At 39.2% G+C, this 132,167-nt stretch overlaps 1 long non-coding RNA gene and 1 pseudogene across 1 annotated transcript; one reads left to right on the top strand and one right to left on the bottom strand.

Moving 5' to 3' along the window:
- Positions 1-9,398: 9,398 nt before the first annotated feature.
- On the bottom strand, positions 9,399-94,850 carry LOC140844081 (uncharacterized). Its single transcript, XR_012122256.1, has 3 exons — positions 94,571-94,850; positions 54,877-55,002; positions 9,399-9,685 (listed from the first exon to the last, which is right to left on the bottom strand). It is a non-coding gene; the product is annotated as an uncharacterized lncRNA (long non-coding RNA).
- On the top strand, positions 77,503-78,475 carry LOC108399143 (5'-AMP-activated protein kinase subunit gamma-1 pseudogene; annotated as a pseudogene).
- Positions 94,851-132,167: the final 37,317 nt, after the last annotated feature.

Genomic DNA, 132,167 nt, shown 5'->3' on the forward strand with positions numbered 1-132,167 from the left:
TCCTACTTCCAAGCCAAGTTCAAATGTTAACTAACTCCTTTGACAAGCCTTCCCTGAGATACTCTGGACCTCATAATAACACAGACGGGATTCAAGTACCAATACTGACTCAGACCTTCACTCACTCTTGTCAGCCCCCTACTCAGGTAGAAATTCATCTCTCTAGAAAGGGCCCCTTGAGTATTTAGGGCTGGAATCTCCCGTGTTCCCATGAGATAACTCACTTGGTCCAGGTACCACTGGCATGTAAGGCTCTGGAGATGGGGACTTGTCTGTCATGTGTGGTGTCATATTCCCTAGTACCTAGAGCAGTGCCCAGGGGGCACCAAATATTGAATTAATATTTGTTGAAAAATGATGTCTTTCTTCCAAGCAGTTCCATAATGTTTGCCAAGGAGCATCAGTTATTCTCCCAGGTACCTGCTTGTCATCATCTTGATACCAAAGAACTAGATTTGCCTCGATCTCTGCTTGACTTCTTAGATCTGCTGGGTTCTACTTTACTGTACAGATGCAAACAGCATTCTTTCCATAATACCCAGATCCACCAGGCACCTTCACTGTTTTGTTGAGGATCAAGTGGGTACTTCTAACTCTTCCAAGGTCCCTCAGACATTCACTGCTAAAATAATCAGCTGTTGCTTCCTTATTTCTTCCCTCAATGGATCAAGTGATAACTGACCCTGCTTTTCCTTGAGGATGTAATTTTGCTATGATTTTTAATAAAACCTCACAGCAAACTAGGATTAGAAGGGAACATCCTCAGCATGATAAAGGGCATCTACAAAAATTCTACAAAATCATATTTGATGAAATACTAAATATTTTCCCTCTATGTCAGGAACAAGACAAAGATGCCTACTCAAACCTCTCTGGTCAACATTCTTCTAGTGGTTTTAGCCAATGCAAGAGAGTGCAACTGTGTTTATTCACAAATGGCACGATCACCTATGTAAAAATTTCTATGGAATCCACCAAAAAAGGCTGCTAGATTTAATAAGCAAGTTTAACGAGGTTGTAGGATATAAAAGCAATATGCGAAAACCAATTGCATTTCTATACAAAAGCAATGATCAATTGGAAATTGGAATTAAAAATCACAACCATTTCCAATGGCATAAAAATATGAAATGCTTAGGGGTAAATCTGACAAAACATGTGAAAAGTCTACATACTGAGAACTACAAAATATTGCTGAAAGAAATTAAAGGATACCTACATGGAGGGATAGATGGTGTTTATGGATTGGAAGACTCAGTATTGTTAAATTGCCAATTCTTCTCAAATTAGTGTATAGATTTAATGCAATAATAATGAAAATCCCAACCATTTTTTTATTTTGTTTGGAAAAAATTGACAAGCTGATGCTAAGTGTCATATATACATCTGCAGAAGACTAGCCAAAACAACTTTGTAAAAGACCTAAATTGGAGGATGTAGGCAACCTGAATTCAAGACGTATTAAAAAGGAGCAGCAACTAAGACAGTGTGGTCTTGGCATCAAGACAGAAAAATAGATTGATGTAACAGAACAGAGAATACAGAAACCTATGTACATGTGGTCAATCTGTTTTCAGCAAAAGATACAAAGACAATTATTTTGGATATCCATATGCAAAAGTAGTACCTTAACTTAACCTATACCTCAAGTCATATAAAAAAAATTAACTCAAAATGAATCATATACCTAAATACGAAAATAAGAATTTATAAAAATTCTAGAAGAAAATATAGGAGAGACCTTTGTGAACTTGGGCAAATGATTTCATAGTCACCAAAACACAATCCATAAAACATCAAAATTAAGTACACCAGCTCTTCAAAAAGACATGGTTCAGAGAATGAAAAGACAAGCGACAGACTGGGAGAATGTATTTGCAAATCACATCCGCAATACATAAAGGAGCCACAAAAGTCAATAATAAAAAAAAAAACCTATTTTTTAAATGGGACAAATATTTGAACAGATGCTTCAGTAAATAAGATATGCACATGCTCAACATCTTTAGTTTAATTAGGGAAACGCAAATTAAAACCACAATAAGATACCACTGCCATCTTAGAAAGACTCACCATAGTATTGCTGGGGAAGGATATGAAGCAACCACAGCTCTCATACACTGCCGGTGGGAATGTAAAATTATTCAATTACTTTAGAAAATAATTTTGCTAGTTTCTTAAAAAGATACACCCCTTAGTACACATATTCCATATGCCCTAACCATTACATTCTTAGAGACTCCCACAAGAGATATGAAAGCGTTTGTCCATACAAAGTCTTGTGCACGAATGTTCATAGAAGCTTCATTTGTAAAACCCCCACATTAGAAAGAACCAATTGTCCACCAGCTGAAGAACAGATAAATAAATTGGTTAATAGACATATAATAGAATATTCTTCAGCATTTAAAAGGAATGAACAAATGATATGCAAGATATGGATGCATTTCAAAATAATTATGCTGATAGAAAGAACTCAGACCCAAAAAATGTATGAACTATTTCCCATTTATAAAAAATTCTAGAAAATGCAACTTATTCTATAGTAATCAAAGGTAGATTAGTGCTTGCCTAGGGATGGGGAAGATTCAGGGAAAAGGGAGAGGAAAAGATTACAAAAAGGCATAAGAAAACTTTTGGGGTGATGGATTTGTTTTTTGAGTGTGGTGATGATTTCACAGCTGTATACATATGTCAAAACTTATCAAATTATACACTTTAAACATGTGAGTCAATAAAGCTGTTTCCCAAAAAGAGTTTGACAAGGACCAGGATATTTACATAATTTCAAAATACCTCCCACAAAATACTTACAAATTAAAAGGGAAAAAAGAGTAACTTCACAATAGAGAAGCTTGGGAGACACCACCTGGAGTGAGCAAAGTGCACATCACCAGGAGTGGGACACTTCAAAGTCTAGCACCAACTGATAGGATGCCATGAGAATAGAGCATCATTCCTGTGCTCTTCCTGTCAAAGATGCGCAACTTGGACCTAATCATGAGGAAACCTCAGGCGAACTAAACTGTGGGCATTCTTCAAAATAACTGGCTTGGAATTCTTTTAAGTGTCAAGCTTCTGCAAGTCAAGGAAATACCGAGGAGCTGTTCCTGGTTGAAGAAGACTAAAGAAATATGGCAACTAAAAGCAATGCTTGATTCTGAACTGGATCCCTTTGCTAAAAAGACATTATTAAGATAATTATGGACCTGAAAGGGGTCTGAGGATTAGATAATACCAGTGCTAATTTCTTGATTTTAGTGATGTGTATTGAGATTATGTAAGAGAATTTCCTAGCTACAAAATATACACTGATTTATTCCAGGGTGATGTGGCATGCATTGGTCTATTTCCAGATTATATCAGCAATTTATTCTCAGTTGGATCAGGAAAAAAGATTCTTTTTCTGTACTTTCAACTTTTCTGTTAGTTTTGTGATTAAGAAAAAAAATTCTATTTATATCTTTGTTCGTGTACTTGAGCTATCTGTGGCATAGATTCATAGAAGTAGACAGCTGGGTCAAAGGTTAGGAACATTTAAACATGGGACAAACATTAACACATTTTTTAAAGAGATTGTGCCAATTTTTACCCTCACCAGTGATTTATGAAAGAATCTATTTCTTCTTACTCATTTTGGGCACTATTAAACACTTTTATCTATGCCAATTTGTTATAGCATTTTAATTTGCACTCCTTTAGTCACTAGTAAGGTTGAGAAACCTTTTATGCATTTATAAACAATTCGTATTTCTTTTTTTATGAGCTACATCTTCACACTCTTTATATAATTTTAAAGTTATTCATATTTTTCTTTTTATTTATTAAGAGCTCTTTGTATATTAAGGAAATTGGGGTTTTTTTGTCTGTCACCCAGACTGTCCATGGCTTTCTACCTACCTTAGTCTGGGATATTTTTATACTGTGCAGTTTTCTTAAATTTTATATAGTCAATTTTTTCTTTTTAGGATCTGAGTTTTGTGTTTTGCTTTTAAAGATTTTATCCAATTTGAAATCATGTGTGTGTGTGTTTACTTTTTTTCTTGTTTAATTTGTTTATACTTAAATTGTTTATCTTTATTTGGTATAAAAAAATCAGATAAGTATCTAGCTTTAACTTTCATTTTTCCAAATGGGCTAGTCAATTACCTCAACATTGATTACTGTACTGTATAATTTTACTTTTTCCTCCCTGATTTGAGAAATGGTTTTACCATTTATTAGCTCCTCAAATGTTTAGGTCTATTTCTAGATTCTAATCTGTTTTGTTAATCTGCCTTTCTCTTCATGTACCAGTACCCAACTTTTTCATAAATGTAGCTTTCAATTATGCTTCAAATACACTCTAGGATTAATCCTTCTTTATTACTTTCTTTTTTCAGAATTTTCCTGGCTAGTCTCACTTGTTCATTTTTCCATTTGAACTTCAGACTCAGTGAGTCCTACTTCCAAAAAACCTCATAATGTAATTTTATTGATATAAAATTAAAAGTAAAGGTTATTTATAAGACAGGCACAGTCGCAGGGGGGCCATCAGGTGAGAAATCGGGAACAACAGTGGTGAAGCTTAGAACCTCATCCCCCCCACCCCCCCTGTTTTGAGAGAAAGCTTCTGCATCCGTGGATGTTTTATTGCCCTTGTCTAGCTCGGATTAGCACATAGTCTACAGGCACACACATGATCATCTACAATTGCTCTCTTACAACACTAAACTATGTTTTCTACCTTTATCTTGCATCTACCTACCACTTCAGCATTTTATTAAAAATAAAAATAAAAATTATAATAAAGGGAGAAATGTGGGATCCACATATAAATCAAGTATAAAAATCAAGCTTCATATTTGACCTGATTGTTTATAGTTCATAATGCGTGATCAAAACCGAAAGTTTCTGTGATGACTGCCCTTGTACTGTTCACCATGTAAGAACTTGTTCGTTACGCTTCAGAAGATTGGAGACTGACGAGAACTAGGCTTGAGATGGATTAATGATTGTGCATTGAGCATTGACCCCCCTCTACAGAATTTTATTGTTGTTAACAACCATTTGATCAATAAATATGAGAGATGCCCTCTCAAAAAAAAAAAAAGTAAAGGTTATTTAGAGAAAATATGCATCTTTACACCATAGACCTCTTTAGTGATGAACAGGATGTGTATTGTCATTTGTTTCTTTCATTTTCCTTCATTTTGTTTTGCTGATGTTGTAGTAATGTTGGTGCTCTTTAAGTATAATATTTTCTTTCATTTTTTTTCTAGCTTTTTCCCTGAAACATAGAAATGCTGTTGATTTTGGTTATTAGTTTTATAACCAGTTACCCATCTGACTTAATTCATTATTTTTAAGAGATTTTCCAATAATACTCTTGGATTGTCTAGGTATGCAATTATATTACCTGCAAATAATCAACATAATGTCTTCACTTTGGAATTCTTAAAGTTTTTATTTTTTAATTTCAGTACATCTAGAATAATGTTACTTAATAGTGGCAGTATATTTTTCTTGTTCCTGACTTTAATGGAAAATGCTTCTAATATTCAATCTTAAACATGATGCATTTTATCATGTAGATAATGTTGAATTCATTTAAAAAGCTCTAAGAAAGGTCATGTGGCTATTCTTCAACAAGCATTAAGAGCTTCTCTAATATCAATAGTCTGTATAACATAGAGTTTGAGAGGCCACACTGGCTGGCTCAAATTCCAGGTCCTGTACTTCCTACATATATGAACTTGGCAAGTTTCTTAACCTCTCTCTGTCTTTGTTGCCTCCTTTATAAAACAGTTGATAATAACACCTAACTCTTAGGATTGTTGTGGGATTTAAGTGAAAATATATATAAGTTCCTTTGAACAGTGCCTGGTTTATAGTAAATCCTCTACAAATATTAGCTATTAGCATTGCATTCCTGAAATAACCCCAATTGTAGTGCTGAGCCCCTAGCCCCCAAAAGACACTTAACCCAAATAAGAAGTGTGTGAAGGATCTGTGTAGACATTTCTCCAAGGAAGACATACAAATGGCCAATAAGCACATGAAAATATGCTGGACATCATTAGTCACTAGGAGAATGCAAATGACAACCACAATCAGATATCACTTCACACCCACTAGAATTGCTATAATCAAAGAGACAGATAATATCATGAGCTAACAAGAATATGGAGAAATTGTAACCCTTATACACTGCTGGTGGGATTATAAAATGGTGCCACTTTGGAAAATAGTCTTAACAGTTCCTCAAAAAGTTAAACACAGTTACCATATGACTCATCAACTCCATGTCTAAGAATATACCCAAGAAATGAAAGCATGGAGCCATACAAAAACTTTACATAAATGTTCAAGAAGTAGAAATAATTTGAATGTCTATCAACTGATGAATGGATGAACAAAGGTAGTATATCCATTCAATGGAATATTATTGGGCCACAAAAAAGAATGAAGTATGGATATATGCTATAATGTGATGAACCTCTAAAACATTATGCTAAGTGAAAGAAGCCAGTCAGAAAAGATCATGAATTATATGATTCCATTTATATGAAATGTCCAGGATAGGCAAATCAATAGAGCTATGAAGTAGATCTGTGGTTATTTAGGGCTAGGGTGGGGGACTGGGAGATTGGGGAGGGGGTGATAGTTAAAGGATATTGGGGTTTGTTTTTGAGGTGCTAAAATGTTTTAAAATTGACTGTGGTGATGGTTTGCACAAATCTGCAAATATACTACAAGCCATTGAATTGTATACTTTATACATATGAATTGCAGGGCATGAGAATTATGTCTCCATAAAGCCCTTGTCAAAAAGGTGGCAATTTCATGTGGTTCAACAGAATATTCTGCAATATCTTACATAGCTCTGGCACCCTGTGGTACGGACTGAACATTTGATAGAGATTATGTATGAGACTTGGACTTCCTGTAGAGGAGAAGGAGGAAGAACCAGCAGAGCAGGAGATGTTGAAGAAATAGGAGCCAGGGTGACAGATGAGTCCAGAGTCCAGCTGGGTGAAATCACCGTGAAGGAGTCCAGCATCTCTTCCAGAAGACCAGGAGACAGAAGGAAAGGCTGGGATCAGATGCTAATCAGGTGATGATGTAAAGAGGTTTTTTTTCTTACTGGCCCCAATTTTCTCAGAACCGTTTGTAAAAATAAGAGGAGAGAGTGGGGGTGGGTTTCAAGAGAGGAGAAAGTTAGAAGAACTTACTTAGTAAGCGTGTGAGTGAGGAACTCACAGGGGCCTCAGGAACAAACTGCCAGCAGAGAAGCAGACTCCAAACCCAGCCCCCAAAGCTCCTCTGCAGGCCCCCGCAGCCTCGTCGGGAGCTGTCTCCTCTCGAGTCAGCTCTGCTTCAGGCATACAACCCCAAGTGCTGCAGTGTTCCTCAGACATCTTGGCTTTGAGCCTCTCAATCTCCAGACAGTCTCCTCTGCACTGACTTGCCTTTGGCAATCTTCCTCCTCCCAGAAGTGAATGTTCGTCCCTGGTAAGGGCTGACCCATGTCTGCCTTATGAGTTCTGTGCCCTGTGCTTTAATGCTTTTATTAAATTAGCCTGGGATGACCGGATTCCCTGTGGCACCCTCATGGTCTTGGGTCAGTGACAAACAGATCCAAAGAGCAGAGAGAAATCTGTCTGATGTAGCATCAGGCCCCTTTTTTAGTCACAGGATTATGGTGGGGTGGGAAGCTAGCAGTTTGTTAAAGAGACTGGAATAGCTGTTTAACGTGTTGGTGAGTGCAGAATGTCTGAAGATGTGGGGCTAGGGATCAGGAACGGAAGTGCAGATGTGGGACATTCCCCATGGCCAGCATCTCAGTGGGCAAGGCGGCACAGCATGCATCACCTTGAACCTAGTTACCAAGCACAGGCAGTCAAGCACCTCTAGCCCAGAGATCAACAGCCACTTAGGGTTCAAGAGTGCAGCAAGAGATAGGGAGGAGTTCAAGGGAACCCTAGGGGACACTTTTTGTCCCTGGCTATTTTCAGATACTGGGGTTACTGTTGGTCAAAATCTCTGGGCACCAGGAGGCATAGGGTCCCTGATTCTAGAAGGGGCTGGATAAAGAGTGGCAGAAGGAACATGGCCTTTTGTGCCAGACCTAGATTTAAAGCCCTTTTCTGGTACTTACTTGCTGCGTGTCACTCACATTTGGCACATTGCTTAGCCTCCTGGAGCCTCGGTTAACCCTACTTACCCTCAGAGCTAGCTGTTGAAGGGATGGTGTCAGTGGTTTTCCAGTGCGAAGCTTTCTTGCCCATCTGGGGGCCTTGGCTTTTGTTATTCCCTCAAAAGCGCCTTTTACACAAGCCCGCTTGGCCTATCTCTGGTCGTCCTTCAGGTCCCTTCCGGTGCCGGTGCTGTCCTGTCTCCCACGGATCTGCCCGGATTCGGCTCCCTCTGCTGTGCTCCCGCTGTCCCGCCCACCTAGCTCACTCCTTTCACAGGGCTGCTCGGCCGCAGCCGAGCTCTTCACCTGCCCAACCCCACCCACCACCAGTCTGTGGCTGCAGAAGTGTCTTGTTCCCGGCACACACCAAGCTCTCAACAAACACATGCTGCTGGAATGGAGTTTAGAAGATTAAATGCGATAGTGAATGTGTAGCCCATACCTTTCAAACCACACTAGTTACGGGGTAACAATAGGAACAGGAGAGAGTACTTATCCCCCTTCTACACTCTCTCATCACAGGTTCATTGGCTCCCTTAAAATCTTCCACGAAGACTGGGACGACTCCAAGGAAGAGGGCACAGCCTCCGGGGAAAGGAACCATGGGTTCCGGTCTTGGCCACTTACCAACTCTATGCTTTACCTGTTTGTGCCTCAGTTTACTTGTTCATGAAAGGAGTCATAAGGTTGCCATGGAGATGAAATAAGCTACTCTCGGGCATAGCACTTGTAATAGCGCCTGGAACATAGTAAACACCTTACAAGTATTAAATGAGTATCTGGAAAATGTTCCACATCGCAGTACTCCTGGCGGCTCTGCCGGGTTCCTCCTTTCCCTTTCCTGCTGCCTGTGATGATCTCCCACTACTGGGGATGCCAAAAATGGCACCTCATTCAGTTTCATGGGGTCCAGGAGACCTGTGTGTTGGTTAGATTGCATTCAGCCACGCCCCCACCCACTGAAACCACACCCTCTCACATACTAATCAACGAGGGATCTTGTAGTTTTTGATTTGTAATCTGGGTCAGGCCAAAGATTCAGCATTTCTAACAAGCTCCCAGGTGACCTGATGCTGTAGGTCCATGGATCACACTTTAATTAACAAGGACCTAAACAATAAGGACTTGGTTTTCTCACAAATGTGTGATAATCAAGCATATAAGCAAATATCAGTAAGGAGATTAAAAAGGAAGAAATCAAAAGATATCTAGATGTAGGTAGTTATCTGCCATTGTTTTAGCATTTTAATGTGATCAGGTCTTTCTCTGTGATTCTCTTGGCCACAAAACGGCTTCTTCAGCTTCAACTATCAAGTCCATGACCACAGCAGAAGGAAGGGGGCTGGGTAATGGGGAGTGTCAATTCTTAGTGTGCCTTTTAAATACAAAAGCAAAAGCTATCCCACACACCTCTAGCAAAGCTCTGCTTGTATCTCATTGGCAAGAATGCTTTCACATGGCCACCAGCAGCTTCAAGGAATAGTGACAAGGTGTTCGGACACAGTCCTGCCCAAAACAAAATGGGGAAGAAAGAGAAGAATGGATGAGCAATGGGCAATATCAGCCACAATCAGTGCTTATGCCCAGAATCATGAACGCATCGTTTCTTGTCTCTCTCAGAAGATTGTGGAATTAGTAAAATAGTGTCTCTACTTGAGGACCCGGGTCTGTGTCTAAGAGGGTTGGTGGGAGGATGATCTGAGGGCTAGTCTCAGCATCGTCCTCCATCTCTGACAAGCATCTTTGAGTTGAACAGGTGTCTTTAGCATGAATTCTTTCCCAGGAATCTTCTCAAACTCTCACATAAATAAAGAGAGCAGTGGTTCCTTTTTTTTTTTTTTTGAGGCAATAGCACATTGATTTCAGTCCTGAGGGAGGTATGGGTTTCCCCTGCTATGGGAAAGCAGAGCCTTCCTATTACATCTAAGCTGAAATGGCATAAAGCAAAGAATATCCCCTGCTTTCCCAAAGTTCGAGTAATGCCACTTGGCTTTTAGGAAAGACCTACATATGTTAGTACCTGTTTTCGGAAACTAAAAGAAATCTCAAAGCGTAAAAAACCTTTTCTGTACTAATGTTAAGCGGGGATACCTGCAGTCCACGCCCACCCCATTCCACCCCTCAACGCTTTGGTGGAACTGGCTAACCTCAGGCTTGAGGAGTGGAGCCTGTGACTGAGGATGAGCCTATCAGTGCACTCCATCTCACCAGACTGCTAGGGATTGGTTCAGGGCCGAGTCAATCAGTAGATTGAAAGAACAACCTGCTTTAGCCCAAGGAGCTGGTGGCAAGGCTAAGAGTGCTTTAGGATCCTGACATGTACTTGGAAAATAATATACTCCGAGGCATGAATTCCTATGCTCTCACCTACCCTTCGTCTTTATTCAATGCTGCAGATTATTAGTCTATAGATTTTTGGTGCTATGATAGCCAATCCATTATCAGAGTTAAAGTCCGCACAACTGGAGTCCCTCAGAGATCTGCTGTGCTTCTGTGCTCCCGCACCTGGCGCCCAGTGGCTGGCAGGCAGTCTGATGAGCCCGGCCTCCTGCACGGGGGTTGCTTTCCTTGGGAACATGTGGGCGTGTTAACCGGGTGTTCTCAGGGGGGTGAATCCAGTGGTGTCCTCTCGACCACTGTGGCATCTGGGGGTCAGAAGAGGGTGTCTGGGTCCAAGGAGAGATGCTCATCTTGGCCCCCAAACCTGGCTGGTTAAACCAGTCACTAGAGCTAGAAAGACTCAGTCCAGGGCTTTTCGTTGAAATTACTGGAGAAGCAGACTTGCTTTTCCATGCTGAACGTCAACAAGGATGGCCATAGCTTCGGAAGCTTTAGGAGGCCCTCTTGAAATCAGAATGATGTGAACTTAAAACAGACAACTATAAGGAGGTAGAATGGAGAAAGAAGAGTCGCATTTTGTGACCTGCATAAACCAGGCTTGGATCATTTATTGGTGACACAATTTCTGTCCTTAAATAGGCCAGTTTTCACTGGGCTTCTGTGCCTTGCAGTGAGAGCACTGTAGCTAATATTGGTGGGCATAGTGATTTGGGGTGATTATATGCATGACTCCAGAACCAGACAGACTTGAGGTTGATTCCCCTCCTGCCACTCACTAACTGCTTGACCTCACTTTACAGAGTCTCAGTTTATTTATCTACAGAGGGGAAAACAGAACCTCATGGTAGGATTAGGTGAGAGATGCCTGTGAAGTGCGGAGGACACTCAGGTGTGAGGAATGTCAATGTACTTTGTGGGTTTTTTTTCTAAATCAAATGAAAGCCCTGGGGGCCCCAGCTCCACTGACCTGCTGGAAGTTTCAGCTCAGCCATTAGTGGGTGATGAGCCTGGAAGATCTCTCAGGTCTTGCCCCTGAATCACTGCAGTTGGCACCATTGTTTGGGGCCACATGTTGGGTTTTTAAAGGTAAGTGGCTTGGCTGCTGTTGTGAGGAGCTTGGACTGAGGGGCCTTGGCTTACCCAGGAGGCCCCAGTCCAAATGGCCTCACGAGGTCATTTCCCTCAGAAGTACTGCCAGCTTCCCAGGGTGTTGTAAGAGGTGGGACAGGGTGGGGACACACCTGCCTCTGGCCCATTTCTAGTCCTGGAGACCTGTCTTCTTTCCTCGGCTTTCCCTGCTCTGCCTCCTTTCCATCTAAGATACCTGTCTTTCTCCCCCTGTGCTCAGAGATAACCCACATATGTCCCATGACAAATGATATTTAGAAGAACAACCAGAAATGGGAGCTGTTTGGAGCTTCCTTCTATAGTAACAGACCCACTTCAGGTGAGAGAACTCAAAGCCTAGTTTTCTTCTTGGAGCAAGGGAGAGAAACATCCTTTGGGAACAAAATATAAATTCAGAGCTCACTATATTATCTTGCCATAGTATGAGAATGTTTATTTTTTTTCATATTATTATTATTATTAAAACATTATTTTAAATATAGTGCAGTTGGGAATATATTTACTGATTTACCTTTGGGTAGACACAGACAGGTTTGGCTAAAATCTGAGACCTCTAGGATTTGTGATAAATGGTTTAGTGTAGTGTCTGGCACCTACTGAAACTATGATATATATTCATTTTCCTCCCTGGATTTTCACTAAGCAAAATTCCTGGTGAGGTGTTAGATACCTCTTAAATAAAGTGAAAATTTCAGAATTACATGTAAGTAGGACACCAATTATGTAAAAAAAAACAAAAACAGCACGTGGCAATAGTATGTAGGTACAACAAAAAAAGGAAATGTTTAGAAAAACATCCAGAAGGATATACACCAAACACACTGAACAGGGGCAGGGAAGGGAAGCCCAGGACTTTGATGGCAACTCAAGGGGATTTTAGCCTTCCTGTTATATTTTAATTATTTTTATAAAGGAGGATTCATGTATTATGTGTATACTTAAAATAATTTTTCAACAAGTTCAATTATAATTTTAAAAAATGTAGATGGGAGAAAAGCCAAGTGGCCTCAGATAAGAGTATCCACAGAGCACTGTTTGCTTTGCTTTTTGGCCCTTGGGTCTCTAGCTTGGGGTTTCCATAACTACATTTTCTTTTTTTTCATGAGAAAGGGACAAGGAGTCCTTTCTCTGAAATTTGGTTGACTCACTGCTCCAAATACCAAAAATCTTTACCTTTCCAGGTCTGTTCCAGACTATCAACAAACTCTAGGCAGCCCTTGGAGATGATAACTTCGGAAGCAAAAAGGGGAAATATGTAGGTAATGGAATGAGAGGTAATCAAGAATATTGGTGAAGAGGTGAGCCAAGTCTTGAGGTCAGGTTTGTCTATCTTTACCCTCCAAAGACCGTTATATTTCCTCTCATGGAACACATTTGAAAGATTTCACTTATTTAATCAAACAGAGCCTCCATAATGAACTCATTTTCCGTTTGTCTTATCTAAAACTACTAATTGTAGCTGCTGAGAATGAATTTGTGCCTAAGAGAAGTTACCCTTGGAAGACAACATCATATAGTCGGAAAGCAAAACAACGGCTTGGTGATGAATGGACCCAAGTTCACAACTCTTGTGGCTGCACCATCTTTGGTGGCTTATTTTACATCATGACTTTTGGTTCCCTTATCTATAAAACAGAGATAAGTAAAATAATATTTAACAATATTCAGTGAAGAGTTAAAAAATTTGTGAACAGATTGGAATAATGCTTTTGGTTCTTATGATATTAGGCACCTAATAGATGTTAAGGTCATTTTATCATAATAAATTATTTTTGTGTACCCAGTCAGCCACAGCATACAAAAGGTACCATTCCTTGAAGGTTTTTGTTGAGAAAAACCTCCACTTTTAAAGACCATGGATTGGGAATTTCTGGCTAACCAACCTCCCTTCCCTGACACTCCCTATTCATTTCCCCTTTAAACATTTTTTTCTCCATAGCATGTATCACCATATAACCAACTTTACATTCTTATTCATTTTGTTTGTCTGTCCTCCCACTAAAATGTAAGCTCTGTAAGGGCAGGGATTTGTGTCCATCTTGTTCACTGCTGTATCTCCAGAAGCTAGCACAGTACTCAAAAAAAGATGCTGCATGAACAAATGAATATTCCCTCATTTTCTCCAGGCCTGTTGTGTGACCCCAAGGTCTTAGAACACTGGGAGTCTGAGGAATAATCCTTGTCAATGTGTGTGTTTTAGCCTCCAGATTGAGGTGCCTCATTCACTTGTCCTTGATCCATGTCCACACCAGACATTTCAGAGCATGGTCCCGCCTCTGCCCTCAAATCCTATTCACTTCCCTCACTGTGGCCAGAGGGCTCCTTATTTTAAGGCGCTGGATCCAGTCATGCCACTCTTCTTTGGAAGCATCCACTTTTCCTCTTGGTGGCTTGATCCCCATGTTACGTGTTCATACCAGTTAGGATGTGCCTTGGTTTTTTTTTTTTTAACCAGAAAACATACCTCCAACTGGCTTTAAACAATGTGCAAATTAATTGAATCCAACCGAGAGGCCGAAGATGGAGTAGACTTTAAGATCTATTTGGCCCAGGGGCTCCTGGTCAATTTGCCTTGGCTCAGTCTTATGCAGACTGTGCTCACAGACTGTAGAGCGCTGGTCTCACTTCTCCACTCAACCAACAGTGTCCTGAAGAGGAGAGACCAATGTATCTTGAGGCTCTCAGTCTTAAGCGTCATGAGCCCTCGTCTAACTCACTGGGCGTTACTGGGCTGAGCTGGGTTATCATGCACTCTTAAACCAATCCTCGCCTCTAGGAGAATGCCATCCTCTGATTGACTCTAGGTCTGGATTTCAGAACCAGTTGATGACATGGAGGATGAAATACCATAATTGGTTTTGTTGATCAGGCTCCTCCCTTTTCCTGCTTTCCTGGAGCTTAGGGTCAATGCCACAAGTGGCCTCAGAATGATGCAGAGGACAGAAAGGGTGCTGAAGGGATAACACAATCTCCTTTACAGTCCACCTCTTCGCATGTACACTATCACTTCAATGATCACAACTATTTTGATTAAATGTGAGTTAATGAATACATGAATGAATAGGGTTTCACCTGCCAGGGAAGGAAAGAAATATGTCCACAAATGTTGGAACAGCCTATAAAGCCACAACTTCTTGAAGTTTGTTACAACTAGAGCCTAGGGTAGTAGGGCCAGAAAGAACTTCCAGAAATTTGATTAAGTGAGGCTATTAGTCAGGGTTCTCCAGAGAAATAGAACTAATAGGATGTATATATAAAGAGATTTATTATAAGGAATTTTAACACATGATTATGGGGACTGAGAAAGCCAAACTTGGAAGAGCCAGTGGTATCGTGTTGGTCTGAGTACGAAGGCCTAAGAACCAGGAGAGATGATGGCGTAAATTCCGAGTCCAAGTCCAAAGGCAGATGACAGTCCCAGCTCAAATACAGTCAAGCAGGGAGTGGAAATTAGTTCTTATTCAGTCTTTTATTCTATTCAGGCCTTCAGCAGATTAGATGAGGCCCACCCATATTGGGTAGAGCAATCTGCTTTACTCGATCTACCAATTCAAATATTAATTTCACCAAGAAACACCCTCACAGACATACCCAGAAATAATGTTTAACCAAATCTGGGGACCCTGTGTCCCAGTCAAGTTGACACATGAAATTAACCATGATAGTGGGTCTTAGTGAAATTGTATGCCATGATAAAGAGGTGGGACTTGTCCATTAGTTATCTCATCATTCACATACTTACATGGACTATGCTAGGAAGTGGGGATAAGATGGTGAATAAGACAGATCCCTGACCCCAAGGAATCAGGTGAAGGTACACACACTGAATAGCTGATTACCTAGATGCTACCTCCTCTAGCAAGACCTCTCTCACTGCTCATCTTCCAATCTCCAGGAATACCGAGTATCTCTCTCATCTGGGCTCCCAGGGTCCCTTGAAGTAGTGGTAATAGTACAAGAAGTCCAAGAGCACTGTCCTCAATGCATGCATTCACTTATTTAAACCTCAGACAGCTCTGTGCAGTGGGTACAAAGACAGTCCCCATCAGACAGAGAGGTTCAGTAACTTGCCCAAGGACACAGAGATAGTAAGTGGTAGAGTTACTGAATGTCAGTCAGAGACCTGAATCAGCCAGTCTCACTCCAGAAGCCAGACTTTTAACCTCCATGTCATATAATGTCCCAGGTGGGTATCCCCACTTTACAGATGAGGAGACTGAGGCTCAGGCTAGGATTTGTCTAAGGTGATGGAGTTTTGGAGCTGTATCTGAATGCAGGCAGGCAGTGGAGACCGAGCTTCCCATCACAACTCCACTCCATCCTTGCAGAAGCCTCTATCAAAGCAGCAATCATACAGTAAAGTGTTTAGTTATTTACATGCTTGCCTCCATTCTCCAATGGAGAGGCTCCTCAAGACTAAAGACATGATTTATTCCCATTTCTTCAGCTCCAGCAGTTTTGGCATTTCATCCAATCTGCAAATGTTTTTGAATGAATAGAACAACTACTGAGTGAATGAATGAATGAATGAATGAATAATTGTAAGCAAAGTTCCCAGAGCCAGGGTACGGTCTGTGATTAGAAGGGTTTAGAAATATTCCTAACAAACTAGGGATGTGTGTGAGCTTCTGTTCCCTCAGCCTCAGGGAGAAACAAAACCCTTGAAAAGGAAGAAAGAAAGAAAACGGGGCGTACCAAGGATTCTGGGCTGAATTCCATGACGTCACCTCACCCTCAAGCTGGATGTCTGGACTGGTAAACAAAGACTCTTGTGACATGGGTCCTGGCTGGCTGGCCACTCAGCTGGTGTGGGGGAGGCAGTTAAAGCAGCCTGCCCCAACGCTGGCCTCCAACTCACGCTTTAGCCTCTGCATTGAGCAGGTACCTCATCCAAGGGAAAACCAGGACAGGAAATCACGTTGCCATGGAGACCAGAGAGGCCCTTCCAGACACAAGGGAAAATAAACACGTTCTGGTTGGACTTAACCCCCACGAAGCCAGGGTGGCCTCGCCTCCTCATCTGCGAGGGCCTGATTTTCACTAGAAACATCCAGGGGCCTCTCCTTCAAGAGCACTCCACCCCGAGGACTGAGTGGCGCCTCCAGCCCACGAAGGTTCCTGGAGGCAGTGTCACCCAGGACTGAAGGAGGAAGTCTTTTTTTTGCCCAGACCTGAGACCTCCTCAGTCTCCTTCACAGTGGGGAGCTTAATATTAACAAGAACTAACATTTATTTGGTGCTCGCTGGGTGCCAGGTGCATTTCTACACACTTCAGATCTGTTAACTCAGTCCTCAGGACAACCCTCTGAGGAAGGCATTGCTATCATCATCATACCCAGTTTGCTGATGAGGAAACTGAAACACAGAGAGATTAAGTGATTTGCCCAAGGTCACCAGACAGGTGATGGTGACATCGGAATTTGAGGCACTTTGAGAGTTCTTGGGCCATGGAAGTACAGCATTTCAGGAACCTCCAAACTATCTGTGTGACCCTGAGCAAGTGAATTAATCTCTCTGAGTCTCAGTTTCCCCACTGACATATAAGCACCTACCCTGAAGCATGTTGTAGGGTTAAATTTGATGCACATTAATTGAGTGCTTACTGTATGCTAGGCACCATGCTGGGGCCTTGGAAGGGCAGTGGGAAAGAAAACACAGGTACTCCCAGGATCATGCATCTGTGGATGGGCAGGTACATTCAGGACAGAGGGAAGTGCCCTCCCAAAGCCCTGAAGCGGGGAACTGGCCCCTTGGAAGAACTGGAAGAAGGCCAGAGGGGCTAAAGTTCCCAGCAGTATGGAGGCAAGAGCCAGAAGCTGGATTGCACAGGTTTGTGGTAGGTTTATCTCTGATTATGGGAGTTGGGGTTTGTTCCCAGGCCTGAGTCTGAGCGAGTACAAAACAAAGTCAGGTTTCCAAAGTTGGGGGTCCTGCATAAAGGGGCCTAGACTAGGGGTTGGCCAGTTATGGACCAAGGGCTAAATCTGGCCTGCCAGTTATTTTTGTGTGGTTAAGTCATTGGAAAAGAGTAAAAAATACAGACATGAAATTCAAGTTTCAATGTCCATAAATAAATCTGTTCAGATCTGTTAACTCAGTCCTCAGGACAACCCTCTGAGGAAGGCATTGCTATCATCATCATACCCAGTTTGCTAATGAGGAAACTGAAACACAGAGAGATTAAGTGGAACACAGCCACACATGTTCACAGATTATCTCTGGATGCTTTTTTGTGCTGCAATGACGGAGTTGAGTAGTTATGATGGAGATGTGTGGTCCACAAAGCTGAAAAGATTACTTGTTTGGGCCTTGATGGCTCTGGACAAGATGCCTCTGCTTTGGGGTGAGAGTCTAAATAAGGAGAGGTCATACCTCCAGACCTTTGGAGGGGAAGCAAGGCCAGAACAGCAATTCCCTGCAAGATAGTGTTGACACTGATAATAATGAGCTGGGCACCGCATGTTTTATCTCATGAAGTCCTCCCAACAAGCCTTCTGAGGTAAGTACTGGGATTATCTTCACCTTACAGATGGAGGAACAGGACAGAGATACAGCTAAGGAACTTGTCCAAGACTACACAGCTTTTGGGCGACAGACCCAGGGCTTGCCCTTGGGCAGCTTGCTTCCAGAATCCGAATTTCAGTACTGTGCTCTGCCACCTCTCCCACGCACTTACCCTCAGATCCAAGCTCCATACTACTTAAGAACACAGAGCTTGGGAGCCCACCAAACTAGCTGTGTGACCTTGGGCAAGTTAACCAACCTCTCTGGGCCTCCATTTCTGTATCAAAATGTGAATACCTACCTTGAAGAACTGATGTGAGGGTTAAATTCAATGACACATTTATTAAGCACTTACTGTATGTTGGTCTTGGGAGACCAGTTGCAGAGACTATTCCCTTGTCCTCTGGTGTGCCCTTGGTTTTGACTATAGGGAGCCCCAAGGAGGTGATGAGGGGGAGAGACAGAGTGCAGTTGGGTTAGTTAATCTTCAGCTTCCTTACTGTGGGGTTCCCTCTCCACACAGGCTTCTCAGTCTCCAGGTTAACAGTGGGCACTTCCTAGTGGCCCCTTCAGGCCTAGGGATGGTAACAGAGGCCACTGTAATTAGTCCCTGAGGGTGCTTGTGGCTTTCTGACACCCTGCCTTCCCTTGGAAAGAGTCCCTTTATTAAATGCTCCTTTAATTATCTAATTTGAGTATGTCTTCTCTTTCTTGATCACTCTTCATTTAAATTAATTTCCCAAGCATGTCTGATAGGCTCCATGCATTCTTCTCAGTCTCACTAAAGACCTGCTCTCCAATTCCCAAATACAGTACTCACAACAGAGTATCCCATCACAGCTTCATGTCAGGGATGAATTATAACCCACACTGCTGAGAGTGTGGGGGACACAGGTACTTTTATATACCTATGGGAAGGAATGGGATATAGTAGAAGCTAAATGCAGAGGAATTTGACAACATAATTCAACATTTTAAGATATCCCCTTTGACCCAACAATTTCACCTTTAGGAATTCATCTCAAGGAAATAATCATACTACTGTGAAAAGATGTACTGTTGCGGAATCAAATCAAATCAATTGTCTTTCAGTAGTTAATAAGATAAATTAACTCATTCACCAGATTTTTTTTTTTTTGAGTACCTACTAAATTGCAAGCACTTGGCTAGCCTCTGAGGATATAGAAGTAAACTTGATGAAATCTGGTTCTCATGGAACTTACATTTTAGCAGTTGAATTAATTACAAAAATGTATATAACAAATGACATGCAACTATGCAAAAAAAAATATTGTTCTGTAGTTTGTTTAAAATTCAGTGTCTTGACAGCCTTTTCACATTAGTATCAATAAATCAACTTAGTTTCTCTCAAAGTGTTCATAGTATGGATGCATCACAGTTAACTTAGGCAATAGAGGATTTAGAGCTTGCAGTTTGAAATTGAACCTCACCTCATGTATTAACTATTTATATTTACATAACAACTTATCTTAGAATTTAGCGGCTTAAACAATAAATATTTATTATATGACAGTTCTTGTAGATCAGGGTCTCTCATAAGGCCGCAGTCAAGGTATTGGTCAGGACCATAGTCTCTAATCTCATGGCTCGGCTGGGGGGAGAATCCACTTCCAAGCTCACTCACCTGGTTGTTGGCAAGTCTGCCTGCTGGCTGCTCACTGAGGGTTCTTCCTCCATACCTTGCCATGTGGGTCTTGCCCTAAGATAACTCACAACATAGCAGCTGTCTTCCCTCCAAGAGAGCAAACAAGGGAAAGCATGCAACATGGAAACCAGAGTCTTTTTGTCACCTAATCTTAGAAGTGACATCCTGTCCCTTCTTTTGCCATATTCTATTTATTAGAGGTGATTCACTAGGTCCAGCCCACATGTAAGGGGAAGAGACTACATAAGGGCATGAATACCAGAAGGCAAGAATCACTGGGGACATGCTGGGAATTATCTACCATTGGGAAGATACTCCAGCAGCCACATGAACAATGGATATGAAGAGATAATAGAGGAAGCGCAGGCGATTCAAAGCAGAGGCTGTTCAAGGAAATACTCAGTAATTCCACAAATATGTACTAGAGCACCTACTTTTGCCAGGCATTATGGTAAGTACTGGGGATTAAATGATGAACAAGACAGACCAAGCTCAAGCCATTGTGGAGTTTACAGTATAGTAGAAGCAAGACAAGGCAACTAGAGAGATTGTAAGAAATAAGATAGTGGTCATGCAATTCTCAGGCGATTTCATGGGTCCATTCACCGCAGTCCATGACTGATTGGATGTAGTGAGGGAAGGGTAGGGAGGAATTCTGGATGACCCCTGTTGGGCAAGTTTAGGCAAGCAGAGGACTCTGGTGCCTCTGCCTGAGGGGAAGAAAACTGGAGGGGGGACAGACTTAGTGAAGGATAAGGCCAACATTGGACATGTTGAGTTCAAGGTGATATCCAGGAGGCAATCGGACACCAACCTAGGAGCTCAGAAGTGATACTGAGTTGGAGACAGACAATGTAAGATGTCAGTGGCATGGTGGCGATATTTGTAGCCAACTCAGTGAATGCAGAGGGAAAAGAGGGCTCATGGAACTCTGAGGAACAGGAACATCTAAGGGGTGGGGAAAAGAAAAGAGAAGGAAAAAGGGAAGAGAAGATAAAAGAGCAGTGAGAGAGACAAGGAGTGGGTGTCATGGATTCTGCAGCATAAAAGAATCAGGTAGGAAAAGAGTGATCAGCTGCGCCAAACACAGTCAAGAAATCAAAGTGCCTCCCTTGGGGCAAAAAGCTGGTCATTGGTGACCATGACGAGAACAGTTGAAGAGTGGAGAACTGGAGAAGGATGAGGTATGACTGAGAGGTTGAGGAAGCAGAGATAGTGAGTGTAAGTCATTCTTGACTGTTTCCAATCTACTGGCACATATAGGAATGTTGAGGCATTATCTGAATTAAATGTTCATCCTTGAATTAATTTTAGCATCTGGGAGGCTGCCAGCTCTTCCTTTTTCATTCAGTCCTAATGCTTTGGTTCAGAATTGTTCCACTAGGTAAAGAGAATAGGATTGCTTTCAACAAGTGGGGAAAGAGAAGAGAAGCCGAGGTGGCATATCCTTCTGGACAATGACTGTGAAGTTGTGTGACCTCCCATAAACAGAGAAGCAAAGGTCCCCAGGAGCACAAAGGTTGATGTGGGACAAATTCCTGGATCTCATGCGGGTACTCGGTGTGCCCTAGCTAAAATGAATCCTCTTCCAAAGCTGAAGGACTTGAGCATTTCCTTTAGCAACCTGGAATCTTGCAGAATTCAGGCATTTACTATCGCAGTAGGAAGAATCACAGCTTGTCTCATGTAAAATCTTTCTGTACTGCCCTTGCAATTTCAATTTGTTCTCTCTGTCCACCAGAGGCCTTCCCACTTTGATTTTTGGCCTCCATCTGGGACCACAAACTGCATGGAATTGGGGGTGGTGGTTGCAGAATTTTGGTTGACTGGCCGAGGTAGTTACATTGGCAGCCTTTCCATAATCTTTCTTGTGATCCTGTCTAAAAAAGTTTACTTCACATAAATGTTCAGATTTAGGTCCTCTTGGGTATGTTTGGGTAAGTGTCCTGGCAGAGGGGTGTTTTAGGAGAATAAATAATGCTTAGAAGGATTACTTTACAGGATGTCAACTTCTGTCACAGTACATTGAACAATGCACCTGCTTTTTGTGTCAGTGCTGCAATGGAGAGGACAGGATGTCCCACCTCCCCAAACCCAGGCTCTATTACTTGCAAAGTTCCTTTCTACTTAATCCTAGATTATTAATCTCACCCTGGAAGACTAGCATCTCACTGTCTGTGGGCCCACCGAATCATTTAATACTATTTTTGAATCACTTGCAAGTTGGAAATAAAAAGTGAAACACTTGTAAACATTAACATCTGACCTGAATTGGCCTTCTGTTGGGAAGAAGCATTTAGAAAGAAGGTACCTATGGCTGGAAATTCTACAACTAATTTGCCATTGGCATTTTCACTTTCACCTGCTTTCCAAATAATATCCAAACAGCTGTTTTGTTCTTATTTTAAATCCTACCCCCTCATTCAATTTCATTAATATATGCTCAGGTATTGGCTTGCATTTAGGATCTGAAAACAGGTAAGTTTGCAAAATGTTATTGTCAATAAAAATGACTTGTAATCTGTAGATTTTTACTCCTTGGGAGAGACTCCTGATGCTTCCAGGGTCTATTGTGACATCCCCTCAAGCAGATTTTGATCATCTAAAACAGTGACCCCCCACCCCCGAGGGAGGTTTGTGTGGACCCTCCCTTCCCCCCACCACAATGATTCTGGGGAATGAACCACGGCTGTGTTATACCATTAGTTTTAGCTGTAAGATTCACTGCCCACTACTGTGAATTCAGAAGCTTCATGATTGGTTTCTTCTCTTACTGTTTTCACTTCTTGATTGATTTCCTCTGCATTTCCCAAGTCCTTTTGTTGCCTGGATGTAACTCTTTCTTATGTCTTTTACGTTTTTTCTGCTTTCAGTGAATTTTTTATTAAGTTGGAATGTTTTCCTTTGTATCCACTCTTGTTTTTCACTCTTGGCCTATTACCTGCTCTTTTACCTCACTGAGTATAGACCATTTTCCAAACACACTGCCTTCTTTGTAGTAGATCTTTGTATCAGGAGGAAGATTTTCTCCTGAGCTCTATTAACTTTGTAATTCATCTCATACTGTTAAAGATTTTCATAAGCTCCAATTTTTTATATTTTATTCATTGATAACCTATTAATTTAATGATCTTCACATTGTGTTGCCTGAATGTCTTCAGGACTGAGTAGATACTTCAACCAATTCAGACAGTCCCTGATTTATAATGGTTTGACTTACAATTTTTTGACCTTATGATGGTGCAAAAGTGATCGCATTCAGTAGAGACCATCCTTCAAATTCTGAATTTGGATCTTTTCCCAGGCGAGCAATATGTGGTACATCCTCTCCTGCTTTTCCTTTAGCCAGTGATGGTGTGGGTAACATTGTAATATATCCAGAATATCTCATCTGGCCTTAGTGCATCTGCATCCTCAGGGGTGGAGAGAAGTATGGCTTTAGTGCATCTGCATATCAATAAGTATTCCTTAGGGGTGGAGAGAAGTTCATCTCCATGTGAATAATTACCTGGGCAAGGAGGGCTTATTTGAACCTGAGAGGTGAGGGAAGTGCTGAAGTAGGAAAGGGACACCCTGGACTGCAGTTTGTAGGCAATAAACGAATTTTAAACTTTATTTTTCACTTTGACTGATTTCGGTGTTAGACGTATTTTGCCCCGGAATTTCGTCTCCCCGGACTTGTAGATGGTCACACAGTTGTCTCACAAAATTGTCTCTTGAAGGAATTGTTGAGGTTTTTTTTACTGTTTGGATAGGTGGGATTCTCAGCACCATACCAGAGCCTGCTTCCTTCTATTTGCGTAGGACATGGTCCCTTGCAAAAGGAACTCTCTGGCATCTCTGAGCAAGGCCCTCTGGGAAGGCTATGGAGTAATGTTCTAGAACACAAGCTTTGAAGCCAGGTGGCTCAGAACTGAGTTCACTTCTAACACCTGATGGCTATGTGACCTTGGGCCTTGGGCAAATTACTTAACCTTTCTTCTCTACTTTCCCTGACAAGTCTTCTGAAAATTTTCACACATACAGAAAAGTTTAAAGAATAGTACTATTAAGACCCACCTAGATCAACAATTGTTAACATTTGCTGTGTATGTATGTGTTTAAGTGTAATATAATAAAAAATAAAGAGATACTTGGTCTTTGTCCCAGTTCCTGGTACACAGTTCCTAAAACCCTTGGAATTTCCAGAATGATAAGAATGTCCTGTGTATGCTAATGAGATGGCTGGTGGAGGGGAGTGGGGATAGATAGCTTCAGGATGGGGGCAGTCTCCAGAAAGAGCAAGGCAGGATTAGAGGGCTGGGACCTTCAGCCCCTCCTTCTGACATCTGGGGAGGGGAGATGGCTTAAGATTTCATGATTTAATCAGTTCTATGTAATCTATGTAATGTAGCTTCCAGGAGAACCTCTGAATGACGGGGTTCAGCCAACATCTGAGTGAGTGAACACACTGAGAGGCTGGGAGGTGGCGCACCTGGAGAGGGCCTGGAAGCTCCATGCCCTTTCTCATTCCCTGCCCTACGCGTCTCTTCCCTTCGGCCGTTCCTGAGTTGTATCCTTTAGAATAAACCGATAAATGTGGGTAAAACACTTTCCTGACTTCTGTGAGTCATCCTAGCAAATTAAGAACTTGAGGAGGGGATTGTGGGAACCCCTATTTACAGCCTGTCGGAAGCACAGGTGAGAACCTGGGGCTTGCTACTGACATCTTTAGTGAGATGGTCTTGTGGGACTGAGCCCTTAACCTGTGGGGTCTGTGCTAACTCTGGGTGGTTAGTGTCAGAATTGGATTAAATTGTTGGATAGCCAGCTGGTGTACAGAGAATCAGAGTGGTTGTTGGTATTAGAAAACATCACAAAGTATTTGGACAACTAAATTGCAGGTACCATGATACTTCTTCCCTAAATATTTCAGCCTGTATCACCAAAAAATATGAACATTATCCCACATAGGCACAGTATCAGTATCACACTCAGTGAAAATTAACAATAATTCCTAATGTCATCTAAAATGCAGCCCATATTTACATTTCACCAAATGTCCCTCAAATGTCTTTTATGGCTGCTTTTTTATTTTTCACTATCAGGATTCACTATAGGATCAGAAATTGTGTTTGGTTTCAGTCTCTTTACTCTTCATTTTTCTGGGAAAGATCCCTACCCTTTTGTAAATGACACTGATATTTTTGAAGAGCCCAGGCCAATTGTCCCATAGAATATCTTGCATTCTGGATTTGTGGATCGGTTTTCTTCAGGGTGTGATAACTTAACTTTTCTAGGCCTTATATCCCCATCTGTGAAATGGGTGTAGGAACAGTAGCTGCCACCTGGCGACTACATACTTACAACACATGTAGTCCATGTGAGGATTACATGCAATAATGCTTGTGAAGTGCTTAGTACAGAGTCTGGCACACAGTAAATGCTCAGTAAATGGTCCTGTTGTTTTCATGGCGATCAGCATCTTCCTTGCCATCATTCATGCTGTCACCCCTACCATCTTCAGTACCCAGGCTCCAAGTAGCATTGACACATGACCTTCCCTGATTCTTTCCTCACCCTTCTTGGTTATTTTATGCTCATCTTGTTCTGTTCCTTCTGTCTGGGAGAACTTAATTGATCAATCCTAAACCAAATGAGTCTCATAGCCCCTCCAAGAACTGGAGTTTCCCCTACCCATCCTCCTAAGGCCACCCTTTGTTTTTTCAAAATGACAATTTTGTTAACTCAGATAGCTCTGGCAGTATTAACTGGTGTAATGTGCACCCAGGAAGGAGGGGACGCCTCGTCATCGTTGGCCCCAGCAGTGACCTTGGTGCTGAGGCTGTCCGTGAGGCAGCTGCTGCAGGGAGGATGGAGGGATGCTGGGGGAAGGCGAGCTGCTGGGGAGGAGGTGAGGAATGTGCTGCCAGAAGCCTGGGCTCAGAGCCAGATGCTAATTACAATGGCCTGGGGGTGCTGGTCCCCCACTGTCTGCGTCATCTAAGGAAGTGGGGAGTGGGTGGGAGGGGGAGACACTGGGAGTGGGGGAGGTGAGAGAAACAGGAAAGGTGAGAGGGACTGACAGGTTGGAGAAATCCACTTGTTCCCCTAGGGTCCACCCTCCCTGCAGTCCCAAGCTGTCTGGGAGAAATTGTGGCTGTCACCATAGCAACAGCAGCAGCTGATGTATGATGCACAGTGTCTTTATTAGAGAACCTCAGTCAAGCTTGTGCCAGTATTTTTCCATCTGAATCTCATTTCTCCAGTGAAATGAGAGACCAGAGGCTGGAGAAGGCATGGGTGGGGCTGGGGGTGTTTGGAGATGGGGTAGACAGGGGAGAGTTCTCAAATATTCTGCTGAGTCGGGATCGTAGATTGAAGAGAAGACTTTTAACATGGCCTTCATAGGCTGTAATTTAAATATTCAAACTGCTTCAGAATTTCCTTAAATTATACATGAACTGCTGAAGCACATTCCCGTTGCCTTGGGAAAGGTGCAAAGCACTGCGTTCTGGAAACCCTCTGGGAGCAGCTGTCCCTGGTCGTGAGGAGCGTGAACCTAGGAGTCAGGCCGACTGCAGCCTCTCGCTCTGCCATTTCCCGGCTGATCGGCTTGGGGCCCGCTATTCTGACCTCGTTAAGCCTCAGTGTCCTCATCTGCAAAATGGAGGTAATAAGAGTAGCTGCCTGGTAGCGTTGTGATGAGAATCAATGAACAGCTGTCTATAGAGGTACATCCAGGACTTGACCCATATTAGGTGTTCAATAAATGGTGGCTGCTATTCTTACTATAAATATTTCTACTATTCCAGCTACAACTCCTCCTATTACTATGACTGCTGCTGGTACTATGACTGTTACTGCTCTTACTATTACTCAAATCACTACTCTCACTTCTTCTCCTCCACTTCCTCCCCCTATCATAACGGGGATAATGCAGTTCAGCTGGGTACGGGATTATGCACCACTAGCTACGCCTCTGCTCCCACGGATGGTACTGGAGTGCCTGAAATTGCCAGCACTTTTGTAAGGAGCTGGCAACAAAAGCCAGGAAGACGTGGGGACTGCCCTCACAGATGGCGAATCCAGTGTTAGGCAAAGGCATGATTCCCCGCACAACGCAGGAATCCCAGCAGCCCTGTAGGATTTGTCATTCTGAGAGACTGTACAGCTGATCTATTTCAGGATTTTTCCAAACTTGCCACACAAGGACCCTCTCTATTTTTGTCTTGAGTACCACCCACATTGTTATTTATTTAAGGTCTTTTTTCCTTCAAATGGATTCCCTTTTTATTGGCTGAATACATGGGTTCTGAAGGAAACTTTATAGCACTATGAAAAATGTAAAACTAGTTATCACTTTGCCATGAAAGAAAGTCACAGTAAAAGTAAAAATGATGTGAACAATTCAGCATATTGAATTCTAGCTAATACTTGTTTCCCTATTTAAAGTTTTGAAACTCAGACTCACTGTCTCTCTGTTAAAAAAGGAGGTTGGCAAGTATTAGGGAGGTATTGAAGACATATTAACATCAAAATTAAACTTTTTTGTGTGATCCGAAGTATTGAGAAACAACTAAAAGGGAATGGCTTTCTCACTATGTGGTTCAGAGATATCCATAGCTCCATGCATGTCCCACCTAAAATGGCTGCTGACCTTAACTAAGAATAGTAATTACCTCTTCTCAGAGGGGGGGAGGAGTAGGACAAGAAGTAGGCCCTAGGTTCGACTGCATCTCCACTCATTTAATTGTTTAGGCTGCCAGGGAGGCAGGTAGACATTCCAGGTGGAAAAGCATTAGTGAAAACCTGGAGGTACGCATCAGGAAGATGCACCTTCAGGCAAATTAAATAGTTCACTAACTGAAGTGGGGGGTGTGGCAGACAGGCCATGTCCAAGCTCCAAATCATGAAGGCTTTATTTGTTGTACATAGGAATTCAGATTTTATTCATTGAGTGAGAGGCACCCATTGAAATGTATTAAAGAAGTGAATGACAAGATAGTAATAATAGCTATTGTTTAGAAGCACGCACTCTGCACCAGACATTGGATCTTCATAACTCTGGGGTAGATAATACTATGCCTGTTTTACAGATGAAAAAACTAAGGCTTACCAAGGCCTAGGAGCTTGCCTAAGCAAGGTGGATTGCAAGAATGACTTCAATTCTCCATTCCTCCCTGTGTCTGTCACATTGCAGTCATTTTGCAAGGAGAGGAATCTGTTTTTCCACCCACTGGCCTTGTAATATACAAGGGAAAGGGATGAAGGGCCAGTGTCAAGCCTAGGCTTCAGGAGACTGTTTACATTTCCACCTGTTCTTTTGGAACTCTGACATCACCACATGTACAAAGCCCTGCAGGCCTTCTGCAGAATGACAGACCAGGTGGAGAGGAGTCCAGATATTTCATCCAAGGCCCAGACATGTGACAGAGCCTAGCCAGTATCAGCAAGACAACCGCTCCAACAACAGCTGACCAGAGGCACGTGAGCGAGCCAGAGAAGAGCAGAACCACCACCCACAGGGCTCATGAGCAATAAAGAGTGGTATTATTTCAAGCCACTAAGTTTTAAAGCCACTTCGGTCACTAAAAGCTAATTGAGAAACCAAGATAACCCAGCAAGTAAATGTTGGAGTTGGGATTTTTTCCCCAGGCCGAGATCTTTTTATTTTTTTATCCCAGTCTATGCTTTAAACACTGTTTCTCAGGAACCGTCAGAAAATTTCCCATTTGTTTGGTACATACAGCTGCTCCTCAGTGCCCACTGACCGTGGACCATACATCACTGCCCTGCACCGCCTGCACAAAGATTTGATGGATACACTCACAGACAGAGGAGGAGCAGGGGAAGATCCGCTCACCCCATCCCTGCAAGAAAAACTTGCACGTGGCACCTTCAAGAATTCTTCGAAGGGAGTGGTTCTCAACCAGAAGCAGCTTTGACCCCTGTGGCCATTGGCAGTGTCTGGATATATTTTTTATCATTATAAATGGGGAGGGGGTGCTACGACCATTTAGTAGCCAGAGGACAAGGTGCTGCTAAATATACATTCTACAGTGCACAAGACAACCCTCCGCAACAAAGAACAACCCAGCCAAAATGCCAATGGTGGTGAGGTTGAGAAACCCTGTTTTAAGGAAATGTACAAACAAGACTACTGCTATGATTTTGATGAAAACACTTCACACTTCTGAGCAGTGGATCCCAACCCTGTCTGTGCACTCGATTCATCCAGGGAATTAAGAAAAAAAATACCAATGCCCAGCCCCTATACCCAGTGACTCTGATTCCACGGGGGTGGAGCCATTACAAAAATTCTTTCTAGGTGATTGTAATGCGTGGCCAGGGCTGAAAACCACAACTTTAGAAAAATTATTATGATGATAGTCCTACAAAGATGGTAGCAAAATGCTATTTTAAAAGATATGTTTGCCCCTTTTCCGCCTCAAGACTACCTCTCCACCGTAAGTCTTGTTGCCCTGATGCTATTAGAATCAGTTAGCTCCCCTCCATGAGATTCCTTCCAGCCCTGTGGCTTACTTCCCTGGTTTCTGCCTCCACTTCTGCTCTCTGCCACTGTAACCCCAGACAAACACTTTCTCTCTGATGCAAAACTCCACTTGCTCACACATTTTCATAAAGACCTTCATTTACAGAAGGCATTTCAGGATTCACTAGAGGCTTTTCATGGAGATATGGGGATTATTGGCAGGACACTCAACCCACAAGAGTCTTCTGACATCTTCCTGCTTTTATTCGCTCTTCTCTTCCATGCACTTAAGGGTTAACTTAGCAGGCTTGTGATGGTCAAACCCTGCACATTCTGAAAGGAGGACCAGCCTTTGATCTGCTCCTGGGAGATGCCTCAAGCCCTCGGAATATCATGCCTGATAAGAGTGTCTTTGATACCTGGGAACTTGGGCCATGCAGGTAGTTTATGCTCACATGTAATGTGTGGTGGGGCCTTTGGGCCATGCTGGAGAGGCTGGAGACAGGGGGTAACTATGGACAATCACTGCCATTCCATGCCTATGTGCCAGACCATCAACAAAAATCTATAGACACCAAGGTTTAAGTGAGCTTTTCTGGTTGACAGCACTCTGTATGTGTTGTTACACATCAATTGCTGGGAGAACTGGGTGTTGTCTATATGATTCCACTTGGAAGAACAACTAGGAGCCAGCACCTGGACTCTGCCCTATGCAGTTTTTTGCTTTGCTGATTTTAACTTGTATCCTTGCACAGATTTTAAAGTTCCAAACTTTAACTGTGACTATAACAGCTTTTCTGATTTCTGTGATCTCTCCTAGTGGATACATCTTTTCATGTTGTCTGTGGAATTTTTATAATAATGGACTATATATAAGGCCACAAAGAAAATCTTAACAAAAAACAAAATGTACCACCCACAGAGGCCATTTTCAAATTATAAGAAAATTAGAAATTAGCAACAATATTAGAAGGAAAAAAAAATCTACCACCCATCTGGGTCAGGGAGAAGTTTGGGGAGGGTGAGAGGTCAAAGAAATATTTTAAATCAAAATGTCTCAATATCGTAAATAATGAAATTAGTGTGTCACACGGCTAATGCTGGTTGTTAAGAGGAAAATCCACAGCTTTAACCAAGTTGGTAAAGAAGGCAAAGGAAACTAAATGCAGTTAGTATGCAGTTGAAGAAGAGAAACAAGCTATCCTAAGGAATCAGAAGAAAGAAAATAACAAAGTAGTGAATTAGAAAACAAAGCAAATAAGAGAAGTAGAATTGGTTAATCTAAGAACTGACTCTGGGGCTGGTGAGAGTAAAATAAACTACTGAGAAATAAGTCAGGCGGAGAAAGACAAGTACCAAATGATTTCCCTCATTTGTGGAATATAACGACAAAGCAAAACTGAAGGAATGAAACAGCAGCAGACTCAGAGACTCCAAGAAGGCACTGGCGATTCCCAAAGGGGGGAGGGGTAAGTGGGTGAGGAGGGAGGGAGGAGGGGATTGAGGGGTATTATGATTGGTACACATGGTGTGTGTGTGGGTCACGGGGAAGGCAATGCAGCACAGAGAAGACAAGTAGTGGTTCTGTGGCATCTTACTACACTGATGGACAGTGACTGCAATGGGGTGTGGGGGGACTTGTTAATATGGGTGAATGTAGTAACCACTTTGTTGCTCATGTGAAACCTTCATAAGAGTGTATATCAATGATACCTTAATAAAAAATGTATATAATGTCAAGAAAATAAATTAACTACTGAGTTAACTAATTAGGAAAAAAACAGGTATGGCACCCAAAACACAGTGTTAGGAGGGAAAAAAAAACAACACAGAGGAATAAAAGACAAGACCTTGTAAAACTTGGTGCAGTTAAATCTGAAAATCTGAATGAAATAGATGATTTTAGAAAGATATAAATACCAGATGAAAATGTCAGAAATTATAAAAGAATAAGCAGGGACAAAACAGAATATTCAACCAGTTCCCCATGAAAAATGCATCAGACCCAAAGGAATTCCAGATAGCCAAGACATAAACAATTCTACTTCTACACAAATTGTATCAGAGCACAGAGAAATAAAAAATGTTCCTATATTCTGTGAAAGCCACATCAAAACCTGAAAATTATGCCATAACCCTTTTTATTTTTCAATTTGAAATATGCTATTTTCCTTGATAAACCTCTCTGGAGTTTTATTTTGTTGATCTTATCAAAGATCCAGATCTTGGATTTATTGAACATCTGTTTCTCTCTATTGTTCAATTTAGTAATGTCTGCTTTGGTCATGACTAATTCTGTCTACCTGCTATTTTAGTTCTTTTTTATAACATCTTTTTATCACAAACATTTCTTTTCATTCTTTCTTAATAAAACATTCAAAATTATGATTGCCTCTGATTACTGGGTTGCCCATATCCCATCAGTTTAAAGTGGGAGTGTCCTTTTTGTATTATTTTGTACATAAATAGAAACTTTTCCTAATTTATATGGGTGATTTTTAAAAATTCTAAATATTATGATTGTTTTCATTAAGGGGTATTATTTAAAATAAGTATGTTTTTATCAGATAATTTGACTTACACAATTTCTGCGTTTGCAATTATTTAAGTTTTCATTTGGCTTGATATATTATCATTTTTTATCTGTGTTCTAAGTATATTCGAAAAGCATACATATTTTTAGATTTATATCTATTACTAACAGTTATGAACTCTAAATAATAATCTAACATTTATTATTTAAATCCTGGCTTTCTTGTATTTTGTTCTGTCAGAGAATAGTTTGTAAGTCTCTTGCCCAATTTTAGTTTCGACAGTATTTCTTACTAATTCTACAGAAATAATTACTTAAACACCCCCCATTCTTTGCATAGCCTTGCTTTAAATGAGGAGCAATAAATTCCATGGCATTAAAAAAAAAACACCTCTAAAGTTAAATAACTGTTGACTCCAGTTCTTTTGAGAATGCAAAACACTGGTTTTTACTTAAATATATTTCTTTTTAAAAACATGTTGAAAAGATATTTACATGCTAGTCATAAAATTCAGTTAAGTCTGTACTTTTATGGATTCTGTCACCATGACAGTCAGTTTTTGTCTAAGGTTGATAACTAAGAAAGGCAAGGAACTCTCTTAAATTCAGAGACTGGTTTTTAATAGTTCCAAGGGCCAATAACTTAAAATCTTAAAACAATAAATGTTTGATACAGGAAATGGCATTTATTAAAGTGTTTGGGGTAGAGAATTTTGCTTGTTTCCTCAAAGTTATAAGCCACATTTATCACAGGAGGTTAATTTTTCTTACCCATCGAGCTATAATGACCTCAGCCAGCATATAAACTCTGCATATTCTCCCTGTGTCAGGAAAAGCTCTTGTAAGACTTTTCTCTTTACTAAGTAAGTCATATCACAGAAACAAGTGATGATTGCAATGGAAATGGCTGAAAAGCACAAAGCAAAATCTCACTTTCTTTGAAAGTGTTGCTCTTTTTTTTTTTTCTATTGGTGCTCTTGCTTTTTATCTCATACATAAATTTTATGAACGTTATTATCTTTCAAGGGGCTTCCACCTTCGGCCATAAAAGAATACTGTGCCCCAAACGGTTTTGCTTATGTGCTCTCTTTCCTCTAAAACTAATATTACTGTTCTGTTACCTTTCTGTTTGTATTTCTGATGTATTTTAAACCATCCTTTTTTCCCTTAACATTTTTTATTCTTTTCATTAGGCTTGTCTCTTGGAAACATGATAGTAGATTTCTAAGACCTAGTCTAGTGTGGTTTTAATTGGGTTGCCTAAGTCTTCATTTCTGTTATATTAGGTCTTATCATTGACATCATGTTTTACACTTTCTGAAGTTAATCCTCCCCTGTTTTCATGTCCTGTTTTAGTGAAATGCTCTGATCTTAGGGAGTGGAATGCAATTTCACTTTAGGAAATGGTTTGAAGCAAATGCTCCCAAGAAGCTCCAATTTCAGGATGCTTTTATACAGGGTTTAAGAAGATTCTCAGGCTTCTCTGCTGAATGAATTGTCTTTCTTGAATAATATATTTAATCAACATCAGGTAGGGAGAGAGTAATTTGGGATAAAGATTAAATTTATCAGTCCATGACCTGTGGGTCCTGGGGTAACCTTGATCTATGGTAAGGCAAAAAACTAGCACTGGATTTCTCTACGGCAAAGAAGGGCAAACTGAGGCTGCCAGGCAGGCAGACGTTTTCCCCTCTCTTTGCTGAGAAAGGTTGTATTTTTTGGATCCTGTCACCACTTGTTTGGATCCTGATTGCTACTTAATCACGTTCTGTATTTAAGAAACAAAGAAAGTAGAAGAAAAGGAACAGTCGATAGGAACTACAAGAACAACTGTTGTGCTGGAAAATGCTGTGGTCAGTGGGCTGGGTGCCAGTCAGGAGCGCAGTCTGAAGGCTTCGACGCCACTGCCACGTGTGATGGTAACCTGGGTGTTAGCCAAAACGCTGGTGCAGGCAAGCCCCACAAATCAGTTTTTTTATCATTGTTTGGCATTTCCCATATTCCGTTTGTAGAAAGGCCACCGTAGAATTTGTGTATCTTCTTTCTGAAGAATTACTTTTGACATATGCGTTAAATATTATAACTATGTGATAACAGTTATTTAGACACCATATAATCTGTATTGCAGTTAATTCTGTTTAGTTGGTGTCTTTGTCTTTCAGCTTCTATCAGGACTTCCTCTTTCTTAAGAGTTTTCCAAATTAACTTTAATTATATGAGTAATAGATAAATGCATTCTTTTTATTAAATTCAAGTTACTCTGATCTCCTCTCTCCTTCCACAGAGGCACAGAGGTAGCTGCTTTGGTTTTTATCTATCTATCCAGCTAATAAATTTTAAGATGTGGTATTTTTTTTTTAATGACATCACATTTTACAACAGAATTCAATGAAGATGCAGAAGTCAGTGCTATGACCAGAAGAGTGAAAAGAAAGAGACTAGAAGATACACCACACATTTCAAGATGAATGGCAACTATAATTTGCTGGGGCAGAGCAAAACAAAAGTGCTATGTTTGTCGTGACACAAACATCTGAAAAAAAACAAAATGAGAAATATTGAGACATTTTCAGCAACTACATTGTGAATTTGTTAAGTTCTCTCTCAATATTCAAAAAAGAATTGATGAAGTACATGACAAGATGCCTAGTATCACCAGTCTTTAGGAAAATGCAAATCAAAACTATAAGGAGATACCTCTTCACTGCTGTTAGGATGGTTTTTACCATAAAAACAGAACGTCACAGTGTGGGTGAGGACAAACTGGAACACTTGTACACTGCTGCTGGGGCTATAAAATGGTACCATTGCTATAAAAAACAGTGTGGCAATTTGCCAAAAAACTCACCATAAAAATACCATATGATCTAACAATTCCACTTCTCCTGGCAAATAGCTAACAGAAGTGAATGCAGAGACTTGAACAGATATTGGTACAGCCATGTTCATAGCAGCATTATTCACAATAGCCAGAACCTGGAAGCAACTCAAGTGTCCATTGATGGATGAATAAATAAACAAAATGTGCTATAGACATGCAATAGAATATTATTCAGCCTTAAGAAGGCTGAATATGTGCTATAATTCTGACATGTGCTTTAACATGGATGAACTGTAAAAACATTCTGGCAAAGGTGAAATAAGCCAGTCACAAAAGGACAAATATTTTATAATTCCACTTATAAAGTTCGCAGAGCAGTCAAATTAAGAGACAGAAAGTAGAATGGTGGTTGCCAAGAGCTGCGGGGAGAGAGAATGAGAGTTAGAGTTTAATGGGTACAGAGTTTCAGTTGCAGAAGATAAATAAAGTTCTGGAGATGGATGGTGGTGATGGTCGCACAAAAGTGGGAATGTGCTCAATGCCACAGAACTCTACACTTCAAAATGGTTAAAATGGTATATTTAATGTTATATATATTTTACAATAAAAAAACCTGATGATATTAGCTGCCTGAAATAAGAATAAAATGTCGAATAAAATATTTTTTTTTTTTGAGAGGGCATCTCTCATATTTATTGACCAAATGGTTGTTAACAACAATAAAATTCAGTATAGGGGGGTCAACGCTCAATGTACAATCATTAATCCATCTCAAGCCTAATTCTCGTCAATCTCCAATCTTCTGAAGCATAACGAACAAGTTCTTACATGGTGAACGAATTCTTACATAGTGAATAAATTCTTACATGGTGAACAGTACAAGGGCAGTCATCACAGAAACTTTCGGTTTTGATCATGCAATGTGACCTATAAACCATCAGGTCAAATATGAATATTCGTTTGATTTTTGTACTTGATTTATATGTTGATCCCACATTTCTCCTATTATTATTATTATTTTTATTTTAATAAAATGCTGAAGTGGTAGGTAGATGCAAGATAAAGGTAGAAAACATAGTTTAGTGCTGTAAGAAGGCAAATGTAGATGATCAGATGATCAGGTGTGTGCCTATGGACTAAGTATTAATCCAGGCTAGACAAGGGCAGCAAGACATCCACGGATGCAGAAGATTTCTCTCAAAGCAGGGGGGGTGAGGTTCTGAGCCTCACCTCTGTTGATCCCCAAATTCTCACCTGATGGCCCCCCTGCGACTGTGCCTGTCTTAGGTTGTTCCTCCCTTGAGGAATCTTACCCGTCTCTGGCTAACCAGTCATCTTCCGGGGCCATACAGGGAAATGTAAAGTTGGTAAGTGAGAGAGAAGCCATATTGTTTGCAAAGGTTAGCTTTTTACTTCTTTGCAGATTTATGCCCTGTGGCTTCTATGCCCAGCACTTGTCTCGAGGTATCTTTACCACCTGGAGGAATTATGATACTCGGTAAATTCAATATGAGGCACGAATTCTATTTAAGGTTTGTAATTAGGAAGGAAGAAGAAAAGCTATAGATGTAGCATATGAAGGAAACTTGGGAGGATTGATTATTTCTTTGACATATCTTCTTGTAGAGTACCTTAAGTATGTATAGGTTTTAAACTACTAACTAATTTGCACACACATATTAACATAATAGGAATACGGTGACATAAACAAAGCAAATCTATAATTACCAGCCATCTCCAGTGAAGCCAAGAAAACCATTTAGGCACCCTAGGCATTTGTGAAAATTTATCTATGATATGATGGATATTGTCCAACTGTACTTGAACCATCAGACAAATTAAAGCAGCCCATTTCTGGGATCTGTTCACATCCCATATGTTCTTTTAACCATAGATAGTCTATAGTCATGAGATTTTGGGGTGCTACAACTTGCACCCCTCCCAACTCCTGGTTGAGTTCCAACAGTACAGATCCGGTCAAATTCGTTGTCTCACTGTATGCACATGCCAGCCTAGACATCTCCCTCCTCCTTCTTATGGCAAGTCCAGGAGACGGTGGGCTGGATGCAGCCACAACCGCAGCATCGTCCGGATCCCTGTGGAGGCTTTTTGATGATCATCCCCCGGCACAAGTCCTCCAGAGAGTGCTGATGCCGGAAGCTCCTCCTCATATCGTATCTTAGTTCATTTTCTGGGTATCCAAGCTAGGCCTTGATCTTCTGCGTAGAAACAAACAGACCCTTTGCCCACACTTTGACATGCCCTCTATACCACTGTGCAGAACTCATTGGAGGTCAGCACACAGTAACTGCTTTTTTTTTTTTTTTTTAATTAAGAGAAAGGAATATTATCAGAAAAGAGTACCTCCATAGCTGATCATCTGACACCCTTTAAGTGATCAACATTAAGGATATTTAAAGCATGCGTTGATCTTTGATTTACCAATAGTTTTATCCTGTTAAGGAGTAATCCCCCTTTTCTTTCTTTTTTTTTAAAAATTTTTAATCTACACTTACCTGAAGAATACTATGTTTACTATGCTCTCCCCTATATCAGGTCCCCCCTAACAACCACATTACGGTTACTGTCCATCAGCTTAGCAAAATGTGGTAGAGTCACTACTTGTCCTCTCTGTGTTGTGCAGCCCACCCTCCCCTTTCTCCCTCCCCCCCATGCATGCTAATCTTAATACCCCCCTTCTTCTTCCCCCCCCTTATCCCTCCCTGCCCACCCATCCTCCCCAGTTCCTTTCCCTTTGGTACCTGTTAGTCCATTTTTGGGTTCTGTAATTCTGCTGCTGTTTTGTTCCTTCAGTTTTTCCTTTGTTCCTATACTCCTCAGATGAGTGAAATCATTTGGTATTTCTCTTTCTCCGCTTGGCTTATTTCACTGAGCATAATACTCTCCAGCTCCATCCATGTTGCTGCAAATGGTTGGATTTTTCCACTTATGGCTGAGTAGTATTCCATTGTGTATATGTACCACATCTTCTTTATCCATTCATCTACAGATGAACATTTAGGTTGCTTCCAATTCTTGGCTATTGTAAATAGTGCTGCGATAAACATAGGAGTGCATCTGTCTTTCTCAAACTTGATTGCTGCGTTCTTAGGGTAAATTCCTAGGAGTGGAATTCCTGGGTCAAATGGTAGGTCTGTTTTGAGAATTTTGATGCACCTCCATACTGCTTTCCACAATGGTTGAACTAATTTACATTCCCACCAGCAGTGTAGGAGGGTTCCGATTTCTCCACAGCCTCGCCAACATTTGTTGTTGTTTGTCTTTTGGATGGCAGCTATCCTTACTGGTGTGAGGTGATACCTCATTGTAGTTTTAATTTGCATTTCTCTGATAATTAGCGATGTGGAGCATCTTTTCATGTGTCTCTTGGCCATCTGTATTTCTTTTTTGGAGAACTGTCTGTTCAGTTCCTCTGCCCATTTTTTAATTGGGTTATTTGTTTTTTGTTTGTTGAGGCGTGTGAGCTCTTTATATATTCTGGACGTCAAGCCTTTATCGGATCTGTCATTTTCAAATATATTCTCCCATACTGTAGGGTTCCTTTTTGTTCTATTGATGGTGTCTTTCGCTGTACAGAAGCTTTTCAGCTTAATGTAGTCCCACTTGCTCATTTTTGCTGTTGTTTTCCTTGCCCGGGGAGATATGTTCAAGAAGAGATCACTCATGTTTATGTCTAAGAGGTTTTTGCCTATGTTTTTTTCCAAGAGTTTAATGGTTTTGTGACTTACATTCAGGTCTTTGATCCATTTTGAGTTTACCTTTGTATATGGGGTTAGACAATGGTCCAGTTTCATTCTCCTACATGTAGCTGTCCAGTTTTGCCAGCACCATCTGTTGAAGAGACTGTCATTTTGCCATTGTATGTCCATGGCTCCTTTATCAAATATTAATTGACCATATATGTTTGGGTTAATTTCTGGGGTCTCTAATCTGTTCCACTGGTCTGTGGCTCTGTTCTTGTGCCAATACCAAATTGTCTTGATTACTATGGCTTTGTAGTAGAGCTTGAAGTTGGGGAGTGAGATCTCCCCTACTTTATTCTTCTTTTTCAGGATTGCTTTGGCTATTCGGGGTCTTTGGTGTTTCCATATGAATTTTTGAATTATTTGTTCCAATTCATTGAAGAATGTTGCTGGTAATTTGAGAGGGATTGCATCAAATTTGTATATTGCTTTTGGCAGGATGGCCATTTTGACGATATTAATTCTTCCTAGCCATGAGCATGGGATGAGTTTCCATTTACTAGTGTCCCCTTTAATTTCTCTTAAGAGTGACTTGCAGTTTTCAGAGTATAAGTCTTTCACTTCTTTGGTTAGGTTTATTCCTAGGTATTTTATTCTTTTTGATGCAATGGTGAATGGAATTGTTTTCCTGATTTCTCTTTCTATTGATTCGTTGTTAGTGTATAGGAAAGCTACAGATTTCTGTGTGTTAATTTTGTATCCTGCAACTTTGCTGTATTCCGATATCAGTTCTAGTAGTTTTGGAGTGGAGTCTTTAGGGTTTTTTATGTACAGTATCATATCATCTGCAAATAGTGACAGTTTAACTTCTTCTTTACCAATCTGGATTCCTTGTATTTCTTTGTTTTGTCTGATTGCCGTGGCTAGGACCTCCAGTACTATGTTAAATAACAGTGGGGAGAGTGGGCATCCCTGTCTGGTTCCCGATCTCAGTGGAAATGCTTTCAGCTTCTCGCTGTTCAGTATAATGCTGGCTGTGGGTTTATCATATATGGCCTTTATTATGTTGAGGTACTTGCCCTCTATTCCCATTTTGCTGAGAGTTTTTATCATGAATGGATGTTGAATTTTGTCAAATGCTTTTTCAGCATCTATGGAGATGATCATGTGGTTTTTGTCTTTCTTTTTGTTGATGTGGTGGATGATGTTGATGGATTTTCGAATGTTGTACCATCCTTGCATCCCTGGGATGAACCCCACTTGGTCATGGTGTATGATCCTTTTGATATACTGTTGAATTCTGTTTGCTAATATTTTATTGAGTATTTTTGCATCTACATTCATCAGGGATATTGGTCTGTAATTTTCTTTTTTGGTGGGGTCTTTTCCTGGTTTTGGTATTAGGGTGATGTTGGCTTCATAGAATGAGTTTGGGAGTATTCCCTCTTCTTCTATTTTGTGGAACACTTTAAGGAGAATGGGTATTATGTCTTCTCTGTGTGTCTGATAAAATTCCGAGGTAAATCCGTCCGGCCCCGGGGTGTTGTTCTTGGGTAGTTTTTTGATTACTGTTTCAATTTCTTTGCTTGTAATTGGTTTGTTTAACTTTTGTGTTTCTTCCTTGGTCAGTCTTGGGAGGTTGTATTTTTCTAGGAAGTTGTCCATTTCTTCTAGGTTTTCCAGCGTGTTGGCATATAGGTTTTCATAGTAGTCTTTAATAGTTCTTTGTATTTCTGTGGAGTCTGTCGTGATTTTTCCATTCTCATTTCTGATTATGTTGATTTGTGTTGACTCTCTTTTTCTCTTAATAAGTTGGGCTAGAGGCTTATCTATTTTGTTTATTTTCTCAAAGAACCAGCTCTTGGTTTCGTTGATTTTTGCTATTGTTTTATTCTTCTCAATTTTGTTTATTTCTTCTCTGATCTTTATTATGTCCCTCCTTCTGCTGACTTTAGGCCTCATTTGTTCTTCTTTTTCCAGTTTTGATAATTGTGATGTTAGACTATTCATTTGGGATTGTTCTTCCTTCTTCAAGTGTGCCTGGATTGCTATATACTTTCCTCTTAAGACTGCTTTCGCTGCGTCCCACAGAAGTTGGGGCTTAGTGTTGTTGTTGTCATTTGTTTCTATATATTCCTTGATCTCTATTTTGATTTGTTCATTGATCCATTGATTATTTAGTAGCATGTTGTTAAGCCTCCATGTGTTTGTGAGCCTTTTTGTTTTCTTTGTAGAATTTATTTCTACTTTCATACCTTTGTGGTCTGAAAAATTGGTTGGTAGAATTTCAATATTTTGGAATTTACTGAGGCTCTTTTTGTGAGCTGGTATGTGGTCTATTCTGGAGAATGTTCCATGTGCACTTGAGAACAATGTGTATCCTGCTGCTTTTGGATGTAGAGTTCTATAGATGTCTATTAGGTCCATCTGTTCTAATGTGTTGTTCAGTGCCTGTGTGTCTTTACTTATTTTCTGCCCGGTGGATCTATCCTTTGGGGTGAGTGGTGTGTTGAAGTCTCCTACAATGAATGCATTGCAGTCTATTTCCCTCTTTAGTTCTGTTAGTATTTGCTTCACATATGCTGGTGCTCCTGTGTTGGGTGCATATATATTTAGAATGGTTATATCCTCTTGTTGGACTGAGCCCTTTATCATTATGTAGTGGCCTTCTTTATCTCTTGTTACTTTCTTTGTTTTGAAGTCTATTTTGTCTGATATTAGTACTGCAACCCCTGCTTTCTTCTCACTGTTGTTTGCCTGAAATATGTTTTTCCATCCCTTGACTTTTAGTCTATGCTTATCTTTGGGTTTAAGGTGAGTTTCTTGTAAGCAGCATATAGATGGGTCTTGCTTTTTTATCCATTCTATTACTCTATGTCTTTTGATTGGTGCATTAAGTCCATTTACATTTAGGGTGACTAGTGAGAGATATGTACTTATTGCCATTTCAGGCTTTAGATTCGTGGTTACCAAAGGTTCAAGGTTAGCTTCTTTAGTATCTTACTGCCTAACTTAGCTCGCTTATTGAGCTGTTATATACACTGTCTGGAGATTCTTTTCTTCTCTCCCTTCTTATTCCTCCTCCTCCATTCTTCATATGTTGTGTGTTTTGTTCTGTGCTCTTTTTAGGGGTGCTCCCATCTAGAGCAGTCCCTGTAGGATGCCCTGTAGAGGTGGTTTGTGGGAAGCAAATTCCCTCAGCTTTTGCTTGTCTGGGAATTGTTTGATCCCACCATCATATTTAAATGATAGTCGTGCTGGATATAGTATCCTTGGTTCAAGGCCCTTCCGTTTCATTGCATTAAGTATATCATGCCATTCTCTTCTGGCCTGTAGGGTTTCTGTTGAGAAGTCTGATGTTAGCCTGATTGGTTTTCCTTTATAGGTGACCTTTTTCTCTCTAGCTGCCTTTAAAACTCTTTCCTTGTCCTTGATCCTTGCCATTTTAATTACTATGTGTCTTGGTGTTGTCCTCCTTGGATCCTTTCTGTTGGGGGTTCTGTGTAATTCCATGGTCTGTTCGATTATTTCCTCCCCCAGTTTGGGGAAGTTTTCAGCAATTATTTCTTCAAAGACACTTTCTATCCCTTTTCCTCTTTCTTCCTCTTCTGGTATCCCTATAATACGAATGTTATTCCTTTTGTATTGGTCACATATTTCTCTTAGTGTTGTTTCATTCCTGGAGATCCTTTTATCTCTCTCTATGTCAGCTTCTATACGTTCCTGTTCTCTGGCTTCTATTCCTTCAATGGCCTCTTGCATCTTCTCCATTCTGCTTATAAATCCTTCCAGGGATTGTTTCACTTCTGTGATCTCTTTCCTGACATCTGTGATCTCCTTCCGGACTTCATCCCACTGCTCTTGCATTTTTCTCTGCATCTCATCCCATTGCTCTTGCATTTTTCTCTGCATCTCTGTCAGCATGTTCATGATTTTTATTTTGAATTCTTTTTCAGGAGGACTAGTTAGGTCCGTCTCCTTCTCAGGTGTTGTCTCTGTGATCTTTGTCTGCCTGTAGTTTTGCCTTTTCATGGTGATAGAGATAGTTTGCAGAGCTGGTACAAGTGACCGCTGGAGGAGCTTCCCTTCTTGTTGGTTTGTAGCCTTTTCCTGGGAGAATAGCGACCTCTAGTTGCTTGTGCTGGGCAGCTGTGCGCAGACAGGGCTTCTGCTTCCTGCCCAGTTGCTTTGGGGTTTATCTCCACTGTTGCTGTGGGCTTGGCCTGGCTGGGGCTGTTCCTCCAAAATGGTGGAGCCCCGTTGGAGGGGGAGCGGCCCGGAGGCTATTTATCTCCGTAAGGGGCCTCTGTGCTCCCTGCTGCCCAGGGGGTTAGAGTGCCCAGAGATCCCCAGATTCCCTGCCTCTGGTCTAAGTGACCTGTCCTGCCCCTTTAAGATTTCCAAAAAGCACTCTCCAAACCAAAACAACAACAGCAACAATGAGAGAGGGAACAGAAAGAAAGAGAAAAAAAAAAAGGAAAAAAAAGGAAAAAACAAGCGATTTTTTTTTTTTTTTTTGTCCTCAGGTGCCGGTCCCAGGCACCCGCTCACTGGTCCTGCTGCCCTGTCTCCCTAGCACCAGGGTCCCTGTCCTTTCAAGGCTTCCAAAAAGCACCCACCCACCGGTCCCGCAGGGAAGGAACGCTCGATATTCTTTGTCCTCAGGCACTGGTCCCAGGCACCCGCTCACCAGTCCCGCCGCCCTGCCTCCCTAGCACCGGGGTCCCTGTCCCTTCAAGGCTTCCAAAAAGCACTCACCAAAAAGAGAGAAAAAAAGGGGAAAAACACGCGATTTCTTCTGTCCTCAGGTGCTGGTCTCAGGCACCCACCCACCGGTCCCACAGGGAAAAATGCGGGATATTCTTTATCCTCAGGTGCCGGTCCCAGGCACCCGCTCACCAGTCCCGCCGCCCTGCCTCCCTAGCACCGGGGTCCCTGTCCCTTTTAGGCTTCCAAAAAGCACTCGCAGAAAAGAGAGAAAAAAAAAGGGGAAAAACGCGCGATTTCCTCTGTCCTCAAGTGCCGGTCTCAGGCACCCGCCCACCGGTCCCGCAGGGAAAAACGGGGGATATTGTTTGTCCTCAGGCGCCGGTCCCTGCCACCCGCTCACCAGTCCCGCCACCCTGCCTCCCTAGCACTGGGGTCCCCGTCCCTTCAAGGCTTCCAAAAAGCACTCGCCAAAAAGAGAAAAAAAAAAAGGGGAAAAACGCGCGACCTCCTCCGTCCTCAGGCACCGGTCTCAGGCACCCGCCCGCTGGTCTCGCAGGGAGAAACGCGGGATATTCTTTGTCCTCCAGTGCCGTTCCCAGGCACCTCCTCACCGGTCCCGCCACCCTGCCTCCCCAGCAACGGGGGCCCGTCCCTCTAAGGCTTCCAAAAAGCGCTCGCCAAAAAAAAAAAAAAAACCGCTCCGGTTTCTCTCCACCCGCCGGGAGCCGGGGGGAGGGGCGCTCGGGTCCCGCCGGGCTGGGGCTTGTATCATACCCCCTTCACAAGGCACTGGGTTCTTGCAGTGTGGATGTGGTCCGGATGTTGTCCTGTGTCCTGTGGTCTCTATTTTAGGAAGATTTTTCTTTGTTATATTTTCATAGCTCTATGTGTTTTTGGGAGGAGATTTCCACTGCTCTACTCACGCCGCCATCCTGGCTCCGCCCCCTCGAATAAAATATTTTTAAATAGGTTTTAACAGAATCAGAGATTTTGACTTCCGCCGAAGTCCCCACGCGGTGTCACGTCCCATCTCTCGCGGCAGCATGGCCTCAGTGCACCAGGGAAAGCAGTCCGGGCCCTCTGCTGATGCGGGGCTGGGCCAGGGTTCTGAGCACACTCCACTGGCTCAGAGACGCTCAAGATGGTGGTGTGAGTAGGGCAGTGGAAATCTCCTCCCAAAACCATATATATATTTGAAAATACAACAAATACAACTACGCCTAAAAGAGAGACCAGAGGATACAGTACAACAGCCAGGTTACATCTACATCTGCAAGAATTCAGCATCTCATGAAAAGGGTAAGATACAAAGCCTTGACCCAGCGGGACCTGAGCACTCCCCCCACCCCAACTCACTGGTGGGAGGAGAGGAGTCAGAATGGGGAGGGAGTGGAAGCACAGGACTGCTAAATACCCAGCCCTAGTAATCTGCACTGGGAGCACAGACTCACATTGCATGGTGTACTGGATATTAGAGAAATGGAAAAGTAAAATCTGAGATGGACACTGTGAGTGGGTCCCCACAGCCGGCTCCCCTGAGACAAAAGAAAAGCGAGTGCTTTTTGAAAGGCTTAAAAGGACAGAGGCTTAACAGCCTGATGGACTTGCCTGGCACACTCAGCCCAGCAGGCTGGGAATCCTAAGGAGCTTCAGGTGCCCTAACCCCCTGGGAGGCAATGCAGCCCTGAAGCCTCTCACGGCAATAAGCAGCCTGCCATTCATTCCCCCAGCCAGCGCTGCCCTGCCACAATGGCGGAGCAGCTGGAGAGTGGCCATGCCCACAACAACCGTCCAGAGTCTCTTTCCAGTGCACAGATACTCAGCCAGACCCAGAGGCTGCCGCTGGCGTGCAGCTGCCTGGCACACACAGAGGAAGCCAGGGCAAGGCATGACGGGGCACCATTCTCACAGTAGAACACACCCACTGTGCCTGCCACTCCCCGCAGGGATCTGGGCTACCCCAAGGGCTGCCCGACCATGGCAGCTCAGGGGATTAACCCAGAGACTGCACCCTGTGTGCAGGTAAGTGACACAGGCAGTGGAGAAGGGCAAGGTGACCAGCAAGCAGGGAGGGACTTTGTTCTCCCAGCTGACACACACACAACCTGCCTATGACCACCTCTATCACCATGAAAAGGTAGAAGAATCTGGTCCAGTCAAAAATCACTCAGACAACCCCAGAGAGAGGGCCTGGGAAAATAGATATAACAAATCTTCCTGAAAAAGAATTCAAAATAAAAGTCATAACTATGCTGATGGACCTGCAGAGAAATATGCAAGAGCTAAGGGATGAAGTCCGGAGGGAGATTACAGAAATGAAATAATCTATGGAAGGACTTAAGAGCAGACTGGATGAGGTGAAAGAGACCATTAATGGAACAGAAATCCGAGAACAGGAATACAGAGAAGCTGAGGCAGAGAGAGATAAAACGATCTCCAGGAATGAAAGAATATTAAGAGAATGATGTGACCAATCTAAACGGAACAATATTTGCATTATAGGAGTAGCAGAAGAAGAAGAGAGAGAAAAAGGGATAGAAAGTGCATTTGAAGAAATAATTACTGAAAACTTCCCCAAGTTGGGGGAGGAAATAGTCTCTCAGACCATGGAAGCCCACAGATCTCCCAACACAAGGGATCCAAGGAGGATAACACCAAGACACATAATAATTAAAATGGCAAAGATGAAAGACAAGGACAGAGTATTAAAGGCAGCCAGAGACAGAAAAATGGTCACCTACAAAGGAAAACCCATCAGGCTATCATCAGACTTCTCAACAGAAACCTTACAGGCCAGAAGAGAATGGTATGATATATTTAATGCAATGAAACAGAGGGGCCTTGAACCCAGGATACTGTATGCAGCACAATTATCATTTAAAAATGAAGGAGGGATTAAACAATTCCCAGACAAGCAAAAGTTGAGGGAATTTGCCTCACACAAACCACCTCTACAGGGTATTTTAGAGGGACTGCTCTAGATGGGAGCACTCCTAAGGCTAAATAGATGTCACCAGAGAAAATAAAATCACAGCAAAGAAAGCAGACCAAACAAATACTAACTAAAGGCAAAAAATAAAATCAACTACCCACAAAAGCAGTCAAAGGAAACACAAAAGAGTACAGAATAAAACACCTAACATATAAATAATGAGGATGAAGAATAAGAAGGGAGAGAAATAAAGAATCATCACACTGTGTTTATAATAGCTTAATAAGAGAGTTAAGTTAGACAGTTAGATAGTAAAGAAGCTACCCTTGAAACTTTGGTAACCATGAATCCAAAGCCTGCAAAGGCAATAAGTACATATCTTTCAATAATCAACCTAAATGCAAATGGACTGAATGCACCAATCAAAAGACACAGAGTAATACAAAGGATAAAAAAGCAAGACCCATCTATGTGCTGCCTGCAAGAGACTCACCTCAAACCCAAAGACAAGCATAGACTAAAAGTCAAGGGATGGACAAAGATATTTCATGCAAACAACAGGGAGAAAAAAGCAGGTGTTGCAGTGCTAGTATCAGACAAAATAGACTTCAAAACAAAGAAAGTAACAAGAGATAAAGAAGGACATTACATAATGATAAAGGGGTCAGTCCAACAAGAGGATATAAACATTATAAGTATATATGCACCCAATACAGGAGCACCAACATACGTGAAACAAATACTAACAGAATTAAAGGAGGAAACAGAATGCAATGCATTTATTTTAGGAGACTTCAACACACCACTCACTCCAAAGGACAGATCCACCAGACAGAAAATAAGTAAGGACACGGAAGCACTGAACAACACACTAGAAGAGATGGACCTAAGAGACATCTACAGAACTCTACACCCAAAAGCAGCAGGACACACATTCTTCTCAAAGTGCACATGGAACATATTCCAGAATAGACCACATACTATACACAAAGACCCTCAGTAAATTCAAAAAGATTGAAATCCTACCAAACAACTTCTCACACCACAAACATACAAAACTAGAAATAAATTGTACAAAGAAAGCAAAAAGGCTCACAAACACATGGAGGCTTACCAACATGCTCCTAAATAATCAATGGATCAATGACCAACTTAAAACAGAGATCAAGCAATATATGGAGACAAATGACAACAACAGCACATAGCCCCAACTTCTGTGGGACGCAGCAAAAGCAGTTCTAAGAGGAAAGTATATAGCATTCCAGGCCTATTTAAAGAAGGAGGAACAATCCCAAATGAATAGTCTGAAGTCCCAATTATTGAAATTGGAAAAAGAAGAACAAATGAGGCCTAAAGTCAGCAGAAGGAGGGACATAATAAAGATCAGAGAAGAAATAAATAAAATTGAGAAGAATAAAACAATAGAAAAAAATCAATGAAACCAAGATCTGGTTCTTTGAGAAAATAAACAAAATAGATAAGCCCCTAGCCAGACTTATAAAAAGAAAAAGAGAATCTATACACATCAACAGAACCAGAAATGAGAAAGGAAAAATCATGATGAACCCCACAGAAATACAAAGAATTATTAGAGAATACTACAAAAACTATATGCTAACAAGCTGGAAAACCTAGAAGAAATGGACAACTTCCTAGAAAAATACAATCTTCCAAGACTGACCAAGGAAGAAACAGAAAATCTAAACAGACCAATTGCCAGCAATGAAATTGAAGCAGTAATCAAAAACCCATCCAAGAGCAAAACCTCTTAGCCAGATGGATTTATTGCAGAATTTTATCAGACATACAGAAAAGACATAATACCCATTCTCCTTCAAGTTTTCCAAAAAATAGAAGAGGACGGATACTCCCAAACTCTAAGAAGCCAGCATCACCCTAATACCAAAACCAGACAAAGACCCCACCAAAAAAGAAAATTACAGACCAGTATCCCTGATGAGCATAGATGCAAAAATACTCAACAAAATATTAGCAAACCGAATTCAAAAATACATCAAGAGGATCATACACCATGATCAAGTGGGATTCATCTCAGGGATGGAAGGATAGTACAACATTTGAAAATCCATTAACATCATCCACCACATAAACAAAAAGGACAAAAACCACATGATCATCTCCATAGACACTGAAAAAGTATTTGACAAAATTGAACATCCATTCATGATAAAAACGCTCAACAAAATGGGTATAGAGGGCAAGTACCTCAACATAATAAAGGCCATATATGATAAACCCACAGCCAATATCATACTTAATAGCAAGAAGCTGAAAGCTTTTCCTCTAAGATCAGGAACAAGACAGGGATGCCCACTCTCCCCACTGTTATTCAATATAGTACTGGAGGTCCTAGCCATGGCAATTAGACAAAACAAAGAAATACAAGGCATACAGATTGGTAAATAAGTCAAACTGTCACTATTTGCAGATGACATGATACTGCATATAAAAAACCCTAAAGACTCAACTCCAAAACTACTAGAACAAATATTGGAATTCAGCCAAGTAGCAGGATACAAAATTAATAGAAATCTGTGGCTTTCCTGTATACTAACAATGAACTAACAGAAAGAGAAATCAGGAAAACAATTTCATTCACAACTGTATCAAAAAGAATCAAATACCTAGGAATAAACCTAACCAAGGAAGTGAAAGACCTATACCCTGAAAACTACAAGTCACTCTTAAGAGAAATTAAAGAGGACACTAACAAATGGAAACTAATCCCATGCTCTTGGCTAGGAAGAATTAATATCATCAAAATGGCCATCCTGCCCAAAGCAATATACAGATTTGATGCAATCCCTATCAAATTACCAACAGCATTCAATGGAACAAATAGTTCTAAAATTCCTATGGAACCACAAAAGACCCTGAATAGCCAAAGCAATCCTGAGAAGGAAGAATAAAGTGGGGGGGAATCTCACTCCCCAACTTCAAGCTCTACTACAAAGCCACAGTAATCAAGACAATTTGGTACTGGCACAAGAACAGAGCCACAGACCAGTGGAACAGAAGAGAGACTTCAGACATTAACCCAAACATATATAGTCAATTAATATTCGATAAAGGAGCCATGGATGTACAATGAGGAAATGGCAGTCTCTTCAATAGACAGTGCTGGCAAAACTGGACAGCTACATGTAAGAGAATGAAACTGGATCATTGTCTAACCCCATACACAAAAGTAAATTTGAAATGGATCAAAGACCTGAACATAAGTCATGAAACCATAAAACTCTTGGAAAAAAACATAAGCAAAAATCTCTTAGACATAAACATGAGTGACTTCTTCATGAACATATCTCCTGGGCAAGGGAAACAAAAGCAAAAATGAACAAATGGGACTATATCAAGCTGAAAAGCTTCTGTACAGCAAAGGATACCATCAATAGAACAAAAAGGTATCCTACAGTATGGGAGAATATATTTATAAATGACAGTTCCAATAATGGGCTGACATCCAAAATATATAAAGAACTCACGCACCTCAACAAACAAAAAGCAAGCAATCCAATTAAAAAATGGGCAGAGGAGCTGAATAGACAGTTCTCTAAAGAAGAAATTCAGATGGCCAACAGACACATGAAAAGATGCTCCACATCACTAATCATCAGAGAAATGCAAATTAAAACCACAATGAGATATCACCTCACACCAGTTAGGACGGCCAACATCCAAAAGACAAACAACAACAAATGTTGGTAAGGTTGTGGAGAAAAGGGAACCCTCCTACACTGCTGGTGGGAATGTAAATTAGTTCAACCATTGTGGAAAGCAGTATGGAGATTCCTCAAAATGCTCAAAATGGAAATACCATTTGACACAGGAATTCCACTTCTAGGAATTTACCCTAAGAATGCAGCAGCCCAGTTTGAAAAAGACAGATGCACCCTTATGTTTATTGCAGCACTATTTACAATAGCCAAGAAATGGAAGCAACCTAAATGTCCATCAGTAGATAAATGGATGAAGAAGATGTGGTACATTTACACAATGGAATATTATTCAGCCATAAGAAGAAAACAAATCCTACCATTTGCAACAACATGGATGGAGCTAGAGGGTATTATGCTCAGTGAAGTAAGCCAGGTGGAGAGAGACAAGTACCAAGTGATTTCACTCATAAGTGGAGTACAAGAACAAAGAAAAACTGAAGGACCAAAACAGGAGCAGACTCACAGAACCGGAGAATGGACTAAGGGAAAGAGACTGGTGAGGATGGGTGGGAAGGGAGGGACAAGCGCAATAAAAGGCATTACGATTAGCAGACATAATGTAGGGGCTGAGGCATGGGGAGGGCTGTAGAGCACAGAGAAGACAAGTAGTGATTCTACAGCGTCTTACTACGCTGATGGACAGTGAGTGTAATGGGGTATGTGGGAGGGACTTGATGATGGGGGGAGTCTAGTAACCATAATGTCACTCATGTAATTGTAGATTAATGATACCAAAAAAAATTCACTGAGCATCAAAAGAAAAAAAAGAAAGAAAGAAGGAAAGAAAGAAAGAAAGAGAGAGAGAGAGAGAGAGAGAGAGAGAGAAAGAAAGAAAGAAAGAAAGAAAGAAAGAAAGAAAGAAAGAAAGAAAGAAAGAAAGAAAGAAAGAAAGAAAGAAAGAAAGAAAGAAAGAAAGAAGAATCAGAGATTGTAATTCCAGTCAGTTATAAAGTGACTTGTATTCTTGTACACATATTCATGCACACAATTTGTAATGGAAATATGGCAAAATAAATCATTATTTCAGTTGTGAAAAAAAGTTTAGAAAATTATGAGAAGACTAAAAAGATATTTTGTAAAAAGTGACCAATCTTTAATTAAGCCACCAAACAACTGCCCAGAGAATAAAATAATTCATCAAAGGCAGATTAAAAAAAATAGCAAATTTTTGCTGACTCCTGCCATGAGACACTGTCCAATTAATACTTGGGTATATATAGTCTTAAAGATCTTCCAAATTTATGAAGAAGCATCATCAATTCAGGTTTAAAAAAAACAAATTCTGGCATAGATTTTTTTGAATCTTTTACATGTGGCAAAAAATAATTCCGGTTAGTTATGAAAATGATTTCTATCATGCCAGATGGTGCTCCATTTATGTTCAGTAAAAAATCTAAATTTATTGGAATTTCAAAACAAGAGACTGATGTTTCCCTATTGCTTCATTCCACCATATGATATATATTGAAAATATTTGTGCTTATTTTCAGAGGCAGTCTCTATGAAAAGTGTCATAGATACAGTTGTTAAAATTGTTCAGTGTATACATTTAAATGCCATGAATCACTAATTTCTGGAAAGGAATAGAAAATGATAAATGTGATGATCTTGTGTCTTTATCTATGTTCGTTGGTTGGGTCGTGAAGGAGTTTTTTACAAAAATTTACTATACTGTCAATTCCAATTCAAAATTTTCTTGAAACAAAAGGAATATTTACCAAATATTTAATAATTGAAGTGAAAACTTGGCACAGTTTCAAGATGGCAGCATGACAGAGTGTATATCAATGATACCTTAATAAAAAAATGTATTATCAATCTAAAAATTAAAAAAACAAAACAAAACATGGCAGTGTGATTTATGTTTTCTCACTGATATCACAGTGTATATGAATAAGAAAAATTTAAAGCTTAAAGGAAAGAAAAAGCTTATTTGTGTCCTACCTAGAAAAGTACAAGAATTTACCTTTAAATGGAAACTTTTCATATACAAATCAATAAGAATGATTTTATGTTTTCTAATATAAATCAATATGCAACACATTTTTAATTGTAATAACCAGCATTATGTAAATTATCTGTAAAACCTATAAGAAAAATTTGAAGAATGCTTTATTTATATTGATAAACTTACAGTTACTTTTCAATTTATGCTATACCCCTTTAAATTCCAAGTTAATAATATTGAGTTGATGTAAATCAGTGAATTGACATTAACCTGGACACAGTTTAAAACTGATATGCTTTTGCTTCAAACAGTTTTTTAAATAAAGATGAATTCGTTTGGTCAACTGGAAGTGAATATTTAAGAAAAATGTTATTTTTGGAACTTAATACAGTAATCAGACAACTTTTAAATATGCTTAGAACAACTTGGGTATGTGATTCTACTTTTTCAACTGTAAATATAAATACACATCAAATATATCCAATGAAAATTTAGTGTCCAGATTGAGCTGTGCTGTGAATGTAAAATACACCCTGGATTTCAAAGACTTGAAGAGACAACTATAAAAAGGAACATATTTCGTTAATAAATTTTTATATTGTTACATTTTGACAACATGGCATTTTGGAAATACTGGGTTAAATTAAGTACAATATTAAAATTTCACCTGTTTCTACCTTTTTAAATGTGGTTACTAGAGGATTTTAAGTTACATAGGAGGCTTGCATTATTATTCTATTGAACAGCACTGATCTAAAATCCCTCCCTTCTTATTAGTGCCAGATCTCCCTCTGGGAGGATTACCCAGTGATTAGGTCTGACAAGGGGGCAATTTAAGCCACTTGCCTCTTCTCTCAATTGGCACTATGGAAGCTGAAGGAGTCGGCCAAGGAGGTAGCCGTGAACCTCGGCGATCAGATGCTCGCTTACTCTTGGGACTTTGATTCTGGAGTAAGTGGTGCAGAGACAGGACTGTTTGGAAGTCAGACTCAGCATGTCAGTGGCAGTGTGTGGACCAGATGTTTTAATTCCCCAAACTGTATTGCTGCCGCTAATGGAGGTAAGGAGGATGGATGTTGGAGCATCAAACAGAATATCTACTAGAGAAGTTCAGCAGTGAATCAATTAGGTGAAGATGGTATTAAGTATCGAGTCTGAAGGGTTAGAGAAGCCTCCAAAGAAAGAGTAAACAAGAAGGGTGGAAGCTGGGAAGCTGGGAAAGGGGTGGAGCATGGAGTACAGTGTGAGCTGTTGCCAAGCATGAATGCTAGATGGTGGTGGCGTTTGAAGGAAACCATGTAACGATGAAGTAAGACTCAGGTAAGGACTCCGTGCTCGTCCTAACCGCAGTCCTGCTAGGAAAACCATCCTCTGAATTATGCACTGAATACGTAGGTTGCTCAAGAAAAAGGACTTTTTGGAACTACAATGTCTGGCCACCATGAAGGCAGTAGTGGGATTCCTGCTGACAAACGAGCGGCAGGCATGGCCTCCTCCCTCCTTCTGGTGTCCTGGAGGAAGAGTGCAGACCCTGCTCATTTCCTGTCCCCTCATTCTATTTCTTTATAGACCAGGTCGTGCGCTTCCCATCTATGAGATAGATTTTGTTCATGATCCAGAGAGATTGAAAGGTTCACTAGCACAATCCCTCTGGCTGTTATCTCACGTTTAATTAAGAGTCCTGCTTATAACTGGGCTCCTGCAGCCAAGTCCTTCCTTAGTTCCGCATTCACCTCCCTTTTTCTCCTGGGCCTGGGTCCCTGTCCCAGTGCACTGCTTGGGCTGCAACTTACTCCTCCCAGAGGCTGGAAATGTTCCTTCAGTCTCAACTCAGTGACCACAGCCCTGCTTCCTGGCCACCAACTGGTGCTGACCTCTGCCTGACTTACCTGGATCTCAGATGCCCCTGGATTTTCCACGGTTTGCTCCCCACCCCCTTTCTTGAAACATCCTGATACAAAATGGCCTGACCTCTTGGAGACTTTCTATCCACTTTAACTGACAATTCCTTTGGACACTCTTCTGTCCACAGACCTGAACTTCTGCACATCGCCTTTGCCCAAGCCTCCTGTGTTGCAATTTACCCCTGGAAAACTTACTCCTGTCAGGAGCCACAAGATCATAGTCACTGATCCCCACAGATCCTTTGGGATGACCATTCTGTTATCTCAATTCTCTTTGCCTAGAAAAATCTTCCTTCAAGGGACTCAGTGAAACTCAGCCTATCAATCTACTTCTTACCAGCTTTTTTTTTGATGAATACCATTTCAGTTTAACAATTTCCCCCTTGTTGTTGCTTTTCCCAAGAGACTAGTTTCTCTGCACACCTTTCCCTGATTGAGTCTCATGAGTGCAAGGGTGTTTGTTCAGTTCGTTTGATATATTTCAAGTGCCCACAATTATGCCTTGGCACACAGTAGGTGTTCAATAAATAATCATTGACAAAATGAAAAAGACACAGACTCCTAAGAAGGGTCAATACACATTAGCAGTGACGAGTACCCATGTTTACATAAAACACAGAGCATACATCTTACTTACAGTGCATAGGTAGTATTGTTTTATCAATACTGGTCTTAAGACCACATCTCTTAATATATGGAAGCAGGGACTCTCTTTTTTCCCCATTTTGATGTGGTTTCATTTCTAGTCTACCTTTTCTCCATCACTGCTGAGCAACTTTATCAGCTATTGCCTGCTACTCATACTGATCCAGCAGACTTCACCTGACAGCCTTTCCTTACTATTTTCTTCCTGGCTTTTCTACAAAAGCCTTGTATCTGGTCTTCCTGACTCCTTCACTCTCCCCCATTCTCCATTCATCCTCTGCAAGTAGCCACTGATTTTCCTAACACTGTGATTACACTGGAGAGAGCAGGGGTGTCAGAATGGCTGGAAGGTGAGCACCACCCAGCTGTGTGAAGATGGCCATGGTACAGCCAGAGATAGAGCCCCTTTCAGCGGCAGCTCCTCATTCAGCAGTTTGCGGGGCATGGTACACCAGGATCATGACAGTTAAGCTTCAAAGCCTCACGTTCTTTCCCTTACCCAGCTTTGATTCCAAATCATTCTATTGTCTGAATCATTCAGCTGTGAGAACTTTGAGCTGTTGCTTCCTCTGGCTTCCTTAGTTGGAACCCCAGGCAGCCCTGGGCTGAACTGACTGACCCAGGGCCCCCAGTGAGAGTGACACTACCTGTTCCATTCCTCGGGCAGTGGAATGTCTTGGGAGCCAGGACACCTGGCTTCTAGGCCTGGCTCTGCCACTAGTTGCATGACTTTAGGCAAATCACATCATCTCTCTGGACCTCAGTTTTCACACCTGAGAAATGAAGGGGTTGCATTATATTAGTGATTCTCTACTTTTTAATTTTTTTCCCCTCCCCGAACACAGCCAGTGATGTATATTTCCTATGAGACACATGCCCACATACACTCCTGGGTACTAATTAATTTCATGTCTGTTCTTCCCCATTTATGAAAGCCTATCAGAATACAGGGGAATGGCAGAAAAAAGTAGAATGTGGTTTTTTTAATATTAAAAAAATAATCTACAAGCTTGGTCTTTGGACTGCAACACAGTTACACTTCTTGGGGACTTAATCACCCACCTTCAGAATATAAAGAGAGGGAGAAAGAGCACAAGAAGAGAAAGTGCACCACTTTAACGGTAAGAATGAGGCATTGGTCTCAGTCATTGAAAACATCCCATCCTGTAAGCTTCTCCTTAGCTGAAAAATGATACAAATAATTTTTATACACAGCCCCTAAATGCAAACTGATGACTTCGGCTCATGTTCAACTGCAGAAGCAAATACCTGCATCGATGCTGGAAGAAAACTTGACAGAAAGCATGTTATCTCCTATATCATTTCATGGAAAACCTTGACTGTGCAGATTTTGCCTCCTCCGCTGGCTTATGGATCCTCACGGAAGATGTGACTCTGCAGAATTCTATGCAGTCTTATTTACAGTTTCATGAGTCACTCTGCACAACTGCTTGATTTGTGAACTGAGATTGATAGCTGCTAATTGGTATCTCTTAGGTCTCGCCCAGCATCAAAGTGCTGGTGATAGCCTAGTTTAAACCTGTTACCCCCTTCTTGGCTTAAGGAACCTGCTGCTACCCTACCTAGTGCTGCTTTTTCACACTCCTGACTAAGAAGAGTGCTCTGCTCTGCTACATCAATAATTTTTCTTATTAACATTTGTACCTATCTCTTAGGTGTTATCCCTTTGTAAAAAAGGGATATCACTGTTATCTCATTGTAAGAATGTATGTAAGTATGTCAGCTACACATACTCAATTAAAAATATGTATAAACTGCTGAAAAATGAAGAGGACTAAGACAGTCCTTTCCTACCCATCACTGATTTGTCTGGGGCAGACCAAACAAGCTCAACCTCTAAATCCAAAGCCCAAGCTGATGACTCCTTCTGCTCCAGATTTGCCCAGTTGTTCTCCTACTCCCACCATCCAAAAAAGGGCTCAATTAGGTTCAATTAACTTGCAATAAAAAACCAACTATGGAACAGAGGCAAACAAAACATTCTTGTGTTTAAAGGTCTAAGAGGGGTAGAAGGGTTTTTCCCTCCCTGCTTCTCATTGATACATATTAACACATTTAATCATTAACAGAAGATCTTTCTTGTGTATGCTAATTCTACCTTCTGCAACTTTGATTCAACACCCCCCATCCAGATCATCCTTGTTTTTGTCATCTGCCTTCAACTTCTCTCTTCCCTGACAGGCTGTAAACTGCATGAGGGCAGAGATTGTGTGTGGTTCATCTACTGCTCTAGTACCACTGCCAAGAACAGTGACTAGTACAGGAGGGACTCATGTGGAATGCGTGAATGACTAGAAGATTGAATGCACAAATAAATGAATGAAATTATTCCTGTCTATTGATGTATCCCCCGTTAGCATGTAAACATGCTCTTTCTCCTTTTTTATGATAAACACTCACACAAACACTGAAGAAAAAACAAAAACAAAAACAAAAATTGTCAACCCCATGTACTCCTCTCCTGACTTGCAGAATATTGGAGGTATTTGTCAGCACTCACTATTTCCAATTCCTCACATCCCATCTCCCCAAACCTCTGCAGTCTGACACCTGTTGCCCCCACACGAGTGGAACCGCTTCCACCAACACCATCAAGAACCTATATGTTGCCAAATCCAAAGTGCCCACTGGCTTTCTTTTTACTTGATCTCCTGACTCCAAATCCTAAAAGCGTTTGAGCGTCGGCTGAATGAGTTTATTATTCTCATATGAGCAGAGGGGAGACAAAGATGTTATTTTTAAAACACAGGAATGACAGTAAAAATAGATGTGGCTTCAGTTTTTGCCAAGGTAATCAGTTTAAGGGGGACTAAATCCAAACCATTTAGAAATTATAGAGATGCATTTGTTTAATCATTCAAGTATTCATTTAAACACACACACACACACACACGCACGCACACACATCTGTAACGAATCCCTTCAATGTATCAGGCATTGGGGAAATCAGACAAGGCAGAAGATTCCCTTGGGTGGTTGGGTCATCTACCAGTAAGACAGCTAGTTCTGAACTTAAAAAATAATAATGAAACTATTGACATGTAATATTCATATAGAAAATGCACGTTATAAACATTCAGTTCAATGGATTTTCACAAACTGAACACACAAGTGGTAACAGCACCGGGATGAAGAAACATAACATTGTCAGAATTCCCACTGTCTTCTCTAGACCCCCATCACCTCTGCAGCAACCGCTATCCTGACTTACAGTGCAGACCTGCGTTGCCTGTTTTTGTTCTCTGTATAAATGGAATTATGCAGAATGCACACATTTGTGTGCCTCGCTTCTTTTGGGTGCGGCATGGTATTTGCAATATTCATTGATATTGTGGTAAGGAGTGTAAACACCTCATTCTCATTGCTCTGAATTCTCTTTTAGCAACAGCCTCTACCTCCCCACATGGGACCTCCCTTCCCACAAACAATAATTATGGCTTCCTCTCTCCCAATAACGTTTCCCATCCCCCCGTTCCCTGCTTGTTCCCCATAGCTCTTATTGCCATCTAACATTATATATATTTTACTTATTTATTTTGTTTATTATTTGCCCCTTGCCTACGATATAAATTCTGTGGAGTCAGATACATGCTCAGTAAATACCTTTTGAACAAATAAACCTTAGTTACTTCCTCATGGCACCCAGCCTGCCCATAGCTGGGGGAAACGCCATGTTGCCCAGACAAAACAGATGGGTCAAGAATTGCAACAAAGTGTCATTTAGCAGGAGGGGCCAACCTGATGTGGAGCCAGGTGTGGCTGTCCTACTGCGACATCTGTGCCACGACCATAAATGTCGATGTGAAAATCCTTCATAAATTGGCTTGCAAATGAATTTTAAAAGTTCATTAAAATTGAAAAAGAGAAAGGTCCAGAAATATCTATCAACAGGGACTATACATTGGGATATTGGGAACTTAGATGTGAGTTTTCTGGCTTTATAGGTATTTGTATTTTTTGAAATTTTATTAATAAAATTCATTGATTAAGTAATTAAAAATTAAAGAATAGCATGCCACAGTTAAGTAGAATTTATCCTAATATTGTAAAAATGGTTTAATATTTACAAGCTGATATTAAAGATATCAACATCAAAAGCCCTACAACATTTTATAAAAAGCTACAGATTTAGTATTACAATAATAAAAGAATGTCTGGCTTAAAGTAGGCACTCAAATAATTCTTGAATAAATAAATGAAAATATAATATGTTAAATAATCCCAGGAGGTCAAAAAAAAAAAAAAAGAAACCCCACAACATCAGTTAACTAATAAGTGCTGAAAAAAACATTAAAAAAAGAATTCAGCATCCATTCCCAGTGAAAATCCTTGGCAGCAGTTAAAGAAGGTTTCCATTTGTATGCCTCTCTGCAAACCACTGCAATCTGGTTTTTGCTGGCACCACGCCATGGAAACTGCTTTCCCTAAGGCGATCAGTGCCCTACATATTGCCAAATGCAGTACTCTTGGATGGGAACCAGTAAGTGTGTAATGAATTAAGGAATGGATGATAAAAGAATCTCTGATCAACAGTCAACCTCAGACTTAACAATAAAACACCAGAGTTGTCTCTTTAAAGTCAGAAATGAAACCAGGATGCATGCTATCACTATCATTTGATGTTTTTCTGGAAGCTCTAGCATAAACAAACAAAAAAACCATGGAGACAAAATAAGGTATAGCTATCAGAAATAAGGAGACAAAAATGATCTTTCCTTGCATGAAATGTAGGAGAATCATCCAAACAAACAATCAGAAATAGTAAGAGTTCTGGAAGCTTACAAAATAAACACACAAAGAACAATACTTTTCCCCAAATGCCAGCAAATGGAATGTCTCCGGAATTATGAATGATGAGACAGTTGAGAAAGTAAGACATAAAGAGGGTACAGAATGCCACGAATAAGAAGGAAAACCATGTAGGTAAAATTTATTGAACCCTGGCATTACAAATTTAAAAAGGAAGAGCTGTATGGAGAATAAGATTTTTTTTAAATCTGCCAAATGTGAAAAATAAATGATTTCCAGTGAGCTCAGGCTGTGAATTTTATGTTAAGTTCTAAGTGAAAGAGACAGGCTTGATAACTACCATGGGCAGATCAGGTACAGCATAAATATGAGAAAGGGTCAAATTGTTCAGACTGGGGCATTTTCCACTGGAAGGCATGTTCCAGTTCCCTTGTTGCAGTCTGTCATCTCTGACTGAAGTTCCTGAATTTGTAGCCTCAGCTGACCTGGGATGATAATTTTGCTCTCTTAGTAGGAAATTGACTTGACAATTGTGGGGAAGTGTAAAAACAAGTGTGGAAAGGATAGACAAATAAGTCAAACCTGTGGTATTAATACTTTTGTGTAAACACTCAGCAGTTAAGTTTTTATTGTCTTTGTGATAATAAGGGGTCTTTATGTATTATTTAAGTTCTGTGAAACACTTAAAAGAATTTCCTATATTAATATGCATTTATTTTCACATTCACTGACTGAATTATTACACTATTGCAGGCACTGAACATGGAGTGATGAAAAAGAGACAGATGAAATCCCTGCCTTCACGACCTGAAATTCTAATCAGAGAAGGGCACAGAAAGCAAACAAATACCCAACTAATATGATTTTAAAAGTGATTGATACACTGAAGGCAATAAATCTGGTTAAGGTGATAGATATGATATGGGTGTAGTTTAGATCAAAGGTTTATTAAGGAGGTATTTGAGCTGAGACCTAAAACATAAAGGAACAAACCACGCAGATGCAAAGTGGTCTATGCACAGGAAATAGGGAGTATAGAGTATATGCAGAAAGGAGCTTGGTATGTTCTAGAATCGGCAAGGCAGCCACCATGGCTGGAACCATAGTGAGTGATGGGGAGGCAGTAGAAAGCAAAGCAGGTGCCAGGTCATGTAGGGCCTTGTAGACCACATGGAAAAGTCTGATTTCATTTTTAATGTGAAGGGAAGTCATTGGAAGATTTTGATCGGGGGTTTCACGAGATCTGGCTTATGATTTTAAAATCCCAGGTCTACTGTAAGAGTAATAGTCTAGTGAGGAGGGGTATGAGTGGAAGCAGGCAGGCCAGTTGAGATGCCCCTTACAGTCTGGGTGGAAGATGGTATTGGCTTGGAAGAGGACGGCAGCTGTGTAAGTGGAGAGAAGCGAACAGTTGGGAGACATGATTTAAAGGTAGGGCCCAAGACCTTCCCTGTGGATTGACTGGGTGTGGGATGAAGTGATGAAAAACCTAGGGGAACTTGAGGGCTTTTGGATGACAACTGGATAGATGCTGGGAAAATCCTGGGGGAGGGGGGAGGGGAGGGAAAGGTTTGTCAAGGGGAAATCAAGAATTCTAGTTTGGACATGTAAAATTTAGGGTGCCTATTTGACACCCAGTAGAGATAAATAGGCAGCTGGACATGGGAAACTACAAATGTGTTATTAGCCCATAGATACAAGAAATAAGCTAACACAGGAAAGGATTTCCTGGAGTGATGTTGACGTCTGAGCTTAGCCCCAGGCATTCCAATATTCGGGGTGAGTAAGAAGAGGAGGAGGAACAAACAAAAGGATCGAGCAGGAGGCAGACAGAGACAGGATGTCCTGGAACTTGAGAGAAGAAACTGATGTGCCAAATGCTGCTGAGAGGGTTGAAGATGACGGCGGAACTTGGCGAATGGATCGGCAAACTGAAGGTCATCAGTGACCTCCCCTGAGAGGCTCCGTGGGACTTGTAAAAATCTGATTAGAGTGGGCAGTTGTGAGGTCAAAAGTACAAGTGGAGGTCTATACATCCTACGTCTAAATATATGTGTTATCAAGTGAGCAAATTGCTAAATATTATCTTCCTACTTTGACAAATAGACATTCATCATATTTTGAAAGGTGAGATTCAAATTTAGAATTCTCTGATTCCTCGAATTGCTCACCAGAATGAACTGGCACAGGAAGAACTGAACTGCTCCCCTCTTTTCCCCCTTGCCCTTCCCTCCCCTCTTTTCTTCCCTCCCTCCAGGCTGAACATCAAAGCTCCACCTACACACTGTTCCCTGACCCTCTGCCCTGGCAAACAGCCATCTCTCGGGTGTAGTGATACATATATCACATACCTTGGATATGGCAATAGGCCCTCACAGGCTCTGGGAGCCGGCTTAAGGCATTTAGACAGGGAATTCCAGGGTTCTAAGCATGCTGAGTGAGGTCTGGAGAGGGGACAAACTCCCAGGGGCCAGATTCCCTCATGGCAAGGAGCACAGGCAGAGGTGGCCTGAGGGGGACCCTCTAAAGCATGGAGACTAGGGGTGACATTGGAGTGGGTTAAAGAGAGGATGGGAAAATAAGAGCAAAGGAGCTGGAGAAAGCAGGTGTAGACAGCTTTTTGAAATGACTTTTCTGCAATGGGCTAGCATCTGGAAGGAGAGGGAAAGCCAAAGAAAACTTTGTCCTTTTTGCATTTTTGAAGACAGCACTTTTGTATGTTGATGGAAATGGTGGCCCAGAGGGAAGAGCTGAGGAGGAGGAGAGGGTGGGCTTAATGTCGTCAGGAATTTCTTCCACTGTAAAAGGAGGGAAAGCAGATTACACAGAGGCAGATATAGGTAGGTTGGTAAATCTGGTAGTGGGAAGAAAAAAGAATCATTCTTTTTTAATTGCTTCTAATAGTCACAGTTGCATAGTCCATGAGATCATCCATTGACAGCAGGAGAGGTAAGTTGTAAAAAGTTAGGTAGGACGCTTAAAAATGGTTAAAATGGTAAATTTCATGTGCATTTTACCACAATTAAAATATAGTTTTAAAAAGAAAAAAGACAAATAAATGACCTCCTCTCCCTCCTCCTCAAAAAAGAGCTATATGGGGAAAGAGGAGAGTAAATATACTAGGAAATGTATTATTAGCAGGCAGTACTACGTATTTCCTAGAGATTTTGAACATAAATTTAAACTGAAATCAATAAGCAAAATTGTGCATCTTTGTCCTGCTGGCATTCAGTTCCCAGGATCCAAACAGGTAAGGTAGGCAGGAAGTTGAGTTAAGAGAGTTTGATTGATATAAGACGATTTGTGGCTTTAATTAAAAATATTTAAGCAAATTTGATTGAAACTGGATATTTAAAAACTTCTGGATTAGTAACTAATTAGGTTTATTATTAGATTTGTACATAGTGTTTCAGTGCTTAGTGTTTGTTACATTTATAAGACATTTGAAGCACTGGAGAGAATCAAATTTGTAATTGTGGTTAAAAATGCCAGAGCTAAGGGAATGTTGTTAATCAAGTTTCTAAATGATGTTAAATATTTAGGAGAATTTACTGTGTCAAATTTACAAGCTAATTTATCACTGAGAGAACAAATAAAAATTAGTGATTAATAGATGCTGAAAAAGCATTCAACAAAATTCCACATCCATTCATGATAAAAACACTCAACAAAATGGAAACAGAGGGCAAGTACCTCAACATAATAAAGGCTATGTATAACAAAACCACAGACAACAACATACTTAACAGTGAAAATCTGAAAGCTTTTCCTCCAAGATAGGGAACAAGACAAGGGTGCCTACTCTCCCCACTTTTATTCAGCATAGTACTGGAGGTACTAGCCATGGCAATCAGACAAAGAAATAAAAGGCATTCAGATTGGTAATGAAGAAGTTAAAGTGTCACTTTTTGCAGATGACATGATATTGTACATAAAAAGAATCCACCCCAAAACTACTAAACTAACAACTGAATTCAACAAAGTTGCAGGATACAAAATTAACACACAGAAATCTGTGGCATTCCTATATACTAACAATGAACTAGCATAAAGAGAAATCAGGAAAACAATTCCATTTATAAGTGCATCAAAAAGAATAAAATACCTAGGAATAAACCTAACCAAGGAGGTGAAAGACTTATACTCTGAAAACTACCAGACACTCATGAGAAAAATTAAAGAAGATATCAATAAATGGAAATACATACCATGCTCATGGATAGGAAGAATTAATATTGTCAAAATGGCCATCCTGCCTAAAGCAATCTACAAATTCAATGTGATCCCTATCAAAATACCAACAGCATTCTTCAAAGAACTAGAACAAATAGTTATAAAATTCATATGGAACCACAAAAGACCCCAGATAGCCAAAGCAATCCTGAAAAAGGAGGAAAAAGCTGTAGGGATTACACTCCCCAACTTCAAGCTCTACTACAAAGCCACAGGAATCCAGACAATTTGGTACTGGCACAAGAACAGAACCATAGACCAGTGGAAAAGACTAGAGAGACCAGATATAAACTCAAGCATATATGGTCAATTAATATATGATAAAGGAGCCATGGACATACAATGGGGAAATGACAGCCTCTTCAACAACTGGTGTTGGCAAAACTGGACAGCTACATGTAAGAGAATGAAACTGGATTATTGTCTAACCCCATGCACAAAAATAAACTCAAAATGGATGAAAGACCTGAATGTAAGTCATGAAACCATAAAACTCTCAGAAGAAAACATAGGCAAAAATCTCCTGAATATAAATAAACATGAGCAACTTTTTTCTGAATGCACCTCCTCGTGAAAGGGAAACAAAAGCAAAAATGAACACATGGGACTACATCAAACTAAAAAGCTTCTATACAGCAAAGGACACCTTCAGTAGAATAAAATGGCATCCTGCAGTATGGGAGAATATATTTGTAAATGACATATCCGACAAGGGGTTAACATCCAAAATATATAAAGAACTCACATGCCTCAACAACCAAAAAGCAAATAATCGAATTTAAAAATGGGCAGAGGATCTGAACAGACACTTCTTCAAAGAAGAAATTCAGATGGCCAACAGGCACATGAAGAGATGCTCCTCATTGCTAATTAACATGGAAATGCAAATTAAAATAACAAAGAGATATCACCTCACACCAGACCAGTTAGGATGGCCAACATCCAAAAGACAAGGAACAACAAATACTGGCGAGGATGTGGAAAGGGGAACTCTCCTACACTGTTGGTGGGAATGTAAATTAGCTCAATCATTGCGGAAAGCAATATGGAGGTTCCTCAAAGAACTAAAAATAGAAATACCATTTGACTAAGAAATTCCACTCCTAGGAATTTATCCAAATATAACAAGATCCCAGATTCAAAAAGACATATGCACCCCTATGTTTATTGCAGCACTATTTATGATAGCCAAGATATGGAAGCAACCTAAGTGTTCGTCAGTAGATCAATGGATAAAGAAGAGGTGGTACATATACACAATGAAATACTATTCAGCCATAGAAAAAAACAAATACTACTATGTGTGCTAATCATAATACCCCTTAATCTGCTTCTCCTCCTCTCCCTCCCCACCCTCCAGGCTTCCTTGGGAAGAATTATCTTTTCTCTGACTCTTTAGCATCAAGTTTCTCTACTGTGGTTTCGCCATTAATTTAAACCTTTCTGTATTCTATCTTAGAGGAATTCCTCACCATTTCTGATTCACTGATAGGACTCTTTCTTGTTTTTTGGCAATTCTGGATCTATATGCAAAATTTGCATGTATACATAAATATAAGCCATTAATTTTTCTGTCATTTCAATGGAATTTTGGAATATGGGAAGGAGATACATGCACTGAGAAAATAAATGTGTGAGACTGGCATAAGAGGGCATCTCACAAGGAAGAGCCATATTTTTAGCACCTAAATTTGGGCCTTGGTGAATACAAGACTATCCCTAGAGTCACCTGTATTTTAACTAATGCTCAGTTTATTAAAGTTGTAAATTAGAAAACCTAGTTTTCCCTAAGTCCTTAACATGCAACTCATAGATCATATTGTTGTTTTTATAAGTCTGGCTATATCTTATCTGAAGTTAATCACTAATTTTTTTTTATTTTTGTACATTAATGTACAAGTACATGAGTAACATTGTGGTTACTAGATTCCCCCCATTATCAAGTCCCCACCATATACCCCATTACAGTCACTGTCTATCAGAGTAGTAAGATGCTGTAGAATCACTACTTGTCTTCCCTGTGTTATACTGCCCTCCCCATGCCCCACCCCCTACATTATGTGTGCTGATCATAATGCCCCTTATTCCCCTTCTCCCTCCCTTCCCACCCATCCTCCCCAGTCCCTTTCCCTTTGGTAACTGTTAGTCCATTCTTGGATTCTGTGAGTCTGCTGCTGTTTTGTTCCTTCAGTTTTTTCTTTGTTCCTATACTCCACAGATCAGTGAAATCATTTGATACTTGTCTTTCTCCACCTGGCTTTTTTCACTGAGCATAATACCCTCTAGCTCCATCCATGTTATTGCAAATGGTAGGATTTGTTTTCTTCTTATGGCTGAATAATATTCCATTGTGTATATGTACCACATCTTCTTTATCCATTCATCTACTGATGGATACTTAGGTTGTTTCCATATCTTGGCTAGTGTAAATACTGCTGCAACAAACATAGGGGTGCATATGTCTTTTTGAATCTGAGAACTTGTATTCTTTGGGTAAATTCCTAGGAGTGGAATTCCTGAGTCAAATGGTATTTCTATTTTTAGTTTTTTGAGGAACCTCCATATTGCTTTCAGCAATGGTTGAACTAGTTTACATTCCCACCAGCAGTGTAGGAGGGTTCCCCTTTCTCCACATACTCACCAGCATTTGTTGTTCCTAACTTGTGTGAGGCGATATCTTATTGTGGTTTTTATTTGCATTTCCCTGATAATTAGTGATGTGGAGCAACTTTTCATGTGCCTGTTGGTCATCTGAATTTCTTTGGAGAAGTGTCTATTCATCCTCCACCCATTTTTTAATAGGGTTATTTGCCTTTTTGGGGTTGAGGCATGTGAGTTCTTTATATATTTTGGATGTTAATCCCTTGTCAGATATGTTGTTTACAAATATATTCTACCATTCTGCAGGATGCCTTTTTGTTCTGCTGATGGTGTCCTTTGCTGTACAGAAGCTTTTTAGCATGATGTAGTCCCATTTGCTCATTTTTGCTTTTGTTTCCCTTGCATGAGGAGATGCATTCAGGAAAAGGTTGCTCATGTTTATATTCAAGATATTCTTGCCTAGTTTTGTTCTAAGAGTTTTACGGTTTCATGACTTACTTCAGGTCTTTCATCCATTTTGAGTTTACTTTTGTGTATAGGGTTAGACAATAATTCAGTTTATTCTCTTGCATGTAGATGTCCAGTTTTGCGAATACCAGTTGTTGAAGAGACTGTCATTTCCCCATTGTATGTCCATGGCTCCTTTATCATATATTAATTAGCCATATATGCTTGGATTTATATCTGGGCTCTCTAGTCAGTTCCATTGGTCTATGGGTCTGTTCTTGTGCCAGTACCAAATTGTCTTGATTACTGTGACTTTATAGTAGAGCTTGAAGTTGGGGAGTGTAATCCCCACAGCTTTTTCTTCCTTTTTCAGGATTGCTTTGACTGTTCAGGGTCTTTTGTGGTTCCATATGAATTTTAGAACTATTTGCTCTAGTTTGTTGAAGAATGCTATTGGTATTTTGATAGAGGTTGTATTGAATCCATAGATTGCTTTAGGCAGGATGGCCATTTGACAATATTAATTCTTCCTATCCATGAGGACTGGATGTGCTTCTGTTTATTGGTATCTTCTTTAATTTCTCTCATGAGTGTCTGGTAGTTTTCAGAGTATAAGTCTTTCACCTTCTTGGTTAGGTTTATTTCTAGGTATTTTATTCTTTTTGATGCAATTGTGAGTGGAATTGTTTTCCTGATTTCTCTTTATGCTAGTTCATTGTTAATGTACAGGACTGCAACAGATTTCTGTGTATTGATTTTGTACCATGCAACTTTAAAGCAGACCTCTTCTTAACAGGGCTCCATAACAATAGGGATCAGGTTGCTGGGGAAAAGGAAAGGTTGTCCCCAGTGCCTGTCCCCATCATACTATATGGGTAGCTCTCCAAGGTAGAGATGAATAATGTGCCAGATAATATTTAGCTACCAAGAAGGATAGAGTACCTCTACCACCAGAATATAAGCTACAAGGTCTAACCAGTTATTTAACCCCCACCCCTTAGCCCAGGAATTGGCTCCTGATGAACAAGGATTCTCATTTGGACTGATGCTCTAGGTTCCAAGACTGCAAATTCTAGAGAAAGGAAGTGATGGCTGCTAGAAACTTAGTGTCCTCCCAATGAATAAAGAAGAAAACCTCGCTATATAAATGTGGATATGCATATTGTAAAAAAAAATTAAAACCTGGAACAAAAATTTCATAAGATTTCAACCTTGGAGTTAGGGCAGGAAAAGGCTTGAAAGTATGTTATGGTTTGCATTGTCCCAGGGAGGCTACAGACACAGAGTAAATCTAGATGCCAATAGGAAAATAACTGTTAGGAGATTTAAGATAAGCTGGGATGGGTCATGCAGGAGTCTTCCGAGGTGCTAGCAATACTTCATTTCTCAACATAAAAATTTTAAATTAAAATTATCAACATTAAAAAAATTATTTGCTTTATGTTTCCTCTCCCTCTCACCTCCCATGCATGTTATATTTCTGTACATGTGGTATTTTATAATAAAACATTTAAGAAACAAACAAAATCAAGGACAACTACTAGATCTGTGGTTCTCAAACCTGGCTGAACATTAAAACAACTTGGGGAGAGTTTAAAAAATACTGATGCACAGAGCACATCCCATACCAAATAAATTAGAATCTCTGGGGTGGGGTCAGACATATGCATCTTAGAACTATTGTACTACAGACAAAACATAAAAATAAACAAATTTAACAAGAGGAAATGTTAGTCATAATCATTATTAATGGGTTAAATTCCCGAATTAAAAGACAGAACCCAAATGAGACCACCGAGATCCAAGTTTCCTTCATTTCTCAGGTTTCCTATCTCAGTATTGGCTCTGTTTTCAAATTCTTAGAGCTACAAGATAGCTGTAGAAATACTATCTCTATTTTCTTTAAGGTTTGCATTGAGGAAAAACTCTTGGGTTAGCCTAGAAGTCCCAGCAAAAGTTTCCTGGAATCTCATTTTTTTTCCTACTATGCCCATGTGCTTATCCTCCGGCCAGACACTATGACCGGGAGACTTTGACTGGACAGATGTATGTCACAGGCATACACATACTCCATTTCAAACTTGGGTGGGGAGTCAATAGTACCAGAACTGCATGGGATGAGAGTGCCAGGGAGAGGTGGAACCTTGAGCAAAAAGAAGATGCTTATAGCAGAAATAGTGTAAATGGAAGCTGGGCGTCCAAGAAGTAAAAAAATTTTCCATAATGGAAATATAGATTTAGGAAGTTAGAAAACAAATAAAAACAAAACCAAAGTGGGTAGGTTCAAAGTGAAGGTTAAGAGATGGAAAGTGGTTAAAAAAAATACTCCATCCTACTGAAACAGCTGTCTGTGGCCTTGAAAGGACAGTGGATATGCTGAGTCAATATCCATGGCCATGAGTCCATCCTATATCCCCAAATATGTATCTGCAGCTCAGAGCTCTCTCTCAATGTTTATATACACACCAGCCTTCTGGAAAATTATGCTGCATATATATCTGAGAGGCAGTTCAAATTCACGCCTAAAACATATCAAAAGACTGCAAACCTGCTCCTCTTCTTGAATTCCATTTGCTAATTATGCCTCTTTTAAACCAGGAACCTAGAATCACCTTTCAATTCTTTCCTCTCTTGCCTCCCTGTTTGATTTTTGTCTAAGAATGGTTATTTCCATCTCCATGCCACATCTCAAGTCCACTCCTGATTCATCAGCATTTAACACAATTGTAATTTAATCATTTGGGTAATTTGTTTGAATGTTGATCACTTCCACACTGTGCTGGTTCCATGACAAGAGGACCCATCAAAATCTTCTCATTTTTGTATCCCCAAGTCTGAGCTCAATTACTGGCATTCAGCAGGGAACTCAAATATCATAGAAAGACTGAATAAGTTAAAGTCTGCCAGCGTTGAGTTTTATGCTCCACTTTCCAAACCCAGTACTATGTTACTATGTGAGTAATTTTCTGAAAATGCATATCTAGCTGTATTTTCCCTTCTGTTTAAATTCTTTGCATCTTTCAATGCCCCTGCTGCCCATCAGCTAAAGCAAAGCAATGCTTCTTAAATTAATCAGTATTGAATAACCATTCATTGGCTGTCTGGAGAATATGCAAACCTCCAATTTCAGGTATCCATACATCTATTTTTTAAACAATAAAATTAAGATACAATAACTTAACAGTTAATAATATACAGGTACTTTTTAAATCCAATTATCTTTATCTCCTGAGTTTGAGTTTGGAAATCAAGTTCATATAGCAAGGAACATAGTGTAATTTGCATATACTTGGCATCTGAATTTTGGATAACAAGTAGCAAGAGTTTGGATGGGGCAGTATACCAGCCCTATTAAAAAGAGTTTTTTGAATATACTTAGATCCTGAATTTAGGTAGAGAGAGTTGAAATAGCAAAAGAAGGATGGTGAGAAATGTCAAATCAGCAAAAGGGATACTGCTGGGTGCACTCAATGATTAAAGTATATAATATACACATATAGGCACACATGTCCGTATACAAATATATACCTGGGTTTATAACTGGTTCTGTTTATTTTTGTTCTACTTAATTAGAAAGCACTAAGAATTATGAGCTAGTAGATAAAGTAGCAAGTGTTTGGTAGCCCTGACAGTTGGTTGTATATATTTGGATGGGACATATACCTAGAAACAACGGTGAAGTTTCTCATTAAAGACCACTTTCACGGGCAGCTAAGTCAAAGAATGTATCTTGTTCAGAGGCTGGAAGGTTGGATGCTTTAACTTGGGTGTAGCTGCAAATGAACTTCTAATGTTTATATCTGGGTTCAGCTCTGGAGAGAGAATTTCTCCATGTTTTCTGGCATTGCATATGGTTTTTAAATATGCTCAATATATGTCATTGATTTCTTTCTCCAGATAATGAAGAAAACCAAGCGTTAGGAGAGTCAATGCCTGCCAACAAAGGCTCCTGCATCACAGTTCAATTTCCTGATACTTTATCCTCAGCACATAATCTCCTATTATGTTGGGCCTGAAATGAGAGATTCAAGCTTTTCAAGCTGCTGACCATCGCGTGTTGACACACGACTTGAAATCATAGAGGTAACATTTCCTTACAACTCTGATAATGACAACAAGGACCAGATTTATGATTTCTGGTCTTTCATGGCATTATTAGCATTAGAAAGAAATCTTATCTCCTCCTTCATTTCAATTATTCACATGAGTGCCTTTCCCTCAGAAAGCCCATGTGTGTTAGTGTGGAAAAGCAGTTTAAGTATATGCCACCCACTTCTTCACAAAACACATGGGAAAGACATATGCTCAGGACTGAGATTTGATCGTGCTAACAATTTTCACTTCTCTTCAACACTCAGTTAAGATCGGGATGCACAAATATCCTTAGTAAGCAGAGCGGTGGGCAGTGCAGTACTCAGATACAACTGTGCAGTCACGTGAGGTAGATGGCAAAAATGGTCCCCGTTCGTCCCCTTCCTTGTTCAGTGCCGTTTGCTGTCCCGTCTGCTGTAGCCCCTCGCTCACTGAGTTGGCCATGTGACTTGCTGTGGCCCAGTAAGACGTGCGTGTATGTGACAAAGCAGACACTTAAAAAGCGCTTGCGTATTTGGGTTTGCTGTTTCTTACTCTTCTGCCTTTCCTATAAGAACATGCGTGGGCTAGGCTGCTGTGTGGAGTAAAGTCACCCCTGTCCCTGGTAAGTCTATCCCAAACCAGTCAAGCTGATACCCAGACATAGGTAGTAACCCAGCCAAGACCAGCAGGGCTGCCTACATGACCCACAGCCAGGGGCAGCTTCACGGTTCTGTGACCTTCATAGTCACGCAGAGTCCCATGGCTAAGAAAGGCTCCGTGCTTGCCTTGTTGTCTTGAAATTCTTAAGCATTTTTGAATAAAAGCCCCTGCATTTTCATTTTGCACAGAGATCCACAAATTACCTAGCTGGCCCTACACACATCTTATCACTGATAACCTGAGTGAGCCTCCCTGTGAGGGGAAGAACCATCCTGCCAGCTCACAGACCCGTGAAATAAACACATTCCTATTAAGAGACTGGGTTTTGTGGTTATTTTGCATTATTATAGCAACCGGTACTGATACACCAGTCCTTTCTTTGCTGGACGGCTGGTCTGCCATCAGCATTACCTCAAATACACTTCTAATCTGCATCATGTCTCATAAAAATAATATTATATTAGTTGATTAGCAGAACTCAATGATCAAGTATGCCTTTCTCATTCATGTATGTACTACAGAGATGCAGAGAGCTGGTTCATTCTTCTCCCACTGGTGGTTTCACTCAACGGTAAAGCAAAATATTGTCTGTCATTACATTCCACCATATTTGTATGCCATTAGTGATTGCAGCACACAGTCCTGTCATTAGGGTTGCTTATGGTTACTTTTGCTTTCTTTCCCTGCATTCTATTTTTGCCCTGCATTTGAGGCTGGTTTTATAAGCATGTTGATTACAGCATGACTTCCATCGGCTGTTGCTGTTGATTTGGTCTCTTTCCATTTGGAAATAAAATTAATCCATTTTATTACAGAAATGATAATTTTGCTTTTGGTCCAGGAAAAACTACCAGTGGACCAGGAAGGTTGTTCTATTTTGGAAATGATGTGAAATCTCTAAGAGCATCACGAAGCTTTCCAACAGGGCTCTCTAATAGGACGTACATTGGAGATCAGAGGGGGATAAAGCCCTTGTTCAGTAAAATCCAGTTTCTAGATATTCATAGCCATACCTCCCATTCACACTTTCCCTTTCAGCTGCTTGGGTGAAATCATCACATTCATAGATGTTCCTGTCCCAACAGATCCTGAAGTCCTGTTCACTAATTATGCTTCTGAGTTGCAGGATTTGTATTACTATTTTTATCATTGTTTTTACACTTCAATGAACCACTTTTGAGTCATTAATCTATTTTTGTTACCCAGAGTCATAACACAACATAATAGTAACAACAAAAAATGCAAATTTTACATACATAAACAATAATTTTCAAATGATATAGCTAAAATAAACTACATCCTAGGAGCTAAATTTTAACTACAACTTGTTAAAGGTCTGACCAATTTGAGCCATCCGCACACTTGAACCATTATTAAGAACATAACAATATTTGATTTTTCTTCTAATTTAAAGTTATGCCATTCTTAAGCACAAATCCTTTCATTGCTTATGACACAGAAGCTGCCAAACTACTTGAGGACCATTTGTTTCACAAATATATTGTAATTTTGAAACACTTACCTAAAAGATAAAGACTGAGTGCTTTGACGTGGTATATAAGCCATTCTATAACCTAGTGCCTCAATTTGTTGTTGCTAGAGTGTGTGTGTTGTGTATATGTACTAACATATATAGTATATATCATATTGTATCATATATTATATGTAACTATATAATATAATAATATATAATCATATATATATATACTGTACAGTATAAAAATAACAATAGCAGCCACAGCACTATTTACTGAGACCATGATACCATGGTACTTATATGATATCACATCATCAGGTGCTTTTCTAAGCATTTCCAATGGATTCTCTTATTTCAAACTCACATAAACCTAGGAGGTAGGTACTAGTGTTGTTTCTATGAATTTACAGATATGGAATTATGAATACTGCAGTCACACTTGCTCAAGATCACAGAGCTAGTAAGAGGCTGAGCCGGAATCTAATCCTAGGCTTGTCTAACTCTTAATGACCATGTCATTTGGCAGCCCCTCTGGTATCCCCAGCCTTGGACCTCCCCTTCTTGCACTCTCTCTCACAAAACAAACAGCCTCTGTGTGCCCCAGCCATGCCTTTCCCTTCCCCAGTGAGGTGACCTTCCACCTGTCTGTACCTGTCTTGTTCCCTCTGCTTGGAATATTCTCCATTTCTCTGTCTGTCACCTTGGTGAACTTCCACTTACCCTTCAGCACCCAATTTAAGAGTCTTCTCTGTGAAGTCTTTCCTTCCACCCATATCCCAGGATTTTTACCTTGTCTGTAATATATCAACCTAAATTTTATTTCCTTCCATTCTCCAGACAAATATGCAAAAACATCTACAGTGACAACTGAGTTATTAAGAATTACAACAGGATAGAACATAATTTACTACACTGTATCTGATTGTTCCCTGGTCTATCATTAGTTGGCTCTACTTATTGACTTATACCTCAATGAACAGGCAATTCCCTACTTTAAAATGTTATTCTCAGGTGGTCAGAGAACAGAATTAATTCTTATTGTGTATATAATAGCAAGTAGTTAATTTCATGAGGCACAGGGAATATATTCTCTATTTTTACCCTTGCCAATTTGCTGTCTGGGACTGAGGCCCATGATAGTAGGGAAAGTTTCTAAATTCACTATCTCTGAGAGATGGGAGGGATACTGCTTTATAGATACTTAGAAAACACAGCTCTATCAGGATGGCAAGAACATATCTTTAAGTCTGCTGGTAATTAAGAAAGGTGTAAATCAGTCATATTCTCTCTGAAGATAAAGTAGAAGGGAGTGGTTTAGAGGAGTAGTCTCTAAAGTCTTTTGAACATTTACTTCAGCAATATACATTTTAAGCCTGTATCATCCACAGATGTGTGTATTTATTTACAGTTTATGTGAACTATTGTAGTAACACTCAGTATTTTAAAAATATTCATGTAGTGGAAACTAAAAGGAACAAGATGAGTAATAAATATAAATAGAAGTTCCACTATTTTCCTTCCTCACTCACTGAATCATCCCTGTACTCACTGGGCTACATTCACATTACAATTGAAGGCCGACGGTCTATACAGATCATTCACGGGACAAGTACCAACTGGCTCCCACTGATCTAGATGCTGGGCCCCACTGAGCCTCAGCACCTGATTGGGCCCTATGGACCCAGAATCCAGGTCCACCCAGGTCCCAAACACACCACCACAGAATTCAAGCACCAGTCCTGCCGAGTGAACCCAGGCTCCAGATCTTTCCCCATGTACCCAGGCACCAGGTTGGTCTCCACATATCCAAGAAGTAGGCCTGGCTACCTGCTGTCCCAGGCACTACTGCTTCCCATCCAAGGACTTCCACAACAAGCCCACCCACAGACACCACCAGAAGCCAGCCTGTAAAGACTGGAAGAGGTACCTACTTCCTCAAATGTGCTGACATCAGTGCAAGGCCATAAGGATGATGAATAATCAAGGAAACATGACACCACCAAAAGAAACTCATAAAGCTCCAATGACTGACCCTAAAGAAATGGAGATCTATGAACTGTCTGACAAAGAATTCAGAATAATCCTCTTCAAGAAATTCAGTGAACTATAAGAAAACACAGAGAGGCAACAAAATGAAATTAGGAAAACAATGCATGAACAGTGAGAAGTTCAATAAAGAAATAAAAACCATTAAAACTAACACACAGAAATCCTAGAGTTGAAAAATACAGTGACTAAACTTAAGAATTCAATAGAAAGCTTCAACAGCAGACTCAACCAAGCAGAAAAAAGAATTAGTGAGTCAATCACTTGAAATCATCCAGTCAGAGGAACAAAAAGAAAAAGGAATGAAACAGAGTAAAGAAAGCCTATGTGAATTATAGGGTACCCTTAAAAGAAACTATGTATTATTGTGGTCCAGGAAAGGAAATAGAGGGAAAAAGAGCCAGAAATTTTATTTAAAGAAATAATGGCTGGGAATTTCCCAAAACTGGGGAGAAATTTGGATATCCAAATTCATCAAGTTAATAGGTCACCTTGAAATTTCAACCCCAAATGATCTTTTCAAAGACACTTTAAAATAAAAACATCTAAAATTAAAGAAAAGGGGAGAATTTCAAGGCAGCAAGAGAACAAAATTTTTCGCATATGTGGGAACCCCCATAGGCTATCAGCAGATTTCTCAGCAGAAATCTTTCAGGACAGGAGAGAGTGGGATGATACATTCAAATTGCTGAAAGAAAAAAAACTGTGTACCAAGAATACTCTACCTGCAAAACTGTCTTTGAGAAATGAAGGAGAGAGGAAGATTATCCCAAATAAGCAGAAACTGAGGGAGTTCATCACTAGCCCTGCCTTACAATAAATACTGAAAGGAGTCCTTTAAGAATAAATGAAAGGACACTAATTGGTAACATGAAAATATAAAACATACTGCTAAAGGTAAGTATATAATTAATTCAAAGTACTTTAATACTATACTATGTTGATATGTTAATACTTCCAGTGTAAATGTTTAAAGGATAAAGGTATTAAAAATAACTATAGCTGCAATAATATTAATGGACATACAATGTAGAAGAGGTAAATTGGGACACCAAAAACATGAACTATCATGGATAGGAGTAAAAGAGTAGACTTTTTGTATGTGATCAAAGTTATTATCTTAAAATAAGTTGTTATATCTGGAAGATGTTTTACTCATGTAATCCTCACGATAACCACACACACACACAAACAAAAACCTACAGTAGACACACAAAAGATAAAGAGAAGAAAAGCAAAGTATCCTAATATGGAAAATCATCAACTCATGAAGACTGACAAGGAAAAGAAAGGAACACGGGAACCACAAACAGCCAGAAAATGATAAGATGGCATTAGAAACTCCTTACCTGTTAATAATTACTTTAAATGTAAATGGATTAAACATGGATGGAGCTAGAGGGTATTATGCTCAGTGAAATAAGTCAGGTGGAGAAAGACAAGTACCAAATGATTTCACTCATCTGTGGAGCATAATAACAATGCAAAAACTGAAGGAACAAAACAGCAGCAGACTTACAGAACCCAAGAATGGACTAACAGTTACCAAAGGGAAAGGGACTGGGGAGGGTGGGTGGGAAGGGAGGGATAAGGGGAATAAGGGGCACTACGATTAGCACACATAACATGGTGGGTGGGGGCACGGGGAAGGCAGTATAACACAGAGAAGACAAGTAGCAACTCTATAGCATCTTACTATGATGATGGACAGTGACTGTAAGGGGGTATGTGGTGGGGACTTGATAATGGGGGAAATCTAGTAACCACAGTGTTGCTCATGTGACTTATACTAATGATCCCAAAATAAAAAAATAAGATAAAAAATTAATTAATTAAAAAAGAAAAAAGAAATACTCAGTGATTCAGTAATTCAAGAACAGAAAAATACTCCCCTAAATAGTCATTTAGTTGAAAATACTCTATAATTTTTTTAAACTCTCAGAATAAATGATGCTTTAATTTCAAGCAAAAAAAAAAAAAAGGAGGGGGTGGAGTGTAGCTGTTATGTTACATGGACTTATCACAATAAAGTAAAATGTTAAAAAAATGTAAATGTATTAAATTCTCCAATCAAAAGGTATAGAGTGGCTGATGGATTAAAAAACACAAGCCAACTATATGCTGCCTCTAAGAGACTCATTTTAGCCTCAAAGACATGCATGTGCTCAAAGTGAAGGGGTAGAAAAATATATTCCATGTCAATGGAAACCAAAAGAGAGAAGGGGTACCTATGCTACTATCAGACAAAATAGACTTTAAGTAAAAATTGCAACGAGACAAAGAATTTCATTATATAATGATAACAGTGTTAATTCTTCAAAAGAATATAGTAATTATAAATACATATCCATCCAGTATCACAGCATCTAAATATATTAAGCAAATACTACGTATCTGAAGGGAGAAATAGATAACAATACAATAATAGTAGGAGACTTCAATAGCCCACTTTCAACAATGGATAGACTATTGAGACAGAAAATAAATAAGGAAATATTGGACTTGAACTGTACCTTAGACCAGAGAGATCTAACAGACATATTCTGAACATTCCATCCAATAGCAGTGGGATATACATTCTTCTGAAACACACACAGAACATTCTCCAGAACAGTCATATGTTAGTACACAAAATAAGCCTAAATATGATTTAAATCATTCCAAATATCTTCTGTGACCATAATCGTATGAAACTAGAAATCAACTGCAAGAGGAAAACTGGAAAATTCACCAATGTATGGAAAGTAAGCAACACACTTGAACACAACCAATGGGTTAAAGAAATCAAAAGGAAAATAAAAAATAATCTTGACAAAAATAGGAATGGAAACACAACACACAAAACTTATGTGATGCAGCAAAAGCAGCCCTAATAGGGAAGTTTAAAGTAATAAATATGTTCATCAAGAAAAAAGAGTGAGCTTCCTAAAGTGAATGAACCCAACCAGTGTCTCTTGTAAAGGAGATGGTCACTTCTTCAGATAGCTTTCAGCTCTAGAAAATGAGCATCCTCAAGAGACCCCAGAATCCAACAATAGTTTGTATATTTCCCTTATGAAGTCCCACTGATACTAATCTGATTCTCACAAGCTCCAATTTGGTTATATTTGATACTTCTCCACAGATGAAGAAAACTTTCTTTGATTTGGTGACTAATGGTATATGAGCTGATCTTTGTGGAGTAGTAAGAAACAAAGTTTTATGGGCATGCAAATCATCATTGATTTCATCAGTAGCCTGCACCACTACTATAAATCAGTCTTGGTATAGATATATGAGCTGAAAGAACACAAAACAGAAACTTGGATGTGTATATATAGGACTTCTTTAAACCAGTTGTCTGCATTTCTCCTAATGTCAGCTTGTCTGATACTGTCATTTCATTAATTCAAAACAAGAACCACAAGCTGCCAATTATTATTCCAGAATCAGACAAAATCTTGTACATCCTCACCTACAAGTGCATTCTCAACTATCTCAAAATGTTTATCACTGAGTTCCTCAGGCCAGAGTTTGCATTTAAGTCTCTGGAAGAGCTAAAGATTATCATCTATGCCAACACTGCTATGGTCTGCACTATCAGTCCTGTCTACATGGCTCGGCATCTTTGTACAGTAAAATTCTCAGCCATGCCAGTGGTGGATGAGAAAGGGCATGTGGTAGACATTTACTTCAACTCTGATGTCATCAATCTGGCAGCAGAAAAGACATACAGCAACCTAGATGTGCCTGTGACCAAAGGCACATTGATCACATTACTCTGAAAATGTCCTTAAGTACTACCTACACGAGACTTTGGAGACCATCACAAAGAGGCTGGTGGAAGCAGAGGTTCACTGACTTGTAGTGGTGGATAAGAATGATGTGGTTGAGGGATTGTATCACTATCTGATGCCCTGCAGGCCCTGGTGCTCACAGGCAGAGAGAAGAAGCCCTGAGCTGGGGGAAGAGGTGAGGCAGCACAAGGGATGTGTCCACTCACTGCCTGCCTAAAGCTGTGGGACTCACAGATGAAACCTTGAGAGAATTGTGGTTGTTTCCTCCTCAGGAGACTCTTACCCATCTATCTGGGAGCTGTGGAAAGTGTAGAAAGAAGAAGGAGAATGAATTTTTAGGTATCCTTATCCTGACAGTACTCTTGAGAAAAACTCAGCCTAGCCCATCCTAGGCCCTGTCCTCTTAGACATTAGCCCCTTTTCTAGGTGAACTATGGGCTCTGTGCCCATCAGGAGAATTCTGATCTCTAAGAGATCCCCCAAACTTCACCCAGCCTTTGCTTTCATCTCTGTCTCTGATTCCAATCTAAGATAATAGTATAACAAAACTCTTCAGAAAGATGTTTTTATTCATCTTGTTTCATGCTATATAGAGGAGGTTGCATCCATTAGTGACAGTTCTTCCCATAATGAGAGCAGAGAGGACCATGGGGGAGGAGGGTCTTTAGGTTCCTGTGCTGTATGCATAGGAAGGGAGGTGGGGGTTAGGTAGGAGAGGAGGGCAAAGTCATTAGCTGAGAGATTGCTTTTCATGGCAATTAAAATGACAAGAACTTCAAAACAGAAAAGAGAAATCACAAATAAAAAACATAACTTTATACCTTAAGAACTAGGAAAAGAACAAACTGAGCCCAAGCTTAGCAGAAGAAAGGAAATAATAATGATAAGAGCAGAGTTAATTAAATAGAGACCTGAAAAACAATAGAATAGAAAAGATCAACAAAATTAAGAGATGGTTATTTTAAAAGATAAAAGTGACAAGACTTTAGATGGAATAACTAAGAAAGAGAGAGAGGACGTAAATAACTAAAATAAAAAATGAAAGAGAAGACAGTAACACAAAAGACTGTAAGAGACTACTGTGAGCAATTATAAGCCAACAAATTGGATAATCTAGAAAAAAACTGACAAATTCCTAGAAACATATAATCACGACCAAATCATTAAGAAACAGAAAACTTGAACAGATCAAGAACAAATAAAGATATTGGATCAGTAATTAAAAACTGCCCAAAGAAAATTCCATAACCGGATGGCTTCACTGGTGAATTCTAACAAACATTCAAAGAAAAATAAACACCAGTCCTTCTCAAACTCTTTCAAAAAGTTGAAAAGGAGAGAATATTCTCAATTTCTTTTTATGAGCCAGCATAACTCTGATACCAAAGCCAGATAAGGACAATACAAGAAAACTATAGGCCACTGCAGTTTGGCCTATAGTATAGGCCTGACAAATATATATTTTTTAATTAAAGTATTTTTTAAGTAAAGTATCATTGATATATAATCTTACATTGGTTTCAAAGTACAACCAGTGGTTCAAGAGTTACCCATATTATTAAAGCTTCACCCCCTCTACTGCAGTTACTATCTCTTAATATAGAAAGATGTTCCACAATCGTTGAATATATTCTCTATGCTGTACTACTGTCCCCATAACCAATTTATATTTTGATTGCAAATTATTGTGCCCTTTTATCTACCTGACCCTCTCCACCCACCCCACAACCCTTTCCCCTTGGTAACCATTAATCAGTTCTTCATGTCTATGAGTCTACTGTTTTGTTCATGCTGTTTAAAAATTTTTTTTCTTAATTTTGGTATCATTGATATAAAATCACATGAGTGACACTGAGGTTACTAGACTTCCCCCATTATGAAGTCCCCACTACATACCCCATTACAGTCACTGTCCATCAGCATAGTAAGATACTATAGTCACCAGTTGCCTTCTCTGTGCTATACTACCTTCCCTACATTATGTGTGTGAATCATAATGCCCCTTATTCCCCTTCTCCCTCCCTTAACACCCACCCTCCCCAGTCCCTTTCCCTTTGGCAACTGTTAGTTCATTCTTGGGTTCTGTGAGTCTGCTGCTGTTTTGTTCCTTTAGTTTTTTCTTTGTTATTATGCTCCACAGATGAGTGAAATCATTTAGTACTTGTCTTTCTCCACCTGGCTTGTCTTTCTCCACTCTCTAGCTCCATCCATGTTGTTGTAAATGGTAGGATTTGTTTTCTTCTTATGGCTGAATAATATTCTATTGCCTATATGTACCACATCTTCTTTATCCATTCATCTACTGATGGACACTTAGGTTGCTTCCATATCTTGGCTATTGTAAATATGCTGCAATAAACATAGGGGTGCATATGTCTTCTTGAAACTGGGATCCTGTATTCTTAGGGTAAATTCCTAGGAGTGGAATTCCTGGGTCAAGTGGTATTTCTATTTTTCATTTTTTGAGGCACATCCATACTGCTTTCCACAATGGTTGAACTATTTCACATTCCCTCCAGCTGTGTGGGAGGGTTCCCCTTTCTCCACATCCTTGCCAGCATTTGCTGTTCCTAGTCTTTTCTATGTTGGCCATCCTAACTGGTGTGAGGTGACATCTCATTGTGGTATTAATTTGCATTTCCCTGATAATTAGTGATGTGGAGTATCTTTTCATGTGCCTACTGGCCATCTGAATTTCTTCTTTGGAGAAGTGTCTGTTCATATCCTCCACCCATTTTTTAATAGGATTATTTGCTTTTTGGGTGTTGAGGCATGTGAGTTCTTTATATATTTTGGATGTTAACCCCTTATTGGATATGTCATTTACAAATATATTCTCTCAGAGTGCAGTATACCTTTTTGTTCTGTTGACAGTGTCCTTTGCCGTACAGAAGCTTTTTAGCTTGATGTAGTTCCCATGTGTTCATTTTTGCTTTTGTTTCCCTTGCACGAGGAGATGCATTCAGAAAAAAGTTGCTCATGTTTATATTCAGGAGATTTTTTACTATGTTTTCTTCTAAGAGTTTTACAGTTTCATGACTCACATTCAGGTCTTTGATCTATTTTGAGTTTATTTTTGTATATGGGGTTAGATAATAATCCAGTTTCATTCTCTTACATGTAGCTGTCCAGTTTTGCCAACACCAACTGTTGAAGAGGCTGTTATTTCCCCATTGTATATCCATGGCTCCTTTATCATATATTACTAGACCATAAAGGCTTGGGTTTATATCTGGGCTGTCTAGTCTGTTCCATTGGTCTATGGGTCTGTTCTTGTGCCAGTAACAAATAGTCTTGATTACTGTGGCTTTGTAGTAGAGCTTGAAGTTGGGGACTGAAAACCCCCTGCTTTATTCTTCCTTCTCAAGATTGCTTTGGCTATTCGGGGTCTTTGTGGTTCCATATGAATTTTAGAACTATTTGCTCTAGTTTGTTGAAGAATGGGGTTGGTATTTTGATAGGGATTGCATTCAATCTGTAGATTGCTTTAGGCAGGATGGCCATTATGACAATATTAATTCTTCCTATCCATGAGCACAGGATGCATTTCCATTTATTGATATCTTCTATAGTTTCTCTCATGAATGTCTTATAGTTTTCAGGGTAGAAGTCTTTCACTTCCTTGGTTAGGTTTATTCCTAGGTATTTTATTCTTTTTGATGCGATTGTGAATGGAATTGTTTTCCTGATTTCTCTTTATGCTAGTTCATTGTTAGTGTATAGGTATGCCACAGATGTCTGTGTATTAATTTTGTTTCCTGCAACTTTGCAGATTTCAGATATTATATCTAGTAGTTTTGGAGTAGAGTCTTTAGGGTTTTTTATGTACAGTATCACGTCATCTGCAAACAGTGATGGTTTAAATTTTTCTTTACCAATCTGATGCGTTTTATTTCTTTGTGTTGTCTGACTGCCATGGCGAGGACCTCCAGAACTATGTTGAATAAAAGTGGAGTGAGTGGGCATCGTTGTCTTGTTCCCAATCTTAGAGGAAAAGCTTTCAGTTTCTCACTGTTAAGTATAATGTTGGCTGTGGATTTGTTATATACGGCCTTTGTTATGATGAGGTACTTGCCCTCTATATACCCATTTTTTTAGAGTTTTTATCATGAATGGGTGTTGAATTTTGTTGAATGCTTTTTCAGCATCTATGGAGATGATCATGTGATTTTTGTCCTTCTTTTTGTTGATGTGGTGGATGATGTTGATGGATTTTCAAGTATTGTACCATGTTTGCATCCCTGGAATAAATCCTACTTGATCATGATGGATAATCTTTTTGATATATTTTTGAATTTGGTTTGCTAATATTTTGTTGAGTATTTTTGCATCTATGTTCATCAGGGATATTGGTCTGTAGTTTTCTTTTTTGGTGGGGTCTTTGCCTGTTTTTGTTATCAGAGTGATGCTGGCCTTTTAGAATGTGTTTGGGAGTATTCCTTCCTCTTCTACTTTTTGGAAAACTTTAAGGAGGACGGGTATAAGATCTTCACTAAATGTTTGATAAAGTTCAGCAGTAAAACAATCTGGTACAGGAGTTTTGTACTTAGGTAGTTTTTTGATTACCAATTCAATCCTTGCTGATAATTGGTCTATTCAGATTTTCTGTTTCTTCCTGGGTCAGCCTTGGACACTTGTATTTTTCTAGAAAGTTGTCCATTTCTTCTAGGTTATCCAGTTTGTTACCATATAGTTTTTTGTAGTTTTTTCTAATAATTCTTTGTATTTCTGTGGTGTCCATAATGATTTTTCCTTTCTCATTTCTGATTATGTTTAAGACTCTCTTTTTTTCTTCATAGGGCTGGCTAGGGGTTTATCTATTTTGTTTATTTTCTTGAAGAACCAGCTCCTGCTTTCATTGATTCTTTCTATTTTTTATTCTTCTTGATTTTATTAATTTCTGCTCTAATCTTTTTATGTCCCTCCTTCTACTGACTTTGGGACTCATTTGTTCTTCTTTTCTAGTTTCATTAATTGTGAATTTAGACTGTTCATTTGGGATTGTTTTTCTTTCCTGAGGTAGGCCTGTATTGCAATATACTTCCCTCTTAGTACAGCCTTCACTGTGTCCCACAGATTTTGTGGTGTTGAATTATTGTTTTCATTTGTATCCATATATTGTTTGATCTCTGTTTTTATTTTTTCATTGATCCATTGATTATTTAGGAGCATGTTGTTAAGCCTCCAAGTGTTGGTGGGCTTTTTCCTTTTCTTTGTGTCATTTATTTCTAGTTTCATACCTTTGTGATCTGAGAAGGTGGTTGGTACAATCTCAATATTTCTGAATTTAATGAGGCTCTTTCTGTGGTCTAGTATCTGATCTATTCTTGAAAATGTTCCATACGCACTCGAGAAGAATGTGTATCCTGTTGCTTTTGGATGGAGTGTTGTGTAGATGTCTGTTAGGTCCATCTGTTCTAATAGGTTGTTCAATGCCTCTGTCTCCTTACTTATTTTCTTTCTGGTTGATCTGTTCTTTGGAGTGAGTGGTGTATTGAAGTCTCCTAAAATGAATGCATTGCATTCTATTTCCCTCTTTAATTCTGTTAGTATTTGTTTCACATATGTAGGTGATCCTGTGTTGGGTACATAGATATTTATAATAGTTATATCCTCTTGTTTGACTGACTCCTTTATCATTATGTAATGTCCTTCTTTGTCTCTTGTTATTTTCTTTGTTTTGAAGTCTATTTTGTCTGGTATGAGTACTGCAACTCCTGCTTTTTTCTATTAGTTTCATGAAATATCTTTTCCATCCCTTTACTGTTAGTCTGTGTATGTCTCTGGTAGGCAGTGAAGTAAGTCTCTTGTAGGCAGCATATAGACAGGTCTTTTTCTTTATCCATTCAGTGACTTCTTGTCTTTTGATTGGTGCATTCAGACTATTTACATTTAGGGTGATTATCGATAGGTATGTACTTATTGCCACTGCAGGCTTTAGATTCATGGTTACCAAAGGTTCAAGGGTAATTCCCTTACTATCTAACAGTCTAATTTAACTCATTTAGTATGCTATTACAAACACAACCTAAGGTTCTTTTTTTTTCCTCCTCCATTCTTTATATATTATGTATCATATTCTGCACTCTTTTTCTATCCCTTGATTCACTTTGGGGGTCATTGATTTGATTTTGCATCTGCTTAGTAATTAATTGTTTTACTTTGCTGTGGTTTCATTTCCCCTGGTGACAGCTGTTTAGCCTTAGGAATACTTCCATCTATAGCAGTCTGTTGAAAATGCACTGTAGAGGTAGTTTGTAGGAGGTAAATTCTCTCAGCTTTTGCTTATCTGGAAATCATTTAATCCCTCCTTAAAATTTAAATGATAACCTTGCTGGGTAGGTAGAGTATTCTTGGTTTGAGGCTCTTCTTTTTCATTGTATTAAATATATCATGCCACTCCCTTCTGGCCTGTAAGGTTTCTGCTGAGAAGTCTGATGATAGCCTGATGGGTTTTCCTTTGTATGTGATCTTTTTTCTCTCTGTAGCTGCTTTTAAAAGTCTATTCTTATCCTTGATCTTTGCCATTTTAATTATTATATGTCTTGGTGTTGTCTTCCTTGAGTCCCTTGTTTTGGGAGATCTGTGCACTTCCATGGCCTGAGAGACTATCTCCTTCCCCAGGTTGGGGAAGGTTTCAGCAATTACGTCCTCAAAGACACTTCCTATCCCTTTTACTATCTTCTTCTTCTGGAACCCCTATAATGCGAGTATTATTCTGTTTGGATTGGTCACACAGTTCTCTTAATACTCTTTCATTCTTAGAGATCCTTTTTTCTCTCTGTGGCCCAGCTTGTTTGTATTCCTCTTCTCTAATTTCTATTCCATTTACTGTCTCTTCTACTACATCTAATCTGCTTTTAAATCTCTCCATTGTATGTTTTATTTCAGATATGGAATTTCTTAATGATTGAATCTACATCCTAAATTCATTCCTGAGTTCTTGAATATTTTTCTGTACCTCTATGAGCATGTTTATGATTTTTATTTTGAACTCTCTTTCAGTAAGATTGGTGAATTCAGTTTGATTTGGCTCTTTTTCTGGTGTTTGAACCAGGTTCCTTTGACATTTCATATTTGTATGTTTTGCTCTCTAGTGCCCAGAAGTTCTAATCTCTGGAGCTGCTCAGCCCCTGGAGTGATGTTGGGTGTTGCAGGGGAGTGGTGCTGGTGCTTGGGGTGAGGAAAAAGCTGCTTCCCGCTTCCCAGCTGCAGTGCCTGTCTCCACTGTCAGAGCCAGTGGGCCAAGCACACAGGTGTAAGCCTTGGTGCTTTGTGTCTGTAGCTGCCATAGGCAGGGCCTCCCTCTGGCTGGCCTGACGGCAGTTCAGGGACTACCGGTGTGCGAGCTATTGCCGGCAGGCCAGGAGGAAGGTGCAGCAGGCTGCCTATCATGGTGGAAGGGCCTAAAAGTTCCTGAAAGTTCCCAACCAGCTGGGTAGAGCCTTCCCAGACAACCTTGTCCACCTATCCCTTCTCCCGTGCAGCAAGCTCTGTGCAATCCCCACCCTTTCAGCAGCCCTCTCACTGCTAGGAAGCCTCTCAGACTTCCCGCCTTTCTTTTGTCCTAGAGTGGCCGGATGTGGATCCCTGTCCTCCACAAAGGGCTGGAATCTCAGTTTCTCCAAGTATTTCTAACCCTACTAATCTCCAGAGCACCATGCAATGTAGGTTTGTGCTACCATAGCAGATCTCCAGGGCTGGGTGTTCACCAGTCCCAGGCTTCCACCCCCTCCCTGCTCCATTTCTCTTCCTCCTACCAGTGAGCTGGGGTGGGGGAAGGGCTTGGGTCCTGCTGGATCAAGGCTTTGGTACATTACCCTGTTTTGTGAGGTCTGCTCTGTTCTCCAGGTGTATGCAGTCTAGTGCAGCCTTCTTTCCTATTGTTCTTTTAGGATTAGTTGTATTAATTATATTTTCATAATATATGTGGTTTTGGGAGGAGTTCTCTGTCTCACCTCTCATGCTGCCATCTTGAATCTATGCATCTTGTTCATTCTGTTTTGCTTTGTTTTTATATTCCACAAATAATTGAAGTCATCTGCTATTTGTCTTTCTCCACCTGGTTTATTTCACTTAGCATAACACCCTCTAAATCCATCCATGTTGTTGCAAATGTCAGGATTTCTGCTTTCTTTATGGCTTATATTCCATGTGTGTATATACTATATCTTCTTTATCCATTCATCTACTGATGGACACTTAGGTTGCTTCCATATCTTGGCTATTGTAAATGCAAGTATTTTCAACAAAATGAATTCAGCAGCACATTAAAATGATCATACAACAAGAACAAATGGAATTTTTCCCTGAGATGCAAGGATGGTTCAGCATGTGCAAATATGACACACCACATTAATAGAATAAAAGGTAAAAATCATATAATCATCTCAATAGATGCAGAAAAAGTACTTGACAAAATCCAAGATCCTTTCATGATAAAAATTCTTGACAAATGGGCATAAAAGGCACATTCCTCAACATAGTAGAAGCCATATTTGACAAACCCCTAGCCAACACCATACTGAACAGTGAAAGGTTGAAAGCATTCCTGCTAAGATCAGGAACAAAACAAGGTGCCCATTCTCAACACTCTTATTCACCTTAGTACTGGAAGCCCTAGCCAGAGCAATTAGGCAAGAAAAATAAGTAAAAGGTATCCAAATCGGAAAGGAGAAGTAAAAATGTCTTTATTTGCAGGTGATGTGATCTAATGTATATAGAAAATCCTAAAGACTCCACCAAAAATTCCATTAAGTTGCAGGATATAAATTCAACCTACAAAAATCAGTTGCATTTCCATACACTAACAATGAACTATCTGAAAAAGAAGTAAAAAGGAAATTCATTTAAAATGGCATCAAAAGCAATAAAATACTTAGAATAAATTTAACCAAGGAGACGGAATATCTGTACACTGCAGATTACAGGACAGTAATAAAAGAAACTGAAGAAGACACAAGTAAATGAAAGACATCCTATGGTCATGAAGTGGTAAAATTCATATTGTTAAAATGTCCATGCTACCCAAAGCCATCTGTAAACTCAATGCAATTCTTATCAAAATTCCAGTGACATTTTTCACAGAAAAAGAAAAACAATTTAAAATTTGCGTAGAAACACAAAAGATCCTGAATAGTCAAAGCAATTCTGAGAAGAACAAGGCCAGAGGCATCAAATTTACTGATTCCAAACTTTATTACAAAGCTATAGTAATAAAAACAGTATGGTAATGGCATCAATAGAGATACATAGACCAATGGAACAGAAGTGAGAGTCCAGAAATAAACCCATGCATATACAACTAATATTTGACAAGGGAGCAAAGAATACGCATGGGGAAAAGATAGTCTCTTTAGTAAACGGTACTGTGAAAACTAAATATTCACATACAAAAGAATGAAATAGGACCCCTGACTTACACCACTCACAAAAAGTATCTGGAACTGGATTAAAGACTTAAACGTAATACCTGAAACTATAAAATTACTAAAAGAAAACAGATGGGAAGTGTTCTTGGACATTAGTCTTAGCAACAATTTTTAGGGTATGATAACAAAAGTGAAAGCAACAAAACTAAAAATCAACAAGTGGGACTATATCAAGCTAAAAAGCTTCTGCACAGCAAAAGTAACAATCAGCAAAATGGAAAGGCGATCTATAGAGTGGGAGAAAATATCTGCAAACCATCTATCAGATAAGGGGTTAATATCCTAAATGTAGGAGGAACTCATATGACTCAACAGAAAAAAAAAGAAACAATGTGATTAAAAATGAGCAAAGGACTTGAACAGACATTTTCTCAAAGAAGATGTGCAAATGGTCAACACGAAATGAAAAGATGCCCAACATCATAATCATCAAGGGAATGCAAATCAAAACCACACTGAGATATCACCTCACGCATGTCACAATGGCTATTAACAAAAAAGCAAAAGACAAGAAGTGTTGGTGTGGCCATTATGGAAAACAGTATGAGGTTCCTCAATAAGTTAAATAGAGAATCACCACAGGATCCAACAATCCCACCTTTGGATATATATATCTGATGGAAATGAAATCATTATCTTGAAGAGATATTTGTACTGTCACATTCAGTGCAGCATTATTCACAATAGTCAAGACATGGAAACAACCTAAATGTCCATCAATGGATGAATGGATAAATAAACTGTGATATATATATATATATATATATATATATATATATATATATATATATATATATACACATAATAGAATACTACTCATTCATAAAAAAGCAGCAAATCCTACTTTTTATGACATGGACGGACCCTGAGAGCTTTATGCTAAGTGAAATAAGTTAGAAAGAGAAAGATAAAATGTGTGTTCTCACTTTTATGTGGAATTTAAAAAATCCAAACTCATAGAAACAGAGAGTAGAATGGTGGTTGCCCCCAGAATGGTGGGGGGTGGGGAAAATGGGGACAAAAGGGGACAAACTTCTAGCTATAAGGTAAATAAATTCTGGGGATCTAATGTACAACATGGTGACTATAACTGACAATATTATATTCTTGAAGTTGTTAAGGGAGTAGTTCTTAATTATTATCACCACAACTAAAAAAAGAGAAATTACATTAGGGGATGGAGGTATTAACTAACTAACCTGATTGTGGTAATCATTTCACAATATATATGTATATCAAATCATGTTGCATGTGTATAATATGTCAATAAAGCTGGGGGGGAGAAAATTATGTAATTCACTACATTAAAAGAATAAAATAGGAAAATCATTTTTCTATGTCAAACACAGAAAGACTATTTGATAAAATTTGAAAACCATTTATTGTTGGAAAAAACTTGGAGCAATGAAGAAACAGGAATTTTCTTAATTTGATAAAAACCGAAACTTAAAAAAAAGCCTTTAGCAAACATGCTATCTAATTGTGTAATGTTGAATGCTTTTCCTTTGAGATCAAAATGAGACAAGGATAAATGCTTTCACCATTTCTATTATATTGTATTAGAAACCTTTGCTGGTACTCTGAGGCAACAATAATAAATTAAAAGGTATGAGAATTGGAAAGGAACAAAATCAATTTACAGAAAACAGTAATTTTCTTGTAAGTTATATACTCTATGATCCAGCACTTTCACTTCTATATACACATCTAGAGAAATTCTTGCACAAGTACACAAGACATGTACAAGAATGTTCATAGCAGCATTACTCATAATATGCCCAAACTGGGGGGAAATAACCAAATGCCCATCAGAAGAATGATAAATAAATAGTAGCACATTCACTTGGGGGATTACTATACACAGTGAAAATGAAAGAAACATAGCTACAAACATAAACATTGATGAATCTCAAAAATAAAATATTGAGCAAAATAAATGTCACAGAATGTCTGTGCTATGAGTAATTTATATACAACTCAAAAAGTTGGAAGGAGTGAAATATTACTTAGGGAGGTACATGCATATGATAAAATTAGCAGAAAACTTGTTATTTCAAAAGTCAAGCTAGAGGTTACCATTAGGAAAGATGAAGGGGGATGCCATATGAGGGTGTCTAAGGCATTAGGTGATTGTTACAAGGGTATTTTATTCTTTAAGCTGTACATAGATACTTCATACATGTTCTATACTTGAACTATTTCACCACAGTTTTTTCAAAAGCAGTTCTCTCAGGTCTAATGACAAGCTTACAGAGAATACAAAGAAAGGATAAAGGAACATATTAAATGATACCATGAGAAAACAATCAGCAAAATCTAGTTTTTGGGAAAATCTAGAAGACAAATAATTTTGTTTCTTCAGTACAAAATGTCAAGGGGTCAAGGAAAGAGATGAAAAAGAGCCTATAAACTACAAAACACTTAGAAACATATTAACCAGTTGCCATGTATGGACCTTGTTAGGATACTCATTTGAACTAAACAAAAACAATTGCAGGTATGTGATCATTAACTGGATGTCTGATGCTTGACTTTATTGGGACTTTTAGTGGTGATGATATAGTGGTTATGTTTAAAAAGGTGGGGGTCCTTGCGTTTTAGAGGTAGTTAATGATATATTTACAGGTGAAATTATATCAGTCTAAGATTTGATTCAAAATAATCCTTGGTGGGAAGGATGGTATAAAGAAAACAAAAAGATTGGCCATGAGTTGAAAATTACTGAAGTTAATGATGGTACACGGGGTTTCACTAAATTTTAATGTATGTTTGAAATTTTGCATATTAAAAATTAAAATAAAAACCGGGACAAAAGAAAAGGAACTTTTGCTAAATCAAGATCTGTTTTGAAAGAGTAGCACTATGTTTTTCCCCAAAAAAACAATCCACATCAGTGCTTCTCAGTCTTTAATATGTACGTAAATCACAAGGATCTTGTTAAAATGCAGATTTGTATTTAGATCTGGGGTGGGACCTGATATTCTGCCTTTCTAACAAGCTCCCAGGTGGTGATGGGGCTAGAGCACCTCCAGGAACACAGTCTCTCACCCATTGTGACCTCTGCTCCACTGAGCCTACCTCTTAATTCATTCTCCATCATTCCGTCCTGGTTCCATTTCCATTCTGCCCACTGCCTAGATTCTGTGACTCACCTTGACAATCATTTCCCTGTAAACCCTTTCAACATCCTTGCCCTTTTCTCTTTTATGGAATTTGTCCAGCAAAACCTCAACCTGATGGGCACTCTACCATCTCCAGGTGCTTGAATCCATGCACTTGAATGATACTGAAGAAAATTACCCAATACATGCTTTCTGTTCTTAACAGGCACTCTGCTTTGTCCAGCAAGCCTACTTCTTCCTTTATAAGGGCTGTTTCTCCTGCTCCAAGATGAACATTTATATGGTCCCCTCTTCCATCTTCTTGTCTTCTTTTCTCTTTGCTAATGGCCTTGCTTTATACTTCATTGTGAGAGTAAAAGCTGATAGGTAGGAAATTCTTCTCCTCTCAGCACCAAATCTACAACCTTTCATGTATCTTATGCCATCTTTTTTTCTCATTATTTCTTACTGTAAAAACTAAAAATCTACTATCACCTATTCAGTCAAATGCTTTAGGATCCCCTCTCCCCCTTTCAACTGGACTACTCCAAGTTTACATAACCTAGAGGCCACCCCCAACCCCCAACCTTTTTAAGCAAACATAAAATCAAGACAGTTCCCCTAACCCTGACCTATATCTAAACACTCCCTGATTTGTATTATCTCTTTCACAGTTTATTTACCTTCATTCACTCCTGAACCTACTCCAATCTGGTTTCTACCCTTGCCACTCCACCAAAATTACTCTTGTCAAATTCTTCAGCTATCTTCATTGCCAAATCAGACAGACACTTTTCTGTCCTAAATTTATTCAACATCTTAGCAACATTTGACCCAGTTGATAGAATGCTTGATTTTTTTCCTGCCCTCTCCCCACCCCCAAAATATTCTGATCGTCTCCTAGTCTTTCCACTTTAGGAAACAGTTTCACTGACCCAGGGGTCTTCTTTAACATGTTCCCTTTCTTCAACTCCTATCAAATCCATCAGCAAGGCTTATTCTGTTTCTTAAACATTTTCTATTCTGTCCACTCCCATTCCATTTCCACTACAATTACATTAAACCAAATTGCTATTTCCCAAACAAGCCACCTACTTCTTAGCCTCAGGACCTATGCACATGCCATTGCCTTGCCTGGAACACTTAGACACATCCTGAGTTCCATAGGGTCCAAATTTCATAGGTGGATGATCTCCCAACCTCAAAAGTCTTCTAGGATTCCACATCATTGCCAGATAACCCTATGAGAAGAGGACATTCCTACACCATATTCTAGATAGCCTTCTAATCCACGTCCAAAACAGATGCTCAGACTCCTGCTTGCTCTTAACAGAAAACAAAGATTGATATGCGACCAAGTCTAAGTTCATCTCCAATCACAGCAAAATTGACTCCAAATTTCCTCTTGGCTTTCAGTTCCTCCCATAGCAGAGGAAGACAATATCCAGTTTATCACTTGAAATTCACGTAGTAGGCTGGAAACACAAAGACACATTTTGTAGCTCCTCTGGCCAAGGGGTATATTTTTCCATCCCTTGAATCTGAGCTTGATCACATAACTTGTTTAGGTCAATCAAACATTAGCAAACATGATGCAAGTACATGCTTTTTGACAAGTGCTTGTGCAAGGGGGGGCTCACCCTCTCTCACTGCTTTTGGAACCCAGCCATCATTAGAAGAAGGCCGGGCTAGTTCACTAGATATAGAGGCACATGGCCCAGTCAATTTCAATTGCCCTTGCCAATCAGCAGACATATGAATGAGATCATGTAAGATTAACTACCTGCCGCCAGCCTGCTGGCTGACTAGCTGCCTGAGTAAACCCAGGCAAGAACAGAAGTACTGTGTGATCTCAGCTGTGACTGCCAGTTACAGTGTAATGAGCTATAAATGATTGTTGCTTTAAGCCACTAGGTTTTGGGGTATTTTGTAATGTAGCAGAAAACTGATATACCTCTTGAAGAAGTCTTTTCGTCTTGCTGGTCCAGTTATGCTACTTCCCCACCTAAAATGCTTTAACAGTTTTTCATCGATCGATGGAACCCAATCACTTGAGCAAGGCCTATGGAGAGCCACACAATCTGGATGGCCTCATCTCCTAGTGTGCTCAGACCGTCAGGGCTCTTGCTGCCCCTCCAGCGGCGTTGGCCCTTTCCCACCACAGGGCCTTCCTAGACGCTAGCCCTTCTGTTTGGAATGGTCTTCCTGGCTCTTCCCCTGCCTGGCTTCTGCTCCTCTTTCAGGTTCCAACTTAAATGTTACATCAGTAGAGGGGGTGCCTTTGACCAGCTCTTCCCCTTTGCCCCCTAACTGATGTTTCTGGTTGTATATTCTCACGGTACCCTACTTTTCTCCTTAACTAATATTCCAGTTTGAAATAATACATTGCCTTGTGTGAGGATATGTTTAATAGCCACCTTCTCCACTGAACCATAAGCTCCATGAGAACTGGATGTCTCTGTCTTGTTCACAAATGTAGTCCCAAACCTTTCATGCTACCTGTCACACAGTGATGCGGATAGATATATTTTGAGGTGGTTTATCAGTGATTAACTATGCAGGCTCTGGAGAAAAGAGGCCTGGGTTCAAATCCAACTCTATCACTGACTAGCTGAGTGATGTAACTGCCTTGTGCCTCCCTTTCCCCATCTCCAAAATGGGCATCAAAATAGCATGTACTAGTTGAGTTGTGGGGTAGACTGTGCTAATTACTGTTTCTTGCTGAACGGATGTTGATATACCTAAATAACAATGAGCCAGAAGTTTCTGACACAGCCAACATCTCCTTCCTATGTGGCTATTGACACCGCCAAGATAAAACATTTATCTTCCCCATGGCTACTCTCTCAGCCAGAGCTTGCCTCCTTCTGCAAAGGTGTGGCTTCAAACTCTAAGCCAGCTCTTGGAGATGCCTAGTGACATCTAAGTGACCCCCTAAGCATTGAGCACTGGATTTCAGCTTCCGCTTTACGACTTGATTTCTCCCACAAAGAGTCAGACACTTGGGGTCTGGCAGCATTGTCTCCTGACTGCTGTAACTGCCCCTTCTATCACTCAATGATCCCTTAGCTGAGCTGGGATCTGGAGCCAACAAATATCCATCCAGGAAACAGCTCTAATGGCCCCAAGAAATACATTAATCACTCTCAACACATACTTGCACGCAATACGTACATGACAGGAAGAATTGGGCCTTCGACCTTGACTTAAGTGAGAAAAACACCTTAGTATATTTCTAATCCCTAAGTCCTCAGAAGCTAGGCTTCTGGATTCTGAACAGAAAGAACATAAAACCTGGGTGTCCAAAATATTAATTTTAAAAGGTGATGGGAGAACTCCTAAGAGAAACAGTGGGAGAGACAGACAGAAAGTGGGGATGAATAAAAAGAGCAAATAAGAGGGAGTGGAGAGGGAGGTGGGAGGGAAGAGACCGAGTAGAGACCCAGAGGAGCAAGACTGGCAGGAGAGAGAAGACGGGAGAGAGGCTGGCTGGAAAAACCGAGAGAGAAGAGAGATGGGAAGCTCCTTCCCCTCCAGCACTGCATAGCCAGCACAGCTCTGCTCCCCAGGAAGGCTGCGTAGGTTTGCCCAGCCCCAGGGCTGCAGCTCCCCAGAGCCGGCAGGCACTTTCCTTCCAGCGTGCTCAACGATGGTGTCCTGTGCATGCTAATGAGGCAGTCTAGGTCAGCTTCACAAATAATTGCTCAAAGTGTTCAGTAACTTACCAGGCTGGGAGTCAGTGGGCTGCAGAATGATGGGGCACAGCTCCTGGGGGACCCCCAGCCGAGGGGCCTGGTCTCCAGGTACCCGGTGTTAGTGGCTGCAAGACGACAGGTTTTCCATTCACTCGGGCACTGGCCCAAAGGTAGGGAGAGCCAGACCAAAAGGCAAAGGAGAGGAGGGGAACCTGCTTGTGTTTTTGTATTTAAATTGTTTTTGAGCCCACGTAGCCCTGGGAGTCACATGCTGCCTCCAACATCACCGGAATCATCACATGATACAGGTCCCCCATCATGTGATGAGACAAATCTGCCTAACTTCAGCCACCCACCCCCACCTCCAGCACACAGACTGACAGCTGAAGTGCTTCAGGAGGAGCACCCCCCCCCCCCCCCCCCCCGCCTTCCCTCAACAATCAGTGACAGAGGGAGGGATGCAGAGGGAGAACCTTAGAGCCCAGGCAATGCTAAGATCTTGATGAATAGTTAATGCGCCTTTCTCTCTCCTCCTAAGCTACTGCGACTTGGAGCAGTGCCAGCCTCATTTGAATTCCAGCCTTTGTGAATAACTCAAGTGTCGCCACGGTTGCTCCAGCAATTGCAGGGCGTTGGAGCTCACACCATCCTGCCTCCTTCTGGAAAGCCCAACTCTCTGCCTCCCCTCCCCAGAGCTTCCAAACCTCCTCACAGAGCTGTGAAGGGGGGCAAAAGTGGGGAGACTAGGGCTGCAAGAGAAGGGGAGACTGCGCCCGCTGAACCTTCTAGTCCTTTTTTTCCCACAGCTGCAGTTGGAGTCAGGTGGGGCCCCGTCTGGCTCTCTGATTAGGTTGTCTCCTCTTAGTGATCATAGCTCTGCTGCCTGCAGGTCTCTCTCACTCCGTGTGTGTGGTGTGTGTATGTGCATGTATGTGTGTATGCACGCATGTATTCCTATGTTTCTTTCCTTAATCAGAATACAGTTAATTAGGTTTGCTTGAAAAATCTGTTGGGTTTCCTCCTATTGCAGTAACCTCATTTTCTCCTTTATTCATTCAATCTTTTATTAAATGAATGTTTTCATAGAGCACCTACTATGTTGGAGGTCTTGTGCTAGGCATTAAGAAAGGAGAAAGGGAAGGAAAAGATGTTGAAGAAATTCATAAAGCGAGATCCCTGCTCTTGAGGTACATGTTGTCTGTTAGAAGCAACAGAAACATAAACAGATGTAGGAGATACACATTCAGAGTCACAGCTCAGGCATGCAAGAATGTAAATCATCTATTTGTCTACACCCAGACTTCACCTCTACCTGCACCCCTTCTCTTGCCTCCATTCTGCCCCAATATAGGACATTTCATCTAGTCACTTCCAAATAAACTCATCTGCATCATTTTTCTCTGCTACAGATTTACAGTAAGTCAAATTCAAGATTTTTCTCTTGTCACTCTCCACTCTAGAGTTGATACTAGGCTCTGATACTCATTCAAATAAACAAACTAGGAAACAAACCAGGTGGACCACTTTCTTTAAAGGGAGAGAGTATGATTCACCATCACTCTGTAATTTGGGGGCCTGTTTGAACAAAGGAGGATTATGTTTTAAGACCATATGGGCAGCAATGTAAAATGTCTTTGAGAAGAAAGAGCCTGTTCCAAATCAGTTTTGTTCTATACCATCCTATACATTATGAGCAGAGAAGATACCTGTGGCAGACACAGTTGGCTGCCTACTCCTGACGAAGCTTACATGATGTAATAGATTAAATTTCCTGTGTGTGGCAGAATGGGAGTTTAGCGTAGAAATTAGGCATGGGTGTAGACAAATAGAAAACACATTTTTGCACACCCAAGTTTGTGTGATTATGAAATTTGTCTTTGTTGTATCCTTTTGCCTTTCTTTTGCCTCCCCCAGATAACATGCACCTCCAGGGCAGAGGCCTTGCCTTCTGCATTTTAACAACTCATATTCCTAGTCAACAAAACCCCTTTGCTGTTTCAACAGCAATGTTTCCAGTTACAGGGATGACTCCATTCTCCTTCACCAGCAATGGCTCTAAGGATAGCATGTGACAGCTCTCGCCAGAGGGGTGAAAGGGTCAACTTCTTGGAACTTCTGGAAAGATTTCCTACTTGGTAAGAGATAAGGCTCAAGAGGAAAGAAGTCCTTTTCTTGCTTGCCACCTTGTGCTATGTAGATAGTTATGGGAGGCAGCCATGATGTGACAATGAGATAAAAAATCATTGACATTATAACTAAGGATGGCAAAGAGGAAGGACAGAAAAAAACCCAGGACCTTAATGGAATTGAGTTGTCAAACTGACCACTTATCTTAGAAGAAGTAGGCATCTTTGTGATTTAAGCCACGTTTAGTCAGGTCTTTCATCACTTGTAGTTGGAACATATCCTAACTGAAACGGCATCTGTGGAATTTGGCAACTGCCTCCTGGTCATTGATAGTCTTTGAAGAATAGCATCAGTGGAATTGTGGAGGTGGAAATCTGATGACAGTGGATTAAAAAGTAAATTGGAATATTCTGTTCCTGACAATATTGAGGACCAAGTAATCATAGAGAAATTCGGGATAACAGACATTTTGTAAGCATAGAGCTGAGCTCTCTGAAGGGAAAGAAGATGAAAACCAGAGAGCTCAGCACATAACACTGTGTCAGTCATGGGGAGTGGTGCTTGGTGAATATCACAGCCCTAGGAGATTGGGTTGTGACCTCAAGCAGGTGTAGGAGGCAGTCTTAGGGGCCCCAAGACACTAACGTAGGGCCCCTAAGTGCTATATACTCAGGAAAAAGGTGGAACAGTAAAAAGTTTACCTTTATGTCCAAAGAAAGATGGGAGCTTGTGAGATTTGACCTGGACTCTAGGTCAAGGAAAAATAACTCCCCTGATAATTAATAACCACGGCCTGTTCTCATGTCCCTTTGATGTTTGAATATATATTACTATTATGACCCAGGAATACCAAAAATAAAAGATAACACAATAAGAGGAGCATTGGAGAGACAAACATAAAGCTGATCCAGAGGCAAGTTCCCTAAACTCAGGCCTCACAGAATTCCCACAGATTAAGTTCCCATTGAAGATGAGTTCACAATCCAAAGTTATAAAATACCAGCTATAACATATAAAGCACCACTAAACAGAACAAACAGCAGGATTTGACTCCATAAATTTCATATTATAAGACAAGTGGATATAAGCTATTTAAAAATCTTTATGCTTAAAGAGGGAGTGCTTTTTGATTCCAAATAAGATGGAATAACAGGAATTGGATATATGCTTCTGCCTGAAACAAGTAAATAAAACAAACAAAAATATATAAGACAACTGTTTTCAAGACATTGAACATCAGGTAATAAAGGACAGTGATCTGTGAGACAAAGGAAACAAGTGAGATGAGCCTGGTGATCGCCCCACATTACTGCCTACAGAGTTGCCAGGCTTCAGTGCAGGAGGTGGAATTTAGACTCAGGCTGGCAGTCCCCCTAAGTTGTACAGACACAGCTGAGTGCCCAGGGAGGCCAAGGAAGATGGAGTTTGTAGGGCAGGGTCCTGGAGAAGAGGGAGCTGCACAAATACACTCTGTAGATCTGCAAGGATGTCCAAGTCCTCAGCAGAGTACAGATCATCACACGCATGTGATAAAACCACCCAAGACAATATAAAAAACACCCAGAGGCATTAGAGGGACTAACTCTTGGGGCACACACAGAGCCAGGAATAATTCCTGCTCACTACCCTAGAATGGAAAGCTTCATAATCCATTGGGTATCAGGTAGAATACTCAGAAGTATTTTGCCTCACGGGTGGGATCAAATTACCCCTTAACTGAACACAACTCTGGTTGAGCCAAACTTTAAAAGCAAGCCTTAAAAGGATCAACATATTTCCAACTAACTGAACCACATCCCATATCAAAGTTCAACAATGTTTAAAGAACCACAAAAATAACACACACCAGGAGGAGCCAAGATGGCCATGTGAGTAGGGCAGAGGAAATCTCATCCCAAAACCATATATATTCTTGAAAATACAGCAAATTTAACTATTCCTAAAAGAGAGACCAGAAGATACAGTACAATAGCCAGGCTACATCTACATCTGTGAGAACCCAGCGCCTCACGAAGGGGGTAACATACCAGCCGTGGCCCAGCTGGACCCGAGTGTGTTCCCCACCCCAGCTCCCCAGTGAGAGGAGAGGAGTCAGAGTGGGGAGGGAGTGGGAACCCAGGACTGCTAAATACCCAGCCCTAGTCATCCACACTGGGAGCACAGACACACAGTGCATGGTGCGCTGGATACTAGGGAAATGGAACAGTAAAACCTGCAAGTGGATTCCCACAGCCGGTGCCCCTGTGACAAAAGAAAAGTGAGTGCTTTTTGAAAGTCCTAAAGGGACAGGAACCTCACAGCTGGATGAAAGCGTCTCTGCACACTCAGCCCAGAAGCTGGGAATACTGGGGAACTCCAGATGCCCTAAACCCCTGGGCTGCAGTGCACCTCTGAGGCCCCTCATGGCAATAAACAACCTCCCGCCTGTTCCCCCTCCAGTGCAGTCCCACTATAGCAGAGCAGCAGCCTGAGACCGGCCACGCCCACAGCAGCCACACAGAGATTCCTCTGCAGCAGCCAGGGCCTGACTCAGAGACCCCGTTGGCGTGCAGCTGCCTAGCACTAGCCGCTAGGGGTCACTGTTCTCTCAGGAGAGGAAGGTGACGAGCAAGCAGGAAGGGACTTTGTTCTCCCAGCTGACACACACATCAACTGCCCATGACTACCTCAATCACCATGAAAAGGTAGAAGAATTTGATCCAGACAAGAATCACACAGACATCCCCTGAGAAGGAACCTGAGGAGATAGATTTAACCAACAGTCCTGAAAAAGAATTCAAAATAAAGGTCATAACCACACTGATGGAGCTTCAGAGAAAAATGCAAGAGCTAACGGATGAAGTTGGGAGAGAGAATACAGAAATAAAACAATCTCTGGAAGGACTTAAAAACAGAATGGACGAGGTGCAAGAGGCCATTAATGGAATAGAAATCAGAGAACAGGAATGCAGAGAAGCTGAGGCAGAGAGAGATAAAACAATCACCAGGAATGAAACAATATTAAGAGAATTGTGTGACCAATGCAAAAGGAACAATATCCACATTATAGGGGTACCAGAAGAAGAAGAGAGAGAAAGGGATAGAAAGTGTATTTGAAGAAATAATTGCTGAAAACTTCCCCAAACTGGGGGAAGGAAATACTCGTTCAGACCACGGAAGCACACAGAACTTCCAACAGAAGGGACCCAAGGAGGACAACACCAAGACACATAATAATTAAAATGGCAAAGATCAAGGACAAGGACAGAGGATTAAAGGCAGCCAGAGAGAGAAAAAAGGGCACCTACAAAGGAAAATCATCAGGTTATCATCAGACTTCTCAACAGAAACCTTACAGGACACAAGAGAAAGGCATGATATATTTAATGCAATGAAACAGAAGGGCCTTGAACCAAGAATAATATATCAAGCACGATTATCATTTAAATATGAAGGAGGGATTAAACAAGTCCCAGACAAGCAAAAGTTGAGGGAATTTGCCTCCCACAAACCACCTCTACAGGGTATTTTAGAGGGACTGCTCTAGATGGAAGCACTCCTAAGACTAAACAGATGTTACCAGAGAAAACAAAATCACAGCAAAGAAAGCAGACCAACCAAATACTAACTAAAGGCAGAAAATAAAATCAAAAGCAGTCAAAGAAAACACAAAAGAGCACAAAATAAAACACCTAACATATAAAGAATGGAGGAGGACGAATAAGAAGGGAGACAAATAAAGAATCATCAGAGTGTGTTTATAATAGCTCAGTAAGTGAGTTAAGTTAGACAGTAAGATAGTAAAGAAGCTAACTTTGAACCTTGGGTAACCACGAATCTAAAGCCGGCAATGGCAATAAGTACGTATCTTTCAATATCACCCTAAATTTAAATGGACTGAATGCACCAATCAAAAGACACAGAGTGATAGAGTGGATAAAAATGCAACAACCATCTATATACTGCTTACAAGAGACTCACCTGAAACCCAAAGACATGCACTGACTAAAAGTCAAGGGATGGAAAAACATATTTCACGCAAACAACAAGGAGAAAAAAGCAGGTGTTGCAGTACTAGTATCAGACAAAATAGACTTCAAAACAAGGAAAGTAATAAGAGATAAAGAAGGACATTACAAATGATAAAGGGGTCAGTCCAACAAGAGGATATAACCATTATAAATATATATGCACACAATACAGGAGCACCAACATATCTGAAACAAATACTAACAGAACTAAAGGAGGAAATAGAATGCAATGCATTCATTCTGGGAGGCTTCAACACACCACTCACTCCAAAGGACAGATCCACCAGACAGAAAATAAGTAAGGACACAGAGGCACTGAACAACACACTACGACAGATGGACCTAGTAGACATCTACAGAACTCTACACCCAAAAGCAGCAGGATACACATTCTTCTCAAGTGCACATGGAACATATTCCAGAATAGACCACATACTAGGCCACACAAAGAGCCTCAGTAAATTCAAAAAGATTGAAATTCTACCAACCAACTTCTTGGACCACAAATGTATAAAACTAGAAATAAATTGAGGCGGAGCCAACATGGCGGCATGAGTAGGACAGTGGGAATCTCCTCCTAAAAACATATATTTTTGAAAATACAACAAATACAACTAATCCTAAAAGAGAGACCAGAAGACACAGGAAAACAGCCAGACTACATCCACACGTGTGAGAGCCCAGCGCCTGGTGAAAGGGGTAAGATACAAGCCCCAGCCTGGTGGGACCCAAGCACGCCTCCCCCCAGCTCCCAGCAGGAGGAGAGGTGTCGGAGCAGGGAGGGAGAGGCAGCCCAGGACAGCTTAACACCCAGCCCCAGCCATCTGCACCAGAGCGCAGACACAGTGCATGCGTGGAGGGCTGGAAACTAGGGAAGCAGGGCAGCAAGACCTCTGAGCAGGTCCTGAAGCTGATGCCCCTGTGACAAAAAAAGTGAGTGCTTTTGAAAGTCTTAAAGGGACAGGGATGCAACAGCTGGACGGAAACAACACAGGTCACAGTCCAGTAGCTGGAAATTACAAGGAAAACCGGGCACACTAACCCCCTGGGTAACAGCTCTGAGATCCCTCACAGAGGTTAACAGCCAAACAGTCCCCCATCCATTACCCCACCAGGGCGAGGCAAAAGGAGAGAAGCAGTCTAAGGCAGGCCACGCCCTCAGAAAGGGAGCTTCCTCCATACCGGTCAGGCAAGACACAAAGACCCAGTCTACACGCAATTACCCAACACAAGCCACTAGTGGTCGCAGTTGTCCCAGTAAAGAAATGCCAGTAGCAAGTGGAAAGTTTGGCCCCCCCAGCTGACAGTCAACAGCACCTATCAACATGAAAAGGCAAAAAAATATGATCCAGACAAGACTAACCCAGACAGCTTTGGCATCTGCTACATCTTCCCCTGAGAAGGAAACTGGGAAGATAGATTTAACTAGTCTACATGAAAAAGAATTCAAAACAAAAGTCATAACCATCCTGATGGACTTGCAGAGAAATATGCAAGAACTAAGGAAGGAGAATACAGAAATAAAACAAGCTCTGGAAGGACTTCAAAACAGAATGGACGAGATACAAGAGACCATTAATGAACTAGAAAACAGAACAGGAACACAGAGAAGCTGATACAGAGAGAGATAAAAGGATGTCCAGGAATGAAAGAATTCTAAGAGAGCTGAGAGACCAATTGAAACAGAACAATGTCCGCATTATAGGGGTACCAGAAGAAGAAGAGAGAGACAAAGGGACAGAAAGTGTCTTTGAAGAAATAATTGCTGAAAACTTCCCCAAACTAGGGGAGGAAATGGCCTCTCAGACCACAGAGGTACACAGAACTCCCATGACAAGGGATCCAAGGAGGATAACACCAAGACACATAATAATTAAAATGGCAAAGATCAAAGACAAGGACAAAGTATTAAAGGCAGCCAGAGAGAAAAAAAAGGTTACCTACAAAGGAAAACCCATCAGGCTATCATCAGACTTCTCAACAGAAACCCTACAGGCCAGAAGAGAATGGCATGATATACTTAATGCAATGAAACAGAAGGGCCTCGAACCAAGACTACTGTATTCAGCACGATTATCATTTAAATATGAAGGAGGGATTAAACAATTCCCAGACAGGCAAAAGTTGAGGGAATTTGCCTCCCACAAACCACCTCTACAGGGCATCTTACAGGGACTACTCTAGATGGGAGCACTCCTAAAAAGAGCACAGAACAAAACACCCAACATATGAAGAAGGGAGGAGGAGGAATAAGAAGGGAGAGAAATAAAGAATCATCAGACCATGCTTATAATAGCTCAACAAGCAAGTTAAGTTAGACAGTAAGATAGTAAAGAAGCTAACCCTGAACCTTTGGTAACCACAAACGTAAAGCCTGCAATGGCAATAAGTACATACCTTTCAATAATCACCCTAAATGAAAATGGACTGAATGCACCAATCAAAAGACACAGGGAAATAGAATGGATAAAAAAGCAGGATCCATCCATATGCTGCTTACAAGAGACTCACCTTAAACCCAAAAATATGCACAGACTTAAAGCCAAGGGATGGAAAAACATATTTCATGCAAACAACAAAGAGAAAAAAGCATGTGTTGCAATTCTAGTATCAGACAAAACAGACTTCAAAATAAAGTAACAAAAGATAAAGAAGGACATTACATAATGATAAAGGGCTCAGTCCAACAAGAGGATATAACCATTATAAATATATATGCACACAATACAGGAGCACCAACATATCTGAAACAAATACTAACAGAACTAAAGGAGGAAATAGAATGCAATGCATTCATTCTAGGAGACTTCAACACACCACTCACTCCAAAGGACAGATCCATAAGACAGAAAATAAGTAAGGACACAGAGGCACTGAACAACACACTAGGACAGATGGACCTAATAGACATCTACAGAACTCTACATCCAAAAGAAACAGGACACACATTCTTCTCAAGTGCACATGGAACATTCTCCAGAAGAGACTACATACTAGGCCACAAAAAGAACCTCAGTAAATTCCAAAAGATTGAAATCCTACCAACCAACTTTTCAGACCACAAAGGTATAAAACCAGAAATAAACTGTACAAAGAAAGCAAAAAGGCTCACAAACACATGGAGGCTTAACAATATGCTCTTAAATAATCAAAGGATCAATGACCAAATTAAAATGGAGATTCAGCAATATATGGAAACAAATGACAACAACAGCACAAAGCCCCAACTTCTATGGGGTGCAGCAAAAGCGGTCTTAAGAGGAAAGTATATAGCAATCCAGGCATATTTAAAGAAGGAAGAACAATCCCAAATGAATGGTCTAATGTCACAATTATCGAAATTGGAAAAAGAAGAACAAATGAGGCCTAAGGTCAGCAGAAGGAGGGACATAATAAAGATCAGAGAAGAAATAAATAAAATTGAGAAGAATAAAACAATAGCAAAAATCAATGAAACCAAGAGCTGGTTCTTTGAGAAAATAAACAAAATAGATAAGCATCTAGCCAGACTTATTAAGAGGAAAAGAGAGTCAACACAAATCAACAAAATCAGAAACAAGAAAGGAAAAATCACGACGGACCCCAAAAAAATACAAAGAATTATTAGAGAGTACTATGAAAACCTATATGCTAACAAGCTGGGAAACCTAGGAGAAATGGACAACTTCCTAGAAAAATACAACCTTCCAAGACTGACCCAGAAGGAAACAGAAAATCTAAACAGACCAATTACCAGCAACGAAATTGAAGTGGTAATCAAAAAACTACCAAAGAACAAAACCCCCAGGCCAGATGGATTCACCTCGGAATTTTATCAGACATACAGGGAAGATATAATACCCATTCTCCTTAAAGTTTTCCAAAAAAATGGAAGAGGAGGGAATACTCCCAAACTCATTCTATAAAGCCAACATCGCCCTAATACCAAAAACAGCCAAAGACCCCACCAAAAAAGAAAACTACAGACCAATATCCTTGATAAACGTACATGCAAAAATACTCAACAAAATATTAGCAAACCGAACTCAAAAATACATCAAAAGGATCGTACACCATGACCAAGTGGGATTCATCCCAGGGATGCAAGGATGGTACAACATTCGAAAATCCATCAACATCATCCACCACATAAACAAAAAGAAAGACAAAAGCCACATGATCATCTCTATAGATGCTGAAAAAGCATTTGACAAAATTTAACATCCATTCATGATAAAAACTCTCAGCAAAATGGGAATAGAAGGCAAGTACCTCGACATAATAAAGGCCATTTATGATAAACCCACAGCCAATATTATACTGAACAGCGAGAAGCTGAAGGCTTTTCCTCTGAGATTGGGAACTAGACAGGGATGCCCACTCTCCCCACTGTTATTTAACATAGTACTGGAGGTCCTAGCCACGGCAATCAGACAAAAAAAGAAATACAAGAATCCAGATTGGTAAAGAAGAAGTTAAACTGTCACTATTTGCAGATGACATGATATTGTACATAAAAAACCCTAAAGACTCCACCCCAAAACTACTAGAACTGATATCGGAATACAGCAAAGTTGCAGGATACAAAATTAACACACGGAAATCTGTGGCTTTCCTATACACAAACAATGAACCAACAGAAAGAGAAATCAGGAAAACAACTCCATTCACAATTGCATCAAAAAGAATAAAATAACTAGGAATAAACCTAACCAAAGAAGTGAAAGACATATACTCTGAAAACTACAAGTCACTCTTAAGAGAAATTAAAGGGGACAGTAACAAATGGAAACTCATCCCATGCTCGTGGCTAGGAAGAATTAATATCGTCAAAATGGCCATCCTGCCCAAAGCAATATACAGATTTGATGCAATCCCTATCAAACTACCAGCAACATTCTTCAAGGAAGTGGAACAAATAATTCAAAAATTCATATGGAAACACCAAAGACCCCGAATAGCCAAAGCAATCCTGAAAAAGAAGAATAAAGTAGGGGGGACCTCACTCCTCAACTTCAAGCTCTACTATAAAGCCATAGTAATCAAGACAATTTGGTATTGGCACAAGAACAGAGACACAGACCAGTGGAATAGACTAGAGACTCCAGACATTAACCCAGACATATATGGTCAATTAATATTTGATAAAGGAGCCATGGACATACAATGGCGAAATGACAGTCTCTTCAACAGATGGTGCTGGCAAAACTGGACAGCTACATGTAGGAGAATAAAACTGGACCTTTGTCTAACCTCATATACAAAAGTAAACTCAAAATGGATCAAAGACCTGAATGTAAGTCATGAAACCATTAAACTCTTGGAAAAAAACATAGGCAAAAACCTCTTAGACATAAACATGAGTGACCTCTTCTTGAACATATCTCCCCGGGCAACGAAAACAACACCAAAAATGAACAAGTGGGACTATATCAAGCTGAAAAACTTCTGTACAGCAAAAGACACCATCAATAGAACAAAAAGGAACCCTACAGTATGGGAGAATATATTTGTAAATGACAGATCCGATAAAGGCTTGACGTCCAAAATATATAAAGAGCTCACATGCCTCAACAAACAAAAAACAAATAACCCAATTAAAAAATGGGCACAGGAACTGAACAGACAGTTCTCCAAAAAAGAAATACAGATGGCCAACAGACACATGAAAAGATGCTCCACATCGCTAATTATCAGAGAAATGCAAATTAAAACTACAATGAGGTATCACCTCACACCAGTAAGGATAGCTGCCATCCAAAAGACAAACAACAACAAATGTTGGCGAGGCTGTGGAGAAATCGGAACCCTCCTACACTGCTGGTGGGAATGTAAATTAGTTCACCCATTGTGGAAAGCAGTATGGTGGTTCATCAAAATGCTCAAAACAGACTTACCATTTGACCCAGGAATTCCACTCCTAGGAATTTACCCTAAGAACACAGAAATCAAGTTTGAGAAAGACAGATGCACCCCTATGCTTATCACAGCACTATTTACAATAGCCAAGATTTGGAAGCAACCTAAATGTCCATCCATAGATGAATGGATAAAGAAGATGTGGTACATATACACAATGGAATACTACTCAGCCATAAGAAGAGGGCAAATCCTACCATTTGCAGCAAAATGGATGGAGCTGGAGGGTATTACGCTCAGTGAAATAAGCCAAGCGGAGAAAGAGAAATAAATACCAAATGATATCACTCATATGTGGAGTATAAGACCAAAGGAAAAACTGAAGGAACAAAACAGCAGCAGAATCACAGAACCCAAGAATGGACTAACAGGTACCAAAGGGAAAGGGACTGGGGAGGAAGGGTGGGTGGGGAGGGATAAGGGGGGTAAGTAGAAGGGGGGTATTAAGATTAGCATGCATAATGGGGGGGTCGGAGAAAGGGGAGGGCTGTATAACACAGAGAAGACAAGTAGTGATTCTACAACATTTTGCTATGCTGATGGACAGTGACTGTAAAGGGGTTTATAGGGGGGACCTGGTATAGGGGAGAGCCTAGTAAACATAATATTCTTCATGTAAATGTAGATTAATGATAACAAAAAAAAGAAAAGGGGGATTACTCCCTGATAGGATAAAACTAACTGTAAATCAATGATTAATGCATGCTTTAAATATCCTTAATTTTGATCACTTAAAGGGTGTCAGATGATCGGCTATGGAGGTACATTTTTCTGATAATATTCCTTTCTCTTAAAAAAAAAAAGCAGTTCCTGTGTGGTGACCTCCAATGAATTCTACGCAATAGTATAAAGGGCATATCAAAGTGTGGGCAAAGGATCTGTTTGTGTTTATACAGAGGATCAAAGCCAAATTTCGCTACCCAGAAAATGAACTAAGATATGATATGAAGAAGAACTTCCAACATCAGCACTCTCTGGAAGACTCATACCAGAAGATGATCATCAAAAAACCTCAACAAAGATCCAGGTGCTGCTACAGCTGTAGCTGCATTCATCCCACTGGTTCCTGGACTTGCCATTGGAATGAAGAAGGAGATATCTAAGCTGGCCTGTACATACAGTAAAACAACAAAGTTGACTGGATCTATACTGTTGGAACTCAACCAAGAATTAGGAGAAGTGCAAGTTGTAGCGCTCCAAAATCTTACAACTACAGACTATCTACTGTTAAAAGAACATAAGGGATGTGAACAGTTCCCAGGAATGGGTTGTTTTAATTTGTCTGATTTCTCTCAGACTGTTCAAGTACAGTTGGACAATGTTCATCATATCATAGATAAATTTTCACAAATGTCTAGGATGCCTAACTGGTTTTCTTGGTTTCACTGGAGATGGCTGGTAATTATAGATCTGCTTTGGTTATGTAACTGTATTCCTATTATGTTAATGTGTGTACGCAATTTAATTAGCAGCTTAAAACCTATACATGCTTAAGTTACTCTACAAGAAGATATGTCAAAGGAATAATCAATCTTCCCCTGTTTTCTTCCACCTGCTACTTCTATAGCTTTTCTTCTTCCTTCCTAATTACAACCCTTAAACAGAATTCATGCCTCATATAGAATTTACCGAGTATCATAATTCCTCCAAGTGGTAAAGATACCTCAAGACAAATGCTGGGCATAGAAGCCACAGGGCATAAATCTGCAAAGAAGTAAAAAGCTAACCTTTTCAAACAATATGGCCTCTCTCTCACTTACCAACTTTATATTTCCCTGTATGGTCCTGGAAGATGACTGGTTAGCCAGAGACGGGTAAGATTCCTCAAGGGAGGAACAACCTAAGACAGGCACAGTCGCAAGGGGGCCATCAGGTGAGAAACTGGGGATCAACAGAGGTGAGGCTTAGAACCTCACCCCCCCTGTTTTGAGAGAAATCTTCTCCATCCGTGGATGTTTTATTGCCCTTGTCTAGCTTGGATTAATACATAGTCTACAGGCACACACCTGACCATCTACATTTGCTCTCTTACAACACTAAACTATGTTTTCTACCTTTATCTTGCATCTACCTACCACTCAGCATTTTATTTAAAAAAATAATAATGATAAAGGGATAAATGTGGGATCCCCGTATAAATCAAGTATAAATATCAAACAAATATTCATATTTGACCTGATTGTTTATAGTTCATAATGCGTGATCAAAACCGAAAGTTTCTGTGATGAATGCCCTTGTACTGTTCACCATGTAAGAACTTATTCACTATGTAAGAATTTGTTCACCATGTAAGAACTTGTTCGTTATGCTTCAGAAGATTGGAGACTGACGAAAATTAGGCTTGGGGTGGATTAATGATTGTGCATTGAGCATTGACTCCCCTATACAGAATTTTATTGTTGTTAACAACCATTTGATCAATGAATATGAGAGATGCCCTCTCAAAAAAAAAAAAGAAATTCAGCAATACGAAAATATGCAATAAAGAAAGTAAAAGTTATCTTCTCGAAAAAAAAAACTAGAAATAAATTGTACAAAGAAAACAAAAAGGCTCACAAACACATGGAGGCTTAACAATATGCTCTTAAATAATCAATGGATCAATGACCAAATTAAAATAGAGATCAAGCAACATATGGAAACAAATGACAACAACAACACAAAACCCCAACTTCTGTGGGACACAGCAAAAGCAGTTTTAAGAGGAAAGTATATAGCAATCCAGGCATATGTAAAGAAGGAAGAACAATCCCAAATGAATAGTCTAAGTCACAGTTACCGAAATTGGAAAAAGAACAAATGAGGTATACCGTAAGCATAAGGAGGGACATAATAAAGATCAGAGAAGAAATAAATAAAATTGAGAAGAATAAAACAATAGAAAAATCAATGAAAGCAAGGCTGGTTCTTTGAGAAAATAAACAAAATAGATAAGCCTCTAGCTAGACTTATTAAGAGAAAAAGAGAATCAAAACACATCAACAGAATCAGAAATGAGAATGGAAAATCACTATGGACCCCACAGAAATAAAAAAAATTATTAGAGAATACTATGAAAACCTATATGCTAACAAGCTGGAAAACCTAGAAGAAATGGAGAACTTCCTAGAAAAATACAACCTTCCAAAACTGACCAAGGAAGAAACAGAAAATCTAAAGAGACCAATTACCAGCAACGAAAGTGAAGCGGTAATCAAAAACTACCCAAGAGCAAATAAAAAAACTACCCAAGAGCAAAACCCCTGGGGCCAGAAGGATTTACCATGGAATTTTATCAGACATACAGAAAAGACATAATACCCATTCTCCTTAAAGTTTTCCAAAAAATAGAGGAGGAGGGAATACTCCAAAATTCATTCTATGAAGCCAGCATCACCCTAATACCAAAAACAGGCAAAGACCCCACCAAAAAAGAAAATAACAGACCAATATCCCTGATGAACATACATGCCAAAATACTCAACAAAATATTAGCAAACTGAATTCAAAAATACATCAAGAGGATCAAATACCATGACCTTGCATCTCAGTGATGCAAGGATGGTACAACATTTGAAAATCCATCAACATCATCCACCACATCAACAAAAAGGACAAAAACCACACAATCATCTCCATAGACACTGAAAAAGCATTCGACAAAGTTCAACAACCATTCATGATAAAAACTCTTAATAAAATGTGTATGGAGGGCAGGTACCTCGACATAATAAAGGCCATATATGATAAACCCACAGCCAACATCATACTGAACAGCAAGAAGCTGAAAGCTTTTCCTCTGAGATGGGGAACAGGGATGCCCACTCTCCCCACTGTTATTCAACATAGTACTGGAGGTTCTAGCCATGGCAATTAGACAAAACAAAGAAACAAAAGGAATCCAGACTGGTAAAGAAGAAGTCAAACTGTCACTATTTGCAGACATCATGATATTGTACATAAAAAACCCTAAAGACTCCACCCCAAAACTACTAGAACTAATATCGGAATTCAGCCAAGTTGCAGGATACAAAATTAACACACAGAAATCTGTGGCTTTCCTATGATAAACAATGACTAACATTGTTAGTCATAGTTCCTATGACTAACAATGAACTAATAGAAAGAGAAATCAGGAAAACAATTCCATTCACAATGGCATCAAAAAGAATAAAATACCTAGGAATAAATTTAACTAAGGAAGTGAAAGCCCTATACCCTGAAAACTATAAGACACTCTTAAGAGAAATTAAAGAGGACACTAACAAATGGAAACTTATCCCATGCTCTTGGCTAGGAAGAATTAATATCATCAAAATGGCCATCCTGCCCAAAGCAATATACAGATTTGATGCAATCCCTATCAAATTACTAACAGCATTCAACAAACTGGAACAAATAGTTCTAAAATTCATATGGATACACCAAAGACCCCGAATAGGCAAGGCAATCCTGAGAAGGAAGAATAAAGTCGGGGGGATCTTGCTCCCCAACTTCAAGCTCTACTACAAAGCCAGACAATTTAGTACTGGCACAAGAACAGACCCACAGACCAGTGGCATGGAATAGAGACTCCAGACATTAACTCAAACATATATGGTCAATTAATATATAATAAAGGAGCCATGGACATACAATGGGGAAATGACAGCCTCTTCAGCAGCTGGTGTTGGCAAAACTGGACAGCTGCATGTAAGAGAATGAAACTGGATCATTGTCTAACCCCGTACACAAAAGTAAATTTGAAATGGATCAAAGACCTGAACGTAAGTCATGAAACCATAAAACTCTTAGAAAAAAACATAGGCAAAAATCTCATGGACATAAACATGAGCAATTTCTTCATGAAAATATCTTCCCTGGCAAGGGAAACAAAGGCAGAAATGAACAAGTGGGACTATATCAAGCTGAAAAGCTTCTGTACAGCAAAGGACACCATCAGTAGAACAAAAAGGTATCCTACAGTATGGGAGAATATATTCATAAATGACAGATCCGATAAAGGCTTGACATCCAAAATATATAAAGAACTCACACACCTCAACAAACAAAAAGCAAATAATCCAATGAAAAATGGGCAGAGGAGCTGAACAGAGAGTTCTCCAAAGAAGAAATTCAGATGGCCAAGAGACACATGAAAAGATGCTCCACATCGCTAGTCATCAGAGAAATGCAAATTAAAACCACAATGAGATATCACCTCACATCAGTAAGGATCGCCACCACCCAAAAGACAAACAACAAATGTTGGTGAGGTTGTGGAGAAAGGGGAGCCCTCCTACACTACTGATGGGAATGTAAACTAGTTCAACAATTGTGGAAAGCAGTATGGAGGTTCCTCAAAATGCTCAAAATAGAAATACCATTTGACCCAGGAATTCCACTTCTAGGAATTTACCCCAAGAATACAGCAGTCCAGTTTGAAAAACACAGATGCACCCCTATGTTTATCGCAGCACTATTCACAATAGCCAAGAAATGGAAGCAACCTAAGGTTCCATCACTAAATGAATGGATAAAGAAGATGTGGTACATATACACAATGGAATGTTATTCAGCCATAAGAAGAAAACAAATCCTATCATTTGCAACAACATGGATGGAGCTAGAGGGTATTATGCTCAGTGAAATAAGCCAGGCGGAGAAAGACAAGTAGCAAATGATTTCACTCCTTTGTGGGGTATAAGAACAAAGAAAAAACTGAAGGAACAAAACAGCAGCAGAATCACAGAACCCAAGAAAGGACTAACAGTTACCAAAGGGAAGGGGACTGTGAAGGATGGGTGGGAAGGGAGGGATAAGGGGGGGGGGAAGAAAGGAGGCATTACAATTAGGATGTATAATGTGGGGAGGGGGGCACGGGAGGGCTGTGCAACACAGAGAAGACAAGTAGTGATTGTACAGCATCTTACCACGCTGGTGGACTGTGACTGTAATGGGGATTGTGTGTGGGGACTTGGTGAAGGGGGGAACCTAGTAAACATAATGTTCCTCATGCAATTGTAGATTAGTGATACCAAAAAAAATTGGCACACATCAAAGTGAAATTCATTATGTCTACCACCCAATCCTGCATATTATCAGACATGCAAAGGCACAGCAAAACATAACTCATAGAGAGAGAAAAAAATCAATCAAAACTGACCTAGAAATTGCAAGAAACAGAATTAGTATATAAGGAAACTCAAGCAATTATGAAAATCATATTACGTATGTACAGCAGGTTAAGGAGATGAAATATGTGAAGTAGAAAGAAGGAAGATATACAAAGACCAAAATCAAACTTTTAGATAGGCAAACTATAATGGCTGAGTTAAAAATTACACTGCATAGTATTAAAAGCAGATTATATTTGTAAAACAGAATATTAGTGAATCTGTAGACACAGGAATAGAAATAACCCAAAATGAAACATATGGAGAAGAAAAGATAGAAAGAAATGAACAGAGCCTTAGTGAGCTATGGGACAACTTCGAGCAGCCTAATAAAATATACATGTAATTGGAGACCCTAAGAGGAGAGGGAAAGAAAAATAAAACTTAAGAAACCATGGCTGAAATTTTTCCAAATAGATGAGAACTATAAAAACACATCCAAAAAACTAAATGAACACCACACACAAGAAACATAAAGAAAACTACAGCAAAGAACATCATAATGAAGTTGCTTAAAACCAGTGATAAAGAAAAAATATTAGAAGTGGTCAGAGGCCACTTCATATCAGTTAGGAATGCTATTTTAAAAAAGACAGATGTGTTGGCAAAGAAGTCAAAATTGGAGGCTCATACACTTCTGGAAAGAATGTAAAATGGTGCAGCCACTTTGGAAAACAATCTGGCAGTTCCTCAAAAAGTTAAACATACAGTTACCATTTGATCTCACAATTCTGATGCTACCCAAAAGAAATTAAAACCCATGTTCACATAAAAACTTGTACAGGAGTGTTCTTAGCAGCATTAGTCACAATAGCCATAAGGTGGAAACAATCTAAATGTCTATGAACTAGTGAATGGATAAGCAAAATATGGTATATACATTAAATGGAGTATTACTTGGCCATAAAGAGAAATTACTGACACATGCTACAACATGGATGAAATGTGAAAATATTATGCTAAGCAAAAGAAGCCAGTCACCAAAAACCCAAACATTATATGACTCCTTTATATCAAATATCTAGTATAGGCCCATCTGTAAAGACAAAAAGTAGATTAGGGCTGAGGGAAATGAGCATATCAGGGAGGTGATAATAGCTAAAGGGTATGGGTGCCTTTTTGGGGTGATGAAATGTTCTAAAATCAATTGTGGTGGTTGCTGCACAACTCTGTGAATATACTGAAAACCATTGAACTGTATACTTAAAATGTGAATTGTACAGCATGTGAATCATATCTCAATAAAGCTGTTACAAAAAGTAAAAAAGCAATGAGATTGGGAAAAAGATATTTTACATACAGAGGAACAAACATAAGGATGACAGCAGATTTTTATTTGACAAAAATGCATGTGAAAAGTGGGTGTAACATCTTTAGAGTACTAAAGGTGGAAAAAAAGTTAACCTAGAATTCTGTAACTAGCAAAAAATCTTTCAAAAATGAAAGAAAATAAAATGTTTTTAGTCATATAAAAGCTGAAAGGAAATGTTCAGGGAAGTCCTCTAGGCAGAGGAAAATGATGCCAGATGTTAATCTGGATCTACATAAAGGAATGAAGAACACAGGAATGATAACTATATGGGTAAATATAAATACTTATTTAAATCTCTGCAAAAATAACAAAGGTATTGTGGGTGTATAAAATAAATAGAAGTAAATTATATGATAAAAATAGCATGAAAACTGGTAGTTACATGAGTGTATATACATGCCAAATTCATCAAGCTGTACATTGAAATTTGTATATTTTATTGTCTGTACCTTGATATAAAAAATTTTTTTTAAGATATTTAATTTTTAAAATATAGCATGAAGACCGGAGGGGAAAAATAAATGTGTAACAGAAGATCCTTACACTAACTACATGTGAATTTGGAATATCACTTAAAAGTAGGCTGTGATAAGTTTGAGATACATACCTTAAATTCTAAGGCAACCACTATAATAACATAATTAAGAGCCCTAGCTAATAAATCAACAGAGGAGATGAAATAGCATAATAAAATATCCACTTCACTTAAAACAGGAAAAATGGAAAAGTGGGGACAAAGAACTGATGATTTTAACTCAGCCATATCAATAAGCACATTCAACGTACATGGCCTTAACATTCCATTCAAACACAGAGATTGTCCAATGAATGAAAAAGCAAGAACCAAGTATATGTTAAAGGAAACCCATTTTAAATATAAAATATAAATCAGTTAACAATAAATGGATGGAAAAAGATATACCAGGCTAACATTAACCAAAAGAAAGAAAGAGTGGCTCTATTACTATCAAACACAAAGATATGTCTACCATAAGGAATAAAGAAGGTAATTTCATAATGACAATGTGGACAATTATTAAAGAGGCTATAACAATCCTAAACACTTATTCACCAAATAAGAGAGCTTCAAAATATAAGCACAGCTGATAGAACATTAGGGAGAAACAGACAAACCCATAATAATAGATAAATATTTCAACATCCCTCTTTCAATAATTAATAGAACTAGACAGAAAATAAGTATAGAAGACTTGAATAACATTTTAATAAATGATCTAATTGACATTTATCAGACATTTCACATAAAAACAGAAGATATTCTTTTCAAGTGCACATAGACGTTTACCAGGATAAACCATAGTCTCAGTCATAAAACAAATTTCAAAAAATTCAAATGGATAAAATCATAAAGGTATCTTCTTTGACCAAAATGGAATTAAATTAGATATCAATGACAGAAATATATGTGAAAAATCCCCAAACATTTGGAAACTAAGTAAATAACACTTCTAAATACCCCAGAGGTGAGAGGAAGAATAAAAAAAAATAGTATTTTGAACTGAATGAAAAATAGAAACACAACATACAAAATTCTGTTGAATGCAGCTAAGAGTATTTAAATGGAATTTTGTAACCCTAAATGCCTGTATTAGAAAAATAAATTTCAATTCAGTAACTTTAGCTACTACCTTAAGAAACTAGAAACAGAAAGCAAATGAAAAAAAGTCAGACAAAATAAGAAACATAAAATAAACAGAAGAAAATATAAAGATTAGAATAGGTAGCAACAAAATAGAAAACTAAAAAGACAATACAGAAACATCAATAAAACCAAATCTGATATTTTCAGATCAATTAAACTGATCAAGGAAAAAAAAAAAAGAAGACATAAAGTACCAATTTCAGGAATGAGAGACATATTACTCCAGATTTTGTGAATAGTAAAAGGGATAAAAAGAAGATATTATGAGTAAACTCTTGTTGATGAATTTGACAATTTAATGAAATAGACAAATCTGGAAAGATACATGCTACCAAAGCTCACTCAAGAATGAATAGATAATTTGGACAGTATTAGATCTATGAAAGAAAGTGAAATCATAGTTGAAATTTTTCCAACAAAGAAAACCCCAGAGCAAACTTCACTGAGGATTTCTATCAAGTACTTAAGGAGGAAATCATTCTAAATCTACACCAGCTCTTCCAGAAAATTGAAGAGGAAGAACTATTTTCCCACTAATTCTGCAAAGGCATCATTATTCAGATACCAATTCAGAAAAACAAATATAAGGAAAGTACTAATATTCCTCTTGAACATAGATAGAAAAATTCTTAACAGAGTTTTAGCAAATCAAATTTAGTAACATATGAAAACGTAACCACATAATGACTAAGTAGGGTTCACTTCAGTAATAACGGATTGATTTAACATTGAATCAACATAATTCACATAACAAGTTAGAAAAGAAAAATCACATGATTTATCTCAATAGATGCTGAAAAAAATTTTTTTTTGACGAAATTCAATATCCATTTCTGAAAACTCTTAGCAAACTAGGAATAGAAGGAAACTTGCTTAACCTGATGAGGGCATCTATGAAAAAATCAACAGCTAACATCACGCATAATAGAAAGGCTTTCTCCCTAAGGTCAGGAACAAGACAAGGATATCTGACTTGCCACTTTTACTGTACATGGCACTCTAAGTTTTATCTAGGGCACTTGGGCAAGAAATAAATACATAAATAAAAGGCACCCAGACTGGAAAGGAAGTAAAACTGTCTTCATTTGCAGATGACAGGATCATTTTTGTAGAATAGTTAATACTTACAAAAATAGTGCTAGAATTAACATGTAAGTTTAGCAGGGTTCAGGATATAAGATTAATTTCCCAGATCAACTGTATTTCTTCATATTATCAACAATCAGAATGAAAATTTTAAAAAATACCATTTATCATATCATGAAATATATGAAAAACTTGGGGATAAATCTGACAAAAAAATGTGTAAGATCTGTATACTGAAAAGTACAAAATACTTAAAGAAGTGAAAGAATATCTAAATGAATAGAAAGACATATGGTTTATGGTTTGGAAGACTCAGTATTGTGGAAATGTCAATTCTCCCCAAACTGATGTATTAACTCAGTGCAATCCCAGTTAAAATCCCATCAGGCTTTTTTTTTTTTTTTTTGGTGAAAATTGAGGAGTACATAAATGTTCTTAGTAGCATTATTCAGCCAAAAGGTGGAAGTATTCCAAATTTCGATGTACAGATGAATGGATGAAGAAAAAATGTGGGATACATACAATAGGATATTATTCAGCCTTAAAAAGGAAGGAAATTCTGACATAGGCTGTAACATGTTTGAACCTTGAAGAATTATATTAAGTGAAACAAGCAAACTTAAAAGGAAAAGTACAATATGTTTCCACTTATATGAGGTACCTAGAGAGGTCAGATTCAGAAAGACAGAAAATAAAATAGTTGCCAGGGACTGGGAGGAGAGGGGCATGGGGAGTTACTGTTTAATGGGTACAGAGTTTCAGTCTGGGATGATGAAAAAGTTCTGGAGATAGTTGGTAGTGATGGATGTACAATAGTGTGAATGTACCTAACCCCACTTAACAACCATCTAAAAATGGTTAAATGATAGATTTTGCTATGTGTATTTTACCACATAAAGAGTTGTTGATTCTAAAATTCATGAAAATGTAGAAGATATAGAATAGTGGGGGAAAAAACTTTGAAGAAGACCAAGATTGGAGGATAGAGCTAGAGTATTATTAGACACCAAGACACTGTGGTGTTGGTGTAAAGACAGATGCAAAAACAATGGAACAGAATAGAAAGTACAGAAATAGACCCACACAAATATGGCCAGCTGATACGCAAAGACAGTTCAGTGAAGAAAGCATAGTCTTTTTTAACAAAGGAGCTTTAAAAAAATCAACATACATACGCTGAATTAAAAAAAAGAACTTCAATCCATACTTCACACTACACAAAAATTAATTTAAAATGATCATAAGGGCACTTCCCAATTCATTTTATGAGTCCAATGTTACCGTGATACCAAAACCAGACAGACATCACAAGAAAAAAACATTACACCTAATATTCTTTATAGGTAAAAAAAATTCCTAAATAAAATACTAGCAAACTGAATCCAGTAGCCTTTAAAAACAATTAAACAACATGACCAATTAGGATTCCAGGAATGCAAAGTTGGTTTAACATATGAAAATAAATCAATGTAATATACCGTATTAAAAGAATAAAGGACAAAAACTATATGATCATCTCAAGAGACATAGAAAAAGCATTTGACCAAGTCAAACATCCTTTCATGATAAAAACTATTCAATAAACTAGGAATAGAGGAAATGTCCTCAAACTGGTCATAAATTTTTTTTAATTGAGGGATTGTTGATACACAATCTTATATTGGCTTCAAATGCACAACACAGTGGTTTAACAGTTATTAGTCACCCCCATTACTGTGATTACAACATAGAAAGATGTTACAGTATCACTATGTTCTCCATGCAGTACTAGTATTCCCCTGACCAACTTACATTATGATTGAGAATTTTTGTGCCCCTTTCTCCCCCTCACCTTCCCCACCTACCCACCCCAACCCCTCCTATAAGTTATTTAAATTAATTATGAAAGACTGAAAGCTTTTCCTAACATCAGGAATACAACAAAAGAATGTTTGCTCTGACCACTTCTATTCAACATTGTCAGAAAATTAGGCAAGGCAAAAAAGGGTACCCAGGTTGCAAAGGAAGAAGTACAACTATCCCTATTTACAGAAGACATGACCCTGTGTGTTAAAAAATCCCATGAAATCCACAGACTATTCGAGCTAGTAAACAAGTACAGCAAGTTTGCAGAATACAAATTAACATGTAAAAACCTATTGTAGTTCTATACACTAGTAATGAACAACCAAAAGTCAAATTAGGAAAGCAATTCAATTTGCAATAGCATCAAAAAGAAAATAATAAAGAATGAATTTGACCAAGGGTGCACAAAACTTGCACAACAAAAACTACAAAGCATTGTAGAAATTAAAGAAGGTATAAATAAATGCAAAGACATCCTGTGTTCAAGAACTAGAAGACTTAATGTTATTAAGATGGCAATACTACCAAAAGAGGCCTACAGGTCTATCAAAATCACAACTGCCTTTTCTCTCCCCATAAATGGACAAGCTACTCCTAAAATTCATATTGAAATGCAAGGGACCCAGAATAGCCAACAAAATATTTAAGAGGAAAGAGTTGGAAGTTGACACTTCCCAATTTCAAAACTTCCTATAAAGATGCAGGGTGGGTAACTGGATTAAGGATAAGCATATATGTAAATGGAATGGAATAGAAGAATCCATATACAAACCCTCACCTTAATATTCAACTGATCTTGGTGAAGGTGCCAATGTTCAATGTGGAAATAGTAGTCTTACAAAATGTGCTAGGGCAAGAATACATCCACATGCAAAACAATAAAATTAGACTCCTACTGCCCACCAGATGCAAAAATTAACTCAAAATGCAAGAGATAAAATGATAAAATTCTTAGAAGAAAATGGAGTAGATCAAAATGATGTTAGATTAAGCAATATTTTCTGAGACATGACACCAAAAGCACAAGTGACAAAAGAAAAAAATAAGATAAATTGGTCATCATCAAAATTAAAAACTTTTTTGCTTCCAAGGAAACCAGAGAGGAAGTACAAAGATAACATACAGAATGGGAGAAAATATTTGCAAATCATATCTGGTTAGGAACTTATGTCCAGGCTTTATAAAGAACTCCTGCAACTCAACAATAAATAGACAACTAGGCCAAGTAAAAAATGGGCAGAGGATTTGAATAGATCTTTCTGCAAAAAAAAAAAAAAAACAAATATGCAATAAGCACATGAAGATGCTTAACATCATCAGTCATCAGGGAAATGCAAATCCAAACCACAATGTAATATCACTTTATATCCACCAGGATGGCTAATAAACAAAAAGATGCACAATAACAAGTGTTGGAGAGAATGTGCAGAAATCGGAATTCTCATGTTTCCCACAACTGCTTTGAGAAACAGTTTGGCAAATGATCCAGCAACTCCACTTATAGGATTGAGAACTGAAAATATACATCTGAAGAAAAACTTGTACATGAATGTTCATAGCATTATTCATAATGGCCAAAAAAGAGAAACAAATCAAATGCCCACCAACTGATCCATCAGCATAATGTGGTATAGTCATACAATAGATTCATTCATAGGAAGGAATGAAGCACTGATATATACTACAACATGGATGAGCCTTGAAAATATTATGCTAAGTGAAAGAAACCAGAAACAAAATGCCACATATTGTCTGATTCCATTTATATGAAATGCCATAATAGGCAAATCCACAGTGCCAGGAAGTAGATTAGTGGTTCCTAGGAGCTGAGGTGAGGAAGAAATGAGGAGTTACTAATGGATATAGAATTTCTTTTAAGGGTGATGAAATGTTCTAATTAGATATTGATGATGATTGCACAACCGAATATACTTAAAACCACTGAACTGTATACATTAAAAGGGTGAATTTTATGGTCTGTTAAATATATCTCAACAAAGTTGGTATTAAAAACTGTATCATTGACCTAAATGTAGAACCTGAAGTTATAAACTTTATAGAAGAAAACACTGAAGTGACCTATGTTTGGGTTAGGCAGAGATTTCTTAGAAACACTACCAAATTCACAATCTTTACAGGACTGATATATAAGATTTTAATATTTAGAAGAGTTTATATAAGAAACAAATGTAAGAAAAATCTTTAAAAATAAAACACTTGGGTCTTGAAAAGATGATGTTAAGTCAATGAAAAACTAGCCACAGACTAGAAGGAAACATTTGTGTATCACATGTTTGATAAAGGACTTGTACCCAGAATATATAAAGACCTCTCAAAATATAATAGTAATTAAAATTTAAAATGGGTAAAAAGTCAGATACTTCACTAAAGATATATGAATGGCAAATAGCACAATGAAAACTAGTCAACAGGAATGCAAATTAAAACTGTAATGAGATACTTATTATCAGAATAGCTGAAATTAAAAAGACTGGGCACATCATGTGTTGTCAAGCAAGTGGAACACTCATATACTGCTGGTGAAAATGTAAAGTGGTCAGCCACTTCAGAAAACAGTTCCAAAATTTCTTAAAGCATTGAATAGATAACCTACCATATGATCTAGCAATTTCATTCTTAGGTATTATGAGAAATGAAAGCAAATATCCATGAAAAACTGGTATATGAATGTTTAGAGCAGCTTTATTTATAATATTCCAAAACTGGAAACAATGCAAATGTCCACTGATAGTGAATGGATAACCAAACAGAAGCAAACAAAAAATCTCATTCTGTAACAAAAGGAGTGACACCTGCCACAGCATAATCATGAAATAATTATGCAGCATAAAGGAAACTACACAAAAAGCACATACTGTATGATTCCATGTATATTAAGGTCTAAAAAATTCAAATCAATTTACATTGTCAGAAAGCATGTCAGTGGTTGCTTGGGGATTGGGGAGGGGAAAGGGTTGGACAGGGCTTACAAAAGGACACAAGAAAATATTTAGGGGTGATACATATGTTCATTAACTTGAGTATAATAATGATTGATGGTTTTAGAGCTGTACACATATGTCAAAATTTATCAAATTTTGCACAGCTTACGTATGTGCAGTTTATTGTATAGCAATTAAATCTTAATTAAAATGTTTAAAATAAAATGAAAAGGATAAAAAATATTTGAGCATTTGAAACAATAATTAGACTAAGAGAAAAGCACTACTGAATTCACTACTAGTGTGTTTAACACTGTAGGTAACAGCAAGAGTTGACAACCTAAATTACCAATTAAATAATTGTGTTACATTTACATATAATTAAATATTACACAGCTATAAAAAGAATAGGAAACTTTTCTGTGTATTGACAAAGAAAGATGTCCAAGTATATTAGTAAGTGAGAAAGGTAAAGGGCAAAATGGTGTGCTTACTATTATTTTTTTCTAGAACTATTTGTATAAGAAGGAAAGGTAGTAAGAATGTGAATATGTGTATGTTAGCATATGTATAAAGAAACTTGGTAAGGATATGCAAGCACCCAGTTAACCAGGTTAGTAACGGTGGTTGCCTGGAGTGAGGTTGGTCGTGGTTATTGATGGAAGCTGTACAAAAAGATGTTGAAACTTCTTTATATACATACACACTAACACCCGTACACACATATATGTATATACACACATACACATATAGCCAAAAATAGTAACAACTGAAAATTTTTTAAAGAATTGGGATAACTACATACAAACTTGGGAAAACTGGAAGGAAATAAAAGATCATTGGGTTGTGGGATTAAAGTAATTTTAATTTTGTTTTATGTGCTTTTCTACAATTCCCAAATTTTTTATAACAAATGTGTGCTACCTTTGAAACCAGAAGAGCAAAAACAAATGTTACTTAAAGTAAGTAAAAGAGTAGAAGTAGTAGAGAAGAAAAAAGTAAAAGAAGAAAAAAAGTAAAAGAGAAACAAAGAGCAAGACACCATTAAAAGACCAGAAGTTGTTTGGCTAAAAAAAGTCAAATAGCTCTCCTTCTGTATAGGTGAATAAACGAAAACTTAAGAAAATGTAATTCAAAAAGCGAACCACAATTTTGTGGAACTCAGCATTGGTTCTCCTTCAGAAATAAATTAATTTCTCAGAAACAACAAAAAAATTAGACCCTATGTCTACTTTATGTTCTCAGCAAGACTGAAGTGGATTTTGTATCTGTCTAACTTGATCAAGTAAGTTGTCACACAAAATAAACAGCAAACGACTAAATGGAAACATGGTTTTGGAATCAAAAAGTATGGAGGAGGAGGTGAATGGCAGATTGTACATGGGGATTTTTGGATTAGGGAATATAAACTATGATTTCTCCCAAAAGAAAAAGAAGATAAAAAATGGTTTTTTATAGAAGCTTGTGGAAATGATATATGTAAGACAAATCCCTAAAACAAAGAAAAGAAAGAGGTAGAGGAGGAGAAGAAATAAGGCAACAATAAGATTTTTCCTGATCTAAAGAAAAACTTAAATGGACCAAGGAGCCAGAAGTCACAAATCTAGAATGGCCTTGAAAATGAGCAGTCCAGAAATTCATGAAATCTTGGGGAAAACTTGATATTCTTCAGGCTCAATTTTTGCTAATCTGAAGGACTTGGGCAAGCCACCAGCTGACATTCTAACAATATTTACAATATAGAATAGCATTGAGAAATTCCAGCTAAACATGGTGGATTGAATATATTAACCTCAGCTCCTTCCCCAAAATGCACTCTAATGATGAGAGAAAAAAGGCATAAATAAATGAACAAGGAGAATAGGAGAGAAAATAATAGCAACACATTTCTGGAAGGTGAAATTCATCTGGACAAGTGCTTATTAACTGACATAGCAGATCACAAAATCAGAGGTCTAAATCAGAAGTGCAAAGCCAGATTATTCACAAGTGGAGAAGCCCAGAGAGAATCAGAATATGTGGGGAGCAGATACTACTGAAAGCAGGAATGCAGGTAGGGCAAAAAGGCTGAATACAAAGCAGCTCAGCCTGGCAGAGGAATGGAGGCTAACTCTCTGGAGACATTCAACTAGAGTAATGGTTTCCTACCTTGGCTGCAGATTGGAATTACCTGGGGAGATTCTAAAAAGCCTGATATTAAGGCAACACCCAGATATATAAAATCAAACTCTGGAGGTAGGATCCACCCAGTCTTCAATCGTTTTAAAAGCTCCCCAGGTATGTAGCTCTTGTGAGAACTACTGAAGGGTCTGGATTTGAGGACATTAGGCATAGCTATAAGCAGATATAGTATAATGAAACAGGGAGATCAAGTTTACATATTGAATGAAGCCTATTTGTCTCCCAAAAAGTTCCTGGTAGTCAGTTTTGTAATTATATTTTACCTCCTCTATCTCATTTTGAAGAGTACAGTATTGCTCTCTGGAGAAATTAGCCCAAGAAAAATGCTTGGAAGATATTGGTAACTGGGGATCCTCCAGTGAAATGATCCAATCAGATCACCCTACAATAGAACACGCTTGACAAATCTTACAATTTCTAATGCAAAGAGCATAAGAAAACCTTAAGAAAAAGAAGTATTTTATCTCCACAAGCCCTGTTATAGCCACGAAAAAAAAAAAACCAGGATGTTATAAGAAGGTTACAATAAAAAAGAATTCTGAGAAATTATAAATATGCTAGCAAAAATAAAAATTGGAAAATGTTTAGGAAACTTCATAACATAAAACAGATGGAAAAAAGGAGAAAAGAGTAAGAAAATTGGAAGATCAGTCCAGGAAATTTAACATCCAAATAACAAGTCCCAGGGGAAAAACGGAATGGAGAATTTTATCCCACAGGTAATAAAAGAATGTTGTCTAGAAATGAAAGAGATGAGTTGCCAGATTGGAAAGGCTCATAGAGCACTCAGCAAAATAAATTTGGAAAGACTCACATCAACACACATCATTAGATTTTTTTTTAACACATTCAGGATAAAAGGAAGTTCCTAAAACTAACTTGGAGAAAGAAAAAGTCACATAAATGGATTAGGAATCAGAATGGCTTTGAACTCCTTATCAGCAATGCTGGAAGCTATAAGGAATGCCTCCAAGTGTAAGTGAAAATAATTTCCAACCTAGAATTCCATGCCCAAATTATAAATTAAGTGTGAGGGTGGAGTAGAGTATATTTTATATCACAGGCTCTCAAAAAATTTACCTTGTGTAGCCTTTCTCAAGAATTTACTTTGTGCCCTTCACCCCAAAGGAGGAAGCCAATCTAGAAAGCAGAAGATAGTGAATGGAAGACAAAAAGACCCAGTGCAGGAGAGAGGATGAGGAAAATTCCCAGGATAATAGTAAAAAGGATCACAGCTGTGTGGCAGGCCTAGCAGACAACCAATTATAATAGATTTGAAGAAGGTTTTAAGAGAGTTATCTCAAGAAAAACAGAAAAAACTGAAAGAACATGTAGTTCATTGAATATACTAAGTAGTTTATATATTTTGGTGATCTACAGGAAACGGAACACTTTTTAAAATGAGCCAATCATTATTTCCAGGAAAAACAAAATTTTACATGAAAAGAATCCTAAAACACACTTGATTCTAAACAATATATAGAGAGACATAGTAATGTACACACCACTTTGATTTAACCCAAACGGTAAATCATTTAACCCAAATGGTAAATCATTGGAGGTGGGAGAGTATATATTATGGGGGTGTGGTGGGGAGGTTAAAGTGAGCAGTAGCTAATGCGTGAAACTGAAAAATTAGTAAGGAGAGTATACTCTTCACATATAAGAAGTTTTTTGTTTGTTATTTAAAAAAGAACTAGCAGAATTGGGATAAATTGTCTCTGCAGAACTGAAGTCAGGGTATAATAGGTTCAGGCAGGAGATTAGAAGGTTTGTTGTACTGAAGAACTTTCTGACTTTTTAAACGTGCATGACTTTGTTAGAAATAAAAACAAAATAATTTAAAAGCCTGAAAATTGATAATGTGCATTATGAGCTGGGAAAACTAGCCATTATAGACAAAACCAGTGGAAATACCAAGGTGGTGGGAGGATAGAGAATCAGGTTGGTTTTGGTTAACTCTAAATACTCTTAAGCAATGTAATTTTGTATTGGCACTTTTATTCTGGTGACATTTAACTTTTTCAAACTGTAACAGGCCATTTATGTTTCTGTAATCATGGTAATTTTTTAAAAAATTGTAGAGCAAAAAGAAGAGTTGCTGTTTTAAAGAACTAACTGCAACTTCTTCTGCCCTCTAATGGCATAATTCATCACAGGGGAATTGTTCCTTGGTTCAGAAAAATGCCTTCAAAGATGAAGAGTATAGGACACAAAAGAAGGGATGACATTGTGGATAAGAGATTTCAACACTCCACTCACTCCAAAGGACAGATCAACCAGACAGAAAATAAGGAGACAGAGGCACTGAACAACACATTAGAACAGATGGACCTAACAGACATCTACAGAGCTCTCCACCCAAAAGCAGCAGGATGCACACATTCTTTTCAAGTGCACACGGAACATTTTCAAGAATAGATCATATACTAGGGCACAAAAAGAGCCTCGGTAAATTCAAAAAGATTGAAATTGTACCAACCAGCTTCTCAGATCACAAAGGTATAAAACTAGAAATAAATTACACAAAGAAAATGAAAAAGCCCACAAACACATGGAGGCTTAACAACATGCTCCTAAATAACCAATGGATCAATGACCAAATAGAAACAGAGATCAAGTATATACAGAGACAAATGACAACAATAATTCAACCATGCAAAATCTGTGGGATGCAGCGAAGACTGTGCTAAGAGGGAAGTATGCTGCAATACAGGCCTACCTCAGGAAAGAAGAACAATCCCATACGAACAATCTAAACTCACAATTAATGAAACTAGAAAAAGAAGAATAAGGCCCAAAGTCAGTAGAAGGAGGGAAATAATAAAGATTAGACCATAAATAAATAAAATTGAGAAGAATAAAACAATAGAAAGAATCAATGAAAGCAGGAGCTGATTCTTTGAGAAAATAAAATAGATAAACCCCTAGCCAGACTTATAAAGAAAAAAAGAGTCTACACACATAAACAGAATAAAAAATGAGAAAGGAAAAATCACTATGGACACCACAGAAATACAAAGAATTATTAGACAATACGATGAAAAATTATATGTTAACAAACTGGATAACCTAGAAGAAATGGACAACTTTGTAGAAAAATACAACCTTCCAAGGCTGACCCAGAAACAAACAGAAAATCTGAACAGACCAATTACTAGCAATGATATTGAATTGGTAATAAAGAACAAAACCCCTGGAACAGATGGATTCAATGCTGAATTTTATCAAACATTTAGTGAGGACCTTATACCCATTCTCCTTAAAGTTTTCCAAAAAGTAGAAGAGGAGGGAATACTTCCAAACTCATTCTATGAGGCTGGCATCACCATAATACCAAAACCAGGCAAAGACACCACAAAAAAGAAAATTACAGACCAATATCCCTGATAAACATAGATGCAAAAATACTCAACAAAATATTAGCAAATGAAATTCAAAAATACATCAAAAAGATCATCCATCATGATCAAGTAGGATTTATTCTAGGGATGCAAGGATGGTACAATATTTGAAAATCCATCAACATCATCTACCGCATCAACAAAAAGAACAAAAATGACTGATCACCTCCATAGATGCTGAAAAACATTTGACAAAATTCAACATTCATGATAAAAACTCTAAACAAAATGGGTATAGAGGGCAAGTACCTCAACATAATAAAGGCCATATATGACAAACCCACAGCCAACATTATACCTAACAGCAAGAAGCTGAAAGCTTTTCCTTTAAGATTGGGAACAAGACAAAGATGCCCAATCTCCCCACTTCTATTCAACAGACTGGAGGTCCTAGCCACGGCAATCAGACACAAAGAAAAAAAAAAAGGCATCCAGATTGGTAAAGAAGTTAAATTGTCCCTGTTTACAGATGACATGATACTGTACATAAAAAACCCTGAAGACTCCACTCCAAAACTACCAGATCTAGTATCTGACATCTGGAAAGTTGCAGGAAACAAAATTAATACACAGAAATCTGTGGCATTCCTATACACTAATGAACTAGCAGAAAGAGAAATCAGGAAAACAATTCCATTCACAATTGCATCAAAAAGACTATAATACCTAGGAATAAACCTAACCAAGGAAGTGAAAGATCTATACTCTGAAAACTACAAGACACTCTTAAGAAAAATTAAAGAGGACACTACATGCAAGAGAATGAAACTGGATTATTGTTTCTCCCCACACACACAAATGTAAACTCAAAATGGATCAAAGACCTGAATGTAAGTCATGAAACCATAAAACTCTTAGAAGACAACAGAGGCAAAACTCTCCTGAATATAAACATGAGCAACTTTTTTCTGAATGCATCTTCTCGAGCAACGGCAACAAAAGCAAACATGAACACATGGGACTACATCTAACTAAAAAGCTTCTGTATAGCAAAGGACACCATCAACAGAACAAAAAGGCATCCTACAGTATGGGAGAATATATTTGTAAATGACATATTCAACAAGGGGTTAACATCCAAAATATATAAAGAATACACATGCCTCAACACCTAAAAGGCAAATAACCTGATTAAAAAATGGGTGGAGAATATGAACAGACAAGTCTCCAAAGAAGAAATTCAGATGGCCAACAGGCACATGAAAAGATGTGCTAATTATAAGGGAAATGCAAAGAAAAACCACAATGAGATATCACCTTACACCAGTTAGGATGGCCAGTATCGAAAAGACTAAGAAGAGCAAATGCTGGCAAGGATGTGGAGAAAGGGGAACTCTCCTACACTGTTGGGTGGGAATGTAAATTAGCTCAACCTTTGTGGAAAGCAATATGGAGGTTCCTCAAAAAACCAAAAATAGAAATACCATTTGACCCAGAAATTCCACTCCTAGGAATTTACCCAAAGATAACAAGATCCCAGATTCAAAAAGACATATGCACCCCTGTTTACTGCAGCACTGTTTACAATAGCCAAGACATGGAAGTAACCTAAGTGTCCATCAGTAGATGAATGGATAAAGAAGAGGTGGTACATACACAATGGAATACTATTCAGTCATAAGAAACAAATTCTACTATTTGCAACAACATGGATGGAGTTGGAGGATATTATGCTCAGTGAAAAAAGCCAGGCGGAAAAAGACAGATACCAAATGATTTCCCTCATTTGTAAGTATAACAACGAAGCAAAACTGAAGGAACAAAACAGCGAGACTCACAGACTCCAAGAAGGGACTAGCTGTTGCCAAGGTGGAGGGGTGGGGGGGAGGACAGGAGAAGGGAATTGAGGGGTATTATGATTGACATACATGGTTGGGGGGATCATGGGAAGACAGTGTAGCACAGAGAAGGCAAATAGTGACTGTGGCATCTTATTATACTGTTGGGCAGTGACTGCAATGGGATATGGGTGAGGACACAATAACACATGTGAATGTAGCAACCACATTGTTTTTTCATGTGAAACCTTCGTAAGAGTGTCTATCAATAATACCTTAATAAAAAAAATAAGCCAAAGGGTTATTCCTTATGTGTGTCCCTCCAGATTATGAGGTGCTCATAATGCTCAAGATATTCTATTTGTACTTCGCAAGAGGTCATCTGCTTTCTCAAGGAGCAGATTTCTGGGTGGGTGTCTTTACTTCTTCAGAAAAAATAAAAAACACTTTGAAAATGTGGCATTATGGCAAAATCCCACATTTCTGGCTGTCTGTCCCCATCCTTTCCCTGGTTGTAAGCACTGATGTAGCTTCATTTGTTCCTTCTATACAAAATGTTATTAAAGTTTAGGACATGAAACAGCTTTTTATGTCAATAAGCCTGGGTTAAAACATATTTATAAACAATTACCAGAATTTTATTAAGGTGCCAATGTTTCTACAAAAAGTGTTTTATTTTGAATCTTAGATGTATGTCTACTCTTGTATCTTTTAATATTAAAGGCTTTAAAAATGGCTAATACACAGAAATCTGTTTCTTTCCTATACATTATCAATGAACTAGCAGAAAGATAAATCAGGAAAGCAATTCCATTCACAATTGCATCAAAAGAATAAAATACCTAGGAATAAACCTAACCAAGGAAGTGAAAGACCTATACCCTGAAAACTACAAGACACTCTTAAGAAAAATTAAAGAGGACACTAACAAACGGAAACTCATCCCATGCTCTTGGCTAGGAAGAATTAATATGGCCAAAATGGCCATCCTGCCTAAGCAATCCACAGATTCAATGCAATGCCTATCAAAATACCAATAGCATTCTTCAATGAACTGGAACAAATAGTCTTAAAATTCATATGGAACCACAAAAGACCCCGAATAGCCAAAGCAATCTTGAGAAGGAAGCATAAAGCAGGGGGGATCTCACTTCCCAACTTCAAGCTCTACTACAAAGCCACAGTAATCAAGACAATTTGGTACTGGCACAAGAACGGACCCACAGACCAGTGGAACAGAATAGAGAGTCCAGATATTAACCCAAACATAATGGTCAATTAATACATGATAAAGGAGCCATGGACATACAGTGGGAAAATGACAGTCTCTTCAACAGCTGGTGTTGGCAAAACTGGACAGTTACATGTAAGAGAATGAAACTGGATCATTGTCTAACTCCATACACAAAAGTAAATTCAAAATGGATCAAAGACCTGAATGTAAGTCATGAAACCATACAACTCTTAGAAAAAAACATAGGCAAAAATCTCTTGGACATAAACATGAGCAACTTCTTCATGAACATATCTCCCCAGGCAAGGGAAACAAAAGCAAAAAACGAACAAGTGGGACTATATCAAGATGAAAAGCTTCTGTACAGCAAAGGACACCATCAATAGAACAAAAAGGCATCCTACAGTATGGGAGAATATATTCATAAATGGTAGATCTGATAAAGGGTTGACATCCAAAATATATAAGAGCTCATGCACCTCAACAAACAAAAAGCAAATAATCCAATTAAAAAACGGGCAGAGGATCTGAACAGACAGCTCTCCAACGAAGAAATTCAGATGGCCAACAGACACATGAAAAGATGCTCCACATCCCTAAACATCAGAGAAATGCAAATTAAAACCACACTGAGATATCACCTCACACCAGTTAGAATGGCCACCATCCAAAAGACAAACAACAACAAATGTTGGCAAGGGTGTGGAGAAAGGGGAACCCTCCTATACTGCTGGTGGGAACGTAAACTAGTTCAACTATTGTGGAAAGAAGTATGGAGGTTCCTCAAAAAACTCAAAATAGAAATACCATTTCACCCAGGAATTCCACTCACAGGAATTTACTCTTAAGAATGCAGCAGCCCAGTTTGAAAAAGACAAATGCACCCGTATGTTTATCGCAGCACTATTCACAATAGCCAAGAAATGGAAGCAACCTAAGTGTCCATCAGTAGATGAATGGATAAAGAAGCTGCGGTACATATACAGATGGAATATTATTCAGCCATAAGAAAACAAATCCTACCGTTTGCAGCAACATGGATGGAGCTAGAGGTATTATACTCAGTGAAATAAGCCAGGTGAAGAAAGACAAGTATCAAATGATTTCACTCATCTGTGGAGTATAAGAACAAAGGAAAAACTGAAGGAGCAAAACACCAGAAGACTCACAGAACCCAAGAGTGGACTAACAGTTACCAAAGGGAAAAGGCCTGGGGAGGAGGGGTGGGAAGGGAGGGTAAGGGACAGGGGAAGAAAGGGGGCATTATGATTAGCATGTATAATGTGGGGTGGGCTGTACAACACCAAGACAAGTAGTGATTCTACATCTTACTACACTGGAGAATGACTGCAATGGGTAATGTGGGGGGAACTTGGTTATGGGGGAGTCTAGTAAACATAATGTTCCTCATGTAACTGTAAACGTAGAGAACCAAAAAAAAATGACAAACTAAATTGGAAAAGATTCACACTGGCCAAGCCAACTTCATAGCAAATTACTGAATAGGTACATTTCAAAGCGGAAAAGCAAGAATCAAGCTGGTGCTGACATTAATATGAGATCCTATTCATACTCATCCTCCATTGGTTTTTTTAAAGTGCACAAAGAAATAAGCAACAGGTATTTTAAAAAAGTTCTTTTTACATCTTAAAAATAACCTCAAGGGCTTATAACAAAAAGGAGCTTGGATAAACCATTTAGACTACATTACTGAAAGTATTCACGTGAGACCTTTGAATGTTCCTTTTAACCTTTTTCACATTAGTCTGAAGTGTTGTCAGACACAGCAGCTCATTATCTTTTATCAAAGATTTAAGTGGCTTTCTTCAACTCTCTATTCTTAAAATTAAAAATGTTAAAAATGTTAACGTCAGAAGGATGTTTATGATATATGAAAAGAAAAAGCAGGGTACACTTATACTTATCTACGTATTGGGCTTTTTCTGGTTAAAGCACGAGATATGCTTAAACTAGTTAAAGTAAATGGCAGTAGCCTAGGCTTGGAGAAGTGCA

The sequence above is a fragment of the Manis javanica genome, chromosome 10 (genome assembly GCF_040802235.1).
Source record: "Manis javanica isolate MJ-LG chromosome 10, MJ_LKY, whole genome shotgun sequence".
Lineage (NCBI taxonomy): Eukaryota > Metazoa > Chordata > Mammalia > Pholidota > Manidae > Manis > Manis javanica.